The sequence below is a fragment of the Oncorhynchus gorbuscha genome, linkage group LG15 (assembly GCF_021184085.1).
Source record: "Oncorhynchus gorbuscha isolate QuinsamMale2020 ecotype Even-year linkage group LG15, OgorEven_v1.0, whole genome shotgun sequence".
NCBI lineage: Eukaryota > Metazoa > Chordata > Actinopteri > Salmoniformes > Salmonidae > Oncorhynchus > Oncorhynchus gorbuscha.
The window spans coordinates 42,435,797-42,548,030 of NC_060187.1; the positions used below are offsets into that span (position 1 = coordinate 42,435,797).

Consider the following 112,234-nt stretch of genomic DNA (forward strand, 5'->3'; position numbering starts at 1 on the left):
TTCTCGACCATGGTCTCACATCGCCTTAGACTTTATTACCGGTCTGCCTTCGTCTGCGGGGAAGACTGTGATTCTTACGGTTGTCGATAGGTTCTCTAAGGCGGCACATTTCATTCCCCTCGCTAAGCTTCCTTCCGCTAAGGAGACGGCACAAATCATCATTGAGAATGTGTTCAGAATTCATGGCCTCCCGTTAGACGCCGTTTCAGACAGAGGCCCGCAATTCACGTCACAGTTTTGGAGGGAGTTCTGTCGTTTGATTGGTGCTTCCGTCAGTCTCTCTTCCGGTTTTCATCCCCAGTCTAACGGTCAAGCAGAAAGGGCCAATCAGACGATTGGTCGCATATTACGCAGCCTTTCTTTTCGAAACCCTGCGTCTTGGGCAGAACAGCTCCCTGGGCAGAATACGCTCACAACTCGCTTCCTTCGTCTGCTACCGGGCTATCTCCATTTCAGAGTAGTCTTGGGTACCAGCCTCCTCTGTTCTCGTCCCAGCTCGCCGAGTCCAGCGTTCCCTCCGCTCAGGCTTTTGTCCAACGTTGTGAGCGCACCTGGAGGAGGGTCAGGTCTGCACTTTGCCGTTACAGGGCGCAGACTGTGAGAGCCGCCAATAAACGTAGGATTAAGAGTCCTAGGTATTGTCGCGGTCAGAGAGTGTGGCTTTCCACTCGTAACCTTCCCCTTACGACAGCTTCTCGCAAGTTGACTCCGCGGTTCATTGGTCCGTTCCGTGTCTCGCAGGTCATCAATCCTGTCGCTGTGCGACTGCTTCTTCCGCGACATCTTCGTCGCGTCCACCCTGTCTTCCATGTCTCCTGTGTCAAGCCTTTTCTTCGCGCCCCCGTTCGTCTTCCCCCCCCCCCGTCCTTGTCGAGGGCGCACCTATTTACAAGGTACGGAAGATCATGGACTTGCGTTCTCGGGGACGTGGTCACCAGTACTTAGTGGATTGGGAGGGTTACGGTCCTGAGGAGAGGAGTTGGGTTCCGTCTCGGGACGTGCTGGACCGTTCGTTGATTGATGATTTCCTCCGTTGCCGCCAGGGTTCCTCCTCGAGTGCGCCAGGAGGCGCTCGGTGAGTGGGGGGGTACTGTCATGTTTTGTCATTGGTTATCATGTCTTGTCTCTGTGCTTCCCTTCTATTCGTTTCCCTCTGCTGGTCTTATTAGGTTCTTTCCCTCTTTCTATCCCTCTCTCCCCCTCCCTCTCTCCCTCTCTCGCTCTCTCTCTCTATCGTTCCGTTCCTGCTCCCAGCTGTTCCTCATTCTCCTAACTACCTCATTTACGCTTTTCACACCTGTCCCCTATTTTGCCCTCTGATTAGAGTCCCTATTTCTCCCTCTGTTTTCCGCTTCTGTCCTTGTCGGATCCTCGTTTGATGTTCGCTGTTCTTGTCCTCATTCCGTCCTGTCATGTTTTTTGCCTTCTTCAGATGCTACGTGTGAGCAGGTGTCTTGATCAGCTACGGCCTGCGCCTTCCCGAAGCGACCTGCAGTCTGTGGTCACATCTTCAGTTTGTTCCCCTCTACTGTCTAGAGGGTTTCTGTATTCCTGGTTTGACTTGGAATAAACTCTGTTTCTGTAAAGTCGTTTTTGGGTCCTCATTCACCTGCATAACATTTACATTTACATTTAAGTCATTTAGCAGACGCTCTTATCCAGAGCGACTTACAAATTGGTGCATTCACCTTATGACATCCAGTGGAACAGTCACTTTACAATAGTGCATCTAAATCTTAAGGGGGGGGTGAGAGGGATTACTTATCCTATCCTAGGTATTCCTTAAAGAGGTGGGGTTTCAGGTGTCTCCGGAAGGTGGTGATTGACTCCGCTGTCCTAGCGTCGTGAGGGAGTTTGTTCCACCATTGGGGGGCCAGAGCAGCGAACAGTTTTGACTGGGCTGAGCGGGAGCTGTACTTCCTCAGTGGTAGGGAGGCGAGCAGGCCAGAGGTGGATGAACGCAGTGCCCTTGTTTGGGTGTAGGGCCTGATCAGAGCCTGGAGGTACTGAGGTGCCGTTCCCCTCACAGCTCCGTAGGCAAGCACCATGGTCTTGTAGCGGATGCGAGCTTCAACTGGAAGCCAGTGGAGAGAACGGAGGAGCGGGGTGACGTGAGAGAACTTGGGAAGGTTGAACACCAGACGGGCTGCGGCGTTCTGGATGAGTTGAAGGGGCATAACACCTACAGTATCCAGGTGAGTAATCTCACTGTAGCCTAGCATTCGAGAAATCCACATGAAGGTACTCTGAGGCATTGCCAGTGATGAGCTATGCTGATAGCAGAGTGTGGGAGAGCTGAGCCTCCCAGAGCGAGAGATGTTTACCTGACCAGAGGGCAAGACAGGGTGTGGTCAGCAACAGTATACCACTTCCCTTTTTTCTCTCTCTTTCTTTCTCTCTCTCGACCCATTTATTCAGAAGTGTGAGTAAAGCTAGACTGAGTACATTGTTTGACACTATTCAAATGGGTCTGATTCAACTTCACAATTTGCTGCTACCCATCTCTACATTTCTCAGTGGTGTAGTGTAATCGACCTGCTTTGCCTTATCTTGGCCAGGTCGCAATTGTAAATGAGAACTTGTTCTCAACTTGCCTACCTGGTTAAATAAAGGTGAAATAAAAAAATAAAAAATAATACTGTGTAATTGAGCTGGTTTCCCTCGTCTATAAGGTGCCACTCTGTGTGATTGTATCTGTGCGTTAGTGAGATGGTTCTGTTGAGATATGTTGACTCCTGTCTTGATAACATCTACCTGTAACTCAGCATGGCAATAATATCATATACTGATTTGAATGGGCACGCCTCACTAATCTCTGTACGAGGGCACCTGGGCGCGCACACACACGTGCATACAGACACACACACAAACAAACACACACACTGTGTACGAGGGAGAAACCAGTTGCTTGGGAGGCATCCAAGAGCCAGCATCTCTATTGTTGAGGAACAATGTGTGTCCACCTGATGGATAGGGATGCATGCTCAGATTACAGATGCAGGTCATGAAACAACTACAGGCTGGGCATGTTCACTATAGAGACACGTGAACACAACAGACCGAACGTGTTGGTTACAGTGAGGCAAACCTGTCGATTCAATGTAAATTACAGTGTCTTAGTGTTAATTATATGCGATGTGAAATGCATTCCATTACCCAGTATACATGTGTGTGTTCATGTATGCATGCGTGCGTGCGTGCATGTATGCGTGCGTGCAGGTTGATAGTGTGCATGCATTTGTGTGTGCGTGCCTGCATGTATCGGTGTGTGTTTGCTTGCACAGATCAGTTGTGTGTATTGTAATGGCTTGGGGTCAAGGCTCACCAGTGAATTGAAACAAAGGAAACAGGAAGGAAGTGATGTGGGTTGCTCTCTACAACTGCCACTCTCCCTTTGTCATCACCGTCTCTTTCTTTATTTCTCCCTTCCTACCTCCCTCTCTTGTTTTTCTGTTTTGGTCACTGCATTAAGAGCTGTCCAATAAATTGGACACAGCCGAGTAGTCACACAACCAAACAGTGACCTCAGCTTCATGCAGAGTACCTTAGGGACCAGTGTGGGAGAAAGGGAGAGCAGAGAGGAAACCAAACATCACAGGATGATAGCTGCCGGGGCAGGAAATCACAGAGAAGACGCCACCACCACTGGCTAAAACAAAAACAAAATTGGAATTCCATACAGAGGTTAAAAGTCATAACAGTTCTGTTGACCCATATGTTCGGGGTCAGCCCTCCCATGACTTGCATTCATCTATCCATTTATGCATTCCAGGAAAGAGAGGAGAAAACAAACTATTCTTATCATAATTGGTAGATCTCGGCCTATCATGTTTCCTCCATGTTTTTGTTTCTCTTTGATTACGATGTAAATTGTGATGTCAATTCAAACCAATTCAATAGCTTATTCCTCATACCTCTGCAAATGCAAAACAAGGAACCAAGTTTGCCCTCAGGTACATATCTGCCATAGTTCCTGCCATAACTCTCCTTGAGAACAAAGATAGTTTTTTGTTGTGTGTGTGTATGGCTATGGGTATGTACAGTGCCTTCAGAAAGTATTCTCACCCCTTGACTTTTTACACATATTGTTGTGTTACCGCCTTAATTAAAAATTCATTCAATTGGGATTTTGTGTCACTGACCTACACACAATACCCCATAATGTCAAAGCGGAATTATGTTTTTACATTATTTTTAATTTTTTTACAAATTAATAAAACATTTAAAGCTGAAATGTCTTGAGTCAATAACTATTCAACCCTTTTATTATGGCAAGCCTAAATAAGTTCAGGAGAAAAACAATTCTTACCAAGACACATAAGTTGCATGGACTGGAATAAAAGTGTTAAACATGAGTTTTGAATGACTACCTCATCTCTGTACCCCACACAGTAGCGACGCGTCATTCAGGGCAGCTGGGGCTCTCGCAGTAAGTAAATATATTATAAACAGTGTGCCTGTTTTGCATTAATATGTGTTACATATCAGTTTGCAAACAATGTAAAAAAATATATAAAATGACATTGAGTTCATAATGCCGCATACGAACATGGTCTCTTCTTTTATTTTTAAGTAAGGCAGCTCCAAAATGCAGGTCTTTCAGACTAATTCAAGCCCGTTGGGTGCTGCCATAGACTTACATTAGAAGTGCCCATCCAAAAAGGCTCAAGGTCATTGGCCACAGATAAAATGACGTCAAATCACGTGATATCTACCATAGCTTTAATTGGACTGATCATGCCAACATCATACTTTCAAAATCTTAGCTAAAAAGCTAGACAAGCAGTCATCATCATGAATCAAGTCGACAATCTACTGGCAAATCCTTTTCAATCCTTGTCATATGAAGAGAAATAATAGATAAAACGTATCGGAACTCATCGGCCATTGAACATAAACATTACACAACAAGTTGGAAATCGCAAATTCAACAATGAGTGCTGAGGCACAATTGCAGACATGTGTTCAGTCCCAGGCTGAGTCACAGCCCGGGTGTGACCGGGAGACCCATGGGATGGTGCACAATTGGCCCAGCGTCATCCGAGTTAGGGGAGGGTTCGGCCAGCCGTGATTTTCTTGTCTCATCGTGCTCTAGCGACTCCTTGTGGTGGGCCGGGTGCCTGCAAGCAGACTTCTGTCGTCAGTTCGAGCGGTGTTTCCTTTGACACATTGGTGTGGCTGGCTTCCGGACAATGTGTCAAAAGCAGTGCGGCTTGGCTCTCAACCTTCCCCGAGACTGTAGGGGAGTTGCAGTGAGTAGACAAGATTGTAACTTCTGGACCATGGCATTGCATGTGAATATTTATCCTTTTGTATTTTTTTTACCCCCCTTTTCTCACCAATTTCGTGATATTGAAATTGGCCATGGTGTCAATCCAGCATGACTTCTGCCACGTTCAAAACAACTGGAAAAATGGAACTGGGAAATCTCAGACATCATTGAGTTCAAGACAACTGGGAACTCTAAAAAATAAAAAATACAACTATGTCAGACTGGAAAAATACAGAAAATAATTTTGAACTGTCGAATTCCAAGTCGGGAACAAGAAGGACCGTCGCGTCACATTCCTGTTAAAGTGAGCACAGCACAACAAGGTGAGTCCAAAAATGTATTGTATGCTGCTACATAAATGATGTAATATGCAAGGGAGATATGTATACTGTAGCCAAGAAAGTAATATTAAGTATATGTTGTGTAGTAAGCAGTTAGTAGCCCATGTTCCTCACCCTAATAACTTGGTCCCTTTGCCCCCTCCTAATTTAGCCTACTGTTCTGACTTGGTGGTGCACATGTAGCCAATAGCCAGTTTTAGACAAATGTAATCATTAACTAATGTAAGAGCTTTCATTGTCTGCTTATATGCCCCCTTTATTTATCCTACAGTTCTGACTTGGTGTACAGGGAGACTACTGTTAGAATGGCCCATGTTCTGAATTCTGTCGCTGTACATTTTTAAAGTGCTGAACAAATAGTTATGACTACGTCAGTCCGAATCGAAATTACGGATTGTCTCTTATCCACTTGTCGTCCTCTTATGCCATAGTTTGTACATTTCAATTGTCAGTAGAAACCACATTTGTTTAAGTAAGTCAGCCATATCAGCTATGTTTTTTTAAAGGCTGTAAATAAGGCTGAATGAACAGTTTCGCTGCCAGACAAGGCTCCGCTGATAGCCAGGTGTAACAGTGGTAAGGTGCTAGGACTGCTGTTGGGACAGCTTTATGTAATTTGAAAGACTAACGTTATAGCATTGTTGCATTAGATATTTATTAGTTGTAGTTTTGTGATATGCTCTGTGATTTAATTTTTTACGTTTTTTTACGCCCAATTTAGTTTAACCATTCACACCCGTACAGACATCACGAAAGGGCAAGAGATTACAGTAAATAGTAAACCATTAGATAGTATTGGTAGTCTAATATGGTCCAGAGGATTTTGGCCTCAGTCCTGAGTCTTTAAGAGGCTTTGAGTGGGTACTGAGTACCGACCATCTGTCTCCACCAGTCTCACATTGTGGACAGGGTCCTTCTGGGAATCTAGGTTAGTAGTGTCACTAGGGAGATTAGCCCCCGTCGAACCATAGGGCTAATTCATGTTGAACTGCATACTACTTTATTCTTTACATTTCCCCCCAATTTCGTGGTATCCAATTGTTAGTAGTTACTATCTTGTCTCATCGCTACAACTCCCGTACGGGCTCGGGAGAGACGAAGGTCGAAAGCCATGCGTCCTCCGAAACACAACCCAACCAAGCCGCACTGCTTCTTATCCAACCCGGAAGCCAGCCACACCAATGTGTCGAAGGAAACACCTTGCACCTGGCGACCTGGTTATCGTGCACTGCGCCCGGCCCACCACAGGAGTCGCTAGTGCGCGATGAGGCAAGGATATCCCTACCGGCCAAACACTCCCTAACCTGGGCAACGCTAGGCCAATTGGGCTTCGCCTCACGGACCTCCCAGTTGCGGCCAGCAGCGACAGAGCCTGGGTGCGAACCCAGAGTCTCTGGTGGCACGGATAGCACTGTGATGCAGTGCCCTAGACCACTGCGCCACCCGGGAGGCCGCATACTACTTTATTCTGTTCTATTCTAATAAACATGCATCACGATTTGTTGATTCAAAATCAAGCAAGCTGCATGATTGCTCTGATGCCTCTTATTATTCATCATGGCTGCCGTTTATGTATGTAACTGCTTAGAGTACATCTGTTGTGGAAATCATAGACAATAAGCACTCCCTCCTAGGTCTGTTTTGCAATACGATAACATGGGGTGGTCACAATTTCAAACAAACAGAAAGGTGCAATGGAATCGCACGCATAAAACTTCATCATTTAGTGTTTTTAATTATTTTCACTGCATCGGGGATAGCACTGTTCCCTGGGCGCCGAAGACGTGGATGTTGATTTAAGGCAGCCCACAGCACCTCTCTGATTAAGAAGACGCACTTCAGTTGAATACATTCAGTTGGACAACTGACGAGGTATCCCCCTTTCCCATACAGAGACGTTTTGCCTTTACAGCCTTCTTCGGTGTGAACCCATTATACATTTTTGTTTGTGTGAATTCACAGGGTTTACACACAGGCTAAGTTTCAGGGAGAGCGTGATGGTTCTGCTTAGAATGGTCACAATATCACACATCCTTGGTAGAGCATGGCGCTTGTAACGCCAGGGTAGTGGGTTCGATCCCCGGGACCACCCATACGTAGAATGTATGCACACATGACTGTAAGTCGCTTTGGATAAAAGCGTCTGCTAAATGGCATATATTATTATTATTATAACTGATGTGTCATCATCTCCCATAATGCCCCAGGGGAGTAAGGGATCATATGAGCCAGTTAGCCTAACCATTTACCAGTCTGCATGTAGCCTTCTGTGTAACTGGGGTTTCTAAGGATTCACCCTATATACACTGCTTTAGCTTATACAGTGCCTTGCAAAGGTATTCATCCCCCTTGGCGTTTTCCTATTTTATTGCATTACAGCCTGTAATTTAAATGGATTTTTATTTGGATTTCATGTAATGGACATACACAAAATAGTCCAAATTGGTGAAGTGAAATGAAAAAAATAACTTGTGTCAAAACATTTTTTTTAAATTTAATGGAAAAGTGATGCATGCACCCTTTGTTATGAAGCACATAAATAAGATCTTGTGCTACCAATTACCTTCAGAAGTCACATAATTAGTTAAATAAAGTCCACGTGTGTGCGCAATCTAAGTGTCACATGATATCAGTATATATACACACACTTGTTCTGAAAGGCCCCAGAGTCTGCAACACCACTAAGCAAGGGGCACCATGAAGACCAAGGAGCTCTCCAAACAGGCCAGGGACAAAGTTGTGGAGAAGTACAGATCAGGGTTGGGTTATAAACTCTGAACATCCCACAGAGCACCATTAAATCCATTATAAAAAAATTGAAAGAATATGGCACCACAATAAACCTGCCAAGAGAGGGTGGGTGCCCCACCAAAGCTCACGGACCAGGCAAGGAGGGCATTAATCAGAGAGGCAACAAAGAGACCAAAGATAACCCTGAAGAAGCTGCAAAGCTCCACAGCGGAGATTGGAGTATCTGTCCATAGGACCACTAAGCTGTACACTCCACAGAGCTGGGCTTTACAGGAGAGTGGCCAGAAAAAAAGCTATTGCTTTTGGTGTTGGCCAAAAGGCATTTTGGAGACTCCCCAAATATGAGATGAGATGAGACAACAATTTTACTTTTTGACCATCAAGGAAAATGCTATGTCTGGTGCAAACCCACCAACTCTCATCTCCCCGAGAATACCATCCGATTTTTCATCGGCGGGGACTTTGAAACTGGTCAAATTTGAAGAAATGATGGATGGCGCTAAATACAGGGAAATTCTTGAGGGAAACCTGTTTGTCTTCCAGAGATTTGAGGCTGGGACAGAGGTTCACCTTCCAGCAGGACAATGACCCTAAGCATACTGCTGAAGCAACACTTGAGTAGTTTAAGGGGAAACATTTAAATGTCTTGGAATGGCCTAGTCAAAGCCCAGACCTCATTCCAATTGAGAATCTGCGGGATGACTTAAAGATTGCTGTACACCAGCGGAACCCATCCAACTTGAAGGAGCTGGAGCAGTAATTGCCTTGAAGAATGGGCAAAAATCCCAATGGCTAGATGTGCAAAGCTTATAGAGACATACCCAAGAGACTTGCAGCTGTAAATGCTGCAAAAGGTGGCTTCACAAAGTATTGACTTTTGGGGCTGAATAGTTATGCACGCTCAAGTTATTTTTTGTGTGTGTCTTATTTCTTGTTTGTTTCACAAGAAGAAATATTTAGCATCTTCAAAGTGGTAGACATGTTGTGTAAATGAAATGATACAACCCCCCCAAAGAATACATTTTAATTCCAGGTTGTAAGGCAACAAAATAGGGAAAATGCCAAGGAGATGAATACTTTCGCAAGCCACTATAATGCTGTACTTAGGTAATGAGGCCCAAGGGGGTGTGCCTAAGAACAGCCCTTAGGCGAGGTATATTGGCCATATACCACAAACCCCAGAGGTGTCTTACTGCTATTATAAACTGGTTACCAATGTAATTAAAGCAGTTAAAAGAACTGTTTTGTCATACCTGTGGTATACGGTCTGATATACCACGGCTGTCAGCCAATCAGCATTCAGAGCTCGAACCGCCCAGTTTCTAATAGCCTATACTTCTCCAACCTTGATATTGATACATGTCATTGTAAACACAACAGACATATAGAAGAGGCCTAGACAAATGTCAGGTTTGCAGCAGTCTGCTTCTCAGTATTGTCCGCTGCATGCCGCTGGATCAACATTGCTGGGATGTCTATGGACAAAAGGCTCCGTTTTATTTACATTCTGGTCTCAAACGTCGCATGATATGGTGCCTTTGGTGTGCCAGCAGCACACAGTCCAGTACTTAGCTACGATCTCTTGTGATATCTTACACTATTATTCAACATGCAGCCGTGTGTTATTTATCATATATATGACTATAGAAAGGAATTTAATGAAAACTGCACTACATGAAATTACATAGCTTTTGCTTTGCAAAAAAAAAAGATTTAAATACTGTAATGTAATTTGTTTGAATTTTTCTGATCACAGATTTAATCCACCGTAACAGTGAGATTCTGAAGGACTGATAAAGGTAGGCGGGTGGAAAACTACATCCTCTCAGTTCAAGGCTGGTATCCAATCATTTCCATTGAGTCATTGTGAGAACCATGTCAGAACCAAAGTCAATATGTTTCCACATGGGCGCCAACTGTTGACACGTACATACATTGGTGAAATAGTACAGATCGATGACACCAGCCCCAGTGCCCTACAGTATAGACCATCTTGGCTCGTCGGCCAGCACAGTAGTACATGCCATGTGTCAATACAACAATGAGGCCTGCCTATTATAAGGTATTTCCAATGGAATATTCAGCTCTGGTTATGTATAATCTAATCAATCACGAGAGTTCCTACAATCCCATAGCTACATAATATAAACCCATAACTAAAAACACTTGGGGACGGTTTCCCAGATCCTGATTAAGCTTAGTCCTGGTATAAAATGCATTTCAATGGAAATTCTCTTAATCTGGGTCCAGGAAACCTGACCGTAGTGGCAGATATACCCAGACTGTACAGTAAAGATATGGTGGCATGTTTTCATCATCCCACGGTAATTGATGGGGCAAACCAGATTAACATAGCCGTTCACAACAAATAATGAGTTTTAAACTTCCACTTATGTTAAATAAGAGGGCACTATACTGTTAGGGGAAATGTTTTGTTACATCATGCAGCCAGCCAACAGAGAGACCTCCAAATAGAAACAAATACATCTGTTTGGCTCAGTAGCAGACCTCCAAGGCTATCTCCCACAGTGGTGTGTATTCTTTACACATTAACACTATTCTCCTGTGCCAGCTCGACACACCAGTCGCCACTAGTCCTCATCTCATATGATGAACTCACACTCAGTCCCTCTGGGAGAGCAGAGTGGAGGCACTGTAGTGCTGTAGCCGCTACTTCAGTCTTCTGCCCATAAACATGTAGCTACTGTAGGAATTAATTTAGAGGGTACATGGGGACATTTTCTGAGAATCTTCGAGATATCATCTCGAGTTTCGGGGTAAATACTGCAATACGATAACGAGATGCTGTACTTATTGTACAATTTTCACTGGATGAACCGGTAGCATTTTGGGATATTAACATGGCCACCGTATCCTGTTCTGAAAATGAAAGAGGTCGTGGACGGATTCTGTTTTGATAGGATCTCCCATACCATACAGACAGGCAGTCTGTCAGTCAGTCCTGTGATTTCCCCCGCTCTCCTCCTGTTATTATTCAATTCTGCTAACGGAAGGACAGAAATAACCATGCTGAAATCTATGACTCTCCTGGGGGAAAACATTTGTGTCAGAAGCAGTGGAAAACAAGAGCAACTGGCAGCCAAGTGGGGCTTTGGGGGCTCTAGTGTTTCACAGTCGCCCAGGGAAAAGGGCCACCACCACAGACATGGCTCATTACCGGGTGGCCATTATGGGGATAGGGCGAGATGTGCCTTTCCAAAAGAAGCTCCCTATGTCTCATACTGGAAAGTGGATGGTTCACATGACCCAAATTACATCTGAGAGCAAAGTGATGACGGATTTTGTCAGTGATATATCTATAATGTAGAAGTTGTGTAAGCCTGGTCCATTCTCAAGAGAGGCAATTGACTTTTGCTTATAGAGTATATTCTAGCTGATGCTGAAATCATCTTGGCCTATTTTACTGTGTGTTTCATATGATAAGCTTTATTCAATGAATGTGAATACTTATACATTAAACATGTCTGCCACAACATTGATGTTTCTGTACTCTCTCCACCAGAATAGCATAGCAAGCCCCTGTTCCTTTGACACCGAACTTCCAGAGACAACTCAGAAAAAGAAAATCTACAAATGTGTTGACATGAAAGCGACTTGGTGCCATAGACCTCTCTCTCTCTCTCTCTCTCTCTCTCTCTCTCTCTCTCTCTCTCTCTCTCTCTCTCTCTCTCTCTCTCTCTCTCTCTCTCTCTCTCTCTCTCTCTCTCTCTCTCTCTCTCTCTCTCTCTCTCTCTCTCTCTCTCTCTCTCTCTCTCTCACACACACAATTTCCAGGCTAATGTCTCTCAGAGCTTATCTTCCCTTACACAGCCTACGAATGTCATCAGGAGTATCAGAATAGATTGGCTTGTCTTTGACACCTGCCATGTCACTAAACCAGAACGACCAGATGTATTGTACCACTGCCAGGGAGGGCCGCCAATGAGCCACTGGATTACATTGAGTCAATACAACCAAAGTTCGCCTTGATATCAATCTAGCCTATACATTCTATACCTCAAAATGTGCCATAATAGCAGCCTAGGATGAATTGTGGAAGGATCTAAAAAAACACAGTCAAAGTTCATTACTGTAATTGAAGCTCCATTTGATTATAGATCTCCAGATTATAAATCAGACTCCAAAACAACTAGAAAGTTATCTCTGCCCCCAGGCAAGCTCGTTCCAGCTGTCTAGGCTTCTATTGTCATATTTCACCATCTGTGCGTGTCTGTGTAAAGGCGCATGCCAAAGCACCTTTGTTTTTGCCATCCAGATGATGTATGTGTTTTTGTGTATTGCCATTATTCAAAGGGTCAATGGTCTCTTCATAATGATCCAGGCCAATGTTGCATTATTTAACAACAGATTGATTTGCACGGCTCAAAACAAGTCCCAGCTCTAGTTGTCTGGTTCAACCTGTACTGTTATGTTCCACAAGCAGATGATTAGCAAACCTCTTACGATTCAAGTGAGCGGCATTTATTGAGATCTTCCATGGAGCACACAAAAAATGTGTTTCTGAATTGCTGACGGCAGTGACGATTACAACATGGCAAAACCACTTGAGGAAAAATGAATGTAAGTCAAACATGAGAGGCGTTGAGATCTACAGTGAGCTCCAAAAGTATTGGGACAGTCACACATTTTTTGATGTTTTGGCTCTGTACTCCAGCATTTTGGATTTAAAATGATACAACAACTATGAGGTTAAAGTGCTGTCAGCTTTTATTTGAGGGTATTTTCATCTCTAAATCGGGAGAACCGTTTAGATATTAGAGCACTATTTGGAATGAGTACCCCCATTTTAGGGGACCAAAAGTATTCGGACAAATTCACTTATATACAATACATTACCAAAAGTATGTGGATACCTGCTCGTCGAACATCTCATTCCAAAATTATGGGTATTAATGGAGTTGGTCCCCTCTTTTCTGCTCTAACAGCCTCCACTCTTCTGGGAAGGATTTCCACTAGATGTTGGAACATTGCTGCGGGGACTTGCTTCCATTCAGCTACAAGAGCATTAGTGAGGTCGGGCACAGATGTTGGGTGATTAGTCCTGGATTGTAGTCAGCGTTCCAATTCACCCCTAAGTTGTTCGATGGGTTTGAGGTCAGGGCTCTGTGCAGGCCAGTCAAGTTCTTCCACACAGATCTCGACAAACCATTTCTGTATGGGCCTCACTTTGTGCATGACTAAAGGCACCGACTAAATGCTTACAATGTGCACTTCAATTATTTGGGGAAATGGGTGTCAGGACCCGGTTACGAACCCGGGTCTCCGGAGTGAGAAACAGTCACTTAACCAACTGAGCCACGAATAATCGGCAGAACCCAGAAGATGAGGCAGACACAGCAGTACTTGAGACGGTGTTTTTAATGAAGTAAAAAATGAAGTTCTTCAGGAAAACATGTAACTCCACAACCTCAAAAGGAATCCTACAAGAACAAAGATAATCCTCCAAGACAAAAAAGGTAAATCCACAAGGTGGAAGGTAAAGCACAAAAAGCCTCAAAAGATACTCAAAAAACAAACAAACAAGAACAAAAAAAACAGAATTCCACAAGAGAGTCCACCGGGATCAACAAGAGTTCTCAGAGTACTAGGGCTGGGTGCTAACATACAAACACAGAGCAAAGAACAGAGGACAACAAAGGGTTTAAATACAATCAGGGGAAACGAGGCACAGGTGCAAATAATAATGGGGATCAAGGGAAAACAAAAGGTCAAAAGGCACAATGGGGGCATCTAGTGACCAAAAACCGGAACAACCCTGGCCAAATCCTGACAATGGGTCTGTGTTATGAAATAGATGTTCAATATGCATTATTTCAGGTAACTTCAAACTTCAAGAGGTAGGGTATTCAAGGAGTCGGTCTGACGGGGATTCGTGATGTCATCGGCTTCCCCCTTGCTTGAGAAACAATAGAGAAGCAATAAAGAATGACAGAGGAAATGCCCACCCCCCCGATCATGAGGATGTAAATCAAGTGATAAATTAGCTTTAAACGAGACTGGAGTAGGACTATAGTATATACAATTTGACAGGTTAGCGTGTTGTCTTGTTCAAACATGATTAACAAACTGTTGAGTCATATACCTTACAGTAGGTTAAACAAAAACTGTTTGTTTAAAAGGCCCAGTGCAGTCAGAAACGTTCTGTTTTATATACAGTGCATTTGGAAAGTATTCAGACCCCTTCCTCTTTTCCACATTTTATTACGTTACAGCCTTATTCAAAAAATTTTTATTTATTTTTACAAATCCTCATCAACCTACTACACGCAATACCCCATAATGACAAAGCGGAGAAAATAAAATGCTAATTTATACAACAACAAAAAATAAACATACCTTATTGACATAACTATTCAGACCCTTTGCTATGAGACTCAAAATTGAGCTCAGGTGCATCCTGTTCCCATTGATCATCCTCGAGATGTTTCTACAACTTGGAGTTCACCACTGGAAAATTAAATCGATTGGACATGATTTGGAAAGGCATACACCTGTCTATATAAGGTCCCACCTTGCATATCAGAGCAAAAACCAAGCTGAGGTCGACAAAATTGTCCGTAGAGCTCCGATACAGGATTGTTTCGAGGCACAGATCTGAGAAAGGGTACCAAAACATTTCTGCAACATTGAAGGTCCCAAAGAACACAGTGGCCCCCATCATTCTTAAATGGAAGACGTTTTGAACCGTCAAGACTCTTCCTAGAGGTGGCCACCTGGCTAAACTGAGCAACGGGGGAGAAGGGCCTTGGTCAGGGAGGTGAGCAAGAACCCAATGGTTACTCTGACAGATCTCCAGAGTTCTTATGTGGGGTAGGGAGAACCTTCCAGAAGGACAAACATCTCTGCAGCACTCCACCAAATGGGTCTTTATAGTGGAGTGGCCAGACGGAAGCCACTCCTCAGTAAAAGGCACATTACATCCCATTTGGAGTTTGTCAAAAGGCACCAAAAGGACTCTGACCATGAGAAACAAGATTCTCTGGTCTGATGAAACCAAAGTTGAACCCTTTGGCCTGAATGCCAAGTGTCACGTCTGGAGGAAACCTGGCACCATCCCTACGGTGAAGCATGGTGGTGGCAGTATCATGCTGTGGGGATGTTTTTCCAGTGGCAGGGACTGGGAGACGCATTGAGGCAAAGATGAACGGAGCAAAGTACAGGGAGATCCATGATAAAGTCCTGAGCGCTCTGGAGCAGATTCCCAGACTAGGGCGAAGGTTCACCTCACAACAGAACAACAACACTAAGCACACAGCCAATACAACACGGGAGTGGCTTCGGGAAAAGTCTCTGAATGTCCTTGAATGGCTCAGCTAAAGCCCGGACTTGAACCTGATCGAACATCTCTGGAGAGACCTGAAAATAGCTGTGCAGCAAAGCTCCTCATCCAACCTGACAGAGCTTGAGAGGATCTGCAGAGAAGAATGGGAGAAACTCTCGAAATACACGTATGCCAAGCTTGTAGCATCAAACCCAAGAAGGCTCAAGGCTGTAATTACTGCCAAAGGTGCTTCAACAAAGTACTGAGTAAACAGTCTGAATACTTATGTAAATGCAATATTTCAGGTTTATATTTGTAATAAATTAGCAAAAAAATGTATTTACAAAAAAAATGTTTTGCTTTGCATTATGGGGTATTGTGTGTAGATTGATGAGGGGAGGGAAAAAATTATGTAATACATTTTAGAATAAGGCTGTAACAAAATGTGGAAAAAGTCAAGGGGTCTGAATTCTTTCCAAAGGCACTGTATATATTTACAAGAAAATATATACTGTATGGGTGATTGGTAATAATGCAGACAATTAAATTGTTGGAAGCTACAATCTATCTGCAATATTAAAGCTGAGCTACCTGCCACGCCTGCTCCCGCTCTACCTCTCTGACACTCAAGGGCGCCAGGCTGCCTTTCATTACGCACACCTGTCATCATCATTACAAGAATCAGCGCTCATTTAACTCACCTGGACTCCTTCACCTTTTGATTGCCTTCCCTGTATCTGTCGGTTTCCTCTGATTCAGCCCTGTGTCAGCATTGTGGTTGTTCCGTTTCACCTGTCCAGAAACAGTTCTTATTCTGTTCCTGTCCGTGGTTATTAAAATGTTCACTCCCTGTACCTGCTTCTCGTCACCAGCGTCGATCCTTACATTACCCCCTAATTTTTTTTTACATTAAAAAATGTATACATATTTTGGTTATTCTTTTACCATTTTATTTGAAAACAATCACAGTAAGGTACTTAATTGTTACCCAGGAATGATTTGATATTGAAATACAAACTGCTGCATTGGACCTTTAAGGTGAAGTTGTAAGTGACATTTCAATTTTAAAAGACTATTTTATTCCTTTTAACAGTGAAAAGGGAGAGACAATAACATCTGCTCTCGCCCCACGAGGTTTGAAGTAACATATGTTTACATGCACTAAATGTCAACACGTCGTGTTAAACTGTTAAATCAGACACACTCAATAAACACGGAGAGGATATTCAGGTTATGCTGAAAAACAAAAGAGACAGGAACAAGGTTTGGCGGCCTTGTAAAGGCATCCACATACTTGGTCCGGTTTGTTCCTAGCAGAACTAAACTTGGCGAAGCGAACATCTGTGCCACGCATAATCCCTTAAAAAGATTTGCTTGCAAAAAAAGCAGAAATGTTACTGTTTGTCCCTCTTGAGACGCTGTACAAAACAACCTCCAGTAACACTTCATAAAAATAGTCACGAATCAATCTAAGATAAATAATGACTCTGCCATTCATTTTGACATTTTTTTGTCGCCTGATATTACATCTAACCAAGATGTTTGATGCAGTATTTCTCAAGTTAACAACGTTGGCATGAAAACGAGTCATCTGTCGTTGAAAGACAACAATCACTTAATTGAAGAATCCTTATTGTTGACCAATCACAGACGAAGGAGTGTAGACTTCCGCTACTGAACTTTGGCTTGCCTCAAGAAAAATGTGCGCTCAAACAGCCAAACACCAAAACGAACAGAAACGTCACAAAGTTGTCATAATATATGCATTAGCCATTTTGACTAGGAAGCATATGGTAAGCTTAACAAAGCATCCAAATGTAGCTTGCTGGCACTGAGGGAAAATATACAGTAGGTCACGGCTGCACTAGGGCGAAACTGTCTAGTGATTGCAAGGGGTACTTTAAAAATAGAAGACTAATGGACAGTTTCGCTGTCTTTATGAGAGGTTTATAGCGCTAGTTTGCAGTTGTCCACTAATAGCACATCCTGCTGGTTTATTATGTGGTGAGCATGGGCTGATGATGTCATACTGTCTGTGGTGTAATTATTGTATGGGAGGCTTCAGTGAGACTGCAGCTAGTGCAGATGGAAGCAGCACCACGTTGACAAGGGGAACTGTGTGGGTTGACACACTGTTGCTATTTCGATTCCCCCAGTAGTTTCCATCCACTCCCTGAAAGAAAGAAAGTGCAGCGAGTGACACAGCCTCGGTGTTGTGTAGTTTTGTCTTACTGTGTGACCACCATTGCATCAATTCAAAATTAGGAGATCTTTTGCTTTTTATAGGACCCATGGGCAATCATTGGCCCAAAGCACTGACTTCCCATTTCTAGAGCCGTGGTGGGCCATCCAGGCTATATATGAAGTGTTGGAAAAGTCTTGGGACGGTCTGTTGGTTTAGTGCAATAGGCACTGTTCATATAACAAGACACCTTCACACATCACCTGGATCTCTAAACAGGGAAGAAGATCACCTTTCTCGCCTCATCTCTAATTCAGTTCTTATTACTGTGCCGCAGCACAGGTAGAAGTGGCTGCCTCTGAAGTAGCATCTCTGCATGCTGTAGAGTGCTCTGGAGTAAAGCACTGGCAGACAGACTGAGGCTAATGCTGGACTGAAGCAGCACTGAACTGTCCACAACTAGAATACTAATGTCCATATCAATACAGTAGTCCTTGCAGACAGACAGCCACAGAGAGTGGAGACTGTCCTCAGCTCCCTTCTCATGAAATATGATCTTAAGAACACCATGCCCAGTAGTGTGACAGCCCCGACAGAGCAGTGCTGTGACCATGGTGGCACTACTGTGTTATTAATACCACTCAATGTGACAGGCAGAATCTGAATACAGTTGGTGGTATTTATGTGGGCCTGTTGCTATGCGTGTTTGGTAGAGCATGGACGGGGAGCTTCCGTGACAGTCCTTCTACTTATAGAAAAGCAATAAAAGTAGTAGTGGGGCTGCAGTCTGTGAACGCAGATAGCACCCTAAGAGATACTGTAGGTCACACGTGTGTGTGTGAGCCTGACATAGAATCACGAATTGAATAGGATCTGTATGGAGCCTAATAAGAGCGTATTCTGCTTAGGCAAGACAACCTAGGCTGTAGGCAAGACTTTAAATATCAAACACGGTGACAATTGGGCTAACATACAGACATGACTCAGATGTATTGATACGCATCGTTATTTGTAAAGTACGTACGGAACTTAAATCTGTACCAAATTCTGCAGTAACAAAATTGTAATAATAGATTAATAGGAATTAGCTTAGTAACTACTATAAATAGACACCTTGGTCTTACATTAAGTCTTTTTGTTTTGATGTAACACAATACTCCCTCTTTAATGACTTGAGCCCCTAGTGGTGTTGTGGTTTACCTGGGCCTGTTCCTATGGTTGTATGACTACAACCATAATAACAATCATGAAACATTTCTAGAAATCCCCTAATTACAATGGTGACTGCGATACAGCGAGCCCACCTTTCAAAAACAGAGCTGGAGAGAAAATAGGTGTTGGAGAGGTGTTGTTTGCGGTGTGTTTTGCACTGCAGGTGTCGACTCAACAAGTAATGGATCTACTACATGTAACACCCTCTTGAAACATTGTCACCAAAATAAACTGAGCAATGCAGAAATGTCTGCGAGAGAACTGACAGTTGACTAATTTACTAGAAATCATTACAAGAGTGTAATTTCCTTTTCCCAGAATAAACTTGGCCATGTCTCTCCCATGCATGCCAACCTCCACTAAAACTATTTTCCCAAAATTGTGTGATTCCCAAGGATGGGGGGGGGGGGTGTAATGTTGGTAAATCAATCTTTTATTTATCAGCTACATGCAAAAAAGTAGGCCTTCAATGCTTTTGAAGTGTGAATGCTGATATGTTCCATTAACTCATTGCAATTCTAAACCCAGTGGTGCATGCATGGACCTAAATTTGGAAGGGTAAAGTTGAGGCATCAAATAACAGGGTGCACATACTCTATGGAAATGATACTGGATTCTTAGAAATAATGTACCAAATGAGTGCAATGAACTATACAAACGCCTGCATATTCTTTCATTTTTTATTTTGTATTGGTCTTTTTTCAAGGTTCACATAAACAAACCACATGTTCTCCTTTAAAAAAAGAATGGATATCTGTATACACATAATGCATTTACGAGGTACATATTAATACATTAGGGTAATTTTCTTTTGCACAGCAAAGATATGACATGTTTATGAGACCATATAGGCCTACGAGAAAACGATATTATACACATAGCCTAATAAACGTAATACTCGACTGAATTTAACAACAGTTTTTAATTGTAGAAAAGCGTTCTGAAAGGAGTGGGGGACATCTACTCTAACCCATCGAGCCAAAAAGTAAACGTGCTTTTAAAACGTAAAGTTACATATTCGTGGACAATGTTGTTCAAGAAGAATGTCATTTCCATGAGGGAAATAGGTTGGGTAAACAAGCTCTAATACAAACCCTCTTATTGAAGAGTGGAAATCACTGTCCTGGTGCGCACTGCGAGTTTGGGGTTCAGTCTCAGCATGCAGTCCTCCCCTTTTCTGTAGACTATCCATGTTTCCCAGAATATCATTCAATAATAAATAGGTGTTTCGTGCGGATTATGTCCACAATCATTGTAACAGCCCTCTTATATCCTTTCACGAGGAGCCGCAATACTACAGGCATTGCCTACACTCATTTAATGGACAGCATGAAATAAACAGAAAATGAAATTATTTGTGGAGGCAATGCAGATTTATTCATGTTATTTCCTGCATCTTCCCCCCTCGAATCCGTTAGAGACCGAAATTGGCTCCTGGTTGCTTTCTATTGACGATTCGCTGCCCGTGCTCTCCCCGGAGAGGAGTCGGGTAACCCTAAAGTCCGCTTTTAGTGTTTGTACGTCGTTTCCAATGCACATCTCTCCAAGGTCACTGATAATCTGAGACAGCTCCTGTTTACCATTGCCCACACAATCGTCATTCGTGTCTAGAATGTCCTCACACTCAAAGAGCATCGCTTTCTCCTCCTCCTCCTCTCCGATCAAGTCCTCTGTGATAGAGCCCAATTTGGGTGCGCTCCTGCTGCGCTCCACCGGGGGTTTGTAATAACACTGTCCGTTTAGAAGCTTCCTGAGGGGCACAAGGGGTATGGTTTGTTCCCCTATCAGCTGCTGTTGCTGGTGCCTTGCATCGTCCCTCCTTTTGAGTCTTTTAAATTCAGCAAGCGCTGTTGCCGAGGTCTGGTACAAAAGCAGTGCCATGGCCTTTGCCTTCTCCGGCTTGGACACCAGCACCGCATGGCACCGCAGCATCACTGCCTTGTGCTTCATCTCATGTCTGTATATCCAAGCAAAAATTTTGTGTAATCTTGGGTCGGCAACGCAATAGGTTATCCGGTGCAATAAATACAAATGTCCCGGTCTCCTCGCCTTGTCGTCCACATGAACCATCCGGATTCCCTGCGAGCTGATGGTCAGTTTCATCTTCGTGCCATTTTTGCCCATTTCGCTCTTGCCCCAAATCTTGCTCACAGCCACGTCCGTACAGCCTTCTCCTTTCGACTGGATGGTGGTGGCATTGCCCAGGTAGAGGACCGTGTATGTGGGGTCTTCGCTGGTAATTTTCACCTTTTTCCTTTTTGACTTGAACATGCTTCCAACCCTGTTCAAAGCACTCTCCGGACAAGACTTGGCAAAGGAGGTCAGCGCAGAGTAGTTCAAACTCACGGCATAACCCTTCTGCTTCGACTGTTTATCTTCATCTATCAGGTCGAACTTGTTCTTCTTCCAAGGCAGCATTATATGGTCGTGTCACGTAAACAGCAAAAAATCTACAACTACAGCGAACGTTTTACTGCAACGAAATATTATATTTTTACTGACCCTTTTCATATAATAGCAACTCCAATACAACAAACAGTCAAGTTATCCTGTAATGCATTTGTTCATCCTCTGAAGACTTCCTCCATAACCCATAACCCATAACCCATAACCAGACAACTGCGCTATTCCATTCTGCGGTTAATGATTGCTGTGAGGTTGGTTCTGCTGTGAGTGGGATGGTCTACAGTGGATATATACTGGGTTGAACCATTTTAGAGTCTCTGCAGGGAACATGGAGGAGACCAAAGTCAAACAGCTCTCCCTTGAGGATAAAATTGGCACTCAGAGTGCACTTACAAAGGTTTATTTATGAACTGAAAATCATACGAATTTGGGAAATATAGGCTAATATACAAAACTGATAACAGCTTATATACATCCGTCCTGTAAATTGCAACAATAATTCCGTTGTGCCTACATTCACTCAGAACACAACGGATATATCTTCTGTATCTAGTTCGTTTAAAAACATACATCTAAATGCAAGAGAGATACAAATCGAGCCTATACATAGCCTACCTAAAGTTTCATTATATCAATCGTATAATACAAATTAACGCTGGTTTGCTGTCACTTATTTAATGCATGGCAATGCACCAAAATAATTATTTTGGTCCTCATCCTTTGTTTTATGCTGCCATCTGTTGGCAATGATACAGAGTTCCCCCCTGTACTGATAACATGCGTTCAAGCCTCTTTCATTCGTCTGTAACAAGTTTAAAATAAAATAACATTTAAGAATAATAATGTTATAAGTAGGCTATACGTATAATTAGGCTAGAGTATAATAGTCTCTTCATGAAACACCCCCAAATAAAAGTGTGGAATCTTCTGAAAACTTTCCCCACTAAAAGGAAAAAATAACTGTATATGTATATATATTTTAAAGGCCTACAGTTATGAAAAAATATAGTTTACAAATCTATCTGAACTAGTTTGTGTTGCGCATGGATTGCAGAAATATAATTATAAATATATTGAGTAGGTTATATATTTAGAAATGAATACAATTTAGTATCAACATTTAGTTGGAAGCATCTGTCACATGACCTTGTCCTTGGCGGAACTATTATTTGCCAAAGGATGTTTCCTTCAATGCATATTTGAGTGTTGGACACATCTTTTGGAATGTACCACAAATCAAAAGTCAATGCACAAATCATTACATTAAATCCTAATAAAAGCTATACAAATACACAGCGAGTTTGGTTCAATAACCTCCAGGTTCAATAATCTCCAGAAATAAGTCTAATTATACATTAGAGAAAACGCGATTAATCTCGATAGTTATTCGTCATTCTGCTGTGAAGTTGGGACGTTCCGTTTCACTTCCTCATGGGATAACAATTCTCACATGGGCTAAATTTTTACAAAAACAGATTTGTGGTAACGTTAACAAGCAAGGCTAAACAAAAAGCGAAAAAATGGGTAAGAAAAAGTCTGCCATGGGGCTCGGGAGATCACTGATAAAGGAGAGACTCAACGCAGGCCGAGGCAACAAGAGGGGCGATACTTGGGTAACGTTAACTGTTACTATATGTTGATGATACATGTTTCAACAGCTAGCTAGCTAGTTAGCGAGCTAAACATATAACAGGGTTCTATCCAGTTCTACCTTACTATTTCGCTGAGGAACGTTAATTGGAGGAAAGCAGAATTTGGTGACCTGTTGAAAATGAACTACATTGCCTTTGGGAAGTATTCAGACCCCTTGAATTATTCCAAATTTGGTTACGTTACAGCCTTATTCTAAAATGGATTAAATAAAAAAATTATCCTCAGCAATCTACACAAAATACCCCATAATGACAAAGCTAAAACAGATTTTTAGATAACAACTTTAATATTTACATAAATATTCAGACCCTTTGCTATGAGCCTCAATTATTTAGTTGGTTCCACAACTTGATTTGAGTCCACCTGTGGACAATTTAATTTATTGGACATGATTCGGGAAGGCACACAAGTCCCACAGTTGACAGTGCATGCCAGAACAGAAACCAAGCCATGAGGTTTAAGGAATTGTCTGTAGATTGTGTCGAGGCAAAGATCTGGGGAAGGGTACCAAAACATTTCTGGAACATTGAAGGTCCCCAAGAACACAGTGGCCTCCATCATTCTTAAATTGAAGAAGTTTGGATCCACCAAGACTCTTTCCAGAGTTGGCCACCTGGCCAAACTGAGAAATCTGGGGAGAAGGGCCTTGGTCAGGGAGGTGACCAATAACCTGATGGTCACTCTGACAGCTCCAGAGTTCCTCTGTAAAGATGGGAGAACCTTCCAGAAGGACAACCATCTCTGCAGCACTTCACCAAACAGGCCTTTATGGTAGAGTAGCCGGATGGAAGCCACTCCTCAGTACATGGCACATGACAGCCCACTTGTAGTTTGCCAAAAGGCACCTAAAGGACTCTCAGACCATGATAAACAAGATTCTCTGGTCTGATGAAACCAAGATTGAACTCTTTGGCCTGAATGGCAAGCATCATGTCTGGAGGAAATCTGGTACCATCCTTATGGTGAAGCATGGTGGTGGCAGCATCATGCGTCAGGGACTATGAGACTTGTCAGGAACGAAGCAAGAATGAACAGATCAAAGTAGAGAGAGATCCTTGATGAAAACCTCCTCCAGAGTTTTCAGGACCTCAGACTGGGGCGACGGTTCACCTTCCAACAGGACAACGAGGACTCAGCGAGGACTAAGCACTCAGCCAAGACAACGCAGGAGTGGCTTTGGGACAAGTCTCTGAATGTCCTTGAATGGCCCAGCCAGTGCCCGGACTGGAACCCGATCGAACATCTCTGGAGAAACCTAAAAAATAGCTGTGTAACAACGCTCCCCATCCAACCTGACAAAGCTTGAGAGGATCTGCCGAGAAGAATGGGAGAAACTCCCAAAATACAGGTGTAGCGTCATACCCAAGAAGACTTGATGCTGTCTAAAAATATGTTTTTGCTTTGTCAAATTGCTTTAATTAAATCAATTTTAGAATAAGGAAGTAATGTAACAATGTGGTCAGAATACTTTCCGAAGGCACTGTACATGTTTTAATGACCGTCTGTCTTATTAGCTGTAGCTAGCTAGACAGCTTTCTGATGACTAAACTTGATCTCACATTGCCAGCTCCACACCAGTGAACTGAACGATGGCTACGACTGGGGTCGTCTCAACCTGCAGTCAGTGACTGAACAGAGCTCTATGGATGACTTCCTTGCAACTGCTGAAATGGCCGGGACAGAGTTTGTTGCAGGTAAATACTCTATCGCATTGATGTGACAAGTGATCCTTGAAAACGGTCATCTACAAGTACTTTAGACTGGATTCCCAGGATGCAACTGATGGATAAAATGTTTCCCTAGAAAAGCTCAACATCAAGTTTGTGGCAGCTGAAGCTCGGGCAGGATTACTGACAGCCGAGGAGACGGCAAAGCTGAAGAAGCTGCACGAGGAGAACAAACAACTCCTCAGAATTCCACGAAGGTGCAGTAAGCCCAGAGACTCCAAAGTTATTACACTGTCAACATGTATTTTATGTCTTCTTTCTAGTTGTCTTAGAAGTAGGAATTGTGCTAATATTGCATTGCTTCTGATGTTCCATTACTGCCTTATTTGTCTTGTAATATTTCAGGCCTCACTGGGATGAAGGCACCAGTCCAGAGGTTCTCCAGCAGACAGAGAGAGACAGCTTCCTGGAGTGGAGAAGAGAACTGGCAGAGTATGAACCCCCCCCCACCCACATTAATTGAATAGGATGTAATTGTTTTGATGTTATAGATTGTGTGGCTGCATTAAACCTTTAACCCTATTCTTAATTGTCTGCTATAGCATGTTTTGGGAATGGATTTAAAAGTTGACGTGAAAAAATCTTCACTTGAACTTGATTGATCAACTCCAACAGCCTTCCTGCATCTATTAACACAATTTGTATCATTTTGTTTTCCTGCAGTTCAGTGTTGTCACTCTAACTTTGCCCACTCAGAGCGCTGTAAGAACATAAAATGGTAACCAAACATATGGGATAAAAGTCATGGTGAGGGATTAATGCTGCACCATCCTGTTAGTAGTTCTTAAAGAGTAAGAATATGAAATTAAATAGTTACAATGTAAGAATTTTGTATATAAAAAGTGTTCAACCAGACGGTTGATAGGTCAGTAAAAAGTATGGTGGACTAAGATTAGGGTACATTTTATTTTTTATAAAATATACTTATTTTGGTGGAAAATATTATTGAATGGTTGACAACACACTATTAGACAACATAAATTGGATCAACCACATTACGTGGACAATTAATCAATATTCAGACTTAAGGTCGTCTATAAAATAATGCCTATAGAGAGCAATAGTAATGAAGTCTTTTTGTAGGCACTAACTCCGCCATGGCTCATTGGCCAAAGCCTATGGGGAAATCAAGGTCTTTTGTAGTGCTTTTGGATAAATGCCTAAAATAAAGTCTGTGGTAAACACAGGCTTAGGAGATCTTGTGTTTTGTTCTATGGGAATCTTCATCAGCTAATGTCACTTTTTGTGAATTTTGAAGCATTTATGTAATCAAAACAAGCACAAAGGTTGATTCTATTATCTTAGACTAAAATGTATAAGATCTCCAAAGCATGTATTTATCCCAAAACTCCATTATTTCCACTATAGAAATGGCTGAACGAAACAGAGGTAACTCATTTCTGTTTTTTAGGACTACAAACTAGCGAGTTCTATAATAGTAATACAAAAATGGCACTTTATCATATCTCAAAATGTAGTCTGAATGTGTGGAAATATGAAAGAACCGGGATCATTTGAAATGTAAGGGACATCGCACTATACACCACGTGAAAACGCATTCATTTCCATTTAATTTCATATTCACGTTTGGACATATAAAATTACAATAATGTCCTTATTTAATTTATTTAGCTATGCTTACCAACCTATAAAAGCCATTGAAGCAGACCTAAAGTAGTTTTTTGTAATATTGTTGAGATGAGTAAAAATGCAATGCAAATTGCCATTCTAATATGGCATTGCTAGTATGACCCTCTTGACTTCTCAACCACCTGGTAAAGCGCTGTTACTTCCAAAAGTTGGGGGTTGGGGAGAAGAAGAAAAAAACCTGAAGGTCTTATGAGTTAGTAATAACCCTTTAATTCACCTTAAATTCCTAACACTGTTTTATGTCAGTAGTGCCTGGAAGTTTATCTTATCTTGTTTTATAGGCTTGAAGAGGAGCAGAAAATGATTCTCACACCTTTTGAGAGGAATTTGGATTTCTGGAGACAGCTCTGGAGAGTGATTGAGAGGAGGTAGGAATCAGAGCTGCTCGGTCTTGTGACACTGATTGTCAGCTGTTCGATGCCTTGTATGATGGTGGAAATGTTGTGAATTTCCCTCCGCAGTGACATTGTTGTTCAGATTGTGGATGCCAGAAACCCATTGCTATTTCGTTGCCCTGACCTGGTAAGTAAAGGGCCTAAGGCTGTCACATCAAACAATTGAGGCCAATTTTTCTTGAATGTGGGATGAAATTGCCAGGTGGGGGAACCCACCCCACCAAACTGATAGTAGGGGAAACATTGCGGTATTTCACCCATTGATCTTCCTGGTTCCTGTAGGAGTGCTATGTAAAAGAGGTGTCCCGGTACAAGGTGAACTTGTTGCTGGTGAACAAGGCTGACCTGCTGACCCGGCAGCAGCGGAGGATCTGGGCCAGATACTTCCAGAGAGAGGGCCTCCGCGCTGTGTTCTGGTCCGCACTGGTGGAGAACGAGAGGCTGGAGGCAGAGGAGAAGGTGAGGAGGCAGTCACATTTTAATTGGAAGGTCTTAGCCTGTTTAAACCTGGTTACTTTATTTGACTGATGAAAGACAAGTTGCTAGGGTTCTCCTCTTCTGCCATTGTTCACTCGTCACAGGGAATGGAAGTGGAGGAGCAGGAGGATGAAAAGAGCGAAGCGGAGGATGGAGACGAGGGAATGCCAGACAACGACAATATGAGCCGAAGACAGGAGGTAGAGGATAACAAGGAGAAGAATGAGGAAGAGAGCGAGGAGGAAGAAGATGAGGAGAGCGATATGGAAGGGGAGCAGTTTAAAGACTGCGTAGCAGAGGGAGACTGGCAGACGGCATCGGAGGGTGAAGAGGCATCAGAGGATGAGGAGGCAGACGACGAAGAGAGTATAGATGGCTCCACCCACGGCTCCTCCTTCCACAACTCCAGTCGCCTGTTGACAAAAGATGAGCTGCTTGCCATATTTAAGGCGGCTCACGATGGGCCAACGTTGAAAGAGGGCGAGCTCACAGTGGGGCTGGTGAGTATACACAGATACACACACTGGAAATCGATAGGCTCAAATGTTGCAGTAGGAGAACAGGTCTTGTGTTTGGAGTGACGTTTGTGGGATCTCAATTCTCCTATATACTTTCTGAACAGGTGGGGTATCCCAATGTGGGCAAAAGTTCTACCATCAACACCATTCTGAGAAATAAGAAGGTGTCCGTCTCAGTCACGCCTGGGCACACCAAGCACTTTCAGGTAAAGACCGGCTCTGATGTAACCTGCTGGACCTCTTATAATGTGTTCCTTTGACGATACATTCTTTTCTTGTGGGGTCAAAGCATTCAAGTGTGTTTGTGTGTGTTCCAGACGCTGTATGTGGAGCCAGGTCTGTGTCTGTGTGACTGCCCTGGCCTGGTCATGCCCTCCTTTGTGTCCACTAAAGCTGAGATGATGTGCTGTGGGATCCTGCCCATCGACCAGATACGTGACCATGTGCCTGCCATCTCTCTCATATCCTTCAATTACCAACCCTACACACCGCTCATCTGTTAACTTATGGGTGTAGAAGAGTCATATTTATTGTCCCAATCAATAGATAATACTGGAACAATCTCTTTCTGAAATACATTTGAGTCACGGCTAGATCTGTTTTAAGTTGGACGAAAATAGAGCTACACATTCTACACCGGTTAAGGAGTTTTCAGATGTTTGATTGGGTGTTTGGTGTGGTTAAGTTCTTAACAGACTTCTCACGTGTGTCAGACAATTCCTCGGGATGTGCTGGAGGGCACCTATGGCATCAACATCATCCGCCCGCGAGAGGACGAGGACCCCGACCGCATCCCCAACTATGAGGAGCTACTGATGGCCTATGGATGTGAGACTATAAACCCTGTCCGTATTCAGTACAGCACAGTGTAGAACACCTTACATAGCCATATGATAGTGATGGAGTCCGAACAAGCCATTGGCACTGTTCTGATCGGTTCTCTTTCAGACATGAGGGGCTTCATGACAACACACGGGCAACCTGACCAGTCGAGATCAGCCCGTTACATACTCAAGGATTATGTCATTGTAAGTTAACCCTCATCCTTCTCCTCCCGCCGCCACATACATGCTCTTGTTGTACAACTCTGGTTTATTAGGCAGAATAGTCTAAATATTGTTTTAGTCTGTTTACCTACAATTCAGTAGGTAGTAATGGGAGAGCAGCACCACTAACTGCTTCTGTCTGACCATCTCCAGGGAAAACTGCTGTACTGCCACCCTCCTCCCCACATCAGTGCTGCAGACTTCCAGCCCCAGCACAGCAAGTTCCAGGCCGGAGATGCAGACGGTGAAGACTCCAAGATAGGCAACAAACCGAGCAAAGTCAAGAGGCATGAGAATCTGGTGGACAAGAACTTCTTCCATCAGGTACAGTAGAAGGCAACGACATAGAAATTACATTCAAATGCTGCATTTGCAGAAGTGACACAACTCAAGCGAGTCTAGGCAGATTACTTTATTACCATGGGTTGTAGTGAAATGGGATAATTCAGATAGTAACCCCATTGTGTTTTTTTTATACCAGGAGAATGTTCGGGCGCTCACAAAGGGGGTCCAGTCTTTCATGGGTTACAAGGAAGGCAGCGTAGGCCAGCGTGAACTGGTAAATCAAGGGAAACCTGGCTTAGAACAGCCTGTGGGCAAACCCTGGAAGAAGCATGGCAACAGGAACAAGAAAGAGAAAGTACGCCGACTCACCAAGCACCTGGATGCCTGAAGAACATCTATAAACTGTTAGAAATCGCTGGTAGTTAACCCCCAAAGGACTTTCCAATGCAATTACACAGGAATTGGTATGTAGATAGTGGTCAACAACAATAACCTCCATTGCACTTTGCAATATGGAGAAACGGGGAAAGGTTGCCTTTTGATATCAAACATAATTCAGGATGTTCTGTGTAACTCATCATGCATTGCAGTGACAGTACATTCCACTATTACCAGAGCAGGGTTCGGGTCAACTCAATTCCAGGAATTTCTGCAACTGAGATTGATCCTTACCCTGAACCAGAGGAAATTCATTGGAGATCAATCAGTGAAGATTGTTATTTTTCAATAATGTTTGTTACAAGGTGCAGCCTATTGTACTTTACAGCAGAGATATTCAGCAGGGGGTCTGCAAAAGTATATTAAAAAAATAAAATAATGCTTTTTTAAATGTCAATGTTTTTACGAATATCGCTAGTAAGAGAATAATTTTTTACTTACATTCTGTTAGGGTTGCGTAAATTCGAATCTGGTATCAGGATAAATATAACAATGAGTCACCGATTTTATACTATGTATTTTTTATTAGCTAAGTAATAAATGGCAAATGCAACTTTCGTATATACGGGCTCACTGTAATGCCACGCAGGGCAGAACAGAGAACTGACAAGATGTATGTAAACAGTATTCTTTATACTGTGATAGACATAGGCCAACAGACGGGTTGGAACTATCACAGTAGAGGCTGGGCGTGGTTTAAACTTGCCCAGCCTATTGCAGGCGCTCAAGGCCTCTTGGCGCTTGGAGTTCTTCCTCTGTCAGATGTATAGATCCTTACTGTTCTGGTATCGCAGCCTAGTTAGAACAGTTGCTCAGTTCCTGCTATTGTGTTTAGTATTTTTCCATCTCAGTTAAACCTCTTGATGACCACCCCTTCTATCACAACTTTGTAAGATACAGCAAGTCACACCATGTGCTCAATATTGTTACATACAAACACAAGAACAAAGCATCTGCTGGGCTGTTATCTACAGTTTTGCAACACGCAGGTCACACCATGCTACTCAGTTCTTGTCACACACAAACAGGCAAGTAGCAAGCAGTTGTTTAATCTCATAATGATGCTCCAGTGCACAAATGCAGACACCTCACACAACCAACATCAGATGATATTTAATCACATATATACTAATGGCTATAATGTAAAACACAGGATCCAACAATACCTACAGTAGAAAAAAAATAAAATTTATGATAATGTCAAGTTTATTTGTCAACTCCTAATATTGAGCAAATTACACTCACACTCACATAGGAATTGAAAAAGCACCCGTGAATAGGCTACCAGTGCAGCTTGTAACCTTTCTTGATTTGGACATACATTTTTGCCAACACATAGCTAACCTTTAAGCGAAAACGTGTTTTGGAGTTACCTTTTGTAGTTAATAGGTTATTTTAGAGTTTACACTTCCACGTCCAACTATAATGTGGCTGCTGGTAAGCTTTTTTGATTTGGACATAACGTACATTTTTGCTAACCTTTGTTTAACCAGCTAAAGAGCTGCTCTTAGCGAAAATGGTTCGAGTTACCTTTCTGGTAATTATATTGCGGGAAGGTAAAGAAAAGAAAAAGAAACACTACCATATCTATTTATTTTTAAATGGAAGATTTCTTCTTGCCATTATCATTCACCTGATAAGACTAGACGTCATCTTTTTATGGTATGATGGGGGACCCTGGTTCGCTGGTTTTGCCCTGGGCAAGGAAAGATTAAAGACCCCTGCTTTACAGAGATAATTAACTTGTTGGATTCCCTACGATCTACAACCCGACTGCTACTTTGCTATACATGTATTTAAAGCAACAATTGTGTAATATCCATGATTAAATAATTATATATGTTGGTTTTTAAACGTTCATTTGTGGTGTTTTTGGGTCTCTTATGAGTGTTTGCAATATTTTCCCTGACTGTGCTCAATGTACCATCGAACTGCCACAACAAAAGCCTAAACGAGGTGCTTGAAGCTATATCCAGAGAGGAAGAGGCGAAGAGAGGTTTTACTCCGCCCAAAATCTGTCCACGAAAATAAACCCACGGTATGAGGAATTTTTGTATGGCGTTCAGAGAGTCTGTCGAAATTGGGCAACAAAAACATGAATTGCTCATTTGCTACGTGAGGCTTATTTTATCGAATAGAAGTTTCATCGTGGCTAGGTTGTTACAAATGCACTGATAAGTTGGCGCACGTGGCATTTTGGCAACTTACCCAGTAAACGACCAGTATATCGGAGTTGCGCCTGCTGTCACAGAGCTAGATAGAGGACTCATCGTGAGTATTGCCACCATTTTAATGTACTTAACTGGGTGGGCATTCCTATATGAGTTGGGAGCATTCAGCAAATTAACAACCATTTACAGACTATAATAGCACAGACACAAAGATGAATCTTCTATTTATCTCTATGGTCTGTTCACACGTATCTGCCCTCTCATTGGCTAGAATGGTCCCACCTGATCTCACCTCTCGCCTGCCTTCCATCTTTGACAGGCATTTCCATTGTTTGAGCTGTCACTCGAATATCAATATAATAGACAATCTTTGCGATAGCTCACATTTTTTTCTCAAGAGAACTGCCCTTTATCTTTCAGTGTACAGCAAAAATGTGTCTGACTGTACCATTAGAAATGTGTTCCTTGGTTTGCAATTGATTTGCTTTGTTGCACATGACTGGTGTACGCAATTATGTCCAAAGCGAAGTACATTTTCATATTAATATAAATTAAATTGACCGAGTTTCTCATTACATCTACCTCCAATTGTTTAGTAAATGCATCAACATTCCATGGCGAGATCATGCGTTTAAATTCGTATATTGAACCAGTGTCTCTATTGGGCAGCGCTTTTGTGAAGTAAATGTGCATGTGATCAGGGCACAATCGCGCACATCTTTTACATACCTGTACTGTGCACCACCTGTCGCTCGCGCCACTGACGCAGCTGGTCATATTTGCCATTCCCTAGATTTGTTTTAGGTCAACGGAATAGTTAGAAGATATGGGAGTGAAAGCACAGAGTGTCACAAATGGACAAAGCAGAGCAGAAAGCCTTTCGTTTGACTTTACGTCTTGGTGGCGCCACGACATTATATCGACCTGTTTTTCAAACAGACGGAACGTTTGCATCTCGACCGGACTCGTCTGTTTGTCCGTGCTTCTTTTGATAATATCCTGTTTTATGTGAGTATGTGGGTAATTATGCATTTAAACCTGGAGTAAAGGCTACTTATTATAGTTGTTTTACTTAACTTTTGTCCGAAATGCTTGTTTAAGGCTGGTATGTCTGAGATGCAGAGGCCGGGACAGGAATTCCGGCAAGGAGGCAGCCTGTGTCCTCTACTGTTTCTTTGGCAATTTGTGCAGTACCATCGGGGCATTTCTCTCCAATCAGCTGGCTCTTCAGGTGACAAAACGACATTCTATTTCCAGACCCTGTATGGGCCTATACTGTATAAGATCATTACCTGCTACGTCCATCTTCCATTGTGATTGTTTTAGGTCATAATGGGTGGTTTTATGGCAGCTGTAGAAGTTATTCATTTAATCTCCATCTTCCCGATATTTTTGCGTTGGAACACCAGAGCAGGTAAGCGAGAGGGTTGGGTCCCTTTTACACATATATCACTTTTGCCATTTTTCCCCAGAGTTGCTCACAATAGCCCTTTTGGCACAGCTTGTGCTTTGTATCCTGTCCTACAAGCTCTCATCAACACACTACACTTGCACTATATGCATAGGCAAAACAGTAAAGAAATGTTTTATCTATAAAGCCGAGAGATACCAAACAAATGAGGCTGAAGAGAGGTCCTTGTGAATTTTTTTTTTTTAATGTTTCAATGGGCAACGTTCAGTCATCAGAGCTGCAATCCTTAACCTTTGCCCCCTTTTCCCCTCAGAGAAGAGGCTGAGGATGATTAAGAGGAGGAGGAGGCAGAACTTCATGGCTGTGTCTCTGCTGTTGGTGGTGGGTGGAGGGAGCTACCTAACCTCCAGGACCAGCCATGGGCTTGTATACAGACCTCTCACTGGGAGAAGACTTCTTCTCACTGACCTCCTGCATGTAAGTGTGCAGATTCTCCTATGAATTCACTCTTCTATTACCTCCCATGAATTCCAGAGTGACCTTTTCAATGGCTCACTGACTACGCTTGTCTTCTTGGGCAGGACCGTATGGAGGTCCTCGGTTACATTCTTGGTCTGCTCTCTTTTGTGATTGCCTGGACCTCTAAGTTCCCTGACCTCTCCAGAGCAGTAAGTGACACCCTGTCACAGTTCACGTCCATTCATGTCTAAGTTGCCAATACTTTGCTGTATTGTCACAACAGTCCCTCAAAGCCAACTGTTATGTGGTAAAACACGCCGTTATACAGAACATAATGCTCACCGCAAACTGCATAATGCCCGTAGCACTTTAACCTCTACGTTGATCTTTTAGCACAGAGGGGAGAGTTCAAGTGCACACGTGTTCTCTGGGTTGCTGTGCTCTTTGGCCGGTGCCCTCTACACCTCGGCCATATTACTTTACGACACCCAGTATGCGTTTGTACTGAAGGCCATGCCGTGGCTCCTGGCGTCAACGTGCTGTGCAGCCCTGGATCTTGCTGTATCCTTCTCAAGCTTATGAATATGTGAATAGAATATTGGGTCATCTCCCTGAATTGACAGAGTTCTAATTTAATTGAACCCCAACCTCCCCCTTTCAGTTTTGTCTTGACTTTGTGGTCAGATTGTGGTCCTGTCCTGGTGTAGAAAGGGTACCCCTGAGCAGCAGCCTGGAGGGGGTTCTCCAGATACAGAGAGTCTCCTGGGCGGCTCCTCTCCCCCCAGTCAGCACAACCCCAGTGGGAAGACAAAACAAAAACACCCAGTAAGCCCACAGTCCTATATTCATATGCCCGGGTTGGGGAGCTGGACTCTGAATGTCTGATTAAATACTTACTTGTATAGAAAGTATTAGAATGAAAGACAACTAAAGATCTTTAAGCTACAGAATGAAAGACAAAATGGCAGTTTGAGAACTCTTTCATTCATATCCAGGCTTTGCTTCACACAGTATTTGATAATCCTATTTTTAAATAAACACCACTCTTATTTCCTCATGTGAGTTGGACTTGGATGGAGCTCCTCCCCGGGTTCTCTCCAGTAAGAAGAATCTAAAGTTTGCTGACATGGGGCATTACATGGATGTCAACATTCAACCCGTGCGAAAGGTGAGGGTCAAGACTTCTTCAGAACGTCTGCCATGGGCAAAGTTTTTTTATTTTATTTTTTAAACTTGACATACAACTCAGATTTGTACCTCCTTCGATGTATGACTTCAGGTGTGTCTAAAGGAGGTGACTCTCTCTAGGGAGGAGGGGGTTTCAGAGAGCCATCCCCTCAGGAGGACAGTGAGGGTAGTGAGAGTGGATGAACCCTGCACCTCCGAAACGTTCTCAGACTCCTCATCCCTCACCTCAGATCTGGAGGTCAGATGAAGACAAATCTTTATATCCTGTAAAATCATCTTCTACAGTGAGATGTGGTCCAGGTCTTCTGAGTTAGTGAAGTGTAGTATGTGGTAGTCAAGAGATGTGAACTGTAAAACCACTTTCTGCCACAAGGTGGTGATAGTGTTCAACCATCCTCCACATACTAGTTGCTTGTGATTTATCTACACGTCAAGGAAGCCGATCATTTTCTGTCAGAACACATTGCAGGCCTATTACCAAGTAATGAAGGTAAAATCAAGACCTTTACCTGCAAGCTCCTCTGAAGTGCTTTGCTTGCCAACTTACTATTTATTTACTTCATTATGCTCAGGTCTTCCCATGTAAACTTGCTATTCTGGTGCAGTGACAGTCCACTCATGACCAACCTGTCATCCTCATAATTAGGAAAAGTTTAGAATGGTTAGGGTGAGCGTGCAATGTTTTTAATGCCTTGTGGGAAATGAATTTTCTATTGGCACCCTCACATCTTTCGAATAATGGTGCTCTCTGTGGTTTTGCAGAAAGCCAAGTCACAGAGGATGTCATTTAATCTGAAACAATTGCAAATGGTGTGAGGGAAAACAATTGGAACTTTATACTATTCACCAAACAGGAAAAAGCAAATGATGTGAACCTCCCCTGGCAAAGTGCATTAAAGAGCAGTAAGGGCCCAAACAAGGGTTCAGAACATTCTGTAGTTAACATGGCTGAATTGAGTCATTGTCATTTTGTCAGCAGTGGCATTCTACAGCTATGGGCTGTAGTTTGTACAGCATGAGTTTTTCATCTGTTCATTTAACATCTCAAATGTTATTTGCCTTTTGGTTAGCATTAACCATGGTCTGATAAAGGCCAGACGTCCAGTTACTTAGTAATATATGATGGGGGTTCAGTTCGTCCGTTTAGTTCCGTCGACACGTATTGCATAATCTTCGATCACTAACACTCAGACAAATCATCCATAAGTGGGGCTGGCAGCCTGGCACACGTGTTCCTTTAGGTCTGAAGGGCTGTTCTGGATTCTTTGAATGTAATGCCCCTCTACCTTCATTTCTATTATATAATATGAGACTGTCTAGGGCCATACAGCTGTAAAGGCCATTTAATTTACTACTGAATGATATAAAAATTAATTAGCATAAACCATGATGCTGTCAAAGGATTTAGGTCATTTTTGCATATCACTATTTGCTTTTGTATTGAATTCTTATGAGGAAATAATAAAGGCCTTTTGCAATTTTGCCGGCTGCATAAACTCACCACAGGGCTCTGTATAAATGGTCTGTTTTCTTGTTACTCTGAAAACAACCCCAGCCACAAGAAAGCTGCTTGGAATTTCCATTAGTATTGTTTTTCTTGCTCATTTCTGCTGAGTGCTTGTTGGGTTGAGGTTGAGCGGAGGCGGAGGGGTTGAATTGTTCCAAGATTTGCGTTGTGGCCCCATTATTCTGCTTTTAAAAATCAAGGGTTGACTAGCAGGGCCATTCTGCCTTGGAAGCAGGCACAAAATGGTTGCCTAGTCTATAGGAGATTCGTCACTCAGCTCTGCTATTTTGGGAGCTGTTTACGGTCTCCTGTGTGTTGCCTGCTGGTCAGGGGCTTGGCTCAACATTTTGGACACTGCTCTCCAAGGACTGAGGAGTTTCTTTGGTTGAACATGTGACCACATTGAGTATCACAGTTTGCAGGTTGCAGTGAACAAATTAACATTTGTGTTTTTTTGCAGTGTAGAATATTTCCTTAGAGACCAAGAACACAATGTAATTAAGAGGTAGACATAAACAATGTGTCAACCATAATGAATATGCATAATGGGTAAACGCTATCTCTGCCCTGTAACAACACGACTGTCTTTTTCTCCAGTGGGATTTTGAAGACGCAAATGCACAGTGGAACAAACTGCTAAAAGAGAACGTGGATGGGTTTCCCCTGCAAGAATGGCCGACGAACCCAAGCCCAAAACCCACCTGCAGCTGTGGTGGCATCATTTGACAGGCTGGGAAGCGGGTATAAAGCAGAGTGGGTGAAGTGGTGTGATAATTTCGAACACTGGTGAATGACCTGGTGACACTTCCTCATTACATCACATGGTCAGATCAGTGTTTTGGATTGTGAATATGAAAGATAAAAGTGCAAAAATTGATCTTCCATCAAACTGTTTTTGTCATGTCTTATACTCTCATTGGGTGTAATAAGTTATTGGTTTGTTGACTTAACAATGTGGACATTGAGCCAGCTGGTTTTAGTTTCATGGAAGATTTAATTAATGGGTTCAATTACTAATGGATGCACTGTATGGCAGTGCATCTGATTCTCTTTGTAAGTTAGTCAACTACAGATGCTGTCATCGCTCCTCAGATGCTCAGCTCGCCTCAGACAGCTTTCCTGTAATGGGTTTGCACCACTCATTAAACAGATGACACCCAGACTCCTCATCAGTTTGGCTTTTGCATGGACTGCACTAAATAACGAGACCCATTCGGGATGTGTCACTGTAGACCACCCTTAATAAAACTATCGCTCCATGTCCGCCTCGCAAAGTCAAGGGTTCACTTCCTGAATTTTCCTAGTCAGGCCAGGTTATCAGGGCTAAACTGGGAAAGGCCCAGCAGACCTGATTGGAGCCAGATTAGAGGACAAGGGCTCCTCCGTCCTTCCCAGTAGCTCCCAATCCTCTGCCTGTCTGGCCCGTTTCTCTAACTAGCGGATAGTATGGTGCCACAGATGTTTTAACTGATGGGCATTCAAGTGACTTTCCTGGGTTCTGATAAAATAACAAATATATTCGAGCAAAACTGTGAAGCACATTCTTCACATTACATATCCTTTGACATGTCTGCTGAAGACATTGGTCTGTGACAAGAATGACGGGTATCCCAAGAAATTGATAATATATAAATGCAACAATTTCATAAGCAATTTCATGCAACAGTTCATAAGGAAATCAGACAATTGAAATAAAATCATTAGGCCCTATGGATTTCACATGACTGGGCAGAGGTGCAGCCATTGGTGGGCCTGGAAGGGCATAGACCCACACACTGGGGAGCCAGGCCCAGCCAATCAGAATTAGTTTTACCCCACAAAAGGGCTTTTACAGACCGGAATACTCCTCCAGTTTCATCAGTTGTCTGGGTGGCTGGTCTCAGACAATCCTGCAGGTAAAGAAGCCAGATGTGGAGGTCCTGGGTTGGCGTGGTTACATATGGTCTGCGGTTGTGAGGCCGGTTGGACGTACTGCCAAATTCTCTAAAATGACGGCGGCCTATGGTAGAGAAATCAACATTACATTTTCTGGCAACAGTTCTGGTGGACATTCCTGCAGTCAGCATGCTAATTGCACATTTCCTCAACTTGAGACATCTGTGGCATATTGTGTGACACAACTGTACATTTTTGTGGCTGTCGTGGAAATTTCCTCTATTTACCTAATCATGGGAGCAAACCGCACACACACACGTCAGAGTTAGTTATAAAAGTCCATCTTTAATTATATGAGCTCTTATCACAATCCTGTGACTCTCAGATAAATTCAGTGTCTCCTAGTGAATTTTCTGAGAGTCCTCTTACAATGCAACTGAGTTCATTTTAATATCAAAGACAGACATAGTCAGACAGCATAGACATAATTCATTGTTCAGCTTTGTCTCCTTTCCCAAACCCCAGAACCATAAACCAATTCCTCCATATCAACAGGCATATATCAAATTGTCATTTATATACAACCCACTCTAAATACAAACTCCTGGACAAACTCACGGAGAGGAGGGTGAGGCTATATGTTAAGATAGAAACAACATAAGAGGGAGCATAGAATGATTCCAGACACTGCAACCCTTCTTTCCCCACTAGAAAAGGTAGGGAGTAAAAGATATGTTTACACATGATGACACTTTGACCTCTCCCCTCTCAGCGGCCCATGAAACTTAGTTTTGACATAGAACAGATAACTCCAATGGCCACCACTATAGTACAACAAAATACATTCTTATGAGAAGTAACTTACACACATTTGATGAATATTAAACATCTTACAAATGTTACCAACAAATTCTGATCCTTCCACGACATGGCCTTTTATTGTCCCCAGCACAAAGTGCACCTGTGTAATAACCATGTTGTTTAACCATCTTCTTGATATGCCACACCTGGTGGTGGATAGATTATCAAGGCAAACAAAATTTGAGAGAAATAAGGTTTGTTTTGTATCTTTTATTTCAGCTCTTGAAACATGGGACCAACACTTTACATGTTGAGTTTATATATTTGTTCAGTGTAAATGGTAGGCTAAATAAATGCTTCAGAGTTCAAGTAACAGACACATCTCAACATAAACTGTTTAGAGGAGACTGCGTGAATCAGGCCATCATGGTTGAATTGCTGCAGAGAAACCACTACTAAAGGATAACAATAAGAAGAGACTTGATTGGGGCAAGAAACATGAGCAATGGACATTAGACCGGTGGAAATCTGTCCTTTGGTCTGATGGGTCCAATTTTTAGATTTTTGGTTCCAACCACCGTGTCTTTGTGAGACGCAGAGTAAGTGAACGGATGATCTCTGCATGTGTGGTTCCCACCGTGAAGCATGGAGGACTGATGGTGTGGGGGTACTTGCTGGTGATACTTGCTGGTGATTTATTTAGAATTCAAGGCACACTTAACCAGCATGGCTACCACAGCATTCTGCAGGGATACGCCATCCCATCTGGTTTGTGCTTAGCGGGACTACATTTGTTTTTCAACAGGACAATGACCCAACACACCTCCAGGCTGGGTAAGGGCTATTTGACCAAGAAGAAGAGTGATGGAGTGCTGCATAAGATGACCTGGCCTCCGCAATCACCCGACATCATCCCAATTGAGATGGTTTGGGATGCAGCCAACAAGTGCTCAGCATATGTGGGAACATCTTCAAGACTGTTGGACAAGAATGCCAAGAGTGCAAAGCTGTCATCAAGGTAAAGCTTGGCTATTTTGAAAAATCTAAAATATATTTGGATTTGTTTAACACTTTCTTGGTTACTACATGATTCCAAATGTGTTATTTCATAGTTTGTCTTCACTATTATTCTACAATGTAGAAAATAGTAAAACTAAAGAAAAACTATTGAATGAGTAGGTAGGTGTGTACAAAATTTTGACTGGTACTGTATTTACAAAAGTATGTGGACACCCCTTCAAATGAGTGGATTCGGTTATTTCAGCCACACCCGTTGCTGACAGCTGTATAAAATCGAGTACAAAGCCATGCAATCTCCACAGACAAACATTGGCAGTAGAATGGACTTACTGAAGAGCTCAGTGACTTTTAACGTGGCACCATCATAGGATGCCACCTTTCCAGCAAGTCAGTTCGGCTGCCCCGGTCAACTGCAAGTGCTGTTATTGTGAAGTGGAAATGTCGAGGAGGAACAACGGCTCAGCCACAAAGTGGTAGGCCACACAAGCTCACAGAACGGGACCGCTGAAGCACGTAGTGCGTAGAAATTGTCTGTCCTCAGTAGCAACACTTACTACCAAGTTCCAAACTGCCTCTGAAAGCAATGTCAGCACACAACCTGTTCGTCGAGAGCTTAATGAAAAGGGCTTCCATGACCGAGCAGCCGCACACAAGCCGAAGATCACCATGCCAATGCCAGGCGTTGGCTGGAGTGTTGTAAAGCTAACACACACACATCTAAGTAAAGGAATGGAATTAAGTAAGAATATGGATGAGCAATGTCAGAGCAGAATAGGCTAAGATACAATATATAGTATAGAATACAGTATACACAGTCGTGACCAAAAGTTTTGAGAATGACACAAATATTCATTTTCACAAAGTTAGCTGCTTCAGTGTTTTTAGATATTTTTGTCAGATGTTACTATGGAATACTGAAGTATAATTTCAAGCATTTCATAAGTGCCAAAGGCTTTTGTTGACAATTACATGAAGTTGATGCAGAGTCAATATTTGCAGTGTTGTAGTCTTTTTCAAGACCTCTGCAATCTTCCCTAGCATGCTGTCAATTAACTTCTGGGCCACATTCTGACTGATGGCAGCCCATTCTTGCATAATCAATGCTTGGAGTTTGTCAGAATTTGTGGGTTTTTGTTTGTCCACCAGCCTCTTGAGGATTGACCACAAGTTCTCAATGGGATTAAAATCTGGGGAGTTTCCTGGCCATGGAACCACAATATCAATGTTTTGTTCCCCGAGCCACTTCATTATCACTTTTGCATTATGGCAAGGTGCTCCATCATGCTGGCAAAGGCATTGTTCATCACCAAACTGTTCCTGGATGGTTGGGAGAATTTGCTCTCGGAGGTGTTGGTACCATTCTTTATTCGTGGCTGTGTTCTTAGGCAAAATTGTGAGTGAGCCCACTCCCTTGGCTGAGAAGCAACCCCACACATGAATGGTCTCAGGATGCTTTACTGTTGGCATGACACAGGACTGATGGTAGCGCTCACCTTGTCTTCTCTGGACAAGCTTTTTTCCAAATGCCCCAAACAATCGGAAAGGGGATTCATCTGAGAGCAGTTTCCGTACCAGGCGGTGATACATCCCAACAGGATGCTCTCAAGTGTGCATCTGTAGAAATTTGTGAGTGTTTTAGGTGACAAGACAAATTTCTTCAGCCTCCCGAGGTTGAAGAGATGCTGTTGCGCCTTCTTAACCACACTGTCTGTGTGGGTGCAACATTTCAGTTTGTCACTGATATGTACGCCGAGGAACCTTCTCCAATGCTGTCCCGTCGATGTGGATAGGGAGGTGCTCCCTCTGCTGTTTCCTGAAGTCCACGATCATGTCCTTTGTTTTGTTGACATTGAGTGAGAGGTTATTTTCCTGACACCACACTCCGAGAGCCCTCTGAGTTGGATGAGTGCATGGCCACGCAGTCATGGGTGAACAGGGAGTACAGGAGGGGGCTGAGCCCGCACCCTTGTGGGGCCCTAGTGTTGAGGATCAGCGAAGTGGAAGGTTTTAGACCCAGGGCCTTAAACTTAATGATGAGCTTGGAGGGTACTATGGTGTTGAATGCTGAGCTATAGTCAATTAACAGAATTCTTACATAGGTATTCCTCGTCTAGATGGGATAGGGCAGTGTGATGGTGATTGCATCATCTGTGGACTTATTGGAGCAGTAAGAAAATTGAAGTGGGTCTAGGGTGAAAGGTAAGGTGGAAGTGATATGCTCCTTGACTAGTCTCTCAAAGCACTTCATGATGACAGAAGTGAGTGCTACGGGGCAATAGTAATTTAGTTCAGTTACCTTTGCATTCTTGGGTACAGGAACAATGGTTGCCATCTTGAAGCATGTGGGGACAGCAGACTGGGAAAGGGACACACCAGCCAGCTGGTCTGCGCATGCTCTGAGGAAGCGGCTAGGGATGCCGCCTGGGCCGGCAGCCTTGCGAGGGTTAACATGTTTAAATGTCTTACTCACGTTCGCCACAGAGAAGGAGAGCCCACAGTCCTTGGTAGCTGGCCACGTCAGTGGCACTGTGCTATCCTAAAAGTGGGCAAAGAATGTGTTTAGCTTGTCTGGCAGCAAGATGTTGGTGTCTATGACATGGCTGGTTTTCCTTTTGTAGTCCGTGATTGTCTGTAAACACTGCCACATACGTCTTGTGTCTGAGCTGTTGAATTGCAACTCCACCTTGTCTCGATATTGACATTTTGCTTGTTTGATTGCCTTGCGGAGGGAACGACTACTCTGTTTATATTATGCCATATTCCCCGTCACCTTGCCTTGTCCGTAGCATGGGTCGTGGTTAGATGGAGTCGTGGTTAGATTTGCCGCAACACCAACTGCGAGCCAGGTCTAATCGCCCAACATCAGTGCCGACCTCACTAATGCTCTTGTGGCTGAATGGAAGAAAGTCCCCTCAGCAATGTTCCAACATCTAGTGAAAAGCCTTCCCAGAAGAGTGGAGGCTGTTATAGCAGCCAAAGAGATTGTGTCAGGCATGCAGAAACCAGCACAGCACACATGCATATTGTAAATGCAGGTCCTGAAACCAAGTCACTGCCAGTGCCTTGTATTCATTCCGATGTCGTCTGAGTGCTGAGCTGGCGTTCCCCAGCCTGTGGGCTGTGGGGGTCCAGACCCTGAGATTTATTATTTTCCCTTCTGAGACTGGGGCAAACGACAACAAACTGTCTTGTCCTTATAAATATGTGGAATTATGTTTGCACAACTGACTGGGAGCAAGGATTAAAACATCTGAAGCAGCAGTCCTGAATGGGCTTTCTTGTTTTTCTTTAGAATTGGTGAGTACGTCATAGAAGCCCACGCTTTGAGGAAAGATAGATATGGGATGTATTCAAGCCCCGGTCTAAGCTATTAGAGCTTTTGCTCATCATAGACTATGCATATGCTACAGGGCCGTCAGAAAGCATTCAAACCCCTTGACTTTTTCCACATTTTGCTGTGTTACAACCTGAATTTAAAATAGATTAAGTTGAGATTTTGTGTTACTAGCCTACACACAACATCCCATAATGTCAAAGAGGAATTATGTGTTATTATTATTATTTATTTTTACAAATAATAAAAAATGAAAAAATGAAATGTCTTGAATCAAGTATTTAACCCCTTTGTTATGGCAAGCCTAAATAATTTCAGTATTTTGGGGGACTTCAGTCACATACGTTGTATGGAGTCTGTGTGTAATAATACAAAGCAATACTGCAAAGCAATTCACCTTTTGTCCTGAACACAAAGTGTTATGTTTGGGGCGAATCCAATACAACACACTACTGAGTACCACTCTCCATATTTTCAAGCATATTGGTGGCTACATCATGTTATGGGTATGCTTGTAATGGTTAAGGACGATAGTTTTTCAGGATAAAATAGAAACGAAATGGAGCTAAGCACAGGCAAAATCGTAGAGGAAAGCTGGTTCAGTCTAATGTCCACCAGACACTGGGAGATTACCCTTTCAGCTGGAAAATAACCTAAAACACAAGGCCAAAAGTTACCACTGGCTAAATTTATGACGTAAAAATGCCTATTTACTCTGTTTCATCTGACTGCGCAATCCACTGTTTCATCAGCCCAGCCAAACAATTAATATACTTGATCTGCACTATAAAAAGCATATAGACATTATCTCACATTACTTTTAGACTAACATTATATTTTCAACAGTAGAGATTTCTATAAACCTTGCTGTCTGTCTCCAACATTTGAGTCGGGACAAAACAGACAGGCAGGCAGCGTTTCTCAATCAGTCGAAATCATGAATCAGCGGGCATCATTTTTATGGATATTTCAAAGAAATATAAATTGAAAAAAAGTACAATGAAACAAAGTGCAGCTAGTTGCAGTCTTTCCAGCTTCAGTTTGAAGTGATTGTGTTAGCTGCGTTGTTGGACAGCTCCTCTGATCAACAGTGTCCTGAGAGTGAGAAATGTTCTATGACAGATTAAATTGTGCTTCATTAGCTCATTGTTATGGATGTATCCAAATAAATTTCACTAGAAAACAACTTAAACAAATGCACTGGGGAGAATGTCTCCCCCCAGTTTTATAAATGGAATGTGATACAGAACAAGGTAACGGTTTGCTTTAGGACAATGCAGATGCCTCCAAGCGGTCGGATAGGCTGTTTGGAGTGTTTATACGACTGGATAACAAAATATATATATATATATATTTTTTTTTTATATATATATATATTTTTAGGTCCCTCCACTTCTAAAACCAAAGTTGCGCCCCTGAGCAACCGAACCGATAGAACGAACGACCAGCCGGCGGTAGCAACCCTAGATTTGTGTCAGGACTATTTCTTGTAGAAGGATTAAATACTATGAATAAATTCAGCAAAATAATGTTTTTAATGAAAATATGTCAATCATTATTTGAATATGTTGGTAACCTGTTGTATAAAAGTGATAATGCCCTCGAAGCCGGTGTTTGGAGGATATATTGGCACAGTTTGCCGACCCTCGACTTCATTCCAATATATCCTCCAAACAACAGTTTTGATGGCATTATCATTTAGAGACTTTTCCAGAAAGAATCATAGCTGTAATCTAATCGCTGCCGAAAGTGCTTCTACAAAGTATTGACTCGGGTGTGAATACTTATGTAAATGAGATATTTCTGTATTTTATTTTTGTCATTATGGGGTATTGTGTGTAGATGGGTGAGAAAAAAATATACATTTAATCCGTTTTGAATTCAGGTTGTAATACAACATGTGGAATAAGTCAAGGGCTATGAATACTTTCTGAAGGCACTCAAGTTCTTTGATGCATTCAGATTCAGTTTTCAAATTCAGTTCTCTAAATTCAGATCCAAAACCAGAGACATCCTGGTACTTTGCCAGTCAGGAATGGTAGAGAACAGATAAAATATCGCTCTCTCTCTGTGGTAAACATAATATTCTGGCAATTTCTGAAGCCAAAGTGGCATGTTTAAATGTATTTTTTTCTTCATATAAATGTGTCTAGCGTTTGAACCGTTTTGGCTATAAGCTATTGTGACCCCATTCCTAAAAGCTTAGTCTATTGAACATGGACGTGCCTTCTGTCCCCTCTATGATGACCACAGGCCGCACACATTTTGAGTTTAGTGTGTGTCATATCTATATATTTAACCACTTTTGAGGTAAAATATTTTTTAACAACCATCCATTTAATAACTGGGAGACAGAGATGTGAAAAAGCATGGTTGTCTTTTGTTCTATCTCAGGGGTATCTCAAAAACTAAAGCCCTTTTTGAGGATTGGCCACTAGCCTATTCATGCTGTGGCTATGCATGCAGAGTACAACCATGAATGAAATGTAACGCTAGATTGTAATGTTTAAAGACAACAAATGTGACCCAACGAGGTGAATGAATAGAAGATATCATAAGGAAAGAATGCGTGCCATTTCACCTTGCGTAGGTTCTCTCGTGATCTCATATCCTGTGACAAACATCCTCTTGGTAAGTGAGCCAGTTTCAGGCAGTTCATTCGACGACTCATTCGCTCGCTCTTCCACTGAGCTGTCAAACACGTTAGATATTAAAATATAGATGGCCAGCTAGCTAAGGAACTATTTGACTCTTCAACAACGTTTTCCCATTTAACAATAGCTCTTCTCGTCTTACTATGACTCTCAGGTGATCTTCAGAGAGTCCAGGTGGTTCTGGTAAGTGTCTTTATTAATTTCATTTGAACCATCCACCTCACCCCCATGTACTGTTGGAGCGTGCTATATAGGCTAGCTAGCTGTCTATAAGAAAGCAACCGAGACACAGTGCCAGTCATCCTCAGCCATGAGTGTAACGTTAGATAGACCTGGTCGGATTGCGTTCCCCATGTATATAATCAAATGGGGATTCCTCATGTCGGTTGTCTGCCGTCTCTCCTGACCCAAGTAAGTAGTTTCACATTGACAGCTGAAAGAGTAGGGCTAGCGAGATACTCTCCTGTTATTATCTGAAGAAAACATAAGCTAATTTAGCTAAGCTTTGCTAACTGGTATTGTATGCCGTTTATGACAGAGTTGGCTGGCTAAAATAACCAAGATGACAAAACAACACGACTATTTGCTTTTGCTACTAACTAACGTTAGGTAGCTAGCGTGTATCATCGCTGTCTGGCTCTGTATCTAATTAGTGGCTACTGCACCGCTCTCAGGCTGGCAGGTCTGCCGGTTTTGACTAGCAGAACTGACTTTTCGTACAAGGTTAGGACAATTTACGCAGCAGGTTAGGAGTATTAACGTAGCAGGTTAGGAGTATTAACGTAGCAGGTTAGAGGAATTCGTTTTAAGGTTTTAAAGCTGGAATCCTTAGTTACTACATCCATCTTTGGACGTATAAATTAAAGATATACCCATTGATTCTTGAATATGACAAAAGAATGCCTTCTGAGCTTCAACTTTTGTACCCCATCAGAAACCAAAATATAAGCTTGTTTTACTCCAATGTTTGTAAACAAACACTGTATAGCCTCAAAACATGGTTAAAACTAATTGTTATATCATGGATAGTCAGTCCTTTCCTCCATAGCTGTCTATGGATGAGAGGCCTGGAGAAATGTAACCAATCATTCAGGCTATCCCAGAGGGCTAGTTAAATACTGTCAATAAATTTCACAATTTTAATTAGGCAATATTTTCATGTTGCACACCTTTTAGTTCTCGTTAAATGCTTTCAATGTTTGTATATACATTTCTACAATGTATAGTATGTTCAAGGTTTTTAAGTCATTGAAATCTGGAGCTATTGGAATTTTAACATTGTCCCATGTACATTGTGTAATTTACAAATGTACCCTAACCCCTATAGGGATATCCAAAGTCAACCCAAATTATGCTTGGGTTGTGTGCTTCTGGACTCTGAATTGATGATCACTTCGGTGCTGCCAGCTGTGAGCATGTGTGAAACAAGCCGAACCTTCATTGACGTTGTGATGCAGTCACAACCACAAGTCTCACAACTCTGTTTTAGACGTGACTGACATCACCCAAATTATCATATTTACAGGTAGTAGTACATTTTGACAAATGTTCAACTCAAATCGATGCCACATAGTCTGTTTCCTATATGAGAAGTAGTTTTTTTAGTGGCAGTTGCTCTTTCAGGAAATTAGGGCTTTGCTCAAATCAAAGAAATTAAGTAAACCTTAAGATACAAGTGATTAGCCTGATCAAATCATATTTTATTTGTCACATATTTCGTAAACAACAGGTGTAGACTAACAGTGAAATGCTTACTTACAGGTCCTTCCCAACAATGCTGAGAAAATATAAAAATAATAACACAAGGAATAAATACACAACGAGTAATGTTAACTTGACTATATGCACAAGGTACCAGTGAGTCAATGTGCAGGGGTACGAGGTAATTGAGGTAGAGAGATATGTATGTATGTGTGTATATGTATTTATATTAGTGGTGCCCAGTCAGCTGTTTGTTCACCCGCACCCGCCCGCAATTGCTAATAACCCATTCGCAACCGCCCAACTATATGTGGAAATCTGAGGCTTGCACCCGACCATAACTCGCTAATATAGAAAATGCGCTGGAGGCTACAGTCATACTGCGGAAGTATGTTGTTGACGGGGTGCATGATTATGCTTTGCATGATTTAGATACTTTTCTGCTTATAATTTCCGACATATTGGTACTTCTTTTGTTGTTGTTGTAAGTCATCTCTATAATTAGATGCATGCAGCTTCTCTTCTGTCATTATATGTTGCCCTAGAAGACTAAATAAACCCATGCTCACCAGAACGTCGTAAATAGTTTCAATCTAGTTGACATCGGGAAAGTTTTCTGTCATCCCTGCTTCTTTTGTAGAGCAAAGGCGTTTAGGGACTGGGGGGAGAATGTAACAAAAGAGAACTGGAACGTTTACAAATTACATTTGCATTCTCTCAAGATGATGAAAGAAATAATATTTCTTCACACCTGTTCTCAAGTTAACATTTTGCCTACATTTGGTGTGTAATTTTACAACTAGAAATGATTAATTCTGCAGAAGTTAATATTAAAGCTATATGAGGTTATAGGTCTACAGTCAGTCAAGATTTCAGTTTCCATTTAACTCATCTGAACAGTAGGCTACAGTTTCCATGATGTGCCATCGGCCTATTGGAAGTCCCTAGCTGTGTTCAATTACCCATACTAACATACTACATACCTAATGAGTATATACTACATACTATTAGTTCATTTGTAAATTAACAGTATCCTTTCAGTTGAGCGTACTAGGAGCTTTGCCTGTCTACAGGAAGTTGATGCTGTTGCTATGCAACTTTTTTCAAATTTTTCAGAGCATTTCGCTCTCAGGTGGTTCAGAGTGCACACTGGACGCTCTGGCTGAGGAGTAGGGTTGATCTGAGAGTTCTGATGTCATAATGGCAGTCAAGCACCCAAATTAACGTTGGTTAGTTACTTCCTGACACAAATGAGAGGACATCTCACTCTGGCCATTTTACTCGCCATAGCAGAGCTGGTTAGGCTGTTTTCACATTATCCAGAGCGTTTGAGAGTGTAACTGCTGTGCTGCTGGCAACAATTTAATTATGTTTTTTTTAACGAAGTTTACTGACACTGGTTATATTCCACGGGTGTTGAGTGTTCGTAAATTCATCAGTTATTCTGCGCTCTGGCACAGAAAGTGCTCTGAAATCGGAGTAGATAACCAGAGTGAATTAACAATGTCCATTGAGAAACACAACGTTTATACCACTTAGCTAAGAATTATGAATTATCAAGCCAATAAACATTGGGTAGTTAGTTAGATGGCATATAGTTAATATACTGGCAAGTCCGATATATTAGTTACACTAGGTAGCTAGTTAACGTACCAGTACATACTACTGTAATGATAAGCGGTGTGTAAGGATAGCATAGCTAACAAATTGTCAGCCAACATAACGTGTAACTTATTTGAAAAGTCATTACTTTATTACATTGCTCAACATTTTCTTAACATTTGTCCATAATGAATTAAAGCAATGAATTTGTATTCTCTCTTGTTGGACTTCGGCTGCATATTTTCCACCATTTGCTTCAAATCTGAAACTGTTGTGAAGCCACATCCATTTTCTGAAGAATTGTATTATGGGCCCTAAAAGCACGGCAATAGTGTTTACTGCTTGTGAATTTAGTATGATGTCCGGGAACTTTTGATATACTAACTATATCCATACTATGACCAATAAGCATACTACATGCTCAATTTACGTCACAATTTGTGCACTTAGTATGAGTATACGAACACAGATGAGTAGGTTAACCACCACTTCCCTCCATATTACTGGCCAACGTGTAATCATTGGAAAACAAACTGGACGATTGACTATCCTACCAAACGGGACCTAAACTGTAGTATCTTCTGTTTCAACAAGATGTGGCTGAATGACGACACGGATAATATAGAGCTGGCTGGCTCCTCTGTGCATTGGCAGGACAGAGCAGCTACGTCTGGTAAGACGAGGGCTGGGAGTGTCTATTTGTCAGTCACTGTTGATGCGAGATCTATAATATTAAAGTAGTCTTGAGCCATCGCTCAATATGGAAGTGGTCAGATGACGTGGATGCTACTCTACAGGACTGTAGCGTAGCACAGACTGAAATATATGTTCCTGGATTCATCCAATGGCATTGAGGAGTATACCAGCCCAGATACCGGCTTCATCAATAAGTGCATTGATGATTGTCCACAGTGACCATACGTACATTTCCCAACCAGAAGCCATGGATTACAGGCAACATCTGCACTGAGCTAAAAGTTAGAGCTGCCGCTTTCAAGGAGTGGGACGCTAATCCTGCCACTTACAAGAAGTCCTGCTATGCCCTCAGACGAACCATCAAAAAGGCAAAGCGTCAATACAGGACTAAGATTGAGTTCTACTACACCGGCTCTGACACTCGTTCGATGTGGCAGGGCTTGAAATATATACGGACTACAAAGGGAAACTCAGCCGTGGACTGCCCAGTGACGCAAGCCTACCAGATGCGCTAAATGCCTTTTATGCTTGCTTCGAGGCAAGCAACACTGAAGCATGCATGAGAGCACCAGCCGATCCAGACGATTGTGATCACACTCTCCGTAGCCGATGTGAGCAAGACCTTTAAACAAGTTCACCACTAAGCTCAGGACCCTGGGAATAAACACCTCCCTCTGCAACTGGACTTCCTGACGGTCTGCCCCCAGGTGGTAAGTGCAGGCAACAACTCATCTGCCACGCTGATCCTCAACACGGGCCCCTCGGGTGCATGCTTAGTCCCCTCCTGTACACTCTGTTCACCCACAACTGCGTGGCCAAGCAACCATTAACATCAACGGGACTGAAGTGGAGCGGGTCGAGAGTTTCAAGTTCCTTTGTGTCCACATCACCAGCGAACTGTCATGGTCCAAACACACAAGACAGTCGTGAAGAGGGCACAACAGCACCTTTCCCCCTCAGGAGACTGAAAAAATTTGGACTCTGTCCCCAGAGTTCTAAAGTTCTAGAGCTGCACCATTGAGAGCATCACCGCCTGGTATGGAAACTGCTCGGCATCTGACCATAAGATGCTAAAGAGGGTAGTGCGTATAGCCCAGTACATCACTGGGACCAAGCTTCCTGACATTCAGGACCTATATGCTAGGCGATGTCAGAGGAAAGCCCCAAAAATAGCCTTCTTATTTAATAAAAATAAAAATGAAATATTTTAGTGAATATTTTCTTTACCCAACAATGCAGTTCAAGAAATAGAGTAACTTCTTGGTGACTGGGGGGGGCAGTATTGAGTAGCTTGGATGAATAAGGTGCCCAGAGTAAACTGGCTGCTACTCAGCCATAAAAGCTAGAATATGTATATAATTAGTATATTTGGATAGAAAACTGTTCGAATGATGTCTAAGTATAACAGAACTCATATGGCAGGTGAATACCTGAGAAAAAAATCCAACCAGGAAGTGGGAAATCTGAGGTTGGTTGTTTTTCAATTCATGCCCTATTGAAGATACAGTGGGATATTGGTAATGTTGCACTTCCCCTGGCTTCCACTAGATGTCAACAGTCTTTAGAACTTTGAGGCTTCTACTGTGAAGTGGGGCCGAAATGAGAGGGGAATGAGCCAGGTGTCTGGTAGATTGCCACGCTCGTGACGCGTGGTCATGTGAAAGTTGGCTTGCGTTCCATTGCTTTTCTACAGACAAAGAAATTCTCCGGTTGGGACATTATTGAAGATTTATGTTAACATCCTAAAGATTGATTCTATACTTAGTTTGACATGTTTCTACGACCTGCAATATAACTTTTTTGACTTTTCGACCAACCTTTCGGCTGGACTTGCACGTGCGTTTGGATTTGTTTACCAAATGCCCTAACAAAAGTATCTATTTGGACATAAATTATGGACATTATCGAACAAAACAAACAATTATTGTGGAACTGGGATTCCTGGGAGTGATTTCTGATGAAGATCAAAGGTAAGTGAATATTTATAGTGCTATTTCTGACTAATGTTGACTCCACAACATGGCGGATATCTCTTTGACTGTTTTGGTCTCTGAGCGCCATTCTCAGATTATTGCATGGGTTGCTTTTTAATTTTTTTATCTGACACAGTGGTTGCATTAAGGAAAATTTAATCTAATGTTCCATGTATAATAGTTGTATCTTTTATCAATGTTTATTATGAGTATTTCTGTAAATTGATGTGGCTCTCTGCAAAATCACCGCATGTTTTGGAACTACTGAACATAACACGCCAATGTAAAATGAGATTGTTGTATATAAATATGCACTTTATCGAACAAAACATGTATTGTGTAACATGATGTCCTATGAGTGTCATCTGATGAAGATCATCAAAGGTTAGTGATTAATTTGATCTATATTTATGCTTTTGTGACTCCTCTATTTGGCTGGAAAAATGGCTGTGTCTTTCTGTGACTTGGTGGTGACCTAACATAATCGTCTGTGGTGCTTTTGCTGTAAAGCCTTTTTGAAATCAGACACTGGCTGGATTTAACGAGAATTTTATCTTAAATTGTGTAAAATACTTGTATACTTGAGGAATTTTAATTTTGAGATTTTTGTTTTGAATTTGGCACCCTGCACTTTCACTGGCTGTTGGCGGGGTGGGACGCTACCGTCCCGAATATCCCAGAGAGGTTAAGGGCTTGTACGTAAGCATTTCACGGTAACATACAATTTCTCGCTCCGGATCCTGGATGTCAGGATGTCCAGGATCCAGTTGCAGAGGGCTTCCTCACACTCCTCAGTCCACTTCACAGGGTTGCCTGCCCCCTTTGAAGTGAGGTTGGTCAGAGGGACAGCGATGGTCGAAAACTGTGGAATGAATCTCCGGTACCACCCTGCCAGACCTAGGAAGGACTTCACCTGTGTCTTGGTTCTGGGTTGAGGGCTATTCCTGATGGACTCCACTTTCTCCACCTGAGGCCGAACTTCACCCTTACCCAGCTGGTAACCCAGGTACTTTGTCTCCTGTTTCGCCCACTCACACTTCAGAAGGTTAAGCGTGAGGCCTGCTTCATGGATCTTCCCCAGGACTCTGCTAAGATGCTGTATGTGCTCCTCCCAGGAGTGGCTGTAGATCACCACGTCGTCCAAGTAAGCAGCACAGTAATCGTCACAGTCCTGGAGGACCTTGTCCATCAGCCTCTGGAAAGTCGCAGGGGCCCCATGAAGGCCAAACGGCATGACCTTGAACTGGAACAGGCCCATTGGCGTCCGGAATGCAGTGTAGGCCTTGGATTGTTCATCCAGGGGCACCTGCCAGTACCCTTTGCAGAGATCCAATGTGGTGATGTAATGAGCTCTACCTATTCTCTCCAGTAAGTCGTCAATGCGGGGCATGGGATAGGCATCAAACTGGGAGATGGCATTCACCTTACGGAAGTCCATGCAGACGCGCAAAGAGCCATCCTTCTTTGGGACAATGACAATTCACTTGAAGATGGCTCGACAACATCCATCTCTATCATGGTGTGGACCTCTTCCTTGAGGGCTACCACCAGCCTCTCAGGCACACGGTAAGGATGTTGGCGGACAGGGTTCTGGCCAGGTTTCAAACGAATGATGTGTTCTAGGACTTTGGTTCTTCCTGGTCTCTGACTGAAGAGGGCCGGATACTTGCCAAACAGCTGCTTCAGCTCATCTTGCTTGTCTTCTTCCAGGTGAGCCGGTATGACTTCTGCTCGTTCTTTCCATGCCTCTGTGACCCCATCTGACTCATCCTCTTCTACTCTGCGGACCAGAAAGGACTTTCCTTTGGAGAGTTCCTCTCTCTCCTCCCAGGCCTTGAAGGTTCACATGGTAGGTTTGCTTCTTCTTACCCTTGTCCGGGTGCAGCACCTCGTAGGTCACTGGGCCCATCTTCCTCCCGATTAGGTACGGTCCTTGCCATTGCGCAAGGAGCTTGCTGGTAGACGAGGGAAGGAGGAGCAGGACTTTCTGTCCTGGCTCAAACTCTCTGTGGCGAGCGTGCTGGTCATAGCCTCTCTTCTGGGCTTGCTGAAGGTTTGCTCTAGCTTCCTCTCGGTACCGTTCCAACCTGTCTCGCATCTGGAGGACATACTGGATAATTCCCTGTCCTGAGGTAGCTACTGGGGAACCTTTCCAGCACTTCTTCAGCAGGTCCAGTGGTCCTTGCACTGGCCATCCATAGAGGAGTTCGAATATCCCAGTCTTTACCAGTGTCAGCCACAAACTTCCTCAGCATGTTCTTGAGCGTTTGATTGAATCTCTCTACGAGCCCATCCGTTTGGGGATGGTAGGGAGTAGTCCTCAAGCCTTTAATGCCCAGCTGTCGGTGGAGTTGAACCATCAGTCGCGAGGTGAAGTTTGTCCCTTGGTCCGTCAGGATTTCATCTGGGATTCCTACACGAGAGAAGAGCTGAACAAGAGCACTGATTATTTTTGGAGTGGTTATGGAACGGAGTGGGAAGGCTTCTGGGAACCGGGTGGCATAGTCACAGATCACCAATATATACTTGTAACCTGCACTACTCTTCTCCAAGGGTCCAACAATGTCCATTGCAATTCTCTTGAATGGGGTAGAGATAACTGGCAGTGAACATAGAGGAGCCCGTTCAGACCTACGGACAGCACTGGTTTTCTGGCACGTGGGGCATGATTTGCAGTATTTTTGTACATCAGTATACATGGAGGGCCAAAAGAAACGGGAGCCTAGCCTAAGATAGGTCTTATGTTGCCCTAGATGGCCTGCCCATGGAACTGTATGTGCAAGGTTGAGAACAAGTGGTCTACAGGTAGATGGCACCACCAACTTCCTGCTATCTGCCTCTGACCCAAGGTAGAGTATGTGGTTGTCTACTGTGTAAATCCCCCACATGAAGATTGACTGTCCCCAGCTAAGGCCTTGTCAAACAAACATTTCAAGGTTGCGTCAGACTTCTGCAGTGTAGCAAAATTTTGTGGAACATCCCATTGCACCTCTAACCCAGACACATCAGCAACAGGTACAGGGGTTCCCACATACTTCTCAAGACGCCGCTGGCGGCGTGACTTTCTGGGCCCTTTGGTTCCCCCCTCGCACAGACTATCACACAAGTCAGGCAGAGGTTGTAAACCAGCTTTGGCCTGGGCACGAGTGACAACTGAACATGCCATCTGAACATCAGACTGGCAAACTGACTGCTCATATAGCTGACCCCCCACACTTCCCAACAGATCAGAGAGTACAGGCACATCCCTCCCCAAAATCATCTCAAAAGGTAGCTTCTCCATTACCCCAACTTTGAGGAGGTATTTCTGACCCTGAATCTCAACTGTGAGCTCAGCTGTGGGCTGCTGTGACTGGTCACCATGGACACATAGGATCAGTGTCTGATGACCATAATCAATGTCATTAACAGGTACATTACCTTTTCTGATCAATGACAGGGAACTGCCGGTGTCAATCATTGCAGTAAGACTTTTACCATTCACTTTTACAGGTACCAAGCATGACCCTTCCCGAGTCTGTCTATTCTGAACACCATCCCCCTCTCTGGGTACATAACAGTAACCTGAGAGCTTTACGTAGCGGACACATTGAAGCTTTGTGCCCCTGCTGCCGGCAGTAAAAACAGGTCAGACCCCTCCCATCAGAGCGAACTGCATGATCCCTTACCTCCCTCCCAGACACATAACCCCCAGAGTTACCTCCACCATCTCTGGCGTTTCTGATGCCCCTTGTGTCTCTGAGACTCCTTGGAGCGGGTGCTGCAGGTTGTGGTGGGCCCCCTTTACGTGCATTAAGATACTGCAGTGCAAGCTTGGCCGCCATAAGCCCGTCCTTGGTCTCGTGCTCTGTAGAAGTTGCTCGAGGATGATGACCTCCCCGATTTCGTCCTGTGTCTTCTCCCCCAGTCGAACCCATCGTCGGTAGAGACCCTTGAGGCGGTGGTACGTCTCTGTCGGCGACTCACCCGATGGCGTTGATGCAGCTCTGAAGCGTTGACGGTACGTTTCCGGTGAGATGTCAAACTTCACCAGCAGCGCTTCCTTCAAGCCCTTGTAGACATTGGACAGCCCCTCATCCATTGCTGTGTAAGCCTCTAAGGCCTTGCCCGTGAGCAATGGGACAAGCCTGCAGGCCCACTCTACCTCAGGCCACTGCCATGTCTTAGCCATGCGCTCAAACCTCAGCAGGTAGTTTTCAATGTCCTCCCCCTGCTGGTATGAGGGCATCTTTGGCTCCTTCCTCAGGAATGCTAAAAGATGGACGTTAACACTGCTGGACTGGTCTCCTGGTGCTGGCCTCATTACTGCTTGGGGTGCCTGCTGCATCGAGCCTTTGTCGTCCTGGTGTTGGAAGACCCAATCTTGGGCTCTCACTGACGAGTTCTGCCTGGTGGGGAGCTGTGAGGATAGATTGGTGTAGGCCACGTAACTCCTGCTTGAGGTCTTCGTCCCTCCTCTCAAGGCAGGTGAAAAGTTGCTGAAAAAGGGTTACCATGGTTGGGTGTGGTTCTGGTCCCCCAACTGCTCCTTCAGTCAGCAGCTCACCCAGTTCTGGTTGTCTTTGGCCCCGCAGTCGGGCTCCTAGTTTCTCATACTTGACCTCTTCTTCACCAGACGATTCCATGGTATTCCACCCCGGTTCAACTTCAGGTACCTTTTCTGACAGTTGATGCTGTTGCTGAGAACGCAATCCTGTACGCATTCCTTTACCTCTCTTGTCGGAATTCACTGATTTGCGGTACGCCATCCCACCACTGCCACCATATGTGTCACGTAGAGTAGGCCAGAAGGCTAAACTGGATAACCTAACCTCTATCAAAATAAAAAGATGGCGGAGCCGCAAAAGTTCTTCTGTGCAAAGGTGTTTATTTACAAGTGATTCCGGAACAAAAAACAACAGTACTGCCATCAACGTCTACCTTATGGGACAGCTTAAAAACAATGCTGCCCCATCCACAGCTCAATCCAAAATGCCTCTCCATGACTGAAAGAGAGGCTCCTTTTGTAGGGCTAGCCCCTCCCCTCAGAACAATTAACATTTACATTTACATTTAAGTCATTTAGCAGACGCTCTTATCCAGAGCGACTTACAAATTGGTGCATTCACCTTATGACATCCAGTGGAACAACCACTTTACAATAGTGCATCTAAATATTTTAAGGGGGGGGGGTGAGAAGGATTACTTTATCCTATCCTAGGTGTTCCTTAAAGAGGTGGGGTTTCAGGTGTCTCCGGAAGGTGGTGATTGACTCCGCTGTCCTGGCGTCGTGAGGGAGTTTGTTCCACCATTGGGGAGCCAGAGCAGCGAACAGTTTTGACTGAGCTGAGCGGGAACTGTACTTCCTCAGTGGTAGGGAGGCGAGCAGGCCAGAGGTGGATGAACGCAGTGCCCTTATTTGGGTGTAGGGCCTGATCAGAGCCTGGAGGTACTGAGGTGCCGTTCCCCTCACAGCTCCGTAGGCAAGCACCATGGTCTTGTAGCGGATGCGAGCTTCAACTGGAAGCCAGTGGAGAGAGCGGAGGAGCGGGGTGACGTGAGAGAACTTGGGAAGGTTGAACACTAGACGGGCTGCGGCGTTCTGGATGAGTTGTAGGGGTTTAATGGCACAGGCAGGGAGCCCAGCCAACAGCGAGTTGCAGTAATCCAGACGGGAGATGACAAGTGCCTGGATTAGGACCTGCGCCGCTTCCTGTGTGAGGCAGGGTCGTACTCTGCGGATGTTGTAGAGCATGAACCTACAGGAACGGGCCACCGCCTTGATGTTAGTTGAGAACGACAGTTTGTTGTCCAGGATCACGCCAAGGTTCTTAGCGCTCTGGGAGGAGGACACAATGGAGTTGTCAATTAACCCTGTTTAATTAATCAATTAACAATACAAACTTACATTTTCCATGAACTAAACATACTAAAGGATATACATTGCAACACGGTTTTAAACAATATCACAACATAACATTTACAACATTACATCACTACTGACAATACCTTTCAATATGCCCATATGCATTAATGAGCCATTTGGGACAGGCACTATAAAGCCAACCCAATTCCCTTAGCTCGGGTCCTTTTCCAGCATACCCGGAAGCTACAGAAATGGAGAGAGAGGAACAGAACAAACAAACAATGCGCTCATCCACAACATTGATAAGTATAATAATTATTGTATCTCTCAAATATGAACATTGACTAGTGTGAGGTGCATGCACCAAGACAGAAGTTAATTTGTGTGTCGACCCACCTTGTTAACTTATCTTATAATGGCGCAGGGAGGGAGTGATGAATATGTGTGTGCGTTAACGAACCAAATGCTGCCCGCGGCCAGTGACTGACTTCTACGTCACAGTCGCTCATTGTATGCGCTTTCGGTAGCCTGATTGCGTTCAGAGGAGAAATCTGCACACAATGCATCCCTGACCACCTGTTGAAGTGGTCAGCCAGATCTGAACACAATCAGACCACAAAACGACTTTTGTCTCCCGTCTTTTCAATGCGGTCTTCGTATTTTGATAGCAGAAGTCTCATGTAAGTGTCGTGTTTACACGACCAGAGCCGGCGTAGTAGGATTCGATTTTAGTCATGTATTCAAGCTTTGTCTGTATGATGTATTTGTCGGAGGTCTTAGTGGAATTTCTTATAAGCATCCCACTCCTTGAAAGCGGCAGCTCTAACTTTTTGCTCAATGAGGATGTTTCCTGTAATCCATGGCTTCTGGTTGGGATATGTACGTACAGTGCATTCGGAAAGTATTCAGACCCCTTGACTTTTTCCACGTTTGGTTACGTTACAGCCTTATTTTAAAATGTTTTTTTTTAAATTCCTCAATCTACACACTATCAAATGTATTACAAATAAACATGCATTACTTCATAGTTTTGATGTCTCCAATATTATTATACAGTGTAAAAATAAAGAAACCTTTGAATGATTAGGTATTCTAAAACTGTTGACTGGTAGTGTATGGTCACTGTGATGAATAAATAACTACACTGCCTTTGAGGAATAAAATGCTATCTACTGGCCCATATTTCTTTTTATTTTCTTTGATCAGGAGCATCTTGGAGGTAAGTCTTTGTTAATAGATTAGTTTGGGTGTCAGATTTTATTTTAAGACTTGACAGTCTCCTCTTGGTTTCCTCATGAATGTGCCAACTGCAGAAGAAATATTGAGGCTCTTCGGCATCATGTTTTGCCATGATTTGTTTCCCATTGATAATGTACATTCCATTTTTGGGATGAATTGATTATGATAATTAAACATTTCAGATGTGAAGAAAAGTACCTTGTTACTTTTTCTGCATCTGGCTGCAGTGTTCACCATCACAGTACAGTTAGAGCCCCTCTTTCTGACCTTGCCCTGTTGACCACCAAACTCTGCTTTCTGGAAAGCTCAAGTTAGTACAGGGTGTTCTTGCCAAACTGGAGATTTGGAGGTGGTTATGGAGGGCTTGAGAAGCGCGGCACCAATATCCCCCAGGCCTTTGAGCCGATGCCTGGGTACTTTTCACAGGTGAGCTCAAAGACTGTGGTCTGTAACAGGTCTGCCCATGTTGATCCGGAGTTGGGGCGAGAAATATCCTGACATGGTGCAAGTCCCTTCAGTAGCCTGGCACTGTTTGCACTCCAAGCCCACGGGCCGCGGCACATAGAGGGTGGCCTTTCTAGTCCCTGCCCTGCGGTTTACCTTCCAAGGCCAAGACAAACCAGCAACCCCCATCACTGAAAGTGTAATGAAGTGCTTTAGATTAAAATAGAAACAAATGTGAAATTTTGCGCTACAGAGTGAACCAGAGAATCATGTTTTTCTGCCGAAATGGGGAGTCCGAACTGGTACCCTCGAAGACTGAACATTGTTGACGTGAAATGGCACACTGAAATTATATCTAGTGAAGTTGACTAAACTAAACTGCTTGGAGTAACCCTGGCTTGTAAACTGTCATGGTCAAAACATATTGATACAACAGTAGCTAAGATGGAGAGAAGTCCATAGGTTTGTCGCACCTGGACTGCTGTTCAGTCGCTTGGTCAGGTGCCATAAAGAGGGACTGAGGAAAATTGCAATTGGCTCACAACAGGGCAGCACATCTGGCCTTTGGATGTACACAGAGAGCTAACATTAATAATATGCATGTCAATCTCTCATGGCTCAAAGTGGAGGAGAGATTGACTGTATCAATACTTGTATTTGTGACATTGACATGTTGAATGCACCGAGCTGTCTGTTCGAACTATTGTCACACAGCTCGGACACCCATGCATTCCCCACAAGGCATGCCACCAGTCTATTCACAGTGCCCAAGTCCAGAACAGACTATGGGAGGCACACAGTACTAAATAGAGCTATGACTACATGGACCTCTATTCCACATCAAGTAATTCATGCCAGCAGTAAAAAATGTATTTAAAAAAAATGGTAAAAATACAGCTTATGGAACAGCAGGGACTGTGAAGCAATGCAAGCATAGACAAACACATATACGCATGGTGTACAAGATGGTGCTGGAGGAGATGGCCGCCGTTTTACGGTCTCCTAACCAATTGTGCTATTTTGTGGGGGGGTTTTCGCGATATTTGTAAATTATTTTGTACATAATGTTTCTGCAACCTTATCTTACGGCAGAAAAGAGCTTCTGGATATCAGGACAGCGATCACTTACCTCGGATTAGACAAAGATTTCTTCAATAATATATAATAATAATATATGCCATTTAGCAGACGCTTTTATCCAAAGCGACTTACAGTCATGTGTGCATACATTCTACGTATGGGTGGTCCCGGGGATCGAACCCACTACCCTGGCGTTACAAGCGCCATGCTCTACCAACTGAGCTACAGAAGGACAACAGCAAGCAGGACTCGAACGATATTATCCAAACAACCCACAGGGCAGACATCCCAATTATTCGCAAGAGGAAGCGACGCCGAGGATGAAGAGCCGGATGCCTCGTCCGGACCCGCAGAAGACCACTAGGAAAGCTGCTGTTACCGTCAATATTACTCACCAACGTGCAATCAATGGACAATAAACTAGACGAGGTAAGATCATGAATATCCTACCAACAGGACATCAAAAACTGTAATATCATATGCTTCACGGAATCGTGTCTGAACGACGACATGGATATGCTGCACCGGCAGGATAGAACAGCACACTCCGGTAAGACGGGGGGGGGGGGTGCGGTCTGTGCATATTTGTAAACAACAGCTGGTGCACGAAATCTAAGGAAGTCTCTAGATTATGCTCGCCTGAAGTTGAGTATATTGTGATAAACTGCAGGCCACACTACTTGCCTAGAGTTCTCAGCTATACTTTTCGTGGCTGTTTATTTACCACCACAGACAGATGCTGGCGCTAAGACCGCACATAGTCAGCTGTATAAGGAAATAAGCAAACAGGAAACCACTCACCCAAACCACTCGCTCCTAGTGGTGGGAGACTTTTTTTTAATGCAAACTTAAATCAGTTCTACCAAATCTCTATCAACAGGTTAAATGTGCAACCAGAGGAAAAACAATTCTAGATAACCTGTACTCCACACACAGACGCGTACAAAGCTCTCCCTTGCCCTCCATTTGGTAAATCCGACCACAACTGTCCTCCTGATTCCTGCTTACGAGCAAAAATTAAAGCATGAAGCACCAGTGACTGTCTATAAAAAAAAATGTCAGATGAAGCAGATGCTAAACTACAGGACTGCTTTGCTATCACAGACTGGACAATGTTCCAAGATTCTTCCGATGACATTGAGGAATACAATGGCTTTATCAATAAGTGCATTGAGGACGTTGTCCCCACAGTGACTGTACGTACACACCCCAACCAGAAGCCATGGATTACAGGCAACATTCGCACTGCGCTAAAGGGTAGAGCTGCCGCTTTCAAGGTGTGGGACTCTAACCTGGAAGCTTTGCCCTGTGACGAACCATCAAACAGGCAAAGCGTCAATACAGGGCTAAGATTGAATCATACTACACCGGCTCCGATGCTCGTCGGATGTGGCAGGCTTGCAAACTATTACAAACTATTACAGACTACAAAGGGAAGCACAGTCGTGAGCTGCCCAGTGACAATAGCCTACCAGACGAGCTAAATCACTTCTATGCTCGCTTCGAGGAAAGCAACACTGAGGCATGCATGAGAGCATCAGCTGTTCTGGACGACTGTGTGACCACGCTATCCGTAGCCGACGTGAGGAAAACCTTTAAACAGGTCAACATACACAAGGCAGCGGGGCCAGACGGATTACCAGGACGTGTGCTACGGGCATGTGCTGACCAAGTGGCAGGTGTCTTCACTGACAGTTTCAACATGTCCCTGATTTGAGTCTGTAATACCAACATGTTTCAAGCAGACCGCCATAGTCCCTGTGCCCAAGAACACAAAGGCAACCTGCCTAAATGACTACAGACCCGTAGCACTCACGTCCGTAGCCATGAAGTGCTTTGAAAGGCTGGTAAATGACTCACATCAACACCATTAGCCCAGAAACCCTAGACTCGCTCAAATTTGCATACCGCCCAAACAGATCCACAGATGATGCAATCTCTATTGCACTCCACACTGCCCTTTCCCACCTGGACAAAAGGAACACCTATGTGATAATGCTGTTCATTGATTACAGCTCAGCGTTCAACACCATAGTACCCTCAAAGCTCATCACCAAGCTAAGGATCCTGGGACTAAACACCTCCCTCTGCAACTGGATCCTGGACTTCCTGACAGGCCGCCTCCAGGTGGTGAGGGTAGGTAGCAACACATCTGCCACGCTGATCATCAACACTGGAGCTCCCCAGGGGTGTGTGCTCAGTCCCCTCCTGTACTCCCTGTTCACACACACGACTGCATGGCCAGGAACGACTCCAACTCCATCAAGTTTGCTGACGACACAACAGTGGTAGGCCTGATCACCAACAACGACGAGACAGCCTATAGAGAGGTCAGATACTTGGCCGGGTCGTGCCAGAATAACAACCTATCCCTCAATGTAACCAAGACTAAGGAGATGATTGTGGACTACAGGAAAAGAGCACCGAACACATCCCCATTCTCATCGACGGGGCTGTAGTGGAGCAGGTTGAGAGCTTCAAGTTCCTTGGTGTCCACAACAACAAACAAGATTGGTCCAAACCCACCAAGACAGTCATGAAGCGGGCACGACAAAGCCTATTCCCCCTCAGGAAACACAAAAGATTTGGCATGGGTCCTGAGATCCTCAAAAGGTTGTACAGCTGCAACATCGAAAGCATCCTGACCATTTTGCGCAAATGCTGCCATCAATCCACAGTTTCTGGTTGGGGAAGATTTTAATAGTCGCTGTTGGTACAACATCAACGATGCACTTGCTAATAAACTTGCTCACCGTATACATTAATGTTGTTGTTCGACGCTATCCGGAACATATCCCAGTCAACGTGATCGAAGCAATCTTGATGCGTGGAATCAGACTGCTCGGACCAGCGTTGAACAGACCTGAGCACGGGCATTTCCTGTTTTAGTTTGTCTATAGGCTGGGAGCAACAAAATGGAGTCGTGGTCAGATTTGCTGAAAGGAGGGCGAGGGATGGCTTTGTATGCGTCGCGGAAGTTAGATTAACAATGATCCAGAATTTTTCCAGCCCTGGTTGCGCATTCGATATGCAGTATGTGGTAGCAGAGGCCTGAGGGCACACACTTAATATGTTGTGAAATCTGTTATGAATGTATTGCAATGTTTTGAAAATGTTTAACTACGTTAATTTTGCTGGATCCCAGGAAGAGTAGCTGGTGCTGGGGATCCATAATATATACGACTCTCAAACTAAAAGCATACTTTTTGGAACAAATCAGTCAACGCTAAACCTCGTTTAGATCGATTACTGAATAATGTGGCTATTGAGCAAGTTGATGAGACAACTGCTGGGTGCAACCCTAGATAGCAAGCTTTCATGGTCAAAACATATAGACTCAATGGTTACTAAAATGGGGAGAAGTTGGTCGATAATAAAGCGCTGCTCTACCTTAACAGCACTATCAACAAGGCAGGTCCCACAGGCCGTAGTGTTGTTGCACCTGGACTACTGCCCAGCTATGTTGTCATGTGCAGCAAAGGACGTTGGTAAATGTGCAGTTGGTCCAGAACAGCGCAGCACGCATCGCACTTAGATGTACGCGGATGGAATGTGTCAGTAACATGCATGTCAGTCTCTCCTGGCTCAAAGTTGAGGAGAGATTGACTGCATCACTATTGGCCTTTGTGCGAGGTGTTGTTGAAGGTACAGAACTCTGTTCAAGCAATTGGTACTCATCTGGTACAACACAGACGGGCAACCAGAGTTCTCCTCACAGTCCCCAGGTCCAGAACAGAGGCTGGGAAACTAACCGTATTAAATAAAGCCATGACTACATGTACCTCTCTGCCACCCCAGGTAGCTCAAGCTAGCAGAAAACCAGTTTTTTTTAAAAACTGAAAATAATATTTACTGTGGAAAGACCCAGCCATTTTATTAATCTTGTTGCACTGTACTATGTATTAGACCTAGATATTGTGTATGTACTGATATTTAGACTGTGATGTTTTAAATGTATGTGTTTGTCCTTGACTAATAATGTTCTGTACTATGCATTATTTCATGTGGACCCCAGGAAGAGTAGCTGATGCTTTTGCAGTGGCTATAGGGGATCCTAATAAATAACTATTTATTGGTCCTCACAGGTATACTAGTGCTAGAAATTGCCAGGGACCTTGCGATACGATATTATCACTTAGATACCAATACGATATCTATTGCGATTTGATACTGTGATTTTATTGCAATTCAAAGTTCCAAACATATTGCTCACCATATTTCTGCTGCAGAGCGACAAGCTATGAGAACTAGTTTTGATCATTTGCGGAAATAAAAGTGCTGAAAACAAATTTGTCTCCCTATTTGAAAAGATGGAGAACAAGCTATGAAGGGAAAATACTGGAGTTTTGGTGCAGGTACAGCAAACTATTGTCAAAAATAATATCTCTGTGTGTATAAATAATCACTGTGGTCAAGGTTCCCGCCATCCAGGACCTCTATATCAGGCAGTGTCAGGAAGGCCCTAAAAATTGTCAGACTCCAGCCACCCTAGTTATAGACTGTTCTTTCTGCTACCGCAAGGCAAGCTGTACCGGAGCGGTACAGGAGTGTTTATTATCTATGCATAGTCACTTTAACTCTATCTACAAGTACATATTACCTCAATGACCTCGACTAACCGGTGCCCCCGCACATCGATTCTGTACCGATACCCCTGTATATAGCCTTGCTTGTTATTTTACTGCTGCTGTTTAATTATTTGTTACTTTTATTTTATTTTACTTATCTATTTTTTACTTAACACGTTTTTTCTTAAAGCATTGCTGGTTGATGTCTTTTAAGTAAGCATTTCACTGAACGGTCTACACCTGTTGTATTCGGCGAATGTGACCAATACAATTTTGATTTGATAACTATTTTTTTCTCCCCCCCATCACTAATGTATACTCACTAAGGCCAGTGGGTTTTATAGCTGTTGCATATGGACATTGACTTCCTTCCACTTTGAAGTCCTTATCCAGCATGTTTCTCTTTGAAAGGCACTTAGCTAGAGATCTTGCTAGTTAGTTCAGGATCAGACGGAAGTAATGACCTCCCTCTTCGTCTTTGTATTATGACATTCATAAAGAGGGCCTCGGTTTGTTTCGAACTAGTGCCAACGATCAGAATGGTCATCTGCAGTAGCCTATGCTTGCCGTGCTGAGGTCTATTCAGTGCCAAAAAGCGTCTCTTATGTAAAACATATTGCTTAATCTCTCGAAGGGTGTTATCAGCCGTTTTTCCCAGGCTGTAGGGCCATGCCACGGCTAATCCAGGAGCATGTGGCCTGACTTAGGGCTCCACGGCTGTTTGATCTCTACATTTGTTTTTCTCTCCTCTATCAGTCCCTCTCTCTCTCGGCCTCCGCAGATAGCCTACACGCATTTTTATCTAGGACTCTCCTTTACCTCCCAATCTGATTTCATCTCTAGTTCCCCTCTACCTTCTGGTCGGTGGATGAATGCCAACTCTAATGTCAACAACGTGGTCTTGTCTGTTATGAGATGTAACGTTTGTGCGGTCTCCACTCAGGATGTCTTGATTTTGGTAATGGCGGTCTCTGAGATTGAGTGAGTCTTGACTGACTACTGCTTTGGACTATCGCTTAGAGTTAGGGACTCCTACCGCAGCTTAAGGTGAGTTTGACTGGGTGAATCATGTTGTTTTGACAGGTTGGGATTGAACCGAACGCTGCTCATAAAATAAACGGATATGGCAAGGAGCTCTTTCTTTCTTTATTTGCCATTTGTAAAAAGCTTGGTTTTATTAACACATTCCTGCCATTTGTATTGGTTGTACAAACCTTTTTACTTCACCTCTAGCAAACTTGGGTCTTTTTTCACTTGTGTATAATCAATTCACTTGAATTCAACTTTATTTGCATCTGTTTAACAAATGAATGCTCATTTGAATGAATCTAATACCACAAAATGTACAGTCGAGGGACACATGAATCTCAGCCATGGTTCACAGTGCCATGTCTGGTACTTGGCTCAGCAGAAGCTCTATAAGGAGGGGGGGGGGGTTGTTCACACGCACTAAACAAAAGCAGAAGCAGGGGGTCAAGGATCCTGACCTGAGAGCAGAGGGGCAGGTGAACATGGACTAAGGCCACTGGTGGGGGTGATATACAACTGGATGTCAGCACTGCCGGGAACAAAGCCCAGCAACAATGCACTGTAAGTAGGAGGGGAAGTGATAAAGAAAGCATATTGAGCTGAGAGCACGACTACAACAAACACTTTTCCCTCCGAATTCTTCCATGAATTATGACAGCCCATCATTAGGTCATGGGTTATTGTTAGCTTTTCTATCCCAGTGTCCAAGAACAGGCGAGGGGCAAAAAAAGAGAAGGACCGCAGTCTGTCTCATCCAAATTGCTGAGTTATAGGTTTTTGAAGGTGTGTTTATCCTGAAGTCGAGTCTTTCATTCAGGTTGTTGTGAAACTTATGCAGTCAGTCAACTATGTGGGTGGCTGAATTGCTGCTGCTGCTGCCGAGGGCCTCCTTGATTCCAAAGAGAGCGCTCAACCTCAGAGCGGTGTATAAAAGCCTGACTGTCCACAGTCAACTGTTTTCATCCTGAGAGCAAACTTGCTCTGTGACATTTAAGAGAAACGTGTTAAAGATGAAACAAACCTGCTACTCACTAATGCTTAGTTTTTTCCAGTGGACCCTGGAACATGTCTTTTGATAACTGGTTTCAAACTCAGTTTAGGCCAATTCCTTTTTATATTACTGTCAATTTTGGGCTCATGGACAAAATGACAGTTAAGAAATGACCCACAGGTACACTACAGGGTCAGTCTGTATGCTCTAGGCAGAAAGGTCAGTTGATGTCTTTTTGTGTGACTGATTGGCTGTGTCTTGTCTCCAATTTCACAGGTTAGAGTGGTTTGGTTTTGTGGGTAGCCCCTGGAGAAGTGGGTGGGTCGGTCCTCCTTCAGTAGCCGAGTGAACTCTCATCTTGTGGTCTCTTCTTGCCTCCAGGCTGGGAAATGTGTCATCGGGTGTTCCAATTATACGGCGGCATCTTCTCTGAAGGCCTTCCATGTGTTTGATCAGGTGCTTTGTGAGACCTGGCCAAACTGGTGAACCGTATTTCAGGACAGGCCTGAAGAATGTCACACATATTTGTGTTATAACATTGCCCCAGACAGCTTTGTGAACTGATTTCACTCAGAACATTGTTGTTAGAAAACCAAGCTTTTTATGAGCCCCTTGTAGAAAGGGCTTCTTGAAGTACGGCTACAAACTCCCTGTGGGACTGTGTGATTATTGGCCTGTTATACAACATTGACAGTGGTGCAGGTTTGTCGTGATGTGCGGAAGTCGCTTAACCTTAACCCTGCCTGCCTACCAGTCTCACATTTTAACAGTAAAAAGTTTTGCACTGGCAAGTTCTTATTCTTCTCACCAAGCCACATGTGGCGGGGCCAACTGTGGTCAAATGATGGCCTTGTTCTCGTTCTCTACATAGCATAACCACGAACCAGAGACTATGCTAGGTAATCAAATGAAGACCAACAATGCAGGGTTTACCCGGCTGTGGAGAAGTCTAATATGACCGCAGATATTATCTGACTGAGCCTACCAGGGGGTTCTGAACAGTAGCGTAGCTCACAAATAAATACAAGTTCTGTCAACCATGATGGTTCCAGCGACTCTTTGAGCATTCAGAAACCGATGGTACATTTTCAAGAGTGCAATGACAAGTTTTATTTTTATTTTGACAATTGACAAGAATCTGAATCCAGGGATGTCTCAAACCTAAACTTACAAAATGACTGTCAAAATGCTCGCCATTGTTCCTTCTGTTTTCAGTCTAAAGTCTCTTTGTTTGACAGACTTCTTGATTTTCTTCAACGGGTCAAACTTTTCAATGTTCCCAACTACTCATGCTATCAGCCAGTTGCCCTATAGTCCCCCCTGGGTGTGTTTATACGTGGTAAGATTTTAGAGAAAGGGTTCAGGGCCTTTGATCGAAGTGTCTAATGATGGTTCTCTCCTGTCTGTCTCCCAGGGGTCCAGGTTCGTGTCGTGAGAGGGAGAGCTACAGAGGGGAGGAGGAACGTCTGGGGGCGTCGCTGCCCGGGTTCTCAAGGTAACACCGGGATCTCTTCTGATATCTGTCATCTGTCAAATCTGTCTGACCATTGAGACTTTAGTTATGTCACTCTGTTTGTACAACTCCCCCTACACTCTCACCTACCCACTCTGAAGTTATATATATAATAATATAATAATAATATATATAATAATATAATATAATAATATATAATATATATATAATAATATAATATAATATATGCCATTTAGCAGACGCTTTACACAGAGTGGCGTTAAACAAAGCATGTGTGTCCATGCATGCTGACGATTCAACGATTTAGTGACCATTTCAGTGACAGCTATTGAAGTCACTGAAACCCTTAACAAAGAGTTGCAGTCTACTTTGGAATGGGTAGCCAGTAATAAACTGGTTCCGAACATCTCTAAAAGTAAGAGCATTGTATTTGGTATAAATCATTCCCTAAGTTCTAGACTTCAGTGGAATCTGGTAATGAATGATGTGGCTATTGAACAAGGAGGCAATTACTTGGTGTTACCTTAGATTATAAACTGTCATGGTCAAAACATATCGATTCAATGGTTGTAAAGATGGTGAGAGGTCTGTCTGTAATAAGATATGCTCTGCTTTTGTGACACCATACTCCACAAAGCAAGTCCTCTAATTTTATCATATTTTGATTATTGTCCAGTCATATGGTCAAGTGCTGCAAAGAAAGACTTAGTTCAACTGCAGCTGGCCCAGAACAGAGCGGCATGTCATGCTCTTCATTGTAATCAGAGGGCTAATATTAATACTATGCATGCCAGTCTCTCTTGCCTAAGAGTTGTGGAAAGACTGAGTGACTTGTTTTTATAAGAAACATTGTGTTGGAGATTCCATATTGTTTGCATAGTCAACTTACACGTGGGCACTTATACACACACTTACCCCACCAGACATGCCACCATGGGTCTTTTCACAGTCCCCAGGTTCAGAACTAATTCAAGGAATCGTACAGTATTATACAGGGCCATGAGTGCATGGAACCTCCATCTTATATAGCGCAAGTGAACAGAAAAAACAAATAAAGCAACACCTCTCCCCCTTGTGACCTATTTGTTGTGTTTATGTACTGACATGTACGTGTAACTGAGATGCGCGTGCACACACACACTATGTTTTTAAATATATGTAAATTGTGAAGTCTTTTATAAGATTAAATCGTGACATGAACGTTTGATTCTTATTGAAGAGATGGACCGGACTGGCTAGGCCTACTTCAGCGAACTCACACAAGCACACCCCCATAAAAGCACCCGTCAATCAAAGCCACCAGCGTATGACAGACACAAGCAAATATTTCTCCTTTCAACTTTGTGAATGACACAATAATTTTTCCAACAATTGTTTACAGAGATTATTTCACTTATAAGCCACTGCTCCAAAACTGCCATTAAAAAGCCAGACTACAGTTTGCACCTGCACATGGGAACTAAGATCATACTTTTTAGAGAAATGTCCTCTGGTCTGATGAAACAAAAATAGAACTGTTTGGCCATAATGACCATCGTTTTGTTTGGAGGAAAAAGGGGGAGGCTTGCAAGCCAAAGAACACCACCCCAACCCTGAAGCACGGGGGTGGCAGCAACATGTTGTGGGGGGTGGTTTGCGGCAGGAGAGACAGGTATACTTCACAAAATAGATATCATCATGAGGCAGGAAAATTGTGGATATGGGTCTTTCAAATGGACAATGACCTCAAGCAACTTATTGTGGGAAGCTTGTGGAAAGCTACCCAAAACGTTTGACCCAAGTTAAACAATTTAAAAGGCAATGCTACCAAATACTAATTGAGTGTATGTAAACCTTTGACCCACTGGGAATGTGGTGAAAGAAATACAACCTGAAATCATTCTCTCAATTATTATTCTGACATTTCACATTCTTAAAATAAAGTGGCGATCCTAACTGATTTAAGACGGGGAATTTCTACTCGGATTAAATGTCAGGAATTGTGAAAACTGAGTTTAAATGTATTTGGCTATGTAAACTTGAACCTTCAACTGTACAAGGTATCTGGACACTGCTTCAAATGAGTGGTTTCAGATATTTCAGCCACACCCTTTCTTGACAGGTGTATAAAATTGAGCACACAGCCATGTACTTTCCATAGACAAACGTTGGCAGCATAATGGCCTATTGAAGAGCTCAGTGACTTTCAACATTGCAACGTCATAGGATGCCACCTTTCCAATAAGTCAATTTCTGCCTCGCTGGAGCTGCCCCGATCAACTGCAAGTGCTGTTCTTGTGAAGTGGAAACATCTAGGAGCAATGGCTTAGCTGCAAAGTGTTAGGCCACACAAGCTCACAGAACGGGACCTCTGAAGCGTGTAAAAATCATCTGTCCTCGGTTGCAACACTCACTGCAGAGTTCCAAACTGCCTTCAACTTCAGCACAAGCAACTTCAGCACAAGAACTGTTCGTCTGGAGCTTCATGAAATGGGTTTCCGTGGCCGAGCAGCTGCACACAAGCTAAAGATCACCAAGCGCAATGCCATACGTCAACTGGAGTGGTGTAAAGCTCGCTGCCATTGCACTTTGGAGCAATGGAAACGCGTTCTCTGGAGTGATGAGTCACGCTTAACCATCTTGGCAGTCTGACAGATGAACCTGGGTTTGGCGGATACCATGAGAAACGACCTGCCTTAATGCATGGTGCAAACTATAAAGTTTGGAGGCAAAATAATGATCTAAAGCTGTTTGTTATTCATGGTTCTGGCTTAGCCCCTTAGTTCCAGTTAAGGGAAATATTAACGCTACAGCATACAATGACATTCTAGACTATTCTGTGCTTCCAGCTTTGTGGCAACAATTTGGGGTTAGGCCCTTTCCTGTTTCAGCATGACAATGTCCTCACTAATGCGCTTGTGGCTGAATGGAAGCAAGTCCCTGCAGCAATGTTCCAACATCTAGTAGAAAGCCTTCCCAGAAGAGTGGAGGCTGTTATAGCAGCAAAGGGGGAACTACTCCATATTAATGCCCATGATTTTGGAATTAATTGTTCGATTGAGTAGGTATCCAGACCTTTGGTAATGTAGTTAATTTCATGGGAAAATGTTTAAACTCTGTATTTCACCAGTGCTTTCCCTTAGTTAAACCATGTAAGAGAGCAGTAGATGGGCTCTGAAAACCTTTGTATACAACTGGTCTTAAAAAATCCTCAGTTAAAAAAATAACATTGAAGTTGTATAAAAAGTTGGTCACAAATCCCTATCCCCTGAATTCTTCAAATTTACAACAAAAAAAGTATAACACATTTTACTCGTCTACTTCGAATTTCCCCCCAAAATATTTTACTACTGTGAAGCATGGGGGTGGAACCATCATGCTTTGGGGCTGTTTTTCTGCAAAGGGACCAGGACGACTGATTCGTATAAAGGAAAGAATGAATGGGGCCATGTATCGTGAGATTTTGAGTGAAAACCTCCTTCCATCAGCAAGGGCATTGAAGATTAAACGTGGCTGGGTCTTTCAGCATGACAATGATCCTAAACACACCGCCCGGACAACAAAGGAGTGGCTTTGTAAGAAGCATTAAGGTCCTGGAGTGGCCTAGCCAGTCTCCAGATCTCAACCCCATAGAAAATCTTTGGAGGGAGTTGAAAGTCCGTGTTGCCCAGCAACAGCCCCAAAACATCACTGCTCTAGAGGAGATCTGCATGGAGGAATGGGCCAAAATACCAGCAACAGTGTGGGAACCTTGTGAAGACTTACAGAAAACGTTTGACCTCTGTCATTGCCAACAAAGGGTATATAACAAAGTATTGAGAAACTTTTGTTATTGACCAAATACTACTTTTCCATTTTAAATTCATTAAAAATCCTACAATATCATTTCCTGGAGATTTTTTTTTCTTTCTCATTTTGTCTGTCTTCGTTGAAGTGTACCTATGATGAAAATTACAGGCCTCATCTTTTTAAGTGGGAGAACTTGCACAATTTGGTGGCTGACTAAATACTTTTTTGCCCCACTGTACATCTTCTCCAAATCAATGCAAACTGGTATTGTTCGTGAAGATGAAAAAATCTTTAGAGCCCTGAACAATGACAGCAAGGAGTCATCATGTCAGGTAGGCCTGAGGCATGGTCCTAGGGCTCAGGTCCTCCGAGAGAGAGAAAGAAGGAGTGAAAGAGAATTAGAGAGAGCATACTTAAATTCACACAGGACACTGGATAGGACAGGAGAAGTACTCCAGATATAACAAACTGACCCTAGCCCCCCGACACACAAACTACTGCAGCATAAATATTGGAGGCTGAGACAGGAGGGGTCAGGAGACACTGTTGCCCCATCCGAGGACACCCCCGGACAGGGCCAAATAGGAATAATATAACCCCACCAAATTTGCCAAAGCTCAGCCCCCACACCACTAGAGGGATATCTTCAACCGCCAACTTACCATCCTGAGACAAGGCCAAGTATAGCCCACAAAGATCTCCGCCACAGCACAACCCAAGGGGGGCGCCAACCCAGACAGGAAGATAACATCAGTGACTCAACCCACTCAAGTGACGCACCCCTCCTAGGGACGGTATGAAAGAGCCCTAGTAAGCCAGTGACTCAGCCCCTGTAATAGGGTTAGAGGCAGAGAATCTCAGTGGAAAGAGGGGAACCGGCCAGGCAGAGACTGCAAGGTTGGTTCGTTGCTCCAGAGCCTTTCCGTTCACCTTCACACTCCTGGGCCAGACTACACTCAATCATATGACCCACTGAAGAGATGAGTCTTCAGTAAAGACTTAAAGGTTGAGACCGTGTTTGCGTCTCTCACATGGGTAGGCAGACCACTCCATAAAAATGGAGCTCTATAGGAGAAAGCCCTGCCTCCAGCTGTTTGCTTAGAATTTCTAGGGACAATTAGGAGGCCTGCGTCTTGTGACCGTAGCGTACGTGTAGGTATGTACGGCAGGACCAAATCAGAGAGATGGATAGGAGCAAGCCCATGTAATGCTTTGTAGGTTAGCAGTAGAACCTTGAAATCAGCCCTTGCCTTGACAGGAAGCCAGTGTAGGGAGGCTAGCACTGGAGTAATATGATATTTTTTTTTGGTTCTAGTCAGGATTCTAGCAGCCATATTTAGCACTAACTGAAGTTTATTTAGTGCTTTATCCGGGTAGCCGGAAAGTAGAGCATTGCAGTAGTCTAACCTAGAAGTGACAAAAGCATGGATCAATTTTTCTGCATCATTTTTGGACAAAGTTTCTGATTTTTGCAATGTTACGAGTAGCCAATGTGATTTCTAGGATATTTATTTTGATCAGGTTATTTTCAACCTGCAGGCTGCGATATTTTTATTTGTTGGCCTTTTACATAGTTTTTAGGTTTATCATTTTCATTTAGATTTTGATTAACCACATGACAATGATTTTGAGAGATGAAGTTATTATGAATTAAATAAAACGGTTTCACAAAAATGTGCATATGAAAAATGTAACTGTGGCACACAGATCGGTAGAAATGGTTAGATAAATTGTGCCGACTCCTTGTTCGGCCTATTACCGGCAAATTCAGGAGAGTAACAGGCTGACTACACCGCTCGCTTCATGTTCGCAAGCATTGAAAAATAAATGTAGGAATCTATGTTGTTCAATTATTGTACCCACACTGCTCGTGCATGCCAACTAGCGTCTGCGTTGACATGGGCTAAAATAGTTAAGTGCTATTTCTGACGCAGATCGCGCTGCAAGTCCTGCCTCTCCCATCTCCTCATTGGTTTATAGAAGTAGGCACCCACGTGCCATCTGCTCATTGGTTATACCCAAGTGGGTGACTGAAAGACAAATGAGGTCAGTGGCAATAATGCACCTAATTTATGAAAGTTGCCAATTGCAATATAAAGTCTAGAGAAGAAAAGGCCTGGAAGGAAGAGATATGACTAGAAACGATTCGGTTGACCATTTTATGTGTGGATTAATTGGCAGAGCACACCAAAATGTGGAATAAGTCAGTGTATGAATACATTCTGAAGGCACTATGTTTACCAAACATGCCAAAGAAACATTAACTGCTCTATTCCTCTTTAGCTGGACTTAAAAGGTGAGGTGTTGATGTTTTAGTCACAGCAGAGATTTTAGTTTACCTTTTATTTAACTAGGCAAGTCAGTTAAGAACAAATTCTTATTTACAATGACAGCCTAGAAACAGTGGGTTAACTGCCTTGTTCAGGGGCAGAACGACATATTTTTACCTTGTCAGCTCAGGGATTCAATCATACCTTTCGGTTACTGGCCCAACACTCTAACCACCTACCTGCTGCCCAATAAATGTGTTGGGTTGGTTAGACCGTAGTCACGCCTATAGATGAAATGGATGTATCTGTTCTGTATCCGCATGAATAATCCCCATATTATATGGCTGGTAATATTATTATTTTTTTATGGTGACAAAATCAATGGATGATGATGCCTTAAATTACCCCAGTTTTTGCATTGACTTCAGTGCCAACCATCCAGCAATGTTTTAATAATGAATGGCCTCAAAAGTCCCACACTGGTATTCTGTATACACTGTCTGGAACTGTTATGAACTGTCTGTTTGTCTTTAATACACTGCCCATGTCATTTCCACACACCATAGGGTGGCCTGCACAGCGGCCCGTCGCCCTCCCTGGACTCCTGACCTGCTGTAAAATAGTAGGAAGGGCTTGGTCCCAAGCTAAATATCCTGCTGTGTGCCAGGGAAAGAAAGGGCTGAGTGCTGTGGGCAGATAAGATCAGGGCCGGGGCCAGTGGCATAGTGCAGGGGAGCGCGGCAGCGGGGCGGCCCAACCCAGCGCCGGCCCTGACAGCCAGCCAGGGTTAGCCCTGCTGCTGAGTCCCCTTCTTTTCTCCCTCTCTCCCCTTTCACACTGCTCTTTCTCTGCGTCTCTCTCTCTCAATCTCTTTTCCGTTGTCGCTCCATTGTTGTTACAACAATGTCCTGCCAAAAGCCCCTCTATATCGCTGCTGGCCGGCCTGCCTCCCTCATGCATCCTCTTTTTCTCCACCTTTGGGCCTAGAGAACAGGCGGTCCCCTGAGAGAACAGACAAAGTGTCTGCTCAGAGGCCTTGTTGGGATAGGAATGGTTTCTGTAGTCTGTACCATGGCGATATACCCCCACTCCATATGTGGAAGCCGAAGGCACCTGCTGTTTGTAGTGCACTTCAATGGGGCACGACCTACATGAGGGGGAAAATATGTTGCTGCAGTCAAATATTTGGTGTGTGTAAAGAGGACGCACCTAATAAAAGTTGAGAGGCTTTGATGATTATAATAACCACTGGCAACATTGATGGCCATAAAGCTTCTCTGTTTTCAGTGACAAGTCTAATCCTGTAAAAGCGACTGAGCATTAGAGCTTTTTGTCCTTGAGTGCTGTCTGTGCGCACAGTACATTAATTTATCGCAATTCTCTCCAGCATGATATCTGACACCAACCCGGCGATGGCTAATGCCAACCTGTTGTTTTTGTTGGGGGTGGGTGTTTAAACGCGTGTGTTATCCCCCCTGCTGCATCTAATCGCAGACATGCATGGGCCAGCCTGTTTCCTACCATAGCCCCAGACCTCAGCAGTGAGCCCAGCTAATTCTGGAAAACCAGTACCACACAACCGGCACATGTACAAAGAGAGGATGGACCTCCCTCCGGGTCACCCAGGCCTGCTATAATTTTTTAAATGTTTTAATAAAGGTATTTGTTATTTTCATTGACGCCTAGTGCCCCTGGCACAATGGCCTTTCAATGTGGAGGCATTCAACATGCTGCCATCATGCTCTGGTGGGCATCATGGAATCTGGTTGGAATTCCAAGCCTTCCGTAGTGTGACTCTGGGGACCGTCCCTATCATGTTGTCAGGATATGAGAAAACATTCCATGGGTTAGGGCCTCCCGTGTGGCGCAGCAGTCTAAGGCGTTACTAAAGACCGGGTTCATTTCCCGGGCTGTGCCACAACCGGCCATGGTCAGGAGCCCCATAGGACAGCACACAATTGGCCCAGCATCGTCCGGGTTAGAGGAGGGTTTGGCCGGTTGAGCTCATCGTGATCTAGCGACTCCTTTTAGCAGGCCGGGTGCCTGCGGGCTGACCCCGGTCGCCATTAGAACGGTGTTTCCTCCGACACATTGGTGCGGCTGGTTTCCTGGTTAAGCTTGCGGGTGTTAAGGAGCGCGGTTGGGCAAGCCATGTTTCGGAGGACGCATGACTCCACCTTCGCCTCTCCCGAGCCCATTGGGAAATTGCAGCGATGACACAGTAAATAACATTCCATGGTTTATTTTGGGTTTTTTCAGTTTGGGGCTGATATGGTGCTGATGTTGGAAGTTATGATTGCGTTCCATTACGGTGTCGCCTTTTGTCACTTTATGTCCATAACATTGAGAGTAATCTGGCCCTTAGGAGTTTAGCTAATTGTTTTGAAAAAGACTGTTGCTGTAGACGCTACACATTTGTTGATTGAATGGGATGCTTGTTTTTTTAGCCAGATGCATGTTGAACTTCTGTAGCGTCTCTTGCTGCATCTTTGATTCTCTTTCAGCTTTGGCTGTACTGGTTGATTCCAACTGCCTTCTTGACCCTGACATTCTCCTTCAAACCCTTTCCTCTTTTGTACAGAGGTCAGGTTCCACTCAAAGGTCATTGCAGAACACACACACAGACACACACTCCCACTGAGTCCTGAGTCATCAGATGGGTGTTACTCAATACCCCCCATGACTCTTCTCTCTCCCTCTCAGCTGTCCTCCAGGGATGGCCAGCTGTTGGGAAAGGAGCTTGTCACTGTCTGTGGGAGTGTTCCATACCGGTTGTCACAGCTGCACCACTCATGCTTTGTTTCAGGTGTTCTCCGGTCAACCGGCTGTCTGATCCTGTTTGCAGAGGCAAACCTAGAATCATATGGCAAACCCAATGTCATACTGTAGGGCTACTTACTTTAATGCATGTAACTTACAATGGGTTTTGACAATTTCGCTACCTTTTGGAAATAAAACACGGTTTATAAGAAGGATGGGATCCACCCAAATCATTTGGGTTCCTGGATCCCTTCACAGCATAATGAGGCTGCGTTGAGACAGTGACTTATCAATGACCCAAACCCAGCTCAGTTAATCCCTACCATTGTGACGCTGAGTTGTCATAATGCTTCCTCAAATGTACATTAAACCATGGGCGTTGGTAGACACAATGCAAGTATCTGTTGATCCTACAGCTATACTGTTAGCACTAAGGCGTTGTGCCCTAGTAGGAAGACATTGTGTGCAGCTCACCCTGCACTAAGATAAATAACATGAGCATATCTACTTCTGCTAAGCTTCCCAGTAAAACAGTGAAAACAAGTAAGCATCCTAGACAAGTGCTCAAAATTGCCCATGTTAACATATGTAGCTTAAGAAACAAGGTTCATGAAATCAATAATTTGCTAATAACCGATGACATTCATATTCTGATTATCTCTGAAACTCACTTAAATAATACCTTTTTATAAAGCGGTATCAATAAAATGTTATAACATTTACATAAACGACAGAAATGCCATTGGACATGTTGCTGTTTTATATTCAGAACCACATTCCTGTAAATCTTGTTTTAAAAACTGTACAAGTAATATGCCTTCAGGTTCATCTGCCTCACCTAAAGCCCATTCGTGAGGGAAGCTGCTATAGACCACCAAGTGCTAAAAATCAGTATCTGGATAATGTGTGAAATGCTTGATAATGTACGTGATATCAACAGAGGTGATTTTTAAATATCGACTGGCTTTCATCCAGCTGCCCACTCAAAAGCTTCAAAATGTAACCAGTGCCTCCAACCTTGTTCTGGTTATCAGTCAGGGTAGTTATAAATAGCATGTATTGATCACATATTTAATAATGCTGCAGAAATTTGCTTGAAAGCAGTATCCATATCCATTGCATGTAGTTATCACAATATAGTAGCCATATCTAGGAAAACCAAAGTTTTGGAATGTTAGTCCTAAATATTTCTCAAACTAAAAGCATTATATTTGGGACAAATCATTCACTAAACCTCAACTAATTATGTAATAAATATTGTGGAAATTGAGCAAGTTGAGGAGACTAAACTGTTTGGAGTAACCCTGGAACCCTAAACTGTCATGGTCAAAACATGGGGAGAAGTCTGTCCATAATAATGTGCTACCTTCTTCACAGCACTATCAACAAGGCAGATCCTACAGGCCCTAGTTTTGTCGCACCTGTACTAGTGTTCATTAGTGTGGTCAGGTGCCACAAAAGGGACATAGGAAAATTGCAAATGGCTCCAAACAGGGCAGCACGGCCGGCCCTTGGATGTACACAGTTAACATGAATAATATGCACGTCAAAGTGGAGAAGAGATTGACTTCATCACTACTTGTATTTGTGAGAGTTGTTGACATGTTGAATGCACATATTGAATCAGACACCCATGCATAACCCACAAGACATGCCACGAGGTTTCTTCACAGTCCAGACTATGGGAGGCGCACAGTACTACATAGAGCCATGACTACATGAAACTCAATTCCACATGAAGCAGGAAAATTTGATTTAAAAAAACTGAAAAATACACCTTATGGAACAGCGGGAACTGTGAACCAATACAAAGATAGGCACAGACACATGCATACACACCCACGATAACATACGCACTATACACACAAGTACACATGGATTTTGTACTGTAGATACAGTGGGGAGAACAAGTATTTGGTACACTGCCGATTTTGCAGGTTTTCCTACTTACAAAGCATGTCAAGGTCTAATTTTTTATCATAGGTACACTTAAACTGTGAGAGACTGAATCTAAAAAAAACATAAGTATTTGATCACCTACCAACCAGTAAGAATTCTGGCTCTCACAGACCTGTTAGTTTTTCTTTAAGAAGCCCTCCTGTTCTCCACTCATTACCTGTATTAACTGCACCTGTTTGAACTCGTTACCTATATAAATGACACCTGTCCACACACTCAAAGACTCCAACCTCTCCACAATGGCCAAGACCAGAGAGCTGTGTAAGGACATCAGGGATAAAATTGTAGACCTGCACTCAGCAAGGCTGATGAGCCACAGGACAATAGGCAAGCAGCTTGGTGAGAAGGCAACAACTGTTGGCGCAATTATTAGAAAATGGAAGAAGTTAAAGATGATGGTCAATCACCCTCGGTCTAGGGCTCCATGTAAGATCTCACCCCTTGAGGCATCAATGATCATGAGGAAGGTGAGGGATCAGCTCAGAACTACACGGCAGGACCTGGTCAATGACCTGAAGAAAGCTGGGACAACAGTCTCAAAGAAAACCATTAGTAACACATTAGGCCGTCATGGATTAAAATCCTGCAGCGCACACAAGGTCCCCCTACTCAAGCCAGCGCATGTCCAGGCCCGTCTGAAGTTTGCCAATGACCATCTGGATGATCCAGAGGAGGAATGGGAGAAGGTCATGTGGTCTGATGAGACAAAAATAGAGCTTCTTGGTCTAAACTCCATTCACCGTGTTTGGAGGAAGGAGGATGAGTACAACCCCAAGAACACCATCCCAACCATTAAGCATGGAGGTGGAAACATCATTCTTTGGGGATGCTTTTCTGCAAAGGGGACAGGACGACTGCACCTTATTGAGGGGAGGATGGATGGGGCCATGTATGGTGAGATCTTGGCCAACAACCTCCTTCCCTCAGTAAGAGCATTGAAGATGGGTCGTGGCTGGTTCTTCCAGCATGACAACGACCTGAAACACACAGCCAGGGCAACTAAGGAGTGGCTCCGTAAGAAGCATCTCAAGGTCCTGGAGTGGCCTAGCCAGTCTCCAGACCTGAACCCAGTAGAAAATCTTTGGAGGGAGCTCAAAGTCTGTATTGCCCAGCGACAGCCCCGAAACCTGAAGGATCTGGAGAAGGTCTGTATGGAGGAGTGGGCCAAAATCTCTGCTGCAGTGTGTGCAAACCTGGTCAAGAACTACAGGAAACATATGATCTCTGCAATTGCAAAAAAAGGTTTCTGTACCAAATATTAAGTTCTGCTTTTCTGATGTATCAAATATTTATGTCATGCAATAAAATGCAAATTAATTACTTAAAAATCATACAATGTGATTTTCTGGATTTTTGTTTTAGATTCCGTCTTTCACAATTGAAGTGTACCTATGATAAAAATGACAGACCTCTACATGCTTTGTAAGTAGGAAACACTACCGATTTTGCATGTTATCAAATACTTGTTCTCCCCACTGTATGTGGTAGTAGTGGAGTATAGGCTTGAGGGCATACAGTGTGCTGTTGAACGTGTGAATGTAATGTAATGTCCAGTCTCTTCTAGTTAATCATTCATTCAGTTGTCCAACTGTGCGTTTATGGCTCTGGTTTCAGTCACTGCACAGGTGGTGTGGTTGGTCTCACTTGAAGGTTCAGTGTGGTTGAGTCATGTTCTGGTATGCACTGAGTTGGACACTCACTCTGAGATATACTCATGCCCTCATACTGGGGTAGACTCACGTTCTCATGTAGTGGTGTCATTGTGCTCTTGTTTCAATGAAGCGGTGCTCAGTGGGCTTGGTGACTCATCTGCAGAATGGAGAAAGAAGACCTGAAGATCGTGAACAAGGATGAGGAGGATGAGATGGTGTGTTCCCTCATTTTATTACCTCTTTCTACCTTGTCCCCCCCCCCAGCCCCCTCACTCACTCGCACGGCCCTGCTACACTACAGCCATCGGGCGTCCGGCATTGCCTTCAGCCATTGAGGGAATGCTTCCTTTGAAATCATTGAAAGCCGCTATATTGCCGGTGTTGCGCTCACATTGCGTCACGTCCAATGGCAGCGTCCAACTCAAGAATCTCCAAGGTTCAATTCTCGATGGCTGAATTAAAGTAATGACAAATAGTTGATTTTGGTTGCATATGGCCTCCAAGAAGCTTCTAGCTAGCAGAAACTCTAGCTAGCTACATTGACTATTTTCACAATGTAAACAAAAGTTTTAATGAGTACTTGCGATAAACTGGACCAAAGCTATTGTACTTCAGCGTAATCGATGAATATGGTACAGTAGGAAAATAGAATACACACTTCCCCTCTGCTGTCAAAACGGCACACTCTGTGTAGCAGGTAGTGTCACATTGACGCGACGCTTATGGCAAAGTAACTTGACTCGTATAGTGGAGCTGAAGTGTCTCTTGCTCTCTCACATTGTCACAGCTACACCACTCAGGCTCCGCTCTCAGGTCAACCGGCTGTCTGAGCCTGTAGGGACTGGCAGAAGCAAACCCAGAGTCATATGGCAAACCCAATGTCATACAGTAGGACTACATTTGGCCAACTCGAGTAGGACAGCATGTTGAAGAGTATTCCAACTCTGTCCGGTCCAGTCTATTTTAGTTTATCATTAATTCAGTTGTCCAACTGTGCATCTCGCTCGCTCTGTCCCTCTCATTTGGTTGCTCTCTCTCGCTCTGTTGCTCTTGCTCACACGCTACCTCTCCCCCATCGCTCACACGCTTCCTCTCTCTCTTACTCTTTCTCTCTCATTCTTGCTTTCTCATCGCTCTCTCGCTCGCTGTCTCTCCATCGCTCTCTCGCTCGCACACTCTCGCGCAAACACAGCCTGGCTAAAATACAGCCTGGCTAGCTACTGCCCCCTTGAAGATTCAGACAAATTACAAAACAGACTTGATCCTCTCAATCTGTATATGACATGGCACACATTTGATAGAAGTACCAAAAAAGTACAGTTTAGCTATACCGTGCAACACTAATATGAAGTACAATTTTTAACAGTCCTCTCTCCCATCCATGACCCCCTCTAGGAGCTCCAGGGGTACCGTGTGTGTCGGTGGCGTGTGGCGGTGGTGGGTCTTTGGGTTCTCTGTACTGGGGGTTTCCTTCTGCTGCTGCTCTACTGGATGCCAGAATGGTGTGTGAAGGCCACCTGTAGCCGGACCACTGTCAGAGAGGCCGAAGTGGTGCTTCTCCAATCCACTGTAAGTCATTGTCCTCGTTACTATGGCAGAAACCATTCTGTATATTTCAGTAACTATTTTATTTTCAGCCACCAATTTGTAGTTAAAAAATAAATATATTAGGCCTTAATGTTTGAATAAGAAAACACTTAAGTCACTAGCAGTACCCCACCCTTACATGTGGTAAATCATTGGAAATTAATTGTTCTAGATAATGCAATTCCCCCCTCCTTCAAATAACAAATGTGTATCTGAGTCGTTTCACCAATTCAGTGCCCTTTGAGATGTGTAACATGGTGGTTATTTGGGGGGGGGGGCTAATTTTAAGATTCTGTCATAAAGAGCACATGTTCAACTTAATAAAAAACATGTTTTTTTCCCCAACTCGAGGTTAAATAATGGCTCTGTAATTATTGTTGTGTAGTTTTAGTAGTTCTGAAAGCAGCAACCAAGAGCCAAATGGGGTCCTTGAAAGTTGTGAACTATGTTATCATGTAATTGCTGTCAAGCCCCTGCAACTGTGCACAAAGACATGCACGTGCTTGGGCTCACCCCGCAAACCCTTTTAAACTTGCAACATCATTGGACATCATTCCACCTGCCAGTCAACATTGCTGGCTAATTCCTTGTTGTACGAACTAGTATGTTACATGCTATATGTGTGGTGTCGTGTATCGCGCCTGGTAAAAACCTTAGAAATGTTGAATATATTGAACAATAAACTAACTAAATACACCAGTGACACCATTGAGATACAGGTTGTGAGCATAGTGTTTCTGATCGGTTTGAGAATTGTCTTCTAATGTATTTGTCTTGCTAAAATGGCATGTTTAGCGAACGTAATTTTCTGCTTGGTTTCCAGAGAAATGGAGCCTATTGATAGCGAAATTAAACGAGGTCTAATGGATAGATGGTTTATTATGCATGTACGAGACATACATTGACACATTGGTTCCAAAACAGGCGGGTTAAAAAAAGAACAATGTTTTCATCCTCTGGAATGCCTCTAAGTGCCAAATAAAGTAACAGGGTTGACCGTAACAGGGTTGACCGTAACAGGGTTGACCGTAACAGGGTTGACCGTAACAGGGTTGACCGTAACAGGGTTGACCGTAACAGGGTTGACCGTAACAAGCATCAATCCCCTTGTGACAGGGCAAGTGGAAACGTGTGTACAACAGGGAGGGGCAATGAAATGTAATATTATCTATGGGTAGCAAGGTTGACCTGTTATACTTGACCCACTCAGTTTTCCGTTACAAAACACCAGAAAATGGCCAAAAATACACTGCTCATAAAAATAAAGGGAACACTTAAACAACACAATGTAACTCTATGTCAATCACACTTCTGTGAAATCAAACTGTCCACTTAGGAAGCAACACTGATTGACAATAAATTTCACATGCTGTTGTGCAAATGGAATAGACAACAGGTGGAAATTATAGGCAATTAGCAAGACACCCCCTGCAGGTGGGGACCGCAGACCACTTCTCAGTTCCTATGCTTCCTGGCTGATGTTTTGGTCACTTTTGAATGCTGGCGGTGCTTTCAGTCTAGTGGTAGCATGAGACTGAGTCTACAACCCACACAAGTGGCTCAGGTAGTGCAGCTCATCCAGGATGGTACATCAATGCGAGCTGTGGCAAGAAGGTTTGCTGTGTCTGTCAGCGTAGTGTCCAGAGCATGGAGGCGCTACCAGGAGACAGGCCATTACATCAGGAGACGCGGAGGAGGCCGTAGGAGGGCAACAACCCAGCAGCAGGACCACTACCTCCGCCTTTGTGCAAGGAGGAGCAGGAGGAGCACTGCCAGAGCCCTGCAAAATGACCTCCAGCAGGCCACAAATGTGCATGTGTCTGCTAAAACGGTCAGAAACAGACTCCATGAGGGTGGTATGAGGGCCTGACGTCCACAGGTGGGGATTGTGCTTACATCCCAACACCGTGCAGGCATTTGCCAGAGAACACAAAGATTGGCAAATTCGCCACTGGCGCCCTGTGCTCTTCACAGATGGAAGCAGGTTCACACCGAGCACGTGACAGTCTGGAGACGTTGTGGAGAACGTTTTGCTGCCTTCAACATCGCCAGCATGACTGGTTTGGCGGTGGGTCAGTCATGGTGTGGGGTGGCACATTTCTTTGGGGGGCAGCACAGCCCTCCATGTGCTCGCCAGAGGTAGCCTGACTGCCGTTAGGTACCGAGATGAGATCCTCAAACCCCTTGTGAGACCATATGCTGGTGTGGTTGGCCCTGGTTTCCTCTTAATGCAAGACAATGCTAGACCTCATGTGGCTGGAGTGTGTCAGCAGTTCCTACAAGAGGAAGGCATTGATGCTATGGACTGGTTCGCCCGTTCCCCAGACCTGAATCCAATTGAGCACATCTGGGACATCATGTCTCGCTCCATCCACCAACGCCACGTTGCACCACAGACTGTCCAAGAGTTGGCGGATGCTTTAGTCTAGGTCTGGGAGGAGATCGCTCAGGAGACCATCCGCCACCACATCAGGAGCATGCCTAGGCGTTGTAGGGAGGTCACACACACTACTGAGCCTCATTTTGACTTGTTTTAAGGACATTACATCAAAGTTGGATCAGCCTGTAGTGTGGTTTTCCACTTTAATTTTGAGTGTGACTACAAATCCAGACCTCCATAGGTTTATAAATTTGATTTCCATTGATAATTTGTGTGATTTTGTTGTCAGCACATTGAACTATGTAAAGAAAAAAGTATTTAAGAATATTTCATTCATTCAGATCTAAGATGTGTTATTTTAGTGTTCCCTTTATTTTTTTGAGCAGTGTAGTAGAATCCGCTCACCTGCTTTTACACTATGATTTGATTTAGATGTGAAGTTTTTTTATAGCAATTTTTTTAATCAAATGCAATAGTTTCAATATGTTAAAACGAGAGTTCAGTTCATGTAACAGGGTTGACTTTAAAATGAGGGACATGCTGAATTTTGGCACTAGCAAGACTTTATTCATATAAAAATCTGATTTATTGAATTGTCCGTGTGGTCTATATTGAATGTAACAGGTTTTTAAATTCAATATTGGTGCACAATTTGTACTTAAAATATTAAAAGGCACTCATTTTGTGGAATGACTCATCTGTTCAGCTTTTTGCTCTCTGGATAGACTAATGCCCATATTCTCAACGCCAGAGCAAAACGAACTCCCATAGTCCTATTTCCTGTGGGATCATGGCACTTGCTTTCACTTTAACATGCAATGCTAGCCTACAATGAACCCATGCTATCCATATATAGGCAACTGCCAACACAATTGAGACACTTGAGTAAATGAGGGATGTACAGTATATTGAAATCAGGTGCTTCCACGCAGGTGTGGTTCCTGAGTTCAATAAGCAATTATATCCCATCATGCTTAGGAAGATGTATAACAATTCAGAGCAGGCCATTATTTTGGCTATCTTGGCTATTCCCTCATAGGATGACAATGTCCCCAACCACAAGGCAGGTTTGATTACTGAATGGTTTGATGAGCATGAAAACGATGTAAACCATATGCCATGGCCATCACCAGATCTCAACCCAATTGAACACTTATATGGGAGAATCTGGAGAGGCGCCTGAGACAGATTTTTCCAACCACCACCAACAAAACACCAAATGATGGAATTTCTCGTGGAAGAATGGTGTTGCATCCCTCGAATAGAGTTCCTGACACTTGTAGAATCTATGCCATGGTGCATTGAAGTTGTTCTGGCTCGTGGTGCCCCAATGAGCCCTATTAAGACACTTTTTTATGTTGGTATTTCCTTTTCTTTGGCAGTTACCTGTACTGTATTTTTTTTTTAACAGTATGGTTTCAGACTAACTTTTTCCCCTTTTGACACTGGTGCCACTGCCACTAACATTTTCAGTTGGTGGCACCAGCCCATGATTTTGTTACGGTGTCACGCAATAGAAAACATTTGGAATAATGTTTTAGGGTCATTTTCAGTGCTATTTCGATGGTATGATTCAAGAAATACGTAGTTATGTCCAAGCAGGAATGCATGATAAATATATTTTGACGTGCAAACCAGTACTTGGGTTGCCAATTAGGCTATTGTTGCTACAATTTTGGTGTCAAGATAGGGCTCTGGAATTGCAGATTTATTTTGTTCAGTAGAGATTCATTTGCTTATCTTTTTTTTAAAACAAATAGCACAGGCTAATTGACTTTGGGCAACTTGAAACCAAAACCCCAAAAATATACCATTTTGAGTGAAGTGACCAGGTAGAATTTGTAGCTCGCAATGATGCGACCACATCCAAGCGTGGAGGTGTAGTTTACACCTCTCTGGTGTGTCTACCAGCTTACGTTTGTTGCCTATGTTTTAACCTAGTGCTTATTTGATTCATTATATACCTTTTATTTGAAAGGATTTGGGGGTTAGTTTAAGAGTTTGGGATTACAGGGCAGCGGGTCATCATGAGATTTTACGCAGGGGCCCGACATGGACTATAAGTGCAGCAGTGCAGTTGATATTGTACCGGGGATTATATTTCTATTGTGATTAATAATTATCATGGTAAATTGGAATGTTCTGTCAATAAGCATAGTGGATAGAAAAATACAAAACCAGGATAATGCATCAAACTCTACAAGAGCAGACTCTCCATCAATGAATCTGAAGCTGTTCACATACAAAGGCTTTATTTTTGCTTCACTAAGTAACGGGAATACAAGACAACCTGTCACCGCTGATGGTGTGTGTGTGTTTCTCAGGATGAGTTTAAGCGCTGGTTTCTAGCCAAGGTGCGAGTGATGCTGGCCCCCGGGAGGAACCCCTTTGACAGCCTGGAGACCCAGACCACTCCCCCCATGGCCAACGGACACTCCCCCCACTCCTCGAACAGCCCCAGCCAGGAGTTCAACAGGAAGTACGCAGAGTACCAGCCCACTCAGGTAATAACACGTGATGGCACACACAGTAACATACATGGATGGTCTTTTTACTTATTTTACCTGTCTTTCTCTCACACAGTCACAAAAATATAAACTTTCATGGTCAATTGGAGGGGTGCACCAAAAAAGTTTCTGACTTCTGTTGATAACATTGTGTTATTCTTTTTTTTCCCTTTCTCATTTCAGATTCGCTATTTTACACTCCATAGCACAAAGTACTACTGGAATGACGAGGTCCAGAATTTTGAGGTGTTAACGTAAGCAATTTAACGAACCATAATTATATTCAGTGACCTGGAAACTTTTCTGAAGTTACAGTGCATTCAAAAGGATTCAGACGCCTCCAAGTTTTCAACATTTTGTTACGTTGCAGCCTTATTCTAAAATAGATTAAATGCGTACATCTCATCAATCTACACACAATACCCAATGACAAAGTGAAAACAGGTTTTTAGAAAATGTTATATATACAAAAAATATATATATAGATAGATAGATTAAAACAAAACAGAAATACCTTATTTACATAAGTATTCAGACCCTTTGCTATGAGACTTGAAATTGAGCTCAGGTGCATCCTGTTTCCATTGATCATCCTTGAGATGTTCCTACAACTTGATTGGAGTCCACCTGTGGTAAATTTGATTGATTGGACATGATCTGGGAAGGCACACACCTGTCTATATAAGGTCCCACAGTTGACTCTGCATGTCAGAGCAAAAACTAAGCCATGAATTTGAAGGAATTGTCCATAGAGCTCCGAGACAGGATTGTGTCGAGGCACAGATCTGGGGAAGGGAACCAAAACATTTCTGCAGCATTGAAGGTCCCCAAGAACACAGTGGCCTCATCATTCTTAAATGGAAGAAGTTTGGAACCACCAAGACTCTTCCTAGAGCTGGCCGCCCGGCCAAACTGAACAATCGGGGAAGAAGGACCTTGGTCAGGGTGGTGACCAAGAACCTGATGGTCACTCTGACAGAACTCCAGAACTCATCTGTGGAGATGGGAGAACCTTCCAGAAGGACAACCATCTCTGCAGTACTCCACCAAACAGGCCTTTATGGTAGTGGCCAGACGGAAGCCACTCCTCAGTAAAAGGCACATAACAGCCTACTTGGAGTTTGCCAAAAGGCCCCTAAAGAACTCTCAGACCATGAGAAACAAGATTCTCTGGTTTGATAAAACCAAGATTGAACTCTTTGGCCTGAAAGCAAAGCATCATGTCTGGAGGAAACCTGGCACCATCCCTATGGTGAAGCATGGTGGGGGTAGCATCGTGCTGTGGGGATGTTTTTCAGCGGCAGGGACTGGGAGACGTGTCAGGATCGAAGGAAAGATGAATGGAGCAAAGTACAGAGAGATCCTTGATGAAAACATGCTCCAGAGCCCTCTGCCCCAGTCTGAGGTCCTAAGGTTCACCTTCCAACAGGTCAACGACCCTAAGAACACATCCAAGACAACACAGGAGTGGATTTGGAAAAAGTCTCAATGTCCTTGAGTGGCCCAGCCAGAGCCCGGAATTGAACCCAATCAAACATCTCTGGAGAGACCTGAAAATAACTGTCCAGCAATGATCCCCATCCAACCTGACAGCGCTTGAGAGGATCCGCAGAAAAGAATGGGAGAAATTCCCCAAATACAGGTGTGCCAAGCTTGTAGCATCATACCCAAGAAGACTTGAGGCTGTAATCGCTGCCAAAGGTGCTTCAACAAAGGACTGAGTAAAGGGTCTAAATACTTATGTAAATGTGATATTTCAATTTTTGTGTGTGTGTATCCAAGCAAATGTGTTCCAGTGGAGGTTTCTGGTTTCCCCTCATTCACGCATGCCTGCACACACACCACAGGGGCTTGGAAGACCTGGAGGTGACCTGTTCCAACATCCACTCAGAGCACAGCACGGGGCTCACCAGCAACCAGCAGGCGTACAGGTAGAGACTATTTCATTGCACTTTACCCTCGACTGGACTCCGGACTACAGCTACTACTGCAGCTTATTGAATAACCCAGAGGTTTGCCCTTTCCTATGGTAGATTCACCACCCCCATCCCCCAGACTTCACAACTGCCGGCCACAGCAGCATCTCTTGTCACCTTAGACGACTGGACATCTAATAGCCCAGTCACCTAACAGAGCCCTGAAAACACCTGATAATAGCCCTGCTGTCAGTCTGCTCAGGACTGGCCTAATGCTCCCTGTGTATCACATACCCAGCGTCTAGTGTGTGTGTTGAGTGTGACTCTGACCTACTTAATGCAGCACTGTCAGTGTCGGCACCTTATCAAGGGTTTTATTACAACCCTTTACAACGGTTTGTTATAAAGTGGAATGAGCTGTTAGTGTTTGAGCTGTAAATGTTGAACCCGTCCTCTCATTCTTTCCCACAGGAGACTGTTTTTCGGAGTGAATGAAATTGCAGTGAAAGTGCCTTCAGTTTTCAAGCTGCTAATCAAAGAGGTAGGAGAGGTTTTGGGGTTTAAATGGGAATACGGTATTCATGTCCTTTACTTAAAGAATTGCTTGATGTTCTTGCCATTTTTCATTATCTCTGAGAAGTAATTGATATCATTAGCCTACAGTGAGTGTACAAAACATTAGGAACACCTGCTCTTTCCATGACATACTAACCAGGTGAAAGCTACTCTCCCTTATTGATATCACCTGTTAAATTCACTTCAATCAGTGTAGATGAAGGGGAGAAAACATGAAGGGTTTTTAAGCCTTGAGACAATTGAGACATGGATTGTGAATGTGTGCAATTCAGGGGGTGAATGGGCAAGACAAAAAATTAAGTGCCTGAGTGTTTTAAGAACTGCAACGCTGCTGGGTTTTTCCCGCTCAACAGTTTTCAGTGTGTATCAAGAATGGTCCACCACCCAAAGGACATACAGACAACTTACTAATAATTTACATCCAAAGGTGCATATGAAAATCAATAGCTATTTTATCTGTGATCCTGATACAGATGTAGGATCTTAATTTTAGCGTGTTTGCTACAGCTGGAAAATAATCCTTCAGCAACAGGAAATGTGAATTATTATGTGAATTTTAATTAATGGACATTTTTGTAGGGGTTGTTACATTTTTCATATGGGAAAATCAAGTCTGAAATTTCAAAGTCGAAATTACAAACGTCAGAAGCACTTTTAAACCTCAAATACACTGCAAGTTTTACATTTACAGCTCTCCTGCAAGTGTGATCCAAATAATGAGAATCATATCCAAGAGCTGTGCGTGGCATTCTAATGATTGCATTCTGTTGAATGGAAGCCAACGGCTTTAAAAAATACATGTAAAAAATGACCGGACATAATGATTCTCAGTTGTTGCAGGGAGGTTGTCTTTAGTCTAATGAGTGAACAGGGCCAACAATGGCAGTACAAACAGCATTTTCCACCTCCGCAGTTCCTCTCAGCTCCTTATTGTCTTTCTATCTCTCTGATGTCTCCTCGCTCTTTCTGACCTCACTCTCTCTGCGACAGTCTCCATCTCGTTCTCTGTCTCTGTTGTGCGCTCTGTATAAAGAAACACATTGAACCATATGTGTCAGTCAAAGGGATATTTGGCGTTCATTTATACCATCTTCACACTTAGGCCAAACCATGACTGGTTAAGTCTGGCTTAATCAGTCACTATTCTAATAGTATGTCCAAATTGATGTCTTTTGTTGCAGCTTGTTGTTTTGAAGAAGTTGGCTGAACTACCTGTCCCCCGGTCTCTCCCCCTGCAGGTCCTCAACCCTTTCTACATCTTCCAGCTCTTCAGTGTGATCCTGTGGAGCGCCGACGAGTACTACTACTACGCCGTAGCCATCGTCTTCATGTCGGTCATATCCATAGCTACCTCTCTGTACACCATTAAAAAGGTACGTCTGCCCCCCCTCACGTTCCCTTCTTTGTCTTTCTCAACTCCTCCTCTTACTTCCTTCCTCCATTTTTACAACATTTATGAAATAATCAACAGTTAAAGGTGAATCTGGGGCCTTGCTGATCCAGCCTGAGCTCAACAAAGCTGGACTAAGCCAGAGTTAACTGCAATAGTCCCCTCCCCACTCTAATCCCAGAACCATTCAGGCCTGCATGAAAGGGCCCATCTCTGTATGGTCTGCTTCCCCTGAGGCCCTGGGTTCACCCCCTTACAATCACACCGCATAGGTAGGGAGATGGAAGAGGAGGGGTGGAGACTTCTGCCGGTGCCCTGGGTTTACCCACAGCCCCCTTTAGAATCACACTGCATTTGTGAAGAGAAGGATATGTAGAGGAAGGGCATGGATGGAGAAAGGGTGGAAGAAGAGGGGGGGGGGGGTGAAGGCTTCTCTCTAACCCCGAGGGAAATTAGAAGCTGTTAGCTAGAGGCCTGTTTTTCTAGCACCTGATGTGTGGTTCTGCTTATTTTCTGTTTTCTGAAACTATTCTCTACTTTTCAGCAATACGTCATGCTTCACGACATGGTGGCAGCACACAGTATTGTCCGTGTTTCAGTCTGCAGAGCCAACAACGGTTTGTCTAACATACCTCATTTCGATTTTATGCACTTTGGCTAGTGTTCAATTAGCCACTAGAAGGTCACACTTTTTTTTGTGCGTGTCTGCGGCAGTGGGCTCAGGCCCACATATGATGATGCCTCAGCGTTCTTCCCCTGCTGCCCAGAGTGGCAAGAGTAATGAGAGATATGCTGAACAAAGAGATGCACGGAATACCTCGTTTTCTCTCTCTCTTACCTCCCTCTACTTTCCCTTCCTTTCTCTCTTTCCTCTGCTCTCCTCCTCTCCCCCCTGTCTCCACACCTACTGCCTCTCTCCTCTCCTTTGTGTTGGATCATAGCAGACATCGAGGAGGCCCTGTCCACTGACCTGGTGCCCGGCGATGTCATGGTCATCCCTAGCAACGGGACCATCATGCCGTGCGATGCGGTGCTGGTCAGCGGCACCTGCATTGTCAACGAGAGCATGCTGACAGGTGTGACCTGGAAATTCCAACGTCTGTCTGTCTCACTACCCAAATACAAAATGTATACAAAATGTATATTTTACATTTGTGCAAAAGCAGCACACAACATTACACTCTGTAAATGCTGTATACTTGTGCATCAAAGCTCCCAGACTCAATCTCCGTCTCTCCTTCTCGCCCCCCTCCTGTCCCTGTCTCTCCCACCTCCTCCTCCCCCAAGGTGAGAGTGTGCCGGTCACCAAGACCAACCTCCCCAACCCAGGTGAGGGGGACAAGGAGGGTGACGAGGCCTACAGCATGGAGGAGCACAAGAGACACACCCTCTTCTGTGGCACGCACATCATCCAGACCCGTTTCTACTCAGGGGAACTGGTCAAGGCAGTGGTGGTCCGCACAGGTTAGTGTGTATGTGTCCTCAGTCACAACACACGCACACACTACCTATTTTATTTTTGTTCGATCATGATCTACCCTCAGATTTATTTTTAGGATCAGTTGGCACATTCTGAATTCTGCTATCATCTAAATATGCTCGTCCGTGTCCCCCTCCCCCACCAGGCTTCAGCACAGCTAAGGGCCAGCTGGTGCGCTCCATCCTCTACCCCAAGCCCACGGACTTCAAGCTGTACCGCGACGCCTACCTCTTCCTGCTGTGCCTGGTGGCTATAGCCGGTATCGGCTTTGTCTACTCCATTGTCCTCAGCATCATGAACAAGGTACTGGACTGAACATTCAGGGAAGAGGGAGAGTGACTAGTCCTTTTTAGATAGTGTACAGTGGTAATGGTCAGTGGTAATGTGGTTAGGGCATTACATTGGAAAATGGAGTTGAACTGAAAAAGACTGGCTATTCAGCATCACATTCAATTCCTACATGAACTCCTATTGTATTGGACTTGTTTTCTTTGTCCTCTCCTCTACTGTGGCCCAGGTACCAGCCAAGACCATCATCATCGAGTCCCTGGACATCATCACCATCACCGTGCCCCCCGCGCTGCCCGCTGCCATGACGGCGGGCATCGTGTACGCCCAGCGCCGCCTCAAACGCATCGGCATCTTCTGCATCAGCCCCCAGAGGATCAACATCTGTGGCCAGCTCAACCTGGTCTGCTTCGACAAGGTGGACACACACAGACACACACACTAGTAGAGGCTGTGCTTGGGAAACTAGTTGTATTATGGCCTGACCTCTATATTTACTTTGACGAAAGGGTTATTCTCCCCCTATTCACCATCTCTGTTACTCTCTCCTCAGACGGGTACACTCACAGAGGATGGACTAGACTTATGGGGAGTCCAGAGAGTGGAGAATGGCTCTTTCCACCTGTCAGAGGAGAATGCTTACAAGGAGAGTCTGGTCAAGTCCCAGTTTGTAGCCTGCATGGCCACCTGCCACTCTCTTACCAAGATTGATGGCCAGCTGTCCGGAGACCCTCTGGACCTGAAGATGTTTGAGGCCACAGGTTGGGTGAGTGACCGAAACTGGACCTTTAACCTCTGTCCTTCACTATTTCTTAATCCGTCCAATGTGTTTCATGCCGATATATGTCGATGTCGCTTTCCCCTGACTTTCAATGATGTGCGGATCACACGTATGGGTCCATTTTTAGATGTTGGTCAGTTGAAATATCCACTTTCGATGCAGCTTAGTGTTTCTTTCATGTTTACTCCTCCCTCTTCTCCTTGTCAGATCCTGGAGGAGGCCACTGAGGAGGAGACCTCCCTCCACGACCGCATCATGCCCACCGTGGTGCGGCCCCCCAAGCAGCTGATGCCCCCCGAGCCCATTATGTCACCCGAACAGGACATGGTACGAATAGTTTACCCCCCCCCCCACCCGAGAGCAAGGCACTGATGTGTAAATGATTAAGATTAAGCTGTGTCACATATTCACCTGTCACAACCCGTCACATATTATTTGAAAGGCACTGTTTGATTGTACATTCACTCTGTTTACTTCACTGTCACACTGTAGGAGCTGTATGACTTGTCGGTAAGTAGTGCTATTGCTCTTGTTTTTAATATTTCTCCTAGTTTGACTTGGAGGTGAAAGGTAATTCTGTGTGGTGTGTCCCTATACAGTTGGCCTATGAGATTGGTATTGTGCGTCAGTTCCCCTTCTCCTCGGCGCTGCAGAGGATGTGTGTGGTAGCCCGTCTGCTGGGGGAGAAGCGCATGGATGCCTACCTCAAGGGGGCGCCCGAGGTGGTGGCCAGCCTCTGCAAGAAAGACACTGGTTGGTCTCTTAACTGTTTACTCTGAATTTGACAGTACATTTTGCAGACGCTCCTATTGAGAAGAAGTTATGGCCAGTATCGTAAGGAATGAACGCTCGGCTATTCAGTCATAGCCTTGGACTAACTAAGTGTGATAATCATGGTCACGTCACACGACTGGTGTATTGACATGATGCCAATGCCATGATAAAGACGAGCATTTTCAGTGAAATGTTTTGCTCCCTGGAATTGTTCATTTTGAGGATGTTTTCGAAACCGTCTGTCCGTGTAGTTCCAGAGGATTTTGCGGATGTTCTGGAGGACTACACCAAGCAGGGCTTCCGGGTCATCGCCCTGGCCCACCGCCGCCTCGAGTCCAAACTCACCTGGCACAAAGTCCAGAACGTCAACAGGGACCAGATGGAGGCCAACATGGAGTTCCTGGGGCTGATCATCATGCAGAACAAGCTGAAGGCTGAGACCGCCGGGGTACTGGAGGACCTCCGCAGGGCACACATCCGCACCGTCATGGTCACTGGTGAGAAAGCGGGCACACCATGTTTATCATATAAACATACACAGTAAAACATCATCACTGATCTGACTTAACTGGATCTGTGAAAGCCATTCAGTAGACTTGGATGCCAATGGTCTTGAATCAGTGATGAGGGACCTCAAGGTATATGCCATTTAGCAGAAGCTTTTTTCCCCAAAGCGACACATAATCATGCATGCATACATTCCACATATGGGTGGCCACAATACTGGTGTTACAAGCGCCATGCTCTACCAACCAAGCCACACAGGATCACTATCAGACATGAGTTGTCACTCTCTAATGACAACCACCAGTACCCATTCATACTGTAGCCATGCCTCACACACGTAGAATGTGATGTTGGCTGTGATGATCTTTGGGTTTTTCTTGTGGTTCTCAACGCTTTACGGAGGTATTCCTGGAATCCAGACTAATAAAGTTCTGGGCCATGCAGCTTAACTGGCAGAAAGAGCCAAAGTCCTGCCCGGTGTCTCTCTCTCTCTCCTTTTCTCCCTCTGTCGCTTTCAGCACTGTAAATGTAATCACACAATTATATGGTTTCACCGCCCGCCAACCCCTCTCACTAACCCGTGGCCTGTCATGCGGACCACTGGTCCAGAGCCAGTATGCCCAGGCTGCCCCATCCCAACCCCTACCCAGGTTTAGAGTTTCACAAAGAGCATAGCGTCAGGACAATACCCCCCTGTACCTCAGGGAATAGGAGGCAGTCGCCTCTTGGGCAATGATCTAAAAATCTGTTTTGTCTCTCTTCCCCCCACTTCCATAATGGTTATGAGTAGGTCTGTGCCTAAAGGCAACATTTAATATCTTTCCTCCAGGTGACAACATGTTGACGGCCATCTCAGTGGCCAGGGACTGTGGCATGATCCCCCCTCAGGACCGGGTCATCATCGCTGACGCGCTGCCCTCCAAAGATGGTCAGTCGGCCAAGATCAACTGGCGCTACGCAGACAAACCCAGCAAACATGTGGGCAAAGCCCCACGCCTGGAGGTGAGAGATGGACCTCTGGTGGTGGGTGTGGCTAATTACAGCTCTGTCAGACAGACACACACACACACACTAGATGCTGGGTGAGTGAGATGGAAAACAGAAACACCACACATGAGCGCCCTCTGTGGACCAGCATGAGTCATGATTAAGCTAGATGCTCGGATCCCCCTCAGTTTCAATGAGAAGCTGGTTACATCAGAACTCAGAAATAGCCCAGTGATCACATGCAGCAGGAATGGATGAATGAATGGGTGTGTTCTGGGTTCTAGACAATGGCAGCCAGTCATTGTGTCAGATTGTGTCTAGATGCTATCAGGAATATGTATATTTACTGGCATACCTTAAAGGGATAGTTTGGGATTTTGGCAATGAAGCCCTTTATCTACTTCCTCAGTCAGATGAACTTGTGGATACCATTTGTATGTGTTCAGTTTGAAGGAAGTTGCTACCTAGCGTTAGTGCAATTACTGGAAGTCTATGGGAACAACTAGCATGCTAACTGTCCTTGTGGACGTCGTCATTGCGCTAAAGCTAGTTAGCATTGGCTCACGAAACTTGCTCCAACTTCCTTCGTACTGGACGTTGAGACATAAAAATGGTATCCCTTGTTCATCTGACTCTGAGGAAGTAGATATAGGGATTTGGCAATGAAGCCCAGTTTATATGGAAACCAGTGGTAATTTCGTTAACAAAAATAGTGACAAAAATATTTTTCAGTGGCAATTGACAAGACTTTAACTAACTAAATAGACCCAGAAAAAAAAGACTAAACGAAAAAGCTTTTTCATTTCAGTTGACTGTTGACTTCAGTTGGCTATCCTTTGCCTGGTTAAGAAACACAAGCTGCTTTACGAAATGAAAAACAGTAGCTGCATTGAGTTTAATAGTAAAACAAGTCTAGCTATGTTTTTCTCTCCCTTGAGTATAGAGAACTAGGCTGTCTTTGAATTTGTGGTCTCACTCAACCCTCCCACTTTCCCCACTGCATTTCATAGGCAGGTTCTGTAGCCAACTCTCCCTCTTTTCCTGAGAGAAACAGCTTGATTCTAGCCCTTACGGTTCAAAAGATATGACCCATAATACCGCAGCTACGTGTTTTTCTCTCTATCACGCATTGGCGGGCCGCATTTTGCATTCATAAAGCGGCTCGTTCTTAAACTAGGCTACTTGCAGACCGGACTGTTAACTATTTGTTTAGGCGACAACTTGTTCAGTCATAGGGGTCAATTTATTGACTAAATTCCTCTTTCCACTACACTGTATCTGACTGGGTAAATAACTTTTATTTTGTGTTAATGGGGACTCAGACTAAAAAAAAACTTGGACCAGTACTCGAGCACCGATTCGGACTCTACGTTTTTGTGACTCCACTACATCACTGAGCGAAACAGTCATTAGCTCCCATTCTACTTTTGGACCCCAATGTGGCTGTGGCATCTGTGGAACGTTGACCACAATGCCAATGACGCGACCGAGTGACGATGTGTAACCCTTCCTGCTTTGCGGCACCATCTGGTGATTATGCTTCTCTCGCGCTCTCTCCACTTGTGTGTGTGTGTGTGTGTGTCTATTTGTTCTGTATGTAATGTACACTATCTATGTAGGCTGAGTGAGGAATTTACATGGCCAGATAATTATTCTATATGTTTGTCATATTTCTGCTGCTGGGAAGAGAAAAGGATGTTACTCAGACAAATATGTTGGTAGGACAACGCTATGCATGTTTGTGCACGTAGGTCAGTGACATATGTTTACTACAGGTTTAATGAGGCAATACAAATGTGACGTGACTAAAAATGAAAGGGCATTTAGTTGACTAAAATGGCCCACTGTTTTCATCATTTTGACAATAACTACACCAAGTCTTAATGATATTTTAGAGTGCCAAAGTGAATATTGGTGGAAACTGAAGTTGTCAGTTGCTAGCTTTTACAACTGTTACGCTACATAAGCCATGTTGTATCACTCATCTGCAAGATGTCATTCTTCCCTTGTTCACCTGTACCTGCTTGCCCCCCCCCCCCCCCCTGTCCCTTCCTGTCCCAACAGGAAATAGAGATCAGTCTAGAGGATGTGTGTCACACTGACGAGCCCACGTCTCAGGACCAGTACCACTTCGCCATGAGTGGCAAGTCCTTTGCTGTCATCTCTGAGCACTTTCAGGATGTGCTGCAGAAGGTAATGGGGTCCATTCCCCAATAAACACATAGCTATTGCTGTTGTGATTTGGTTGTGTCTAATGCATTGTTGTCGGCCTATGTGGTGTAGTTGGTGCTGCGTGGGACAGTGTTTGCCCGAATGGCCCCAGACCAGAAGACCCAGCTCATTGAAGCACTGCAGAGTGTGGAGTGAGTAGAGACGCTGTTGACCCAATGGGCACAAATGGCACAGTACACACTTACCCTCTTCATAGATCTGTTTTAAATTGCATTCATTACACATTTTGTAAATTACAGTTAAAAACAGTAAATTATCTTTCCCCATCTGCAGCTATTTTGTGGGCATGTGTGGAGATGGCGCAAATGATTGTGGTGTAAGTACAGACCTCTTTTGAAAGTGTTTTTTGTTGTCAAATTATCATGCAGATAGTGTCTTCTATGTTATTGCTTCAACTTTCTCCCCCCCTCCAACCTCGCTCTCTAGGCTTTGAAGAGGGCTCATGGTGGGATCTCTCTCTCCGAGCTGGAGGCCTCTGTAGCCTCTCCCTTCACCTCCAGGACCCCCAACATCTCCTGTGTGCCCAGCCTCATCAGGTAGGCCTGCTCTGGGCCTCAAGCACCAGAACACTACCCATCAGCTCAACATGGCTAACAAATGAACACCAGCCTACTGCCAAGCTTAGAGACTAATCAGTGAGCCTTATAAAAACACTTGCATACTGACTCGCTCGATTTGTTCCTAAAAAAAAAATTCTAATAATATCTATCCACAGAGAAGGGCGAGCGGCTCTCATCACATCCTTCTGTGTGTTCAAGTTCATGGCCCTCTACAGCATCATCCAGTACATCAGTGTCACCCTGCTCTACTCTGTGAGTACAGTACCCCTCCCTTAGTCTCGGCACTCCTGTCAGGATATTACTAGTCTCTGGTGTATACAGTAGCTGACCTGTGACCTTATCTCTCTGTAACCATGTCAGATCCTCAGTAATCTGGGAGACTTCCAGTTCCTCTTTATCGACATCGCTATCATCCTCCTCATCGTCTTCACCAGTAAGTAGATCAATACTAGCTAGTTTGACACTTGTCCACAAGTGTCCTGACACTTTTTTTTATTGCGATTTAATTTGGTTTTTAGAAACTTACCCCACCAGCAATAGACTTCCTCATTGCTCGTTCTGCACTATGGGGGTCACGGATAAATATGAACAAAATCTCAAAAAACACCCAAATACTTTATTTTTAGAAACAGCAAAGCTCTCAGTAGAGTGATGCAGGTCTTTAGATGTTGGTAAGTTTCTATAAACCAGGTGACATTTTTGAAAATTGAGATTTGTTAGAAATAAAAGTGAACTTGTCCTTTTAAATTAAATGTTTGATCTACTACCAGCTTTGCTGGGTTTGTACTTCACTCTCTCTACCCATCGTACCTTCCGGTTCCTTACTTCTTTCCCTGTGTCTTTGTCATGATCTCTCCCACCTTCTGTCCAGTGTCTCTGAACCCAGCGTGGAAGGAGCTGGTGTCGAGGCGTCCCCCCTCAGGTCTGATCTCAGGCCCTCTGCTGTTCTCCGTACTGACTCAGATCCTCATCTGTCTGGGCTTCCAGACCATCGCTTTCCTCTGGGTCCGACACCAGGCCTGGTACGACATCTGGACGCCAGAGTCTGAGTGAGTCCAAGTTCAACCCCCAAGCTAACTACAGAACCTATTCAAAACACACCATTGGGGGGACAGCAGTAAGAATGTAAAATCACCAATTCACACCAATAACCTGTAACAATACACCAATGGACCAACGAGACGACACTACCAGACTCAAAACAAACCAATAAGCCAAATACCGTGAATGTCTTATTGTATACCATTACTGCAAACAGTAGGGACATCGCCAGTCAACCTTTGACTTGTAAAACTGCTTCCCGATATACATATGACTGTGTGCATCTCTGTTCTCTCCTCTCCCAGTGCCTGCAACTCGTCCCCCCATGCCAACTTCTCCCCGAAGCACAACTCCTCTGAGGACGACCACAACATCAAGAACTACGAGAACACCTCCCTGTTCTATGTCTCCTCCTTCCAGTACCTCATCGTGGCCATTGTCTTTTCCAAGGGGAAGCCCTTCAGACAGCCCAGCTACAAAAACTGTGAGGACCAACGTTCCTACGTATTCGCCTGAAAATCGGCTAACAGTATAAAAGTGTTTTTTTAAGTGTTGGATCCAAAATCAAGGTTTTGAGATTGGTTGGAAATGCACAATTTTTTCCTGTGTGACTGACCTATGTTTGATTAGTTGTTCTGTCCGTCTCTTTCTTTGCAGGGCCCTTCGTGGTGTCATGTATTGGCTTGTACATATTTCTGTTCTTCATCATGTTCTACCCTGTGTCTGCTATCGATGAATTCCTAGAGGTGAGTGGGCATCAACCAGGAGAGACGAGCTTCATACAGATATTAGCCTCAAGCTTCGGTTGAATTGGGTCCTACAGTAATGACTTTGTGAATTAACATGGCGTTGCTTCACTTTTCTTGTTTAAATGTGCTCTTGAGAATCTGTTCCTCTCCCTCCCGTCTAGATTGTGTGTGTTCCATTTGAATGGAGAATCGCTCTGTTCTTCATCATCGTAGTCAATGCAGCCGTGTCTGTCTTGGCGGAGGTAAGACACACACATTAAACTGTCCATTTTGCAATATTCTGGGCTCTCTTTACACCATGTTACATAGGTATTTTTTGCATGCACAGTTTTTGTTTGGTCAGTGTTGACGTCATCAATGTTGTCGTCATCAGTGTTTTGATGAAGGTGCATAGGTTGTCACGTGGTGTTCGATTGTGCGTTGACTCTGACCTACTGTCGGAGAGTGTTAAAGGATGAAGTGGAGGGCTGAGCTGTGATGTACCATTTGATTATCTTTTCAGTATGAAAAATACAGAAACTGCCTCGTCTTTCATTGACGTAACCAACTGAAAATGCCCTCTTGTTATTTGAGCGGGGACACTCACACAATTCCTCCCTTTCTTTAAATACAACCGGTCATCACCACAGTGACGGCCACGCTGTAAACCACTCAGCGCATTAAATCTAATGGGTGGTTGGTTACACACCCAGGCACTGCTCTTTCTCAATCTCCAAGCGTAGACAAGTGGCAGAAAATGATGACCTAGAGCTGTGTGGCCCAATGATGGAGATGGATAACCGGTGATTTACTATTAGAAAATGCCCCTGGCTTGCCCTGCGCAGTAGAGCAGTTCTCTCTCCCCGCTCTTGAGCCTGCCACACACAGCTTAGCAGTGACACAAGACGGCGGGCTCTCCAAGGCTGCCAACCTCCCACACACCAACCAATGACGCTCAATGGATAATCACCAGGAACAGATCCCTGTCTCACAACAAAATCCACTTTTAAAAAGCACCATCCTGTTGTAGATGATGACACCCTCTTTCTCATTGTATTTATTGTCTTCGTTTATGTTGAGAATAACTCCTTTTGCCTCTACTCACGACTAACGCACAGAGCTGAAATCACCTCGAATGTCCTTTCAGTAGTTTGACTATACAAAACACAAATGAGGATGGACAAAATCTGCTTGAGAAAAGCTGTGTGATCAAGTAGCCACTCTGCTCTTTGTAATTTTTTTCCCGCCCACTGCGCCTATTATTCCATAGACCCTCGTCCTTGACGTCGTCTTATGGAAGCTTGTGTTCAGCCGAGACAAGCAGGGCAGCTATGGCACCACCCCCGCCACCCCGACAACACAGGTTGGGAAATCTGACACTCCTCTTCCACCGTTTCTTTTAATCTCCCCTGGTGACCCCCCCCCTTCTTTCTCTCCTTTCTCTTTCTCTATCACCCAGCACTCTTATTATATAACATACCCAAACCTTGCATGTGTGGACCTTATTGTTCTCTGACCCTCTTTCGCCCCATGGTGGGTTGTCTGTGTTATTACTCTGGGAGCACGATTCCTTCCTATATTTAATACCCCCAGCAGTAGTACAGTATTGGCTCCAGTAAGCTCCTCCGGCTGCATGCGCCATCAAAGCATCCCCTGTTAGCTCCTAACAGTGTGAGTGGAACCCACATGGTCTAGGTCAGGTACAGTACCCACTGCAGGCTAGCTGAGAAGGGTATGTCTCCCACCCATGGTGTCACTCTTGATCCCACCCATGGTGTCACAAATTATCCTAAGTAACTACTCTGTTGCATTGCTTATTTTGAGGTAATTCTCGGCAGAAAAACGACAATCCCCCAAACGTATTGCCAGCCATGCTTGACTTGATTTGAATTACCTAATAACTTATTCTGTTGAAATTATAGAATTTTTCACAACAGTTAAAAACCATAATAAAACAGTGTGTATGTATGCATGCTGCAATAGTGAACCAATCTGAATACCATCACTACCTTTTTAGGTTATATAGCGCATGTGAGATCATTCTACCTTCTAAAGGCACAAAAATACAAAAGACAATTGGGAAGATAATGAAGGAGGAAACATATCCACAGAGGAAAAAAATATTCATTGAGTTTTCTTTGCCCTTTGCCTCCTCTTGTTGTTGTTATCGTGCGGTTTCCAGGGTGGCATAGACCTCTGGGGACCCAAGTGTCTGTCGTGGCTGTGCTGCCGGCAGAGGAAGGTACCCAAGGCACTCTACATGCACCTTGCCCAGGAGCTGAGCGTGGACCCCGACTGGCCCCCCAAACCCACCACCACCACCGAAGCCAATCCCCCGCCGCCTGGCAACACCCCAGAAAACTGCTCCTCCTGCCAGATCATGGCCGATTCCTAGCACCCCCCCGCCCCCAATCTTGCTAAAGCAGATATACATACACGACCAAAAGGACAAACTGTTGTCTATGAAAAGGACGAGGCGAAAGACTATGAAAGATGGGGTGATGGTAAAAATGGTTTGTGGGATGGACAAATGGGAGTGTCCAGGTATCTGGTCTCTCCATGCTCTTTGCTGCTCAGATCCATCACAGTGTTCAGAACCTGGCTAGTCTACATAAGCCCCACCAACCAAACCCCTCAACCTGCCACCACCCCCTGGTCTACAAAGGTTTGTCTACTACACAAATACATCCCAAGGATAGTTTACTCAAGCGATTCTCAACTGGTGGGTCACAACCCAAATTTGGGTCACGGGTGGTTTTGAATGGGTCGCAGTTGTCTGGACTTAAATGACTAAAACCAGTTAGAAAGTGATTAAATAATGTAATCTGACCAATTTTTCTTCAATCACTATTTTCAATATAGAGCTAATTAGCAGCGCTATGTTAATTGATTTTGTGGTCTCAAACCAGTGATTTTATTAACATACATTTTTCCAGATTGCATTGCTAATTTTCTTTGTGATGCAAATACACTATATGACCAAAGGTATGTGGACACCTGCTTATCAAACATCTCATTCCAAAATCATGGGCATTAATATTGAGTCGGTGCCCCCCTTTGCTGCTACAACAGCCTCCACTCTTCTGGGAAGTCTTTCCACTAGATGTTGCTCCATTCATACACAAGCATTAGTGAGGTCAGGCACTGATGTTGGGCAATTAAGTCTGGATCACAAAGGTGCTCAATGGTGTTGAGGTCAGGGCTCTATGCAGGCCAGTCAAGTTCTTCCACACCAATCTCGACAAACAATTTCTGTATGGACCTTGATTTGTGCACAGGGGCATTGTCATGCTATAACAGTGAAGGACCTTCCCCAAACTGTTGCCACAAAGTTGGAAGCACAGAATCGTCTAGAATGTCATTGTATGCTGTAATGTTAAGATTTCCCTTCACTGGAACTAAGGGGCCTAGCCGAACCATGAAAAACAGGTCACTGAGCTCTTCAGTAAGGCCAATCTACTGCCAATGTTTGTCTATGGAGATTGCATGGCTGTGTGCTCGATTTTATACACCTGTCAGCAACGGGTGTGGCTGAAATAGCCTGAAATAGCCGAATCCACTAATCTGAAGGGGTATCCACATACTTTTGTGTATATATATATATACTGTATCAAATCGCGACTGAGCCAACCTGGTTTAATTTGTGTCTGGGGCAAAACCAGTTGAGAACCACTGGTCTACTCTATATCCACTCCCCTTCTCCTCACCTGGTGTACCTGCAGTCCAATAGTCCTTGGTGTCGACAGGCTGGGTCCTGTGGCAGAGTCAGACCCCGTGCTGAAATATGCAGCAACCGAACACACTCCAATCTTAGTTCTTATTTCTACAGTTGTAGTTGCTGCTGCCGTGATTCCTAAAGAGGCTCAAGATCTTCTCCCATTGCTTTTGTTTGTAAGCAGCCACCAGACATCTCCACTAAGGTGGTTATCACCATACAGGAGACTCGAAGCATGGATGTGCATGAACCCAGCTCCATATAGCTATTGTTACATGGTGGTTGGAACACTACTGCTTACCCAATAGTACTGTAATCTTATTATTGCTGAACCAGAACCTTTTTGTATTATGAAACAGTATGTGCGCAGAAGAGGCAGCATGTAAACTGCTTGGAATCATGTGTAGCAGCAACCCCCCCCCCCCCCCCGTATATAGACACCATCCATAGGCGAATAGACTTGCAAAATCGTGTCAAACTGGCCTCACATGGGCTAGCATTGCTCCTCATAAAAATTGATCCTGTATTGCATTTCTTCCCATGGAAGAAGAAACAAGGTATGATAATGGCATTGTTAAATTCATTAGCTAGCTGTATGCTCTCTCCATACAGCCGTGCAACTGGCAACACACACTGTACTACCGATACACACTGCGCAATAGCCATAATAGCCTGCATGTATAACCACTGCACAGTCAAACGAGAAATCAAAGGGCTAATACTCATTGTCCATGAGAGGAAGCTGCTGGGTGGAGATCTAGGATGACGGGCTCAAATCAAATACAATCTAATTTCATTTGTCACATGCTTCGTAAACAACCGGTGTAGACTGAGTGAAATTATTATGAAATTACTTCCGGGTCCTTTTCCAACAATGCAGAGGTAAAGATAAAAAAATAATTACAATAGAAATACTAACTAGGAATAAATACGAATAACAATAACAAGTAACAAAACATTGCTATGTTCAGGAAGTACCGTGCAGGAATACAAGGTAATTGAGGTCGATATGCACGTCAAGTAGGTGTAAAGTGACTAGGCAACAGGATGGATAAGACCGTAGCAGCAGAGTATGTGGTGAGTGTGGACGTGTGTGTGGCATCAGTATGCATGTGTGCCCGAGTTTGTGGGTGTGTGATTGTGTAGGTAGATTCCAGTGTGTGTGCATTGAGTTCATGCATAGAGTTAGTGCAGAAAAGGGTCAATGCCGGAAGTCCAGGTAGCCATTTCCTTATCTATTTACCAGTCTTGTTTAGCAGTAGTGCTAAGCGATTAGTGTTTTTTTGGAGGTTGCTTCGATTATTTAAAAAATAATCACGGTTTTAGGTTGCGATTATTTGGGTTAAATGCTGCCCATTCACTGCTGATCACTTATTAACCATTTATTCACATTACTTTAATATTAAATATATTTTGTGTATTACATTTGTTTTATTTGATGACTTTATTTCATTACAAGTCATCATCTCATGTCTATAGAGCTGCTGTCTGACAAAATCACTATTCTGTAGCTCGTCAAAGTAAATAATATTTATGACTGCTGAATAACAACAATCAATCACTTTGATCATGTATTTTCTGGTAGGGATACCTCGCGAAGCAACAGCTGCTCTGTCACCTCACGATCGTGCATTCTTGGCTCTTCCTGTAGCAGGCGTAAAAGAAACCTAGACCGGACAAGTAGATGCGCAATGGATTATGGTCATTGTAGTTAATTAACATGTTATATGCACTAAACTATGTAGAATACTGGCCTGTTGGAAACTACATCACACAGTTCAGGCCGGATCTGATTTATCTCAAGAGAAACTGTAGAATGTGCTCATTGAGCATACAGAAAAAAAATGAACAGAATGGAATTCAAATAATTGAACCAACTTCAGCCAATTAGTTGCTTAAAACAACGAAAAATCAACTTAATTGCTCAGCAATATTTAGTGGTCTTATGGCTTGGGGGTAGAAGCTGTTCAGGGTCCTGTTGGTTCCAGACTTAGTGCACACTGGCACTGCTTGCTGTGAGGTAGCAGAGAGAACAGTCTAAAACATGTGAGAAAAAAGTCTGAACGTGCTTGATACCATTTAATTCTAATTCCATTACAATGAGCCAATCCTATACCTCTGCCACCATTGTTGTCCATATGCTCGAAGATACAGTGCACAAACATGCACACACACACACACACAAACACACTCTGTCGCGATTCATATATTCTCAACAGCTAAATTGGTTCACATTATTTCATAACATAAAATGTACTATGTGCATTGCTGTCCACCCTCGTGTGTTCACCATATTGTAGACGTCGTATTCTCTGCCGGTCAGTTGTGTAAGCCAGTCTTTCTCCTCATAGTAGCAGATCAGGTATCGTCAGAGATCCTAGTTTGTGTTCATCCAAAATGTGTTTCAGAATTGTCAGAAACACGGTACTGAGAGATACCGCTAGAATGCTTGTTCAAATCAAAAATAATTTTAGACAGAATGACATGTTAAGGCAGTGTTAATTTATTCTGTTTTTTTCCTGCATCAATCACTTTTGTTTATTTTTTAAAGATTCATATTTAAATTTCAAGAATAACAAACGGTTGTTACTTACAATGTTCTAGTTATACATAATTACCAGATCAACCCTTTCAGATCTCTATTGTAATGTTAATGATTTCCTGTGCGTTGGTAGTATGGCAGGTCCTACGGGCCCTAGTTTTGTCGCACCAGGACTACTGCTCAGTTGTGGTCAGGTGCCACAAAAAAAGTGCAACTGGTTCAGAACAGGGCAGCACGGCTGGCCCTTGGATATACACAGAGAGCTAATATTAATAATATGCATGTCAATCTCTCCTGGCTCAAAGTGAAGGAGAGCATGCTTGTATTTGAATGGACCAAGCTGTCTGTTTGAACTACTGGCGCACAGCTCAGACACCCATGCATACCCCACAAGACATGACACGAGGTCTCGTCACAGTCCCCAAGTCCAAAACAGGCTATGGAAGGCGCACAATACTAAATAGAGCCATGACTACATGGAACTCTATTCCACGTCAAGCAACTCATGCATGCAGTCAAATTAGATTTTAAAAAACAGGTTAAAAAAACACCTTATGGAACAGCGGGGACTATGAAGCAACACAAACATAGGTGCATACACACGTACACATGGATTTTGTACTGTATGTGGTAGTGGTGGAGTAGGGGGCTGAGGGCACACAAGCTGAATGTATTGTAATGTTTTTAAAATTGTATAAACTGCCTTAATTTTGCTGGACCCCAGGAAGAGTAGCTGGCAGCAGCTAATGGGGATCCATAATAAATACGAAATATGATAAAGGTGTATACAATGCACACTAAAGAGCATTTTCCAGAAATACCGGTCATTGATTGACGATATGACCAGGGGCAATAGTACATCCTTATGTGCCAATTCACATGTCTAAACCAACTCTGATTGAATCCAGTTTTGCTTTTAGTAAGGGTATTTTTACTAAATGTTTCTGAAGAATTATTCATGTTGGTTATTGTTATTTTCTTCTGTTCAGGGGATCTTTCCTAAATATCTGTAGAAGACTCCAATTATTTGATTTAAATGTGGCATTTAGTTCAATTCAAAATCAAATGTTAGTTTTGTTGAATGATTATATAAAACAAACCATATTTTGTCTTTCCCAAAGAGTAAAGAACATTTTAATCAATGTTCAAATGGTTGTAAACAAGTAATATCTGTTTCCAGATCGGTCCAAAAAGCCGAAATCCAAATTAGACTGGAATATTATGTGTACATTTACAGTATTTGTGTTAAAATTGAGCTTAAATATTGTTTAGAGATGTGCTTGAAGTCTGTATTTTTCATTCATCTAAGGGCTGTAGTGTTGCTTTCGAGACTCTATTTGTGGTACTGTTTTGTCACGATCAGTTGTCTGTACACTTTTCTTTTTTACCGGAACAGCAACGCTGTGTTCATCTTTCTGAATTAGACATGATTCTATTGGGCATTTCTATAATTATTATTTAAGCCAATGATGAGGTGCGATTGTCTAGGGCCAGAAGTTATTTCTGACCTTGTGACCTAACCAGGAAAAACTGGGCTGTAGTTATACTTTTAAAGCCTGGAATGTTGCTTGGTGAGGTGTGAAACTCCTTGCCCTACGACCAATATCTAGTCATGTGAGGAATATATCTTGTCAGTACTCAAACAGTTACTATTAATCTAATGATTGAAATAAGGGATTCCATATAATATCCAGTGCCTTCAGAAAGTCCCACCCCTTTACTTCTGCACACAATACCCCATAATGTCAAATGTTGTTTTTTAGAATTTATTTGACAAATTAATTAAAAATGAAAATCTGAAATGTCTTGAGTCAACTATTCAACCCATTTCATATGGCAAGCCTAAATACGTACAGGAGTACAAATGTGCTTAAGTTGCATGCAATAATATTGGTTAACATTATTGTTGAATGACTACCCCACACATACAATTATCTGGAAGGTCCCTCAGTTCAAAAGTAATTTTCAAGCACAAAGACCAGGGAGGTTTTCCAATGCCTCACAAAGAAGGGCACCTATTGGTAGAAAACAAAAAGCAGATGATATTTGAGGGTGGTGAAGTTATTAATTACACTTTGGATGGTGTATAAATACACCCAGTCACTACAAAGATGCAGGTGTTCTTCCTATCTCTGTAGCCGGAGAGGAAGGAAACCGCTCAGGGATTTCGCCGTGAGACCAATACTGATTTTTTAAATTGTTAGCGTTTAATGGCTGTGATTGGAGAAAACTGAGGATGGATCAACAACATTGTAGTTACTCAACAACACTAACTTAATTGACAGAGTGAAAAGAAGGAAGCCTGTACAGAATAAAAACATTCAAAAACATACATCCTGTTTGCAACAAGGCACTGAAGCAATACTGCAAAACACTTGGTAAAGAACTTTTTGACCTAAATACAAAGTGTTTTGTTTGATGCAAATCCAGCACATCACTGAGTACCACACTTAATATTTTCACGCATGGTGGTGGCTGCATCATGTTAGGGTATGCTTGTCATTGGTGAAGACCAGGGAGTTAATTAGGATCAAGATAAATGGACTAGAGCTAAGCACAGGCAAAATCCTAGAGGAAAACCTGATTTACTTTCCTGGGAGACAAATTCACCTGTCAACAATATCCTAAAAAACAAAGCCAAATATACACTGCAGTTGCTTACCAAGACAACATTGAATGTTCCTGATTGGATTAGTTACAGTTTTGACTTAAATCTGCTTGAAAATCTTTGGCAGGACTTGAAAATGGCTGTCCAGCAATCATCAACAACCAATTTGACAGAGCTTGAAGAGTTTTAAATGGCATAATAGGCTAATATTGTACAAGCCAGGTATGCAAAGCTGTTAGACTTACCCCAAAACACTCACAGCTGTAACTGCTGCCGAAGGTGATTCTAACATGTATTGAATACTTATCTAATCAATAAATATTTGTGTTCTATTTTTCATAAATATATAATTTTTCTTCCACTTTGACAGAGTATTGTGTGTGGATCGTTGACCAAAAACTCCAACAAAAATGTGTAAAAAGTAAATGGGTGTGAATACTTTCTGAAGGCATTGTATTGGCACCTCAGTTTGACAAATATTGTTTCTGGGCAGAAATATTCTGACAATCTTTAGTTGAATGTTTGTTTTCACTAGCACCTGGCACCTAAAATATGTAAATGATGCTTTGAGTTTTTATACACAGTCTGTATGTAAAATCACAATGTACAGGCTGAAGAGTGTGCATTGCTGTGGATATCACAACCCCTCTCCTCTAGAGAGGATTGTTTTGCTGCTAGGGGAATGATTCTCTCAACTGTCATAACCATGCACCTTAATGCTTCAACTTTGAATCAATAATGATAACCCTAAAACTTACAAATTGTTATTCTGATAAATGATATTTTTCCCAGATACGGCTATGTCATAGCAATGAAGTGTATGCTGAAACTCTATGCTCTTAAAAGGTACATTATACCGGTTGTTGACATCTGTAATCACCTGTTTTTTTATTAAGTGTTTGAAACGAATCATTGAGGCATTTAGAACATATCAGCCACTGAGTCTGTAGAACTTCCAGTGGAATTGTTTCCTCAGGGAAATGTGTGTATTTGTTACGTATAGAGAATTATAATAAAGTTAATACCTAACTGAATGCAAAACCAAGCCTGTTGGTTAACATTTTATTACAATTTTCTATGTCTTTGTTTGTGTGTAGATTGTTGCCACAAAATCTAATCTCCCAACCCTCGGTAAGATTCTTCTCTGGAAATGTTTTTGTTTTTTGTTGCAGAGATGTAGATTGCTTGTAATTTATATATATTTTTTCTTTACTAAGGATTGTTTCTAATTTCTTTAGATTTCTTTTGATTGTCTTTTCAATAAATGCGGTCTTCAAAAAAACATGTTTGACTACTTTATAGTAAAAAAAAAAAATTATATGGAAAATTTAGGCCGGGATTTAATCCAATCGCGCTTTGTCGACAATGTGCCATTTACAGGTAGTTTACGATTGAGCGGACATATGCAGCATCTACCATGAATGCAGAATGTTCTTATTATACCTCTGTGATGCGGTTCCGTGAATGCAGGAACACATGCGCCTTTAAAAGGTATGTTTCTGACATGCATTGAATCCTGGCCATAATAGAGCCCCATAATAGAGCCCCACAGTGTGTCAGAATACCCACAAAACCTAGTGGTCTAACAGGAAAATGGTTCCAATTGTTTTACCAACATAAATTTTCCCCATGCAAACTACAAATCCCTGCAAGTGGGTGTTGTCCAATGTAAAACTTGCACAAGAGAGTTTACAGATTGTCAATTTTAAGAAATGTAGCCTGTTTATTCATTACTACATTTAGAAAACATTACATAGTTAATCCAGAGATTCTTACCTTTGCCTCAATTCGGCAGTCTCGTCCAGATCATTATGGCATTTGTAGTTCTTTATAATAGCCACATTAGCAGCATATTAGCTTTTAATTTTGGGGAGGTAAATACAGGCGAATATATTGTCACCTTGTCCTAGAGAGATTTACATGGTTATCAAAATGTTACGCCAGGGTAAGCCTGCATGGAACACAACCCTAATTTGAAGTGTTTCTCAAAACAACTATGGGAAAATGTAATGGTGGGAAAAACGATTGGAACCATTTCCCTGTTTGACCACTAGGTATTATGACTCTTGGTACTCTCTTAGGCCAAGATGCAATCAGATCAGCAGTAACCCACATTTAGCTGACAAATGCATATGTGGCTTTTCATTGCTTTTGTTTAGGCGGTGTCAGATGTGTAATGTTAGACCTGTCAAATCTACAAGCGGCTCTTGACGTTATCTATCGCGGACATTGCCATGGAATGAACTGAGTAGAAATTCCATGCAACTGTTATAAGTTCAAACACTGGAATGTGTGATGTAATGTACACCGATTTAGTCTGATAAATCCTTTATTTAATCATTTTAAATGTAATTGTCATTATTTCTATATAGCCTGCAGTTTCTCGTTCTAAACTTCTAAAGCGTGTGTGGTTTCATGACTACTACAAAAGCAGCTCACTGATTCGACAGCTATAATGCAGGCGGTTACACCACAGACAAAAGGGGAAACCCAGACACGTCACAGGGGGTATAAATCTGAAGCATCGTT

The 112,234-nt window shown here is 43.4% G+C and overlaps 4 protein-coding genes across 15 annotated transcripts; 3 read left to right on the plus strand and 1 right to left on the minus strand.

The window, feature by feature from the left end:
• Nucleotides 1–19,706: 19,706 nt before the first annotated feature.
• Nucleotides 19,707–21,694, minus strand: LOC123996584 (protein FAM43A-like). Its single transcript, XM_046300062.1, has one exon. The coding sequence runs from the start codon at nucleotides 21,456–21,458 to the stop codon at nucleotides 20,424–20,426; it is 1,035 nt and encodes a 344-aa protein (XP_046156018.1). The 5' UTR covers nucleotides 21,459–21,694; the 3' UTR covers nucleotides 19,707–20,423.
• A 1,155-nt stretch (nucleotides 21,695–22,849) lies between these two features.
• Nucleotides 22,850–30,188, plus strand: LOC123997166 (large subunit GTPase 1 homolog). Its single transcript, XM_046301283.1, has 14 exons — nucleotides 22,850–23,059; nucleotides 24,667–24,793; nucleotides 24,903–25,023; nucleotides 25,172–25,258; nucleotides 26,758–26,844; nucleotides 26,938–26,998; nucleotides 27,154–27,330; nucleotides 27,453–27,848; nucleotides 27,971–28,072; nucleotides 28,184–28,327; nucleotides 28,571–28,694; nucleotides 28,815–28,894; nucleotides 29,066–29,236; nucleotides 29,394–30,188. Exons 1-14 carry the CDS (start codon nucleotides 22,967–22,969, stop codon nucleotides 29,583–29,585), a joined length of 1,962 nt encoding a protein of 653 aa, XP_046157239.1. The 5' UTR covers nucleotides 22,850–22,966; the 3' UTR covers nucleotides 29,586–30,188.
• Nucleotides 30,189–31,682: 1,494 nt separating this feature from the next.
• tmem44 (transmembrane protein 44) lies at nucleotides 31,683–37,533 on the plus strand. Of its 10 annotated transcripts, none has more exons than XM_046301285.1 (11): nucleotides 31,684–31,906; nucleotides 32,600–32,814; nucleotides 32,908–33,037; nucleotides 33,133–33,220; nucleotides 33,531–33,694; nucleotides 33,799–33,885; nucleotides 34,070–34,237; nucleotides 34,361–34,501; nucleotides 34,740–34,844; nucleotides 34,956–35,102; nucleotides 36,969–37,533. In XM_046301285.1, the coding sequence occupies exons 2-11, from the start codon at nucleotides 32,633–32,635 to the stop codon at nucleotides 37,095–37,097; spliced, it is 1,341 nt and encodes a 446-aa protein (XP_046157241.1). In that variant the 5' UTR covers nucleotides 31,684–31,906; nucleotides 32,600–32,632; the 3' UTR covers nucleotides 37,098–37,533. The 10 variants fall into 10 exon arrangements, 9 of the variants coding, with proteins under 9 accessions (XP_046157248.1, XP_046157249.1, XP_046157241.1 ...); XM_046301290.1 differs by having other exon boundaries at nucleotides 32,746–32,814; XM_046301292.1 differs by lacking the exon at nucleotides 33,133–33,220 and having other exon boundaries at nucleotides 31,683–31,906; nucleotides 32,746–32,814.
• Nucleotides 37,534–46,056: 8,523 nt separating this feature from the next.
• atp13a3 (ATPase 13A3) lies at nucleotides 46,057–104,149 on the plus strand. 3 transcript variants are annotated; one of them, XM_046302161.1, is made up of 32 exons: nucleotides 46,057–46,238; nucleotides 68,638–68,718; nucleotides 81,237–81,321; nucleotides 82,502–82,675; nucleotides 87,398–87,577; nucleotides 87,764–87,834; nucleotides 89,428–89,511; nucleotides 89,968–90,037; nucleotides 91,311–91,445; nucleotides 92,007–92,079; nucleotides 92,407–92,538; nucleotides 92,750–92,926; nucleotides 93,088–93,245; nucleotides 93,460–93,648; nucleotides 93,784–93,996; nucleotides 94,219–94,338; nucleotides 94,504–94,521; nucleotides 94,611–94,764; nucleotides 95,037–95,282; nucleotides 96,122–96,294; nucleotides 98,344–98,472; nucleotides 98,563–98,642; nucleotides 98,785–98,827; nucleotides 98,938–99,047; nucleotides 99,227–99,323; nucleotides 99,432–99,504; nucleotides 99,943–100,120; nucleotides 100,418–100,596; nucleotides 100,770–100,858; nucleotides 101,023–101,103; nucleotides 102,111–102,203; nucleotides 103,023–104,149. In XM_046302161.1, exons 3-32 carry the CDS (start codon nucleotides 81,271–81,273, stop codon nucleotides 103,233–103,235), a joined length of 3,783 nt encoding a protein of 1,260 aa, XP_046158117.1. In that variant the 5' UTR covers nucleotides 46,057–46,238; nucleotides 68,638–68,718; nucleotides 81,237–81,270; the 3' UTR covers nucleotides 103,236–104,149. The 3 variants fall into 3 exon arrangements, with proteins under 3 accessions (XP_046158117.1, XP_046158120.1, XP_046158119.1); XM_046302163.1 differs by lacking the exon at nucleotides 46,057–46,238 and adding an exon at nucleotides 66,130–66,250; XM_046302164.1 differs by lacking the exon at nucleotides 102,111–102,203.
• Nucleotides 104,150–112,234: the final 8,085 nt, after the last annotated feature.

Coding starts and splice junctions, on each gene's coding strand:
- atp13a3 (XM_046302161.1), top strand. CDS start 81,271: ATGGAGAAAGAAGACCTGAAGATCGTGAACAAGGATGAGGAGGATGAG. Junction 82,676..87,397: donor TGGTGCTTCTCCAATCCACT/GTAAGTCATTGT, acceptor TGTGTTTCTCAG/GATGAGTTTAAGCGCTGGTT. Junction 92,539..92,749: donor CAACGAGAGCATGCTGACAG/GTGTGACCTGGA, acceptor TCCTCCCCCAAG/GTGAGAGTGTGCCGGTCACC.
- LOC123996584 (XM_046300062.1), bottom strand. CDS start 21,458: ATGCTGCCTTGGAAGAAGAACAAGTTCGACCTGATAGATGAAGATAAA.
- LOC123997166 (XM_046301283.1), top strand. CDS start 22,967: ATGGGTAAGAAAAAGTCTGCCATGGGGCTCGGGAGATCACTGATAAAG. Junction 23,060..24,666: donor ACAAGAGGGGCGATACTTGG/GTAACGTTAACT, acceptor TCACATTGCCAG/CTCCACACCAGTGAACTGAA. Junction 24,794..24,902: donor CGGGACAGAGTTTGTTGCAG/GTAAATACTCTA, acceptor ATGTTTCCCTAG/AAAAGCTCAACATCAAGTTT.
- tmem44 (XM_046301285.1), top strand. CDS start 32,633: ATGGGAGTGAAAGCACAGAGTGTCACAAATGGACAAAGCAGAGCAGAA. Junction 34,238..34,360: donor GTGCAGCCCTGGATCTTGCT/GTATCCTTCTCA, acceptor CTTTGTGGTCAG/ATTGTGGTCCTGTCCTGGTG. Junction 34,502..34,739: donor AGACAAAACAAAAACACCCA/GTAAGCCCACAG, acceptor TCCTCATGTGAG/TTGGACTTGGATGGAGCTCC.